The 121,896-nt window shown below is 32.8% G+C and overlaps 17 protein-coding genes and 1 long non-coding RNA gene across 36 annotated transcripts in view; 9 read left to right on the top strand and 9 right to left on the bottom strand.

Annotated features, from left to right (window-relative positions):
- Positions 1–443: 443 nt before the first annotated feature.
- LOC114375248 lies at positions 444–1,297 on the top strand. Its single transcript, XM_028333019.1, has one exon. The coding sequence runs from the start codon at positions 777–779 to the stop codon at positions 1,131–1,133; it is 357 nt and encodes a 118-aa protein (XP_028188820.1). The 5' UTR covers positions 444–776; the 3' UTR covers positions 1,134–1,297.
- A 1,997-nt stretch (positions 1,298–3,294) lies between these two features.
- LOC114374747 (pentatricopeptide repeat-containing protein At4g14820-like) lies at positions 3,295–5,667 on the bottom strand. The gene has a single exon (XM_028332413.1). The coding sequence runs from the start codon at positions 5,620–5,622 to the stop codon at positions 3,457–3,459; it is 2,166 nt and encodes a 721-aa protein (XP_028188214.1). The 5' UTR covers positions 5,623–5,667; the 3' UTR covers positions 3,295–3,456.
- Positions 5,668–5,916: 249 nt separating this feature from the next.
- On the top strand, positions 5,917–9,041 carry LOC114373990. Its single transcript, XM_028331569.1, has 6 exons — positions 5,917–6,077; positions 6,410–6,515; positions 6,907–6,951; positions 7,043–7,151; positions 7,862–8,147; positions 8,542–9,041. The coding sequence occupies exons 1-6, from the start codon at positions 6,030–6,032 to the stop codon at positions 8,740–8,742; spliced, it is 795 nt and encodes a 264-aa protein (XP_028187370.1). The 5' UTR covers positions 5,917–6,029; the 3' UTR covers positions 8,743–9,041.
- Positions 9,042–10,004: 963 nt separating this feature from the next.
- Positions 10,005–15,421, bottom strand: LOC114372934. 2 transcript variants are annotated; one of them, XM_028330502.1, is made up of 6 exons: positions 14,950–15,421; positions 13,294–13,652; positions 12,445–12,930; positions 11,113–11,675; positions 10,946–11,012; positions 10,005–10,738 (listed from the first exon to the last, which is right to left on the bottom strand). In XM_028330502.1, exons 3-6 carry the CDS (start codon positions 12,830–12,832, stop codon positions 10,323–10,325), a joined length of 1,434 nt encoding a protein of 477 aa, XP_028186303.1. In that variant the 5' UTR covers positions 12,833–12,930; positions 13,294–13,652; positions 14,950–15,421; the 3' UTR covers positions 10,005–10,322. The 2 variants fall into 2 exon arrangements, with proteins under 2 accessions (XP_028186303.1, XP_028186302.1); XM_028330501.1 differs by lacking the exons at positions 13,294–13,652; positions 14,950–15,421 and having other exon boundaries at positions 12,445–13,269.
- A 1,682-nt stretch (positions 15,422–17,103) lies between these two features.
- LOC114376109 (cysteine synthase-like) lies at positions 17,104–23,698 on the bottom strand. Of its 3 annotated transcripts, none has more exons than XM_028334030.1 (11): positions 23,604–23,698; positions 23,015–23,076; positions 22,781–22,890; positions 22,592–22,649; positions 22,060–22,323; positions 21,856–21,993; positions 21,625–21,676; positions 20,726–20,805; positions 19,439–19,498; positions 19,172–19,252; positions 17,104–17,499 (listed from the first exon to the last, which is right to left on the bottom strand). In XM_028334030.1, the coding sequence occupies exons 2-11, from the start codon at positions 23,054–23,056 to the stop codon at positions 17,407–17,409; spliced, it is 978 nt and encodes a 325-aa protein (XP_028189831.1). In that variant the 5' UTR covers positions 23,057–23,076; positions 23,604–23,698; the 3' UTR covers positions 17,104–17,406. The 3 variants fall into 3 exon arrangements, with proteins under 3 accessions (XP_028189831.1, XP_028189833.1, XP_028189832.1); XM_028334032.1 differs by lacking the exon at positions 23,604–23,698 and adding an exon at positions 23,373–23,394; XM_028334031.1 differs by lacking the exon at positions 23,604–23,698 and adding an exon at positions 23,248–23,347.
- A 750-nt stretch (positions 23,699–24,448) lies between these two features.
- On the top strand, positions 24,449–25,148 carry LOC114376111 (ferredoxin C 1, chloroplastic-like). The gene has a single exon (XM_028334033.1). The coding sequence runs from the start codon at positions 24,505–24,507 to the stop codon at positions 24,946–24,948; it is 444 nt and encodes a 147-aa protein (XP_028189834.1). The 5' UTR covers positions 24,449–24,504; the 3' UTR covers positions 24,949–25,148.
- A 53-nt stretch (positions 25,149–25,201) lies between these two features.
- LOC114376108 lies at positions 25,202–26,696 on the bottom strand. Its single transcript, XM_028334029.1, has one exon. The coding sequence runs from the start codon at positions 26,465–26,467 to the stop codon at positions 25,478–25,480; it is 990 nt and encodes a 329-aa protein (XP_028189830.1). The 5' UTR covers positions 26,468–26,696; the 3' UTR covers positions 25,202–25,477.
- A 936-nt stretch (positions 26,697–27,632) lies between these two features.
- On the bottom strand, positions 27,633–35,568 carry LOC114376480. 2 transcript variants are annotated; one of them, XM_028334621.1, is made up of 8 exons: positions 32,953–35,568; positions 32,337–32,466; positions 32,117–32,205; positions 31,549–31,787; positions 30,440–30,526; positions 29,512–29,611; positions 29,162–29,369; positions 27,633–29,078 (listed from the first exon to the last, which is right to left on the bottom strand). In XM_028334621.1, the coding sequence occupies exons 1-8, from the start codon at positions 35,197–35,199 to the stop codon at positions 28,231–28,233; spliced, it is 3,948 nt and encodes a 1,315-aa protein (XP_028190422.1). In that variant the 5' UTR covers positions 35,200–35,568; the 3' UTR covers positions 27,633–28,230. The 2 variants fall into 2 exon arrangements, with proteins under 2 accessions (XP_028190422.1, XP_028190423.1); XM_028334622.1 differs by having other exon boundaries at positions 29,177–29,369.
- Positions 35,569–36,412: 844 nt separating this feature from the next.
- LOC114377453 (increased DNA methylation 1-like) lies at positions 36,413–44,515 on the bottom strand. The gene is made up of 8 exons (XM_028335966.1): positions 41,911–44,515; positions 41,558–41,687; positions 41,341–41,429; positions 40,745–40,983; positions 39,533–39,619; positions 38,620–38,719; positions 38,287–38,479; positions 36,413–38,056 (listed from the first exon to the last, which is right to left on the bottom strand). Exons 1-8 carry the CDS (start codon positions 44,152–44,154, stop codon positions 37,347–37,349), a joined length of 3,792 nt encoding a protein of 1,263 aa, XP_028191767.1. The 5' UTR covers positions 44,155–44,515; the 3' UTR covers positions 36,413–37,346.
- Positions 44,516–47,763: 3,248 nt separating this feature from the next.
- On the top strand, positions 47,764–57,924 carry LOC114377639 (5'-nucleotidase SurE-like). 7 transcript variants are annotated; one of them, XM_028336249.1, is made up of 10 exons: positions 47,764–47,983; positions 48,062–48,156; positions 48,239–48,303; positions 48,662–48,705; positions 49,352–49,441; positions 49,700–49,853; positions 50,527–50,700; positions 50,929–50,988; positions 51,057–51,170; positions 57,601–57,924. In XM_028336249.1, the coding sequence occupies exons 1-9, from the start codon at positions 47,853–47,855 to the stop codon at positions 51,165–51,167; spliced, it is 924 nt and encodes a 307-aa protein (XP_028192050.1). In that variant the 5' UTR covers positions 47,764–47,852; the 3' UTR covers positions 51,168–51,170; positions 57,601–57,924. The 7 variants fall into 7 exon arrangements, with proteins under 7 accessions (XP_028192050.1, XP_028192051.1, XP_028192052.1 ...); XM_028336250.1 differs by having other exon boundaries at positions 57,566–57,924; XM_028336251.1 differs by lacking the exon at positions 57,601–57,924 and adding an exon at positions 53,336–53,687.
- Positions 52,790–53,541, bottom strand: LOC114377641. Its single transcript, XR_003659125.1, has 2 exons — positions 53,425–53,541; positions 52,790–53,135 (listed from the first exon to the last, which is right to left on the bottom strand). It is a non-coding gene; the product is annotated as an uncharacterized LOC114377641 (long non-coding RNA).
- A 9,591-nt stretch (positions 57,925–67,515) lies between the features above and the next one.
- Positions 67,516–76,344, top strand: LOC114376290 (vacuole membrane protein KMS1-like). Of its 2 annotated transcripts, none has more exons than XM_028334346.1 (8): positions 67,516–67,630; positions 68,122–68,333; positions 71,294–71,372; positions 71,610–71,897; positions 72,996–73,132; positions 73,547–73,663; positions 75,483–75,662; positions 75,813–76,344. In XM_028334346.1, the coding sequence occupies exons 1-8, from the start codon at positions 67,576–67,578 to the stop codon at positions 75,990–75,992; spliced, it is 1,248 nt and encodes a 415-aa protein (XP_028190147.1). In that variant the 5' UTR covers positions 67,516–67,575; the 3' UTR covers positions 75,993–76,344. The 2 variants fall into 2 exon arrangements, with proteins under 2 accessions (XP_028190147.1, XP_028190146.1); XM_028334345.1 differs by lacking the exon at positions 67,516–67,630 and adding an exon at positions 67,720–68,033.
- A 10,238-nt stretch (positions 76,345–86,582) lies between these two features.
- On the top strand, positions 86,583–91,078 carry LOC114373589 (sugar transport protein 13-like). Its single transcript, XM_028331083.1, has 4 exons — positions 86,583–86,796; positions 87,515–87,840; positions 89,426–89,550; positions 89,811–91,078. Exons 1-4 carry the CDS (start codon positions 86,664–86,666, stop codon positions 90,793–90,795), a joined length of 1,569 nt encoding a protein of 522 aa, XP_028186884.1. The 5' UTR covers positions 86,583–86,663; the 3' UTR covers positions 90,796–91,078.
- A 1,486-nt stretch (positions 91,079–92,564) lies between these two features.
- Positions 92,565–94,524, top strand: LOC114376214 (mavicyanin-like). Its single transcript, XM_028334207.1, has 2 exons — positions 92,565–92,895; positions 93,944–94,524. The coding sequence occupies exons 1-2, from the start codon at positions 92,730–92,732 to the stop codon at positions 94,327–94,329; spliced, it is 552 nt and encodes a 183-aa protein (XP_028190008.1). The 5' UTR covers positions 92,565–92,729; the 3' UTR covers positions 94,330–94,524.
- A 1,222-nt stretch (positions 94,525–95,746) lies between these two features.
- Positions 95,747–104,473, bottom strand: LOC114376213 (chloride channel protein CLC-d-like). 3 transcript variants are annotated; one of them, XM_028334204.1, is made up of 23 exons: positions 103,918–104,473; positions 103,753–103,825; positions 102,651–102,872; positions 102,507–102,553; positions 102,297–102,395; positions 101,395–101,469; positions 101,109–101,197; positions 100,837–100,977; positions 100,674–100,744; positions 100,501–100,580; positions 100,187–100,336; positions 99,582–99,641; positions 99,433–99,507; positions 98,848–98,999; positions 98,395–98,530; positions 98,194–98,325; positions 97,775–97,852; positions 97,636–97,691; positions 97,430–97,516; positions 97,198–97,354; positions 97,007–97,108; positions 96,871–96,917; positions 95,747–96,102 (listed from the first exon to the last, which is right to left on the bottom strand). In XM_028334204.1, the coding sequence occupies exons 1-23, from the start codon at positions 104,098–104,100 to the stop codon at positions 96,009–96,011; spliced, it is 2,406 nt and encodes an 801-aa protein (XP_028190005.1). In that variant the 5' UTR covers positions 104,101–104,473; the 3' UTR covers positions 95,747–96,008. The 3 variants fall into 3 exon arrangements, with proteins under 3 accessions (XP_028190005.1, XP_028190006.1, XP_028190007.1); XM_028334205.1 differs by having other exon boundaries at positions 96,876–96,917; XM_028334206.1 differs by lacking the exons at positions 103,753–103,825; positions 103,918–104,473 and having other exon boundaries at positions 102,507–102,584; positions 102,651–102,755.
- A 1,117-nt stretch (positions 104,474–105,590) lies between these two features.
- Positions 105,591–110,247, bottom strand: LOC114374353 (cyclin-T1-3-like). Of its 3 annotated transcripts, none has more exons than XM_028331995.1 (7): positions 110,153–110,247; positions 109,127–109,679; positions 108,903–108,984; positions 108,153–108,287; positions 107,652–107,827; positions 106,581–106,726; positions 105,591–105,939 (listed from the first exon to the last, which is right to left on the bottom strand). In XM_028331995.1, the coding sequence occupies exons 2-7, from the start codon at positions 109,672–109,674 to the stop codon at positions 105,908–105,910; spliced, it is 1,119 nt and encodes a 372-aa protein (XP_028187796.1). In that variant the 5' UTR covers positions 109,675–109,679; positions 110,153–110,247; the 3' UTR covers positions 105,591–105,907. The 3 variants fall into 3 exon arrangements, 2 of the variants coding, with proteins under 2 accessions (XP_028187796.1, XP_028187795.1); XM_028331994.1 differs by having other exon boundaries at positions 110,054–110,209; XR_003658544.1 differs by lacking the exon at positions 105,591–105,939 and adding an exon at positions 107,229–107,396 and having other exon boundaries at positions 106,591–106,726; positions 110,054–110,210.
- A 3,292-nt stretch (positions 110,248–113,539) lies between these two features.
- On the top strand, positions 113,540–115,260 carry LOC114377128 (probable membrane-associated kinase regulator 1). Its single transcript, XM_028335531.1, has 2 exons — positions 113,540–114,920; positions 115,001–115,260. The coding sequence occupies exon 1, from the start codon at positions 113,581–113,583 to the stop codon at positions 114,682–114,684; it is 1,104 nt and encodes a 367-aa protein (XP_028191332.1). The 5' UTR covers positions 113,540–113,580; the 3' UTR covers positions 114,685–114,920; positions 115,001–115,260.
- Positions 115,261–120,635: 5,375 nt separating this feature from the next.
- Positions 120,636–121,896, top strand: part of LOC114377112 (ARM REPEAT PROTEIN INTERACTING WITH ABF2-like) — an 8,378-nt gene continuing 7,117 nt past the window's right edge. For all 4 annotated transcript variants that reach the window (XR_003659039.1, XR_003659038.1, XM_028335511.1 and 1 more), the window contains exons 1-5: positions 120,636–121,036; positions 121,128–121,297; positions 121,414–121,586; positions 121,671–121,791; positions 121,881–121,896. The exon at positions 121,881–121,896 is cut by the window's right edge and continues 59 nt beyond it. Coding sequence is in view for 2 of the 4 variants with exons in the window: in XM_028335511.1 (XP_028191312.1) it covers positions 120,793–121,036; positions 121,128–121,297; positions 121,414–121,586; positions 121,671–121,791; positions 121,881–121,896 (724 nt within the window). In the remaining 2 variants the exon portion in view is untranslated. The remainder of the gene's footprint in view (positions 121,037–121,127; positions 121,298–121,413; positions 121,587–121,670; positions 121,792–121,880) is intronic.

Genomic DNA, 121,896 nt, shown 5'->3' with positions numbered 1-121,896 from the left:
AATTATGCACCATTTAGAAGGTGCTTTTGTGTCTCAGTTGAGTGAGTTCAATAAAGTAGAATTGTAATATTAGTAAAAACTAAAAAAAGAAAAAGAAAATGAATACCTCAAACTGATAATCATAAAGTTGTGAAAATGAAATTTGCGTACCATCAGTAGAACTACTGGACAAACTACCAAAAGCGACGACAAAACAACATAAATGAACATGCCATAAAAGAATTCATCCACACATAGTATAAGCAGCCCCCACCTTCATGTGTTTTTGGCCTTTGCTTAGTTCAATCTATGAGGCTTGGAGATTGATTAATAACAAGGAATAGGATAGATATTAGATACCAGAATATAGTTAAGTTAATTCATGTGTTTGATTAGATGCTGATGTGTTTGACATTATTAATTGTATATTAAATGCAAAGTAGGGCCATAGTAGAGGCCCCTCCGACCACTCTCGTCGTATTTTCCACATCCCCCATGTCCCTTAGAACATGGTGGAAATTATGGCAGTTTTCCCATTCTCTCTCTTTCTCATCTCATCTCATCTCAAACACCATAAAATCTCTAGTTGAAACAACAGACACTTACTAGTTCTTGACTCCAAGCGAGAAAGCACAGCAACATGCCAACATAATAAAGTAAATAACCAAGACTCGCTCTGTCATCATTGCTCACGAATCCAACCAAAACAAACCCACCCGTGGCTTCCATTATCCAAAGATTCTCATTCTCATTCTCCTCCTTATAAGAACTTATCTACACAGCTTGCTAGAATAGAGATGGAAATTGAATCGGTCAAGTGTGAGTGCTGTGGCCTCAAAGAGGATTGCACCCAAGAATACATCCGCGACGTGAAGGCTAAGTTTGACGGCAAATGGTTATGTGGTTTGTGCTCAGAAGCAGTGAGAGACGAAGTTAACAGAGCCAAAAGGCCTTTTCCCATGGAGGAAGCTGTCAAGGCTCACATGTCATTCTGTGGGAAGATCAAATCGAATCCCGCGGTTAGAGTCGCCGATGGCATGAGGCAGATGCTAAGGAGAAGGTCAACTGACTTGTCTTCATCGTCAAGCAAATACAGTAGCAGGTCAAACACCACTTCTCATGTCACTGATTCCTCCACTTTCCCATTGCACTGATGAAAAACAGTGGAGGCTTGAAGCTGGGAACAGGGAAAACCATATAACTCTGTTTTCTTTTGGTTCAAATAAAGTTTATACTTTGCATTTTGTGGCTAAGCTTCTCATTTTGTCTTGTACAGAGCGTTCTGTTTCACATCAACCGTCTTTTTCTTCTCTTTTTTTCTCTCTGTTTTCCTTTCTTGGCAGCAGACATCTAATTTTCATGAAAAAGTACTTAATCCCAACTTTATTCTGCATGAGACAGATCAGCAGAAAAAACCATTCTCCTCCAAAACTTCTACTAGTTCACACAATACAACGCTTTCTGCTTAAGATGGAAAAAAATTATATATCAATCAAACTATATGATTAATCCCCTTGCTAATTAAAAAAGTTGTTTATCTGTGAGTTATCTTCTACTTTGCTTTCCATGCTTTGTATTCCTTCTAAGAAAGGGTGTAATCTGGAATAGTAACCTGGAAATGATTCACATGAAAACAAAATTTTGCATCCATTTTTTCTTTCGAAAAGATCTCAAAGAAGCTAACGTACTTAGCAAGTCGAGTGACATTTGATTTTAGTTTAATGTGCAGTTTTTTTAGCACTCTTTTTCATACTCAGTTTTTTTAGTGCGGCTGGTATTAGATTTCACTCAATAATATTCAATTAAGAAAATTGTATAAAAGTTTGACGTTATCATTTCTTGTCCATAAACATATCTGAGCATTTGATTAATATATTAATAAAGAAACTCCTATAGTCAACTTCTCACCCCCGAATTAGTTTATGTCACAACTCTCAATTTTCAAACACAAAAAAAGTGAATTTTATCAATGCCCTATGGCTATAATGGAGAATGTCATCATCACAACTTGTGTTAAATAATGATAATATGCATTTTTTTTTTCATTTTTATCTTACTACGTTATGTTATGGGGCTGACGATAGTTTTCTTGAGGTTGAGGCATAGAATCTCCATAAAGCTCCATTAAACCAATAAAAATCAAGTGGTGAAGGCACTAATTCCATTTGTTGCAGCTAAAGATGGTTTATGAATTGTGCTCATGAAGGTACTTAATTAGCATTAACATTTGTCTGAATAATGAAACCATGATTAGCCTAGCCACTGCCAATTTGTAGTTGGTGGTGTCGTGCTGAATCGTAGCCGCCACTAGGCAACAGAGCATGGATTCCAACTCTTGAAGTGCATTGATTTTCCTTAGGCAACAAGTTATAAACTACTGATGTTAACCGAGGCCGGGCCCTCGAAGCTATTGTTTTTGATAATGAAACGCGAATGATACTGCTAGTGGTAGCATTGGAAACTCCTTTAACATGCACATCTCCTCTCTATTTTATGTAATCATTCTTAATTAGGGTTGACAATTTTTTCTCCTCTTTGCAGTCATCATTTATTTTTTAAAAAACTTTCTTCATGAAAAGAAAATTCATAAATAATAGAAAAATTTTAATTAGAAAATCAAACCCCGCTGGCTTTGCTTTGTAATTGTATAGATGTTGTTTGAGTGAGTGCTTCGTTACGAAGTATCACTATGAAAATGGATGCTCTCCATTGAAATTTAACATGAAAAGGTAAATTGAATTCATCTCATTCATCATTATTTTTAAACATAAGTTTATAGTATTTTTCATAAAATAAATATCACATGTAAAAATGTCACTTTAGAAGTACTAAATGGCCACAAATGTCAGACATGATATTCACAAATGACCTGTTGGAGCGCCATGCGTGCACAAGCCTCGCTTAGATTTTCCAATATGATATATTCTTAATACTCTGGTCATGGTCATGGATAGGTAAGGTTCTGTGTGGCTAAATCATTAAGGAGTTTGAAATTGTACTGCTGTCACGCCAATTGGCAGTCTGGAGTTATTGTTCTGCCACTAGTATTGGCTCAGTCTGAAATATTAATTTAGCCAACCCCATTTGACTATTTTATTCATCTTATCCATGACACCCATTCGGTCAAACCAAATATGATCATTGGGAAAATATATCATTCTCAAATCAAATGGAAGATGAATAGTTACATCGCACTTATAGGCGGAGTGCATAAAGGATCGTGGCAGTTGGATCGTGTTTGATGACAACCTAATGGTACGAACAATGGGCATGGCGTCAGCAAAAACATGGTCAAATTTTCAATGAACAAGAGTATCAACTGCCAAATGAATTTATGTAATTTTAAGCAAAACCAGAAATAATGATCAGCTTTATAGTAGTGAGCCTTCAACAAGCTCAAGTACATGCTGTAGAATCTATACGGCGGCCCAAAAATGAGGAATTGCTAGTGTAATTCAATTTACTAATAGAAACAATTCACCAATAGTCTCTACAAGAACATATTCCACCATTAAAATGGTGAAACCTAGTCCTATCTCTCATGACAATCTCTATTCGGTGCACCTTTGAGACCAATTTCATAAAGGAATGACAGTCCTCACATATTCTAAGATTTTTAACTATGCGAATGCATGATTCTTTTCTCTCACCAATTAGCCCGTAGCACAGTGCTAATTTCTCACTATGCCAAAGAACTACTTCTTTTTTCTCTTCCTCTTCTAAATCAACCAATATGCCCGAAGTACTGGGTGTGTAGCCAACCAGCTTCAGTTGACTGACTACCGCATCCAACTTTTTATATATTTCATCTGATTGCTTGTGATACCTATCTGCCATCATAAACACATGCACCTCATTGTTCACTTCAATCCTACTACACGCCTTCTCCTTTGAGACTCCTTTATGTTTCATTAATTTCCTTACCAGCCCAACATCATCCCACCTTTTTTCTTTGGCATAAATGTTTGACAAAACCACAAGGGCCCCATCATGATCAGGCTCCAACTCAAGAAGTCGAGTGGCAGCAAATTCTCCTAACTCGATCTCACCGTGATTTTGACAAGCAGACATAAGGGATCCCCAAATGATAACATTTGGCGGGAAAGGCATCGTCTCAATAAGCTCCATAGCTTTTCTCAAGTGGTTGGCTCTACAATACAGGTCCACCATGCAACCATAGTGCTCACGTTGGGGAGAAATGCGGTGCTCATTGATCATGGAAGAAAAGAATTTCTGGCCCTCCTCAACCAAACCTGCATGACTGCAAGCATAAAGGACACCTATAAACGTAACCCCATTGGGCTCAATATTTTGCTCTTTCATCCTATGGAAAAGAGCTATGGCACTGTCAGCATCCCCATGCATGGCAAAAGCATTGATCATACTGGACCAAGATATCACATTTTTTCTTGGCATATTCTCAAATACCTCTCTCGCTTTAACCAAGTTTCCACATTTAGCATACATATCAATCAGGGCATTGTTGATAGGCAGAGTTCTTCCAAACCCATTTTTATCTGCGTACGTATGAATCCATTTTGCTTGAACAAGTGCACCAACATTAGCACAAGCAGAAATGACACTCAACATTGTGATCTGATCAGGCACTATTCTTCGCCGTTGCATTTCATTGAACAATTGAAGAGCCTCCAGAGGCTGATAGCTTTCGGCATAACCAGATATCATAGCACTCCAACACACCAAGTCCTTTTCAACCATTCGATCAAATATGAAGCGTGCATCTTGAACCATTCCAAGTTTCGCATACCCCGAAAGCATCGCAGTAGAAACAACCATATGCTTGGACGGAAGTTGATCATAGACCTCCCTGGCCAAATGCATAGCACCACAATTTGCATACATGTTAACAAGAGAAGTCTGTATATGAGAGCCAACACGAAAACCATTATCCTTAATGAACTGATGAATTGCTTTGCCATAGCTTAAATTTCCAGCGTGAGCGCAAGCAGAAAGCACCGTACAAAGGATAATAGCATCTGGCTCCGTACCAGAAGTTTTCATTTCTTCATAGAGCTTTAAAACATGGTCATAATGAGCATTCTGGGAATAGCCATCGATCATAATATTCCAGGTAACGACGTCTCGGTGAGACATTTTATCAAACAGGAAACGGGCATCCATGATGCGTCCACATGCAGCATACATGGCAATCAAGGCGGACTGAATGAATGGGTCAGCGTGGAAGAAGCCGAACTTGGAAGCGAGGCCGTGAATCTCCAAGCCGAGATTGAGAGCAGAAAGTTTAGAGACGGCCTTGAGCAATGGGGGGAAGCTGAACCTGTCGAGAGGGAACCCGTTTCTTCGGAGGTGGAGATAGAGAGAGAGGGTGTTCTCCGGTGTGGGGCCGCGAGAGAATTGACGGAGGAGTTGGTTGGAGAAACGGGTGGGTGGGTTGGGAATGTGGGAAAAGAGGGAGAGGGCGTAGTCAAGAGCCGAAGGAGAAGGAGAAGGGAGAGTGCAACAGCAAAGGACGAGTTTCAAAAGGAGCAAGTTTGAGTTATCCATTTTGGAACGGAGGATTTGAGCATGAATTTGCTTCACGTGCCTAAGTGTTTTGCATGATGCCAACAAACCCTTCTCACTGGGACTAGGAATCAACCTCGTGCTCATGGCCATGGCCATGCCTCAGACTACTGTGTTCTAAGTATTCTAAAAGTCAGGTCCAAAATATAATAGAATCTCTTTTATTTTATGAAATAAGATAAAGTAGTAAATTTTTAAAAAATGTTTATTTCATTAAACAATGAACAATTTATTTAACTGTACTTTTTTCTCTTTATCTCCTTATTACACATTTTATCCTCTCTTTTATTGTAAAATTAAAATGTACTGTTGTTCAAAAATATTAAAAATAGAATAAAAAATTATATAAATTAAAGGATAAACTTTTTTTTTTTCTGAATTAAATTAGTGAGAGGAATGGAAACCCACCAAAGCAACCTAGCCTTTGAGAATAGAGTGATCATAAGAAGAGAGAGTATATCTGGATTCTGCGAAGAAAGCAGCCGGCAAGCTAAGAAGGGAGCGTAATGGGTGAAGCATTGTTTGACCTTGAACAAGTTCTCATGTCCAAGAAGGTACCCTTTTCTCTCTATTCCCTTTCGCTAGGGCTTTTTATTTTCCCTCAACATGAAAATCCTTTCTCCTTATTTTCATTTTTAAGATTCGGATTTTTACTGTTTTCACTGCCATTTCATGATTCTGACTTCTCAGACCACAGATTGATTGTTTCTTCACTCAATTTCACATTTGGAATTTTTTAGTTAGAACTAGCTTCTTCTTCTATTTGGCGATGATCATGGAAGGACGTGTTTTGGCTATTGTGTACACATTGTGAAAGTTCGTTGATAATGGACTTCTTGCTATGCTATCCGATTTATCACCAAATATATGCCTCTTTTTTTTCTAGGAAATATTGACACCTCAGGAGGCGGATATTCTTCTATCATGCAAATCTAAATCTTTGAGAGATTTCACTGCTGGTGCACTTGCTGCGGGCACAGCTGCATGGGCTGGTTTGTCATTTCTATATCCTTAATGATTCTGGTGCTCATTTACAATGATTCAATGAATATTATTTCAATAATTGAAACTTCTTGCTTTGGTTTTGGAACATTGTATCTTTAATGTGTTAATAAGTAATCTAACTGGTGAATAGTGAAAGTACCGGTACTATCGTACTGATAGTAAGCTTAACTAAGCAATGAAAGAAGATGCTTTCCTCTTCCTCTTGTAGTTATTGCCTTAACAACCTAATGGGGCAATTGTCTTACTTCTGATTCTAGAGCTGCATAACCAGGAAGATTTATAATATGTATTTTATTTAGTCTACCATAGTTACAGCAGATTCTCATTAGTGCTGACTCTAGGGTTAGTATGACGATAACCATTCTGCCTTTATTGCAGCAACTTGGAAACTCAGTAAACCATTTCGAATCAACCTTTCGGCAGGTAAGACTAACCACTTGTTGTATCTTTATTTCTACAGTTATACTAAGGACTTCCTCCCATAGCCTTATTTGTTGTCTTATCCATTTTGCAGGAGCTGGTGCTTTCTGTGGACTGTGGATGTTAAGTAGATCCTTGTATTCTTGTGCAGATCAGATTCTTACAATGGATGGTAGTATATTACAAAAGGAGTTAGCGAATATGTAGGTTTTCTCCTCTCAGTTGCTCACACTTAGTAAACATTTTTGGTTTGTGCGATAAGTTCCAAGCACTATTCTCTGGTATTCTTGAGTAGGTTCTAAAACAAATGCTCTGTCATAAGCAGAGTAAGTCAGTTTAGCTTTGGTTATATGTGCTGTGTACAATAGGTGGCGGGGGAGTTAAAACTACAAAAGTTTTTGTGTGACAAGATCAATGTGAAGTGTCACTTATTCTATCTGAATAGAAGTAGAAAGTAGCTTATTAAATGAAGGGATACTGGCAACCTGTTTCACTAAAGATCAAATAAAATGTAGGATGCGTTTGATAGGAATGATAATGAAGAGTTACTTTTGCTTAGTAGAGGAGTATTTAGGGTAATTCGAAAATGGGGTGATTGTTATTTAGAGTTGAGACCTGTTTTGGCAAATTTGTCGCAGTAAGCAGTTGAAATTTTATGCCTCACACTAAGTGATTACTTTACTTCAGAATATGATTATTATCGTTGCAGTTGGAATTATCTCTGTCCCCTTAAAATTATGTATCTCTCCCATCCAAATTGCTTTTTCACTGACTACATTCCTAATCTGGGAAGAAAAGTTGGGGCGATAAGGGAGAAAAAAGAACTTCATCTCCTGTGGACTCTCCTATTTATACTTATATTTATACAGTTGAGTTTATTTATTTACATATTTTAATTGTTGTTAAATGACAGAATGGTGACAAAGTACCAGAGTGATCCTTCGCTGATGCAGCTTATATCTAAGCATTTCTACTCGGAGAGGATTTTTGATGATTCAACCTCTAATAATCCTAAATTAAGATGGAGATACCGGAATTTCTTTAGCGATAATGCAGTCCATGGTCATAGGACACATGATCGTGAATCTAATGACAAATCCCAAGAGCACTCCCATAATGATTCCAATGACAAATCCCTAGGCTGGTCTGAAAATGTCACCCACAGCAAAAGAACAAATCTTGAGACCAAGCGTACTTTTGTAAGTATTCTTGGACTTTCTTTATTTGTTCTTTAATTAAATGAATTAGGTGTTTTGATGGAACTAAAGCAACTAATTACTTACTAATTTAAGGATAGAAGGGCATGGACTGTGTTGGGGGACTCCAGTGGCCATTTTTTGCCTTGGCCATCTCAAATGTCTTGGGGAAGGGAGTGTTAAACTTAAATTATGCATGCTGAGAAAGTTACTTACATGCCCTCCTTGAGTATACTTTGTATTCAAGGAAAAATAAAGTTGATTAAGTCCAATTATTTATGTTAATGGTTTCAATATGTCTATCTATGCTTTGTCAATTGTTTTCTTCAAGGGAAAAGGAATAGTAGCCATAATGAGATTTTCTTTCACATAATTGTTTCCGCACATTTGATTGCAGGAAAACGCTGATATTATGTCGGAGGGTGACCCTCTTGATTGTCTTTTTAGTTATGCTCCTCCGGTGGAAGATATTCATCATTCAAATTCCCCAAATAAACCATCAGGAATACATAATCGGGCTCGTAGAAGATCTCACCGTAGGCGTCGGATGCGTAATCATGATGACCTTTCAAATTCTGAGTCTGCAGCAGCTATTTGACTGCCATTTAACATTTGCAGAAGTTGATGTTAGAATTATGCAAATTGTGGGTGTATGTTTTTTTACTAACGTTCAGATCAGTGATCAGTCCCCTTCTTTTCAAACAACATTGCAGAAAGGAACAGTGTCACTAGTATGTTAATTGCCATTTACTATGTCACAGATTATTATGCATTTGACTTTCTCAGGGTTTGTTATGTTTTTCTTGATTCATTTCATACTTCACGAGTCAGAAAGTGTATCTGATTTAAAGTCTGTAAGTTGTAAGATAAAAGTTTATAAGCTAATTCATTGAAGTAGCTGATTAATGTATGATTACATAAAATGAAATATTATATTTTTAGATAATTATAGTTTGATTTTTTTTTATCAATTTTGTTTCTTATTTTAAAAAATACATATTTTATTCAAAATTAAAATAGTGTAATTAAAAAAATAATGTTATATAAAGACAATTAAGAAGAAAAAGTAAAATCGGATTTGTATCATATTAGGCCCACGAGACCCAATCTTATCAATTTTTGGTATGGTATGCGATGCTTTTCACTTCTTTATTTATAATCCACAAAAACTGGTTAGTGTAGCTCCATCACTTTTTCATTATGGAATATTGGATTTGCCTGTTTTAAAATACAGAAATATTGTTTAGCCAATAGTGAAACAAGTTAGTAGATAATTGAGAGAGGGCGATATAATAAATTTGAAAGAAGCAGAAGGGAAAGGTGGGAAGGGCGAGTGAGTTATTTATGAGACGTTTCAGGGTGGCAGAGCAGAAGCAATGGCGATCCAATACCCTCCCTCACGTGTTCAGCAGTCATGTAAAATGATATTGTTTCCTGCGTCTTTATCAATGGTTGACTAGAAGACCAGAATCTGAAATTCTTTTCTTTACTTTACGCCTTCTGTTCTTCTATCCTATCATATGTGACTTTCTCAGTTGCGTGCGTTCTTCTTCTTTATATCACAATTTAGATTATGTAAGAAGACTAGTTCAAGAAAAAAAGAATCTAGAAGGAAATCAAGAAAATCTAAAATAAAAACAATATTATTTTTTTAGTAAAATACATAATTTAATTAAAAAAACATTTTTACAATAAAAACAAGTTAATAAATTGCATACTTTCAGTACTTCAGGGTAACTTGGTGAAAAAAGGTAGCAATTATGCATTAGAAGACTAGTTAAAACGGGAGATGAGAACAAGAATTTTATGGTAGACGGATAAATATGTTATGCCAAGCGTATTTTAAAAAAATTATTTTCATTGCAACAGGGAATTTACTACTGAAAATGAAGCCACTGTACCAAGACTGTTTGCTACTCAGTTTTAAAATCCTTATCAAAATGTTCCGACAGATTACTTTAGTAGCTGACCTATCGGCTAGCATATTACAGTAGCAAAGATCAGCATAGTGCTTTTTACAACACTGAACTTACTACATCTTGTTTGACAGACCAACTTCATATAGTCCCTCGAACAATCTCACTTGATTTTGCTTGGCAAAAAATCCATGTTGGTCGCAATGAATAAAGGTTCTGTGAAAAAAATTAAAATTGTCACAACCTCGAAAGATTTGTCAATTCAATCTATCACTTTCAAGCCAAAGTGTTCCTTTACAATATCATTGGATGTCCTGCCAAAACCATAGGCAACCTTTTTCATGATTTCAAATTTTTCCACCTCCCGTCTTATCTGTTTCTTTCTGTCTCTTACAGCACTAGACGATACATCTGAGGTAGATGAGTTTTGACAAGCCAATTCATACTTCTCACATTCCACTTGCTGATACAAATTTTTTAAGTAAGTCTTTTGGTCTTGAAGTGTTTCTTCCACCACCTTATATTCAAGCTCCTGTGACTTTCTAAGAGCCTGGAGAACCTGATCAACCTCAGACTCAAGTTTTAATGAACGAGGTTGAAAATCATAAGATTCCAACCCTGTCCTAACTTCAAAAGGGCCGTCATTGACCATAACTTCCATCACATCATTGCCGTTATCTAATAAATGAACACAAAACATTCAATATGTTTAGTTGAATGCACCCAATTAACTGAATGTACAAGATTTGTCAGAAGTCAGAGATGATAAATGGTCACTCTGTTTCTAAGGTCTTTCAGAAACCAGACATATCCAGTTCTGCACCTCTAAAAGCAGTGGAAAGCAGTAAAAATAGACATGTACAGGTAATAGGAGAGGATATTTACCCAAAGAATGAGCTATAAGACTGTCATCCTCCTTCCAGATTTCTTCAAGATTAGTTCCACATTTAAGCTGATATAAACTATCAAATTGGTCATAAGCCTTTACAATAAGCAGGAGAGAACAAGAAAGATGATTTTTTTTCTATTACCCAAAAATCATTCAAAAATACCTTTGAGATGGCCAATTCAATACGACACAGCAGCTCCTTTGCAACAGGCTTCTGTGAACCACGCAAGAGACAAGCACCAAGATTCAAAATTTTCTTCCGAATTTCATCATCCAAATCAGCAGCTCTGCATGTTTGTAGGAGATTATTAACATGCGAAATCATATCTGTCCTCCCATCACAGCGTCGGCAGTGGTACTGGGCATCTAGCCCAATACTTCCTCCAACTTTGCCAGCCAAGAGAGATCGAAGAGCGCATTCCATATGAGCAACATGGCCACAGATGCCCCCACCAATGTTCACTTGGCACTTGATATAACTATAGCCACCATAAGCTGAAGAAACAGTTTTGCAACAAAGGATGCAAACACAATCACGGCAAAACCCAGGTTCAGAACAACAGATATCACAAGGCATGGCTGGTGAATATTTTTCAACTTCTTCTAACACCAGACTAGTGCACTTCTTATTACTTGCTTTACACTTGACAACGTCCCCAGAGTCAGAGTCATATGCTTCTTGTGCTATCTGTAGAAGAGGTACAGCAGCTATAGGCACCTCATTGCCTGTGATACAGAACAGCATAGGTAGTTATTTAGCAATGTGATATCATCTTAATAAGCAAAATAAACATAACAGTATGGTGCTGCATGCTGAGCGTCACTGAAAAATATGAAAAAAAGGAAAACACCATAACAACTAAGATGAAGAATAATAGTTTTAAAAAAGGGTTCACAACCACAATTGTTGCCATAACATAAAGGTTTTTTAATTCATAGCGACCCAATCGCAATTGCGGCCGCATCACCAATATAGTATATTGCATAAAATCTTGCAAGTCTCTCGTAAGCCATTGGTAGCAAAAATGGTTTAACTATCCCATTAATAAAATTCATAAACCTATTCACTATCATGTCAAGAAATTTATCTTTATTCTCAAGTGTTTTGTAATCAGATTACAACTCTTAATTAAATAAATTATTATCTGTATGTACACATGATAGTGTAATCGTAATTAGAATTACACATATACACTCAGTTCAGAAAAAACAAGGACAGGGCAATTGAACTCGGCAGAGAGCTTATTACCATGAAATCCACCATGTTTAAAGCAGCAAAGTCAGCAAAACAAAACAAAACATCGCGTGAAAGCAACAAAAAAAACGCATTCAAGGCAGAAAATTAGAAAAAACCCTGCCACAAATAAAAAAATGGCGAAATTAAAGGGAAATGTGTGAAGGCCACGGAGAGAAAAGGTATATATCCTCGTGTTAAACAGAGAAAAACTGAACATCTGAAAAATCCAATTAAGAATAAGTGAGAGAAGAAAGGGACCGTTGGTTGAAGACGATGGTAGAGCTGGAATCTTCCAGGAGAAGGAAGCAAAAAAGGCATCAAGATCCGCTTCAGGATAATATTTCTTGATGTAGCATTCAACAGCAAGTTTGCTCGCAAAGATGTGTTGCCTGCTGCGGATTGAGCTTGAGCCTGAGTCAGCAGCGTTCTCCTTCTCCTTCTCCTCTTTCAAGGCACGGATTAGTCGATTCGGCAGATACAGGTACCGATCCTTAAAGTGGCTACGATTTGCGACAACTCTCCGCCCAGTTCTCCATCCCCAAATGTCGCCCTGTTCCGGCCAATTTTCCGGTGCGTATGGAAATCCCTCGCCGGATACTTCCGGTGCCACTGCTTGTAAATTCCATAAACCATTACTCTTCTCCATCTCCAACGCTACTCAGCTAGCTAGGGTTTATGGTTTGATCGAATGAATTTAAAGGTTTTCAAACCAGTGTTGCGACGTTACAAGGATCCGATTTCAGTCTAAGACAAGATTTTTTGCAGAGAATCCCGTTACAAAACCAGAAGAATCCCAACAAAATACAAAGTAAAAAAATCAGATATAGTTAGTTCACACTGCCGAAACCCCTTAGAAGATGCTGAGTATATGTAAGGCTGGACAGTCAAGAGATTGAAGAAGAATAACAAAAATCGTGACTTGTTCGCCAAAGAGAAAAGTGTAGAAGAAGAAGTAAAACATTAACCTTTCTCAATTTTTTAAAATTCATAAACAAATATTTGATAGGTCATGATCCTTAAACTATTCTCTGATTAAGTTTTTAGTCCCATACCATGGTGATAATATGACAAAAACATTTTGTAACCAAAAAGCCGAAAGCAAATTACCAATTGCCCAATTGTGCGCCCCCTTGACTATGAACCAAACCAAGCATAATCCCCTTGTAAAAACTTATAATAAAACTCCTGACACCAATTGCAACCTCCCTCTCACGCACACATCTTTACTCATTGCTTGTTTCCTTGTTGAAAACCCCTGTTGCCCCACAGTCCTATGCTACCCTTCAGAACATTGATTCACTTTACGCACATGTACATAAAGTATTTGTGAAAATGTCACAATGCCGGAGTGCAACAAGCAAGCGGTGGCCATGACAAACACAATTATCAAACCTCTGGTTCCATTCTACACCAATTTCTGTTCCCCTACACCCAAACTCTTTTCCAAATTTCACTCCCCAAAGTCCCTGAAATTGAAACATCCAGAAATTGTTCAATAGTATTAAATATTTTCACAAAATAATTACCCCTACAAAATGTGACCTCTACATCATCATTTCATGGCTACAATTCACGGAAGGAACTACAAACTCAACTATAGTTTGAGGATTAAGACCAATCAAATATTTGTTTAGGAATTAAACACATATTTTGTTATAAAAAAAAGTAAGCAAATAGAAAATATTTACAAACTTCTAACAATTTGGTAAAGTTACACATAAAAGGAACACGTTTTAACATTATCATACAATATTTGAGTTTTTGGAAAACCGTCAAAGAACATAGAAACCATGTCAACTGGTTAAAAAATATAGAAATTATAGTTGGCTTGATCCTTGACTGTGTAACTTGATGGCCCACTTCACCACCCGCTCAAATGTCCTCATCACAAATGACTTTCACATCACCCAATTATCCATGTTATCAATCATATCAACATCTCAACACACCAAATGGTTCTTAGTTGGTAACCACAAAGTCTTTTGTACAACAGGACTACTGTTGCATCTTGAAACCCACACTTCTGATTAAGGGAACAAATACATTATCACATAAGGGCTACGACCTTAAGGATAACCGTTGGCAAACAAGACTCCTAGCCACTTGATCCAAGCACGCAATATAACCATAAGTATTGTTATTATGTTAAATTCTAATTTAGGCAACCACCCCATTATGGTTCTACAACGCGAAGGAAACATAAATGTGTGAAAGTCCATGCACTTTGAAGACCCACTTAGCAAATATCACTTGGTCGATTACCCTCAGTGCATTACAGAACAAATTGGGTATGTTATAAAAAAAAAAAATTATTAACACAATGATGTTTTCACACATTAATTGTTCAAAAAATGATATTGCTTCATTTCAGTTTATGTGAATAAACCCGTAAACACTAGTTAGTGATTAGTAAAAAAACATAACAAGAAATGTTAATAATTTACTTAATTATCACACCTACTACTCGAGTGTTAGTGTAGAAAACTAGTAACAAGTCTAGATCGAAAAAGAAAGCAATTATGATTCCAAAATCTCTAAAATCCACCAGTTCAGGGGGAGCCTGCACCAAAAGGCACTAGATCTACAATGCATTTGACCTTGCTGAGCTATGGCATATGCATGCAACTACAGAATCAAGAGATCGAAATCAAAGGGTCTTCTTGTGGAATTTTTTGTCCCAGATCTGGGTTAAACCTTGTAATCTAAGGGCTGTGCAAGCTTTCTACCACTTACGGTCACCGCTGACATCACAGTCACAGTTACCATTATCTCCTCTCCGACTTGTTGTTCGGGTACCACCGGCGATGTCCTCAGCGTTATTTTTGGTTCCAGCGTCAATGCCGTTTTGGCCGATCTTTCTGATCGAGTTTTTGCTGGCAAAGGGATCCAGGATTTCTTCACCTGACAACTCTTGGAATTTTTGTGACTAACCTTTCAATTGCTACATGATTTTCCCAAACTGTAACCTATAATGTCAGCAATGTTCACATTATTTACAGTCCTGCACTGCATTTATCTCTGAAAAATAATACATTGCGTTTTTCCATTCTTCATTTCCTTCATGCACATCTATCCTGTGAATTCCCCTTCACTTGTGTTTCTTGAATACCACGCTCATCATAAAGAAGCTGCACTTTTTTCGTAGGCTTTGATTGTGATTTTTCTAATATTTAGAGCATTAACAATAGATGTTTTTAGGTGCACACTCTACTTCTCACATACCATACTCTAATTTATTCCCTCTTTCTTTTGATTCAATGTTTTATTTTACAATACCGGAACAAAAGTTGCAGATTTTGAAACATAAGGAGAACAAAATTATATTTAAGCTTTTTGTTAATAAACTACAATTAAGCTAAATATACATTTCCAGTTTTCTTAAACAGTATCAGTGAAAAGTTACGTTATAATGTTTTATAAAACTCAAATAATGCGAGATTTCTTTAGTTGATTATGCTATAAATTTGAATCACATATCTTTTAAAAATATATATTGAATTTAAATTTCAGTACAATTAATTTAGAAACAAAATCAAATGTAATAAAAAAAATTAAATTCAAAATTACAAAAACAAAAATAAATTAATTTCTTTTGATTCGAATAAAAATCACATTTTTTTAAATATATGTTCATTAATAGACTCAAGATTTATTTTATACAAGAGAGATGGTTTGTTTCAAGGATTTTTTTTAGAGAACATTATTTTGTTATTCCCAGATATATGATCGGAAAAAATTATCCCACATTTGTGATGGGTAATAAAAAAATTAATTTTGGGTGTATTTTATTCTAAAAAATATATAATCTTACATTTTACTAATATTTAATCTCAACTAAAGATAAGGGAAAAAATATTTCCATGAAGAAGAATAAGTGAATAAAAATTCATATGTACCTTCTTATCAACCAACTAGTATCTTATTACTTTTTCATTTCTCATTATTCTTTTCCTTCATGATATATGTTTAAATTTTTTTTAATTCTGCAAATTTTGTTCATGTCCAATTAATGTTTCCATTGATCTACTATCGATATCATTCTTGCATTTTAAGATAATTTTTTTCTTTTTTTCCTCCTTGCACTTGTTTTTAATAGAAAATTTTTGTTCTTCGTGAATTACAATTTGTTATCAAAATGATTCTTGTACGTCGTTTCTCCTCTCTCCTCGACCCATCACGTCGCCTCCGCAAATCTCAACCTGTATGTACAAACACATTGGTTACCCCAGAGAAAAGTCCATGGAGTTCTGCATCATTAAGAGCTATTTCAACTCTGTTAATCGCAGAGTTGAGAAAGTGGAGGAGACTTAACATTTGGATTGCCTTAGTTCAATGGTGGAGGAGGCAAATATGTGGATGGATGAACCTATATTGGGAAGTATAAGTATTATCGCGGATTAAGGGTTCAACTAGAAACAAAAACGTTACAGGTGACATCCTTGCAAACAAAGATTGAAAGACTACATAGGGATCATTTCTTGGTATTTGATTTTCAGGAATTAAGGAAAAAAATGAATTGAATGCATTTTCTGGATTTTGTTATTTTGGTTTTAACATAGGGAGGGGTAGGTGTTCTGTTTTAAAGTATCGGTAATATGAACCATTAATAGTTAATAATCCATACAAAATCAAAATTATTTAATCTAACTACATAGTTAATCGCAAAGAATTTTAAAATTTTCACTTATTAATAAGAAAAGTTAGCTTGGGTGCTTTTCTCATAGACTATTTGTTTGACTTCAATGAGTTGAGTTTGTCTACGATGCAGTACTTATTTTATTATTATTTTTTTACTTTTTATGTATGCAACTTTGAATGATGAACTAGAATTTTCGGAGGACAAATATGGGGTTTGTTTGATATGCCGAATAATCTCTAATCTAAACGTAAAAGCATCTAAAATGTTATATGAGAAGGTCCAACAAATCAACTTCGGTCTATATCTTCCCTACCAAAGGAAATCAGAAACATGGTATTATGACCTCATCCGTGTTCGTCTCAACAACAACAAAAGATGAAACATGTTACTTATAAGCAACTTTGAATACTTTTTAATGTTGCAGGCACAAAATTATCGCTCCAGGGGCATCAAGAAAAACTAGTCTTTTGGAGCAAGTTTTATTTTAGAGTCAGAGTCACAAACAGTAGTACTCTAACAATCTAGTTAAAGCCTGGTACAAGTAACAAGAAAATTCAGTAGTGAGAGCCTTAAACGGGAATTCAGGGCTCAAAAGTCATGCTTTCAGCTTCGCGTCTCACTGACTCAAATAGCACGGAGGACAGGTACCTCTCCCCGAAGCTGGGAAAAACGGCCTGCACCATATCAAAACGCACCATAGTTTCAGTTACTCAATAAACAGAAACATGAAAATTTATATCGTCAGTCAAAGTCAAAAGCTACAGTATCATGTTTTTTATTCACATCAAATCAGTTCCACCACTGCAGCATTGAGATGGGGGATCTTGTCTTTATAAACAAAGCTTCATCCGACTCGAATTCCACACTATTCTCACCAGGGAAAAAGAGGCACTGTTTCTCTATATTTTTTTAATAAAAATAAGAGAGCTAAGGGTGAGTTTGGTTATGAGGAGAGAATGAGAGAGAATAGGTAGGAAGAGAAATAGGTGAGAAATAAAGTGGAAATGGTAGTGATTTGATTGAAGAGTATATGAGAGAAATAGAAGAGAAATATTTAAATTAAAATGATTTGATTGGTATAAAAAAGGAAGAAAGAGGATATAAATTAATATTACATGAGGAGAGAGAAAAAAGAATGTGTACCATGCCCAATTCAACACAAAAAAGGGAGAGAAGCTCATTTACATATAATTCTTCTCAAATCTTCTCATATTAGGGTGGAAGTTTTTTATCATGGGACCCAGCATTTTGTTTGAAAATTTCCTTCCTAATCTCGTACCAAATCACCAAGCTTTTGAAATTTCTCCTCTCTTCCCTCCTCTTCTCTCCTCCTCCCCTTTCTCTCCTTCCTACCAAACCAATCCTAAAGGAGGTTCTATAATAGTTGCTGCTTTGTGAAAGTAATTATAAGAATAAAATAGTAAGAGAGAAATAGATATAGGGGTAAAAGTGGACACAAAAATGTCTACAAATAAGTGAATTTGTTTTTGTGTAAGGGTAAAATAGTCTCATTAAAAGTGGAGATCACAAGCCCGTAATAGAAGTTGTATCTCCTTTATATGGTATAAATTAAGAGCAGTTCTGAATATACTTCAAAAAAATTCCATTTTATTTTAGCTTTTTTTTTTTTACTTTATTTTTTCGGTCATTAGTTTTTAAAATCTCATGGACTAAAATGTTTGACCATTTAAAAATAAAACATAAGCTCGTCCCATCTGTAAAATCCATGTTGTTAATGTAGTCCAAGAAATCACTAATTCTAGGCCTTCTTGAATAAGATCACTAATTTCATGTAGTCAATGGAAGCAACAGATAATAGTTATACTACCTGAAGCCTTTCTTCTTTATCATGTTATTGGTTTTAGTACGAGTAACAATACCAATAATATGATAACTATAAGAATTTAATTTATGTGCATGGTCAATATAAAACTTTTTTACACAAACATCTAATAGAAATTCACTCTATTGTAACATCATCCTATTCATTAATATAATGTGGTAGGAGAATGAATTCCTATTGGATATTTATGTAAAAAAATTTATCCTAAAAATTAAACTCAATGTAATCATAAATATATCTACTTATCTTTCTTAAATCATCAAAAATAAATAAATATAATTACTGGCCTTTGCAATGCTTAACCAATTTTTCATATTTTGGGAAAAACAAACAATTCTTAAGCACGCTTTTCCCATCTGTAATATCATGATATTGTGGTCCAAGAGATCACCAGTTCATTTGTTGGGTATTATGCATAACGATTATACTAGTAATTCTGATACTTTTCTCAACAGACATTTCTAAATACTTTCACGGAAATATTAGGCATACAAACAACTTACAACAATAAGCTTCCCGGCATTTTCTGGTCTTTTTGCAATCTGAAAAGCAGCAGCAGCTGCAGCTCCGGAAGATATTCCCACCTACAAAAATATCCAGAGTAAGTGGTTCAATTTCAATCGACTATAAAATTAAAAAAAGAGAAAATGTTATAGCCAGCTTATATTTTTTGTTTTACCAAACCCAAATCCAAATATTCATTACAAACTAGGCTCCACACAATATATTAGACGCTCACTCTTGGCTGTTTCTATAGGTTTAGAACTTACAAATAGGCCTTCTTTAAGCGCAAGAAGCTTTGCAGTTTCTATTGCTTCATCACTTGATATCTGCGCATCACACATATCTTAGGTTTAATAGAATATTAACTGTTGCAATTAAAAACAAATACTGCAAAAAGATGAGATATTCGATGTCTCTCTAATACAACACATCAATCACAATTTTATTTTTCAGACTTTAAATTTGTAGCATAATTGAAATCTGCATCTAAAAAAAAAAACAATTATGACATATTAGAAGTAAAGTTGTACATTACAAAATATTTCTATGTCAAATCATAATTTGTAAATATTTGCATTGGTAGCCCTAAAATCAGCACGTAATCTTGAAAGATATCTGGAATTCCAATTTTCTATATAAAACTGTTCAGCTATATTTGAAATGAAACTTAACCGGATTAGGTATAATTGCATAACGAATTTTAGAATGTGTTGTTGTGTGTCTTGGATGACCACAATTGGTCTTTAATTATAATAAGCAAATAGCATCCACATTGATTACATAGGATCAATCTAATAATGAGTAATAAAGACTAAATCTCTAATTGCTATCTAATCACAAATAAAACTTCGTACCCCATTGCCCAGAGGCTCTTCGCTATGCGAAGGTATGGGGGAGGGATATTGTACGCAGCCTTACCCTTGCATATGCAAAGAGGCTGTTTCCGGATTCGAACCCATGACCAACAAGTCACCAAGGCACAACTTTACCGCTGCACCAGGGCTCGCCCTCTAAAAACTTCGTACCCCATTGTCCAGAGGCTCTTCGCTATGCGAAGGTATGGGGGAGGGATGTTGTACGCAGCCTTACCCTTGCATATGCAAAGAGGCTATCTAATCACAAATAAGAGAATAAAATATAATCTTAACATTACATAAATTAGTACTCAGAAGTTTATATTGACAGAACTTTCCCAGGGAAGAGGAAAACCATAGTGCTTTAGGACAATCAGAAAATAATTAAATAGGTTTTCAAACTGGAAATGACAAGCAAAAATCTGCTTAGATCAAGTGAAAATTGTATCAATTTATAACATTAATAAAACAGGAAACTGCCAGATCAAATCCATATCAAAATAGGTTGAAATGTCAAGCGATTATCAGTAGTTGGATGTAAAAACCATAAATACATTAGTCGTCCCATTTTCTAAAACTCTACATGACATTTCCAAACAACTTTAAATAAATATTTTCATAAACAACAATTTTTTTTAAACTATGATTACATGATCGCTTGAATAATGTAATTATTATCCACAAGTAATTAAAGCTTACTTGAATAACTTCATCAAGAAGATTGACTTCCAAGACACCAGGGATAAAACCAGCACCAATCCCTTGAATCTTGTGTGGACCTGAACATTCACAGTAGAAGTTTACAAATTAACCACAACTAGAAAATAAAGTTCTTTACCTCAATCATAAGGATTTATTTTAAATAAAAATTGGGAAAACTATAGTAGTTACAGCCTACAGAGAGCAAAACAAACAAGAAAAGACAAACAGGACCTAATTAGTTTAAACTCTAAAGGGATAATTTTAAGCTGAAGAAAAGACAGCATAATCACAGTAACATCAACTTTACATGATTACTAGTTAGCAAGTGGTTAGTCCAAAGATCAATCTGGTCAGGCGACCATGAAATGGAGTCAAGAAAAATTCATAACAAGGAAAGATGTAGTGAATGCTGTATTATAAAGAAAGCCTAGCGATAGTTTTCTTTCATAATTTGGACCAGCTGAATAATTGAAACACAGTCCCTCGTGGATGATAAGAGGAAAGCGAGCAAGATGGGGGTATTCAACAATACCTTCAACACAATCAATTATTAAATGACATCCAATAGCATTTACATGGAAAGTAATAATCATGCCTTAACCCATTGAGTAGGGTTGGCTACATTATTGTTAATAGATGGCATTGTTTTCTATCATAAACCAAAATTCTAGTAAAACTGAGAAGAGAATGGCAAGACAGGAAAAGGTAAAAGCAGGAAGAACAAGTTTTTAATTTTTTTTTTATTGGTTTCTCCTAAAGTTTTGTTAAGTTCCATTCGATTTACACAGCTCTCAAACACCGAAAAGAAAATCAAATAAAACATCAAATTGTAATGAATTTTATTGTTCTTGTTCACCCCAAAAAACTACATTATTACAGAAGAGGTTACAACTCACCAGGCTTTCCTCCTGAGAGCACTGGACTTTCAACTGGTTCCACACCAATCAGCTGCATAAAGGGAAAAAAGTGGGCATGTTGAAGTCTCACATTGGCTAGAGATAGTGTCAAGATAGAATATATAAATGGGGAACAATTCTCACCTTACAAGCCGATTTTATAAGGTTGAGTTAGACTCAAACTCACATTCTAAGACACCTAAATGTATATTAAGGGAGAAAAAAGGTAACCTTTATATTCGGATTCTGCTCTTTAAGATATTTTCCAGCACCTGTTATTGTACCACCAGTGCCTATCCCAGAAACAAATGCATCAATTTTCCCATCGGAGCCTTTCCATATCTCTGGACCAGTGGTTTCATAATGAACCTGTAATTACAATATACAAGTGTCAAGAATCAGTTGTACCAGTTTCAGAAAAATTTGCTTAAATACCTTGGGATTGGCAGGGTTTTCAAATTGTTGAAGTATGTAGGCATTGGGCGTCTTAGCCAATATCTCTTCAGCCTTCTGAACAGCACCTTTCATTCCCTTAGCAGGATCTGTCAGAACCAACTCAGCTCCAAAAGCTAATAGAATGATTCTTCTCTCAAGACTCATAGAAGCAGGCATTGTAATTATGAGCTTGTAACCCCTGGCTGCTGCCATGAAGGCTAATCCAATGCCAGTATTACCACTTGTTGGCTCAATGAGGACACTCTTCCGTAAAATAAGAAACCCAAATATCAGTATTATAGATTAAATTGCCAACTCAGAGATACACTAAATTAATACCCAGAATTCCTTTTCTCACTGTACCACTTCCAAGTATTGTACATATCAGTTGTACATACCCAGGTTTAGGAATGATTCCCACAAACACACACAATGAGTTAATCATGATATAACTGCTTATACCATTCCAATACGACACCTTTACTAGTCTATTACTAGCTTCATTTCTCTTTAATTATCAAGATATACCAACCTTTCCAGGTGTGATAAGTCCCTTCTCTTCTGCATCAGCAATCATACTATACCCAATCCTGTGTGTCAAAAACAAGAGAACAAGCACGGAATAAAAAAATAAAAAAAAAGCCATGCCAAGCATAATGCTACTGAAAGCATTAACTTAAACTCAAAGAATCAATAGACACGACAATGGAAAAATACTTACCTGTCCTTCACACTAGAGCATGGCTCCATCAACTCCAGTTTAGCAGCAACCCGGGCAACACAACCATCCGCAAGTTTATTTAGATATACTAATGGGGTTTTACCAATCAACTACATAAAATATACATCAGAGTATCAGACAACAGTACATAATCTAGAAAGAAACACCATCAACAGGGGCAAAACCCAGAATGAAAAAGCATGCAGAAATGGGCATCAAGGTACACAAACTCACTTCCGTAACATCTTTGGCAATTCCGGACCTTTCAACAGCCATTATATCTGCTCACTACAAAGCTGACAAACATACACAAACTATTAGCATAGAACCTACAAATTCCATATCCCTCACAAAGCTACCAAAACCCACACACCCAGTAAGAAGAAGAAGAAAATTCAATTGTAATAAAATTTCAATCTTGTCTGGCTAGAAAGAAATACTATATTTCAACATTTTCTTGACATCACCTTTCTCGGAACCAAGTAGGAGGATCACAAAATCGAGAAAATTTACTACTTTTTGCGTGAAATATCAGTGCCTAAGTGAATATATAAAGAAAATGACATTCTGACTATATTTAATATTTAATTACCAATAATAAATTAATAATAATCTAAATTGGGGCTTTGCATTGACCCTGACTCAAACGTCGCCGTTCCAACTCCGAAAGCCGTCATGCGAAAAGAAAAAAAAACAGAACTAAACAATCACTGATATTGATGGATTAGGATTGATTAGTGGCAAATAAATCCTAATTCAGATGCGTAATTAGCAAACAATAGTTTGATTAGTGAAGTGGAGGATCATAGAAAAAAAAATCGACCTTGACTTGAGGAACAGGAATGACTGACACACTAAGACAAGCACATCGGCTATCTACGAACTACAAAGTACGGCGAAGCTAACAACACTCGCATTTCAGTCATATTTATATTTATTGAAAATAATAAAACGATGCAGCATTATTTTATATTTTAATTTTTTTTTCTCGTTAATAATATAACTTTTTAATTGAATGAATTTTTTATTATATTTTAAAAAAACATTACGATATGCGAAATAATTACTACAAATATACATAATAAAATTTGTTCAAACTTTTATATAATTTTTGGACAATTCACAAAACATTCCAAACAAATAAAAAAATGATAAGTAATATTAAAAGGTCTATTTATATTGTAAAAAAAAGGTCTATTTATACAGCTTACCAATTTCTTTTGTAAGAATTGCCGATAGTTGGTGAATTGATTGGATTCGACATTAATATTATCCATAACAACGTGATAATTGGATTTATTTACAAACGAATTGAAAATTTCTAAACCGAAAAAAAAAAATTGAACCTTGCTAGTCCTGCGTTTATCACAAGCAATTTTTTTTATGATTTTTGCGACACAGTTATGTAGCATAATAAGAAGAAAAAAACTTGTCGGAGACGGATAGGTATTTAATTCGAATTCTAAGTAAATTTTAAAATTGAAAAACATTGCATAATTTTGTAAAAAAAATGTATTTGATTAATTAAATGAATTGTTATCCATATTAACGTAAGAGTTAATTTTTAATTGATAACATTTACATTTAAAATATTTATATAATAATTTTTATTTATGAAAAACTAACATGTTACATATGTTGGGGGATTTACCCCTTGAAAAAAAAAGGCCACAAGTCTTATCCCTTGATCCACCACATCTATCTGGCTTTGTGGAAGGCTGAAGATGGCAAGCCTTCAGTTAACAAGAACACCCTTGAGTCTTTTCAGACAAGAAAGGCAGCAGCACCCCAGAAAGAAGAACTCCACTGCTTTTGAGCTGAAGGCTCCTCGGCCACGTCTCACACTCAGTGTGAGGTCCTATAAAGTGGTGATTGAGCACGATGGAGAGTCCACTGAGGTGGAAGTTGAACCTGACGAGACCATTCTGTCAAAGGCATTGGACTCTGGCTTGTCTGTGCCTCATGATTGCAAGCTTGGAGTCTGCATGACATGCCCTGCTCGTCTCATTAGTGGATCTGTTGATCAGAGTGATGGAATGCTCAGTGATGATGTGGTGGAGCGTGGCTATGCACTCTTGTGTGCAGCCTACCCTCAATCCGATTGTCATATTAAGATTATCCCCGAGGAGGAGCTTTTGTCATTGCAGTTAGCCACAGCCAATGACTGACTACTAGTCTGTTTTTGAGTTTTGAATCTAGTCTAGTTAATTCCTTGCTGCTGCTGGCTTTGGTTAACAGCGTTGAGTCTTTGCTTGTTTCTATTATTTTTTGCTGATGTCGCTCTGGTTTTATATATACTTCTGTTATATTATGTAGCATTTTATCGATGCATGAAATACAACATTTGACTCAAATTACTGCTGATAAATGGTTATCTAGCATAATGAACTAAATTGTGGATACATAGTTATCATTTTGCAATTTTATTTAAAAATTCTAAACTTTATTCACATATTACAAGTGTGCAATCCAAAATGGAAGTAGAATTTCGCAGTTTCCAAATGATTCAAATCCTACCTAGGCTAGCCTTACCAAGGTTTTTTTAAAAAACGGTGCATGACCACGATTCCAGCTGCAACGTCAAGGTTTAGTCACTGTGACGGCAACTGAATTCCCCTTCCATTTTTGTAAAATGTAAGCTTATATGGATCTCATATATGTAACCATGGAATGGCAACTGAATGAGCACACCTCAGGTCAAATGCGGTTGAATGACTTCTTGGGCCTCTGCTTAATCTTTACCTTTACGTTGATGCCATTATCAATGATAGACTGAAGAACAATCTGAAGCTTCCCCTCCACCCTTTCTCCTTTCCTTGGAGTGTAAACAATGTCATGAATATCATCAGCCAATGCTCTCTGAGCAAGAATTGCTCCCACAGCAGCACAAGTGGTTTTGTTCTTGGTAGAAGCCAGGTCAAACTTGAAGTCCTTGGAAATAGAATGTGCCACAGCAACAACCTTGCTAGTTACCCTATGAACAACGCAGGCACGGACAGAGGCTTTTGATATGAAAATGTCCAAGCAGAACGGTTCGTGATAAGGACCTGTAAGCTGGTTAAACGTGGGAGTCCTCTGCCTCTTGTTCACAGTAGACCCATCATTGATGTCATCCACCCGGGGCACAACACTTTTACTTCTTGTCAATTCATCAACTTTGGGAAGCTTGTGATCTTTGGAAACCACATTTGGAGTTGTTTTAGCTTTGTTTACCTCCTCTTTTCTCTTAGAAGATTTCTTCCTGTGAAAATCTAAATTATACTCTTCAAACTCCTTGGAACTGCGCTCAAGCTTGTAGAATAGATTGCCACGAACTCTCATATTATCTATGTCCTCAAAATCAAGCTCACCCTCAACATGGTCATCAAGGGCCTCACCAGTCACTTGCGGGCCAAAAGAAGTAGTAGCTCTTGATGCTGGTTCTCGCCAGGCTTGTGCAACCCCAGATGAGACCGCCCAAGCATCATGATCCACAAGCTCGATATCAAAACCAGTCGAGGGGTGGTTGAAGTCGGAGAAAAATGGGGAAAGATGGGGGCTGGTAGAGTATTCAGAAGGTAAACTCGCTGCAGCCTCAACATCTTTGTTGGGAATGGTGGTGAGGGACTTGAAGCAGAGATTGAATGTCCTGGAGAGAAAGTTTCTTTTGTATAAGGATGCACCCTTCCTAGCGAGCACGGACACCATGATCAGAAGCAGGAAAACAAGTTGATGCTCACAGAAGCAAAAAGCCAAACAGTTAGAGTGCACTCAGTCATGCAGGAGCTAACTTAACTTGAGTGATCGTGAAGCCCGCTGTAATTGGAGACCCGACCCTTGGAATGTATACCAAAAATATTTGAAAATACAAAAAACGTTCGCAGTAACTGGGTTGAGGTTTTGCCTTTGCCGTGTGGGACGCCTTTTTCCTTTTGTAGTCTTCTCTGGCGCCGTACAAACATATATTCCAATATTTATAATATAAAAGGCTTAATTATTGTCCCTGAAATTATTTGTATTTACTGACAAAGTGTTAATTTATTATATTAAAGACTAAAAAAATAATTTATCAAAATTTATAAAATATTTTTAAATTTTATGAATTAAAAAAACATCTCTTTTAAATTCAGGAATTAAAACAGTAATTAAACTTAATATAAACATATATAAATATATAAAATCTACTTCCAGTGGGTACAAAACATTCTTATTAGTCAACTTTTTTTTGAGAAATTCTGATTAATGAATTAATCCAGCATTATTATTATTATTTGATTTACGTTATGTCCAATTTAGGTGAGCTTTTCGCTTTTGAAAACATTTCAGTTGTAGAATTTTGTTGGTAAGAGTTTACCAAGGTATGAAGTTACCCGAAAGAAATTTTTGAAAACGTTAAAATACATATATAGATATTAACTTGGACAATAAGTTTAATTCATTTAATCTTATGGATTAAATTTTTTCTTATAAGTAATTATTGAAAAATTATAAAAAAATTAACTACTAACCTAGTTTTAAAAGAACTTTATTTTGTAGTAGATAGACTCCAAAATCTAAATATAAAGTGAAACGGACTCTTAATTTTTTGCATTTTAAAAAATCACCTCAAACGGGATAACTAAATTTCACCAATTTCATCAATTTTTTACTACTTTTCTAAAACTTTGGCATTATAATCATTTTCTTTCATACGGAAGATGTGGACTTAATTAAAGAAAGTAAAAAATAAAAGCCTCACCAGAAATACAATTTGTCATTTGCTGCACGGTGCATACCAAGGGACCCAATATAGGGCCGCCCAGAAAAACCACATTATGACAAAATTCTATGAAGAACTTTGGCAGAAATGGACCACAAGCCGAATACAAGGAGCTCAGATTGGAATGAAAGAAACATAATTTCTTGCTTCCCTCAATTACTCATTAAATTAAATATAGTCATGCCAGATTAAACACATGGTACAAATCTATGTAAAAAAGAAAGAAGAAAACAGAAACATCTATGTAAAAAAATTGCTCAAAGTACCATCGCTTATGTCATAGGATGATTGATGAATTACAGCGGACATTGAGTGGCACAAGGGATTGAGCAGAAACCCGCATCCACTCTACCAGATTCAGATATATACAATAGGAACAGCACAATCAGTATTAGCTTCTGTTGAAGGGCCGTTGTATATTAATCCCCAGTAACTTCACCTATTCGGCTACATGATCATATGGCAACAGGTCTGGTGCAGATGCAGTTGAATCTTTTTGGCAAAAGAAACATCACATAAAATAAAATTCACTTCAATGCAAGGGACAAAACAATATTTCCCTCAAAATCAATAGAACTTATTCATAATACCCAGATCAATAGAACATCACAGAAGATTCAAATGCCTTGAAAATTGACTTGCTTACAAGGCAATGAAGCTCTGAAAAAAAAACTTGAGAGTATCACGAGCAGTACAGGACTCAGTCATTCTGTTAGACCAGAACATTCTCGGAACTATCACCAGAAGCATTTATGCCACTTTCATCAAAATACATTTCATTTGAAGTAACTCCTGGGTTCAAATGTAAATCCTTTTCATTCTCACATCCAATTTCACCATTGGAAACAGATCCCACTTGCAACAAACTTTCATCAGCATGATTGAGAGCAGAACTGGATTCATCTACATTTCGATTATTCCCCTTTGTAATATTCTCTTCAGATATATTCCCTGAAGGAACAACTTCAACAGCGTCATTCATAAAAACCTCTTTAGTAGGAAGAGTATTGTCTGCCATTTCAGAATCCAACACTGGATTAATGTCAAGCTCCAATGAATCAAAATTCATAGCAGTGGACGAGTGACACTTCTTGTCAAGGTTTTCTTCTGCTGGACATGGATCACAACAAGTATTTTCCTGAACCAAAGTTTGAACTTTCAGAATATCTACTGGGTGACAACTAACAGAAGTGTCAACCGGAGAAATGGATTGACATTTGGTAGAAGAATCTAATCTATCAACAGGAGGAGCAGCCGCTACTTTATTCTTCATTTCTAGTTCACTAAGACTAGTTCTAGAAGGAGAAATACATTTATCTGAAACTGGATCAGACATCATTTCCTCAGAATGAGATTTGGAACAGATAATCCCATCAACCAAAACTTGGTTATTTAGTTCTTGAGAAGCATCGCTGCATTCATTATTTGTCTCATTAGCAGGACTTGAACTAACATCATCACTACCATGAGGATCTTGTGGAGTTGAAGAACCCACATCTGACCTACTTTCCATTTTGGTCTTGATAAAATCATCGTCTTCATTTTCCATTTTCTCAGAACCTGTAAGGAAAAAAATAAGTAAAACTTGTGTACAGGCAAAAGTAACTTGCTAAAATTTAAATAAACAAAAACAACATAAACACCTGTGGTTTTATTACCCTCATGGTTTCCTTGTTCCACTAACAGCTTCTGTAACATATCTATACCAGGGAAGACCATCATATTCAGTGACTTCATTTCTTGCCTGAGTGATTTGTCCAGATGTGTGAAGCCAAAAACTGTCGTCCATGTATTTGTGACTTCAGCAATGGCAGGAATAACTAGTTTTTCAACCTTCAGAGAGCAAAGGGTCTTCCGATGGAGGAGGAAAAAATAAGTTTAAGAACAAGTCAATGTCATTAAAAGATGCATGCAGAAAGGCCCCAATCAAAATTTTAAATAGATCTTATTCTTAGGTGCAAGGAAATCACAAAACAATAGCTTCAATGTTTACCGATTCAATGGCGGAAAAAAGCCGGCGGCACATCCCCTGGCGCCTATATATATGGCGAGTTCCAATGAATGGCATCTCTGCTATCTGAGTTCCATGGAACCTAAGACAGGAAAGTAAATACTTACATTATACTCCCTTTATTCTCACTAACAAAATAAACACATGGAAGCTCAGATATACATTATGAGAATGAGAGAGAGAGAGAGCAAGAAAACAGTCATATGACCTTTTACCATCCTTTTAAGCTAAAACATAAAACTAAATATTATTTTCTAGAAAGTTGGGAACCAGAGCAAATGGCTACCCAATGTCACTCAAGCTTCGTCGTTACAAGCAATATAACATCTTTTATAAAGGCCGAAGGGTTAGGGCACTGCCAAACTTAACTTGGCAATTTCTAACTCATTTTCACAGACTAGTGTATGGAAAGGAGAAGTTCTCTCCAAAGTAGTCACACTAGAGTATGACAGATGTCAGATGTTAGCAAATTCAACAGACTAGTCATATGAAAGGAGAAGCTCTCTCTAAAGCAATTGAAGAATGGCTGATGGTCATGTATGTGCGTGCATGTGTATATTTTGGGTTCCCCCAAAAGTATCCTCCTTCGGAAGTAATTCTGTTTGAGGTGTTGGACATAGATATTTACATAATTAAGAATTTCATTGCCTTCACATGATCAAAACAAACTCTCTCAATAACTACAAAGTTTTCTTTCTTTTTTTTTTCCTTATCAAGTGACAACTATTCTTTTCAATTATTTCCTTAGTTCCCGTCATATCTCAAGGTAGATCTGGAAAGTGGGTGGACTTTCAATCCAATTGCAACTGAAAACCTTTCATTCTCCCAACTTCTATTGTTTCTGCAGTTTTCCCTAAAGAAAAGGTCAGAAATACAGAAAATTAGTCAGCAAGGAAAAGGGGCTTAGAACCTGATAGATGCTGCAGCAATGATTTCATCCCCTCTCTCCAAAATAGCAGTGTAAAAGCCACTATAGCTCAACCGACTAAAGTTTGATCTGAAAATAAATAGAAAGCAAAAAAATAGAGACAAGAGAAAGAACTGTCAATGCTAGAAATTATGCATCTCAGAAAAAAACAGTATGCCGGAAGAGTATACTTTGATTTGTTAATTTAATGTACTTTGAGCACAATGCTGAAGTACATGGTGCATCATTCTATCAGCAATTTCAAATTTTGAAGTAACCCAAACATACCACAGTCAGTAAAACAATGCTTATAAACTAATGGCTTAATTGCATTCCCTCCCTTTAGTTTCGACTGAGTTATTTTAGTCCCCTATGATTTTTAAAATTTAGCAAATTTGATCCCTCCTTTGTCGATTTTCTAATACCAAAAACCCACAATTTCTCACTTTTTTTACTCAATTTTACACATTGATTAGAAAGTGGGGTGGCACCTCAAACTACCATTTTTAAAATTTAGCTTCTTTATTTTTCAGTTTTCTGCTTAAAATTCACCAACTAAAACATCAAATTCCCCCTCTTCAAACCCTAATTTCACATCTTGTAAAACCTTTCAAATTTATCTAGTTTCCAATAATTTTTTTACTTCTAAACTTGATTATTTCCTATTTCAACTATAACATAAACCCCAAAATATTTGAATTAAAATTAATAATTCGATGGCTTTATGTAGAAGAAAATCAACAAGGGTATCAAATTTGCTTAATTTTAAACATAAAAGGACTTAATTAGCTTAAAAAAACTTGGGAGACCAAAATCAGAGGTAGTCCAAATTAGAGGGACCGAAAGTGCAAATGTGCAATTAAACCTAAACTAATCATTTCCATTTCTACCAACTTAAATTATCAAGAAGTCAACATCATGTAGTAATTCAGATATCATTAAAAGTTAAAACAACAAAACGGAACACATTTATCAATTTACAGCTTTATAAATGCTGAAAACTATAACATACAGAATCAGACATGGCTTTCATCCACATAATTAAACGAGAGATCTCATGAATCATTAATAGGGTATTATGGTTCATTTATAAAGTTTTAACTAGCTCTTACCCACTATTATATAAAACGTTACGGATTAAATTGATCCCACTCCTCCGATCAATAACAGGTAAAAAGCATTCATCCATCACAGTCAGTGTAATAGCCAACTTGGAATTGCATTCTACCCTCTGGCTAATACCCCTGCAAGCTGCCTCTGAGTCGTCATCTGTCCTATGAATGAGAGACCATGAAAAACCCGATTCCAGCTCATGCTTGGTACCAAGGTATTTCTTCAAGTGTTCAGAAAGCTGTAAAAGTACAAATAATAATAATAATAAAAATCATAATTAAGAATCCAGTATTACCACAGCAGCACTACAAAAGTTAACTTCTATTTTTATTATTTCTTTGGAAATTTTTCATTTTAACAAAACATTAAAATTCACAAGTTCCTAAAATAAAGAATTCTAAGAGTCTTGAAAGAAACACAAATTTTATACACTAGTGCACACCCATAAGTGGTACTCTGATGAATGCTGAATTGTAAGGTAGAAAATGGTTAAAGAAATACATATACATTTGTTAAGTTACACTTCAAAAAGTTGGAAAGCAGAAATAATTGTAAGAGGTAAGGTACCTCTTTGCACTCTTTCCCACAAAAAGAAAGGCTTGATGAATTGATGTTATTAGGAAGGGTATCCATCTCCTTAGTGCAAGAGTCATGATCTATGCAAATAGAAAGTATTTATTAAATGAAACCCAAGTGATATATAAAAAGAGAGAGAGAAGGGAAGTAATGGCCAAAAAATATAAACATATTGAAGAAACATCAAACGTAAAAGAGAGAAAGTGAATACATTTTTTCTCACATAAGTTGCAAATGTGTAGGACACACACAGATGCATCATCTTTTTCAGAAGTTCCACTGGCTATGCCACAAAATTTACAGGTGCAATTCATACAACGCCATTCACCCGGAGGAAGCATCTGCAACAACATAAATGAGTTCCTATTGAAGAAAACCATCCTCCTATAATAATTAATAAATCAATTGTGTGGCTAAAATAAAGAACAGTATGCAATTGCAACAAGTCATTAACACTTCTGCCAAAGTGTCAATAATAAATTATTCTAGTTTTGTGTACGGGAACACTGAGTCTACTTCTATTAGAAAACCTATTCAACTTGACTAATGCTTACTATAAAGACATTGACAAAATCATAATAACAAGAAAGTATCTTCAGTCCCCTTGACTTCAAAACAACAAAGCTCCAAACTATGAGATATAACCGCTCCCTTCCACCACCCCAAACAAAAACTAGACAAACCAAACAGCATCTGAAAGGGAAACACAAATTTAATATGCTACAGTTCACTGAGAGACAATGCAAAACATTACAGAGAACAAGGTCCATATGTTGAGAAGCGAGAACCATAACACAACATATGGAAAATAAAATATGCACCCATACCTGTATATCCAAACAGCTCTGATGAAATGTTGATGGACAGCCATCACAACAGATTAAATCCCCTCCATCTCCACATATACCACAAGTATCATCATTAGGATCACCGCCATCAATATCCACTGAATGGAAACCAATTTTTTCAGCATGCTCTTGTCTATTCCATGCATCTATCTGGCACTGTAGAAGAGAAACTCCAGATTCCAAATATATATTTTGATACGGCTGCGGCAATTTGCTTCCGGCATGAAGCTCAAACTTTGAAACTGTGAGGATCTTACTACAGCAGCCACAGTGAATGCCGTCTCTTGTGATCCACCCCTCCAGCATGACTTTCTTCCGTCTGCGGTACTGAACCTTTTGGCTTAACTCTACTGTTCCAGAGTCAATTAACCAGGCAAGAACTGTCCGCTTGCCCGTATATGGAACAAAGCCATCAGATTCTGAATTTGATCCTTTGTTAGAACTGCGAACTAACAAGGTACATCTTCCATGTTTTTTACTCTTCCGTCCGTGTATCTGAGGATCACATCCAAATAATGATTTTTCTATTCCATCACCTGAGTGATTGGTAGCATTCTGGATTTTAGAGGGAGCACTGATAATGGTATTTTCAAACATTTTATTTTTCATTGACTTACTACCCTGCTTTATAAAGGAGCTTAATTTCTCCTCATTGTTATCACCATCCGTACTATTCATATCACGCTTGTGGCTGGCAGATCTTATTTGAGGCTCTTTTTCATTATCGCTTTCACTATCATATTTTTTCTTCTTTTTCAATTCTTTCTCCATTTTCTTCCTAGTTTTCCTAGTTAGCTGATTGAGCACTTCATCTGCAATAGGAGCAAAAGAAGAACTATCCCCTTTGGGCTTGGCCTCATTAGCATCTTCATTCAATTGCTTTTGAAGTGCTTCATAGGCCTTGATGATAGACCAATACGCTGTACCTGCTGGATTAATGTAAACTGCATCCAAATAGTCCCTGTTCCTTCGGGGTCGATAGTCTATGGTCCAACCAGAATCCAGCAGCATCTCCCTTATTCGTTCACGCAGTTTCTGTTTTTCTGTACCACTACCACGCTTGATTTTTCCTTCTTTTGTTCTTGTGGTTGGGAGTTTTTCATGCACAGGAGTCTGCTCATCCTCAGATATTATTTTTTTTGCTGGCTTCCGTGCTTCAGTATTTCTTATTCCCAGATTCAATGATGTGTCACTGTTATCTGAATCCCCCTCATCACCCTTACTGTCCTTGCTTGACAATGATTTTCTTGATGCTATCCTTTTCTTCTCTGGCCTCTTGAGTAATCCTGTTTTCTCAACAGGTTTCATTTCCAAGTATGACAAAGGACGAATTGGAACATTTACATTCCTTTTGGCAGCCTCTTCGGTCTTCAACCTCTTAGCAGTCTCTTCAGTCATCAGCCTCTTAGCAGTCTCTTCAGTCTTCAACCTTTGCCTTCTTTCCACTGGTTTGTGATGATCATAATACTGTTCTGATGGCCCACCCACCTTCTTCTTATTAACCATTACCTTCAAAACACCATTTCTCCCCTGAACCCTAATGGACTCATCTGAATTAAACTTCTCCCTCTGCAAGCGTAGAGGTACCCGGAGTCCATCCCTGTTTATCTTGTACCTACTGTGATCAACATTATCCCCTGGATACAAGCCACCAGGCCTATCACCATAAGAGTTATTTCTCTTATCAAGGATTCGTCCACTTGAACCTGTTTTGAATTCCCTATCAATGCCAATTCTAGCAGCATGCACTGAACCCATAAACCTTCCTCCTCCATGACCATCCAAATGCCTCCTCCTCATGTTCTCCACATCCATGCCATTGTAATCATCGAAATCGTACACAACCAACTTACTACGCTTTCTTTCCCACTGCTCCAACCCTTTCTCCGCAGCAATACCCTCACCATTACCCCTAATTCGTTGTACTCTATACCTCTTTCGACTAATTTCACTCCCACCCCGCTCAGAGGCAGCAGCGAAACCATTGAAAACTCGAATAGTCTCGGGACCAAGCCTTCTACCAGGAGGCACTGGTGACTCGTCGCTTGATCCAGAATCACTCAATGGCACGTTGATGTTTGGCCTATTCTTGGATTCATAGAGCTTCCGAGAGGTGGAAGCAGTAGCACCCAACACATCCCCCTTCTTTCGCACAATTAAACAACCCGAGGAGTTTCTGCTCTTCACCACAACCCCAGAACCACCCGATCTCACCCCCGATTCCATCTACCAAAGCCCCTATCCCAAAATTAACATCACCCGCAACCAAAACTAAACCCTAATTCCCAGATCTGAAGTCAAATCGATCCTAATTCCACAAAGTTCCACCCTCCCCCTCGGACCAAAGCAAAATTTCAACGGAATCTTACCTCGCCGGAAAATTCACGGATTCCGTACCTCGCAGTAAATTGTTGCATGCGAGTGCGACGCAAGTCTCCGCTGAAAAACCCAAAGTGATCCGAGAGCGATGCGACTAAGAAAGAAATTAAAACGAAAATCGGTAAAAGAAAGAGACAAAGAGCGAAAGAGGGAGAGATTTTTGGGCTGTGATTTGCAGATACATAGCCTAAGCCAATGTCGATTATAAATATATTTGAAAAAAAAAAAAGTAAAAAAACGCAAACAGAAAACAGTGTCAGCTTTTACCCCTTTATGTTTTGCTTATTTTATTTTCCCTCCAAATTTTCTCTTTTGTTGAATCCCACGCTTCCGATGCTGCCACCTTACATATCAAGGACGTGGCAAAATCACAACGGCTTCGGCGACTGTTTATACAGTTTTTTCCTACGCCTGTGTGCTACTAGTATTCTGACACAATTTATAGGATGGTTATCGTAAATTAAGGATATTTGAAAGAGTTTTACTGTGATACTTTCATTTTATATTATCGTTCAATAATATATCATTATGATTTCAAGATAATTATTATAAAAATTAATAAATATATTATATATATAATAGTTTATCATAAAATTATTTTACTCAATCGTTTTATATTTTCTTTATTTATAAATTGATCTAGTTCATTAAAGAACGAAAACATCGTACAAATGAATAAATTAAATGTTGAAAAAATTTAAAAGAATGAAAATTTTATTTGACTGGATCAAAATTTGATTTTAAAAAATTGATTCAATTCGTTAATCAATTTATGGCATCAGTCTTGTTTACTTTTTTATCTCTATATAAATTGAAATGATTATGTTTTTAGGTACTATTCTTTAACGAGGGTGATTTTTAATGTTTTTATATACTATTTTAGGTACTGTTTTTAAGTATCGAATAAAAAATGAAAGATATTTCGCATGATTTAAAAATTGAATTAGAATAACCGGTTTTTATATTTTCATACGGGTCACCTGAGTTCAACCGGTGATTCGAATCAGATTTTTAAATCATGCTAGAAATATATGAAAAATGTGGACTTAATTACAGAAAGTAAAAAACACAAAATAAAAGCCTCACCAGAAGTCATGAAATACAATTGTCATTTGCTGAACAGTGTACACCAAGAGACCCAGCATAGGGCCACCCAAAAAATCCCACATTATGACCCAATTCTATGAACTGCCAGAAATGGACCACACCTCCACAACCGAACACAAGGACCTCGGGTTGGAAGGGAAGAATCATAATTTCTTGCTTCCCTCGATTACTCATTAAATATAGTCTCGCCATATTAAACACATTACACATGCTACCAATCTAGTCTTAAAAAAAAGGAAAAAATATATGTAAAAAAAAAATTGCTAAAAGTACAATTGATTATGTCATGTGGCGATTGATGAATTACTGCGGACATGGAGTGGAACAAAGGGATTGAGCAGAAACCTGCATCCACTCTACCAGATTCAGATATACAGTAGGAACAGCACAATCAGTATTTGCTTCTGTTGAAGGGCCGTTGTATATTACTCCCGAGTAACTTCACCTATCCGGCTACATGATCATACGGCAACATGCCTAGTGCCAGATGCGGTTGAATCTTTTTGGCAGAAGAAACATTCACATAAAATGAAGTTGGCTACTTTTAACCTTAAAAATCCACTCAAATGACAAGGGACCAAACAATATTTCCCTCAACATCAATAAAACTTATTCATAATACCCAGATCAAAGCACATCGCAGAAGCTTCAAATGCCTTGAAAATTGACTTGCTTACAAGGCAATGAAGCTCTGGAAAAAAAAAACTTAAGGAGAGTATCACGGGCAGTACAGAACTTAGTCATTCTGTTAGACCAGAACAGTCTCGGAACAATCACCGGAAGCATTTATGCCACTTTCATCAAAAATACATTTTATTTGAAGCAACTCCTGGGTTCAAACGTAAATCCTTCTCATTTTCACATCCAATTTCACCATTGGAATCAGATCATACTTGAAACAAACTCTCATCAGCATGATTGAGAGCAGAACTGGATTCATCTACATTTCGATTATTTCTCTTTGTAATATTATCTTCAGATATATTCCCTGAAGGAACAACTTCAAGAGTGTCATTCATACAAACCTCTTTAGTAGGCAGAGTATTGTCTGCCATTTGAGAATTCAACACTGGATTGATGTCAAGCTCTGACGAATCACAATTCATAGCAGTGGATGAGTGACACTTCTTGTCAAGGTTTTCTTCTTCTGAACATGGATCAGAATAAGTAGTTTCCTGAACCAAAGCTTGAACTTTCAAAATATCTACTGGGTGACTACTAACAGAAGTGTCAATTGGAGAAATGGATTGACATTTGGTAGAAGAATCTAATCTATCAACAGGAGGAGCAGCCGCTACTTTATTCTTCATTTCTAGTTCACTGTTACTAGTTCTAGAAGGAGAATCACATTTATCTGAAATTGGATCAGACATCATTTCCTCAGAATGAGATTTGGAACAGATAATCCCATCAACCAAAACTTGGTTATTTAGTTCCTGAGAAGCATCGCTGCATTCATCATTCGTCTCATTAGCAGGATTTGAACTAACATCATCACTACCATGAGAATCTTGTGGAGTTGAAGAACCCATATCTGACTTATTTCCCATTTTGGTCTTGATAAAATCGTTGTCTCCATTTTCCATTTTCTCAGAACCTGTAAGGAATAAAAAGAAGTAAAACTTATGTACTAGCAAAAGTAACTTGCTGAACCCAATGGGTGTGACTAAGCCTTGGACCAAGGATTAGTCTCAAAGTCAACCCAAAGGATCGAAGCTTGTGGGTCCAACCAGAGATCCAAAGGCCCTAATTACAGTGGTTACCAAAAAAAACCTTACTGAAATTTAAACAAACAAAAAACAACATAAACACATGGGGTTTTATTACCTTCATGGTTTCCTTGTTCCACCAACAGCTTCTGTAACATATCTATACCGGGGAAGACCATCATATTCAGTGACTTCATTTCTTGCCTGAGTGATTCATCTAGATATGTGAAGCCAAAAACTGTTGTCCATGTATGTGTGAGTTCAGCAACTGCAGGAATAACTAGTTTTTCAACCTTCAAAGAGCAAAGGGCCTTCCGATCAAGGAGGAACAAACAAGATTAGATCATATCAATGTCAATAAAAGAAGCATGCAGAAAGGCCCTCAAAATTTTAAATAGATCTTATTCTTAGGTGCAAGGAAATCACAAAGAACCATAGCTTCAAGGTTTACCAATTCAATGGCAGAAAAAAGTCGGCGGCACATCCCCTGGCGCCTATATATATGGCGTGTTCCAATGAATGGCATTTCTGCTATCTTAGTTCCATGGAACCTAAGACAGGAAAGTAAATACTTAGATGTATACTCCCATTTATTCACACTAACAAGAGAAATACATAGCATTGTAGATAAAGATTACGAGTGAGAGCGCGAAGAAAACAGCTATGGCCTTTTACCATCCTTTTAGGCTAAATCAGTAAAACTGAATGTAACTTTCAAGAACGTTAGGAACCAGAGCAAGTGGCTGCTCAATGTAACTCATGCCTTCCTTGTTACAAAGTAATATGGCATTTTTGTATAAGGCCAAAGGATTAGGACACTGCCAAATTTATGAATTCTATCTCCTCACCGTTGTCAACTTGGTAATTTCTAACTAATTTTAACAGACTAACAACAATATTTTTTTTGTCAAGTGTCAACTATTCTTTTTAATTATTTTCCTTAGTTCCCCTCACTTCTCTAAGGTAGATCTGGAAAGTGGGCGGACTTTCAATCCAAATCCCCCCCCCCCCCCCCAGGACCCTTTATGTATATATGAAAAAAGAAAAATTAAAATAAAAAAGAAATACTAATAAAGGAAAATGTATAAGTAAAATAGATTATTTAGTCGTCATTTGCTTAATTTATTTTCTAGTAGTGGATCATAGATCTAGTTTTACACGAAAAATAAATAATAAATATTTTTTAAACTTATTATTTATTAGAAGTTAGAAATTTAAATAATTGTGTAAAAAAAAATCTGTCCGCCCCCCCCCCCCCCCCTTGATACACTCCTGAATCCGCCCATGCTTCTACTGTTTCTGCAGTTTTCCCTAAAGAAAAGGTAAAAAATCCAGAAAATCAAAAAGGCAAAGTGGCTTAGTACCTGATAGATGCTGCAGCAATGATTTCATCCCCTCTCTCCAAAATAGCAGTGTAAAAGCCACTATAGCTCAACCGACTAAAGTTTGATCTGAAAATGAAAAGAAAACGAAAAGAAAAAGAAAGAGAACAGAAAGAAAATTGTCAAGGCTAGAAATTATGCATCTCACAGAAAACAACATGCAGAAAGAGTAAACTTAGATTTTTTAAATTAATTTACTTCGAGCACAATGCCAAAGTAATACACCATTCTATTAGCAAGTTCAAATTTTGAAGTAACCCAAATTAACTAGAATCAGTAAAACGATGCTTTTAAACTAACAACATCAAATTTCACCCCAAAAAAAATCAAAATGCCCCTATTCAAACCCTAATTCCACATCTTAAAAACTTTCAAATCTAATGAAGTTTCCACTAAAAAAAATTCTTCTAAACTTAATTATTTCATATTTCAACTCTATCATAAACCACAAAATATTTGTGGTCTTGGCTCTCAAATTTGGATAAGGATTTTAAGCTCCCTTTTAATCTTTGGTCATCTCACATTAGAGAAGGTTTTTTGGGCTAGGCTTCAGTGGCTCCCAGTAGGAGCTGCTGCAGATCTTTAGTTTTATTTTGTAGCCTTTCAATGGTTCCTCTTCAAACTGGTGTAGTTTTTACTGGAACCATGAGCATGGATCTATCTCTGTATTTTTTCAGTACCTCTGGTACTTTTATAAATATATTATTTTTGCTGATCAAAAAAAAAAAAAAAAAAACCACAAAATATTTGGATTAAAAATAATATTTTGATGGTTATGTGTAGAAGAAAATCAACAAGGGGGTCAAATTTGCATAATTTTAAAAATAAAAAAGCCTTAATTAGCTTTAAAAACTTGGAAGACCAAAATTAGACGTAGTCCAAATTAGAGGAGCCTAAGTGCAATTTGGAGCAGAAGTGCAAAATGTGTAATTAAGCCTAAACTAATCATTTCCTTTTCTACCAACTTCAATTATCAAGCAGTCAACATCATGTACTAAGTTGGATACTGATAGCAATAAAAGTTAAAACAACAAAAAGGAACACATTTATCAATTTAAGTTTTATAAATACTGAAAACTGTAACATACATAATCAGACAATCGCATTCATCCAACATAAGTAAATGAAAGGTCTCATCACTCATGAACAAAATATAGGGTATTATGGCTCATTCATAAAGTTTTAACTACTTACCCACTATTATATAAAATGTTGCGGATTAAATTGATCCCACTCCTCCGATCAATAACAGGTAAAAAGCATTCATCCATTACAGTCAGTGCAATAGCCAACTTGGAATTGCATTCTACCCTCTGGGTAAGTCCCCTGCAAGCTGCCTCTGAGTCTTCATCTGATCTATGAATGAGACACCATGAAAACCCCGCTTCTAGTTCATGCTTGGTACCAAGGTATTTCTTCAAGTATTCAGAAAGCTGCAAAAGTACAAACAATATAATAATAATAATTCAGAAGCTAAGCTTAGCACAGCAGCACTACAAAAGTTCACTTCTATTTTTATTCTTCTTTGGAAAATTTTCATTTAACAAACCATTAAAATACAAAAATTCCTCAAAAGAAATCAGAGTCTTGAAAGAAACACAAGTTCCTCAAAAAAAAAAAATTCTAAATGTCTTGAAAGAAACACAAATTCTACAGACTAGTGCACAGCCATAAGTGGTACTCATGCACGCTGAATTTTAAGGTAGAAAATGGTTAAATAAATAAATTCATATACATTTGTCAAGCTATACTTCAAAACGTTGAAAAGCAGAATTAACTGTAAGAGGTACCTCTTTGCACTCTTTCCCACAGAAAGAAAGGCTTGATGAATTGATATTATTAGGAAGGGTATCCATCTCCTTAGTGCAAGAGTCATGATCTATGCAAACAGAAAATATTTATTAAATGAAGTCAAAGTAATAATAAAAAGAAAAAGGAAGGGAAGTAATGGCCAAAGCAATATAAACATATTGAAGAAACATCATATGTAAAAGAGAGAGTCAATACATTTTTTCTCGCATAAGATGCAAGTGCGTAGGACATTCACAGATGCATCATCTTTATCAGAAGTTTCACTGGCTATGCCACAAAATTTACAGGTGCAATTTGGACAATGCCATTCACCAGGAGGAAGCATCTGCAACAACAAAAATCGATTCCTAATCAAGAAAACAATCCTCCTATAGTAATTAATAAACCAGTTATAAGCCAGTTATGTTGCTAAAATAAGGTACACACATACAGTATGCAATTGCAATGAGAGACAGTGCAAAATAATACAGAGTACAAAATATGTACTAACAATATGTTGAAAGGTAAGAACCAAAACACGCCATGTGGAGAATAAAATATGCACATACCTGGATATCCAAGCAGCTCTGATGAAATGTTGATGGACAGCCATCACAACAGATTAAATCCCCTCCATCTCCACATATACCACAAGTATCATCATTAGGATCATTTCCATCAATATCCACTGAATGGAAACCAATTTTTTCAGCATGCTCTTGTCTATTCCATGCATCTATCTGGCACTGTAGAAGAGAAACTCCAGATTCCAAATATATATTTTGATATGGCTGAGGCAATTTGCTACCGGCATGAAGCTCAAACTTTGAAACTGTGAGGATCTTACTACAGCAGCCACAGTGAATGCCGTCTCTTGTGATCCACCCCTCCAGCATGACTTTCTTCCGTCTGCGGTACTGAACCTTTTGGCTTAACTCTACTGTTCCAGAGTCAATTAACCAGGCAAGAACTGTCCGCTTGCCCATATATGGAACAAAGCCATCAGATTCTGAATTTGATCCTTTGTTAGAACTGCGAACTAACAAGGTACATCTTCCATGTTTTTTACTCTTCCGTCCGTGTATATGAGGATCACATCCAAATAATGGTTTTTCTATTCCATCACTTGATTGATGGGTAGCATTCTGGATTTTAGAGCGAGCACTGATAGAGGTATTTTCAAACATTTTGTTTTTCATTGACCTATTTCCCTGTTTTATAAAGGAGCTTAATTTCTCCTCGTTGCTATCACTATCCATGCTATTCATATCACGCTTGTGGCTGGCAGATCTTCTTATTTGAGGCTCTTTCTCATTATCACTTTCACTATCATGCCTTTTCTTCTTCTTTTTCAATTCTTTCTCCATTTTCTTCCTAGTTTTCCTTGTTAGCTGACTGAGAACCTCATCAGCAATAGGAGCAAAAGAAGAACTATCCCCTTTGGGCTTGACCTCATCAGCATCATCATTTGATTGCTTTTGAAGAGCATCATAGGCCTTGATGATAGACCAATAGGCTGTACCTGCTGGATTAATGTAAACTGCATCCAGGTAGTCTCTGTTCCTTCGAGGTCGATAGTCTATCGTCCAACCTGAATTCAGCAGCATCTCTCTTATTTGTTCCCGCAGTTTCTGTTTTTCTGTACCACTACCACGCTTGATTTTTCCTTCTTTCGTTCTTGTGGTTGGGGTTTTTTCGCGCACAGGAGTCTGCTCATCCTCAGAGATTATTTTTTTCACAGACTTACGAGCTTCAGTATTTCTTATTCTTGGATTCAATGATGTGTCACTGTTATCTGAATCCCCCTCATCACCCTTACTGTCCTTGCTTGACAACGATTTTCTTGATGCTGTCCTTTTCTTCTCTGGCCTCTTAAGTAATGCTGGTTTATCAACAGGTTTCTTTTCATTTTTTTTAAGAATTGGAATATTCCTCTTGGCAGTCCCCTCAGTCTTCAACCTCTTGGCAGTCTCTTCGGTCTTCAACCTCTTGGCAGTTTCTTCGGTCTTCAACCTTTGCCTGCTTTCCAAGGGTTTGTGATGATCATAATACTGTTCTGATGTACCACCCACCTTCTTCTTATTAACCATTACCTTCAAAACACCATTCTTCCCCTGAACCCTAATGGACTCGTCTGAATTAAACTTCTCCCTCTGCGAGGGTGGAGGTACCTGAGCTCCATCATTGTTCATCTTGAACCTACTGTTACACACATAATCTTCCGGATAGAAGCAACTAGGCCTGTCAGCATAGGAGTTCTTTCTCTTATCAAGAACACGTCCACTTGACCCTGTTCTGAAATCCCTATCAATGCCACTTGTAGCAGCATGCACTGATCCCATAAACCTTCCTCCCCCAGGACCATCCAAATGCCTCCTCCTCATGTTCTCCACATCCATGCCATCGTATTCATCGAAATCGTATACATCCAACTTACTACGCTTCCTTTCCCACTGCTCCAAACCTTTCTCCGCACCAATGCCCTCCCCACTACCGCTAATTCGTCCCACTCTATCCCTCTTCCGACTAATTTCACTCCCAACCCGCTCAGAGGCAACCAAACCATTGCAAACTCGAATAGTCTCGGGACCAAGCCTTCTACCAGGAGGCATCAGCAACTCGTCGCTTGAACCAGAATCACTCGAGGACACAGGCACGTTGATGTTTGGCCTTTTCTTGGATTCATAGAGCTTCCGAGAGGTGGAAGCAGTAGCACCCAACCCATCCCCTTTCTTTCGCACAATTAAACAACCCGAGGAGTTTCTGCTCTTCACCACAACCCCAGAACCACCCGATCCCACCCCCGATTCCATCTACCAAAGCCCCTATCACAAAATTAACGTCACCTGCAACCAATACTAAACCCTAATTCCAAGATCTGAAGCCAAATCGATCCTAATTCCACCCTCCCCCTCGGACCAAAGCAAAATTTCAACGGAATCTTACCTCGCAGGAAAATTCACGGATTCCGTACCTCGCAGTAAATTGAGTCATGCGAGTTCGACCCAAGTCCCCGCCGATAGACCCAAAGTGATCGGAGGTCGACCCGAGTCGTAGAGAAATTAAAACGAAAATTGATAAGCGAAAGAGAGGGAAAGAGGGAGAGAGGTACAGAGATGTTTGTTTGGGCTGAGATTTTGCAGATGCAGCGCCTAAGCCAATATCGATGATAAATACTTCCCCTCCCTTGTTTACTTTATGTAATAACATTAAATTTATTAAGCATTCGTATTTTTTTTAAAATTAGAGTTTAATTATCATCAACTATTAATACAGAAAAAAATATTAAACAATTAAAATGATTATTAATATAATTTTTTAAAATATTTATTATAAAAGTAAACAATTTATTATATAGTTAATAGTTATTTTTCTTCCGTTCTTGCAAGAAAATAATCAATTTGTCTTATTAATTTATAATAATTATTATTAAAAAATTATGAATATTTCGAGTAAAATTTAATTAATGCTTTCTGTTAAAAAATTAATAATGCAAGAAATAATTAAAAAACTCTTATAAATAAACAAACAAAATATATATAAAAAAGAAAAAAAAACATGTTGTCAAATGTAAACGGAAAACATTGTCCGCGTTCTCTCCCTTTATGTCTTGTTTTTTCTCATTTTATTTTCCCTCCAAATTTCCCTTTTGTTGAGGTTGTCACCCTTATGTGAATATGTGATGCTGCCACCTCACGTATCGTGGACGACCAAATCAAAATCAGTTTCCGTTAGTGTTTATACATAGTGTGAGTTTATGACAAATTAATTCATGAAAAAAAGAAAATTTTAATTTTAGTTTCAAGATGAGTAAAAAAAAAGTACATATAACATATTGATTTTATTGTTAAATTTATGATATTATTTTGTTATTAAATTATAATATTTAAAAATTAATTTAGCACTAAGTTACAAAACTTATGAACCAAATTGTCATTAAATGTTGTATATTAATGGTCAACTAATAATGAAAGAGCAAGATAAAAATATGGAGCAAAATGCACGATAAAAAATTGAGGACAAAATTTGGGAAAATTTAAAAAATGGTCAAATGATCAATTTGATCATTTATTTATTTTTATTTAATTTAATCATTTATCTTTTTGAAAGTTTATTTTAGTTTTTTATGTTTTGAAAAGAGATCAAAATGATTATTTTGTTAAAGTAAACTTAACTTTGTTGATGTAAAGTTATTTACACTAAAAATTACTACAAAATATGAGGGTTTTTTTTTTCTTCCTTCTCTTTTATCTTGAACTCAACAACATACAACAAAAATTACAGCACCATCATAATCTAAAGCTTATTGCTCAAGCCGCAAAAAGTGGTGCTTTGAAACACCCCACACTGAAGTGGGTTTCAAGGATGCAAAGAATGTTGTCATTTTGGAAGACGCCCAAAAAAAGGAAATATTGGCAAGGAAGATGCAAGTCAAGTTGTTGGTGAGATTACTGAAATTGTCCGGGTGAAAAATGAATATAGATATGTGGAAGAGAGGTTAGAGAATTTAAGTTATGGGTTGAACAATGAGATTTTTGAACATGTTGAAGAGATGCTTCAAAGTCGTACCAGAGTTGGCTTTAAGGGTTTTCAATTGGCTAAAGCTCAAGGATGGGTACAGTCACACAATGCAGACTTACAATACCGTGTTGCACATTGCCGGAAAAGCTAAAGAATTTGGGTTGGTGAAGAAGTTGGTGGAAGAAATGAGTATGGAGTCCAAAATGATGTTAACTCATGGACCATTTTTATAACGCATTACGGGCCATTGAGCAATAGACTTTGGGTGTATATTGTTGAGTTGGAAATGAAGAAAAAAAAATTATATTTTGCGGTCATTTTTAATTATTAATATTTTTATTTCATGAACCACATTAAATTTGTATTAATAGAAGCATCGTTTTAATTATTTTTAAAACATAAAGAAACAAATAAACTTTCTAAAAAATAAAAAAATCAAATTGAAAGGAAAAAAAAGATCAAATAAATCATTTTGTCCTTAAACCAATAAAAACAAAAATGTATAATCAAGCCTAATCAATGTTCTTATATTATAATATAAATTAGGGTAAATAGTTAAATTTGTTACCAAAAAAATGTGATGTGATCATAAATTATCCATAAAAAGTGAAAAATATAAATTCAATCTTTGAATATAAAAAAGTGTAACAAATTAATTTTGGAATTATATTTGTGAGATCATTTTATCATAAATTATAATGTTTAATGATCAATTTAATAATAAGTTATATTTTTTTAACAATTTAACATTAAATTACAAAATTTAAGAATTAGATTATCATTAAATTATCTATAAAATTGATTTATCACACTTTTTACATATTTAAATATTAAATTTAAATTTTTAATTTTCCATGGTTCAATTTTTCAGCATCTCATATTAAAACAGATTTAATTACTTATCATATAAAATTATTATGACTTATTATCACTTCTGATCCATTAAATTTTATTTTAATTCTGTTTTAGTACGTTGTTTTATTTTAATTTTTTATATTTTTAAAATGTATTATTTTGATTTTTTTTTTTTATTTCCCGTCTACAACATTTAATTCCGTTGGTGTTTTAAATTTTAAAATAATTAATTTAACATAATTACAGTTAAAAACGTCATTATCTTTATTTTCGTCCTATTCTTCTTCCAACCACATCCACCATAACCACCGCAACTCATCTTCAACCTCACAACCACCACCAGATCAGCGCGATCATAAAACCAAGTTAAGAAATATCAAAACTCATGGAAAACATAATAAGGAACGCTAATGTCTTTTAATTGGATGCATAGAGCTTCTGAGAGGTGGAAGCAGTAGCACCCAATCCATCCCTTTTCTTTCAAACAATTAAACAACTTGAGGGGTTTCTGCTCTTCACCACAACCCTCAGAACCACTTGATCTCACCCCTGATTCCATCTACCAAAGCCCCTCCCCCAAAATTAACATCACTTGTAGCCAAAGTTAAACCCTAATTCCCATATTTTAAGCCAAAATGATCCTAATTCCACAAAGTTCCCCCCTCCCTTTCGGACCAAAACAAAATTTCAACAAAATCTTACCTTGTCGGAAAATTAACGGATTTCGTACCTCGCAGTAAATTGTTGCATGCAAGAGCAACGCAAGTCCCTGCCGAAAAACCCAAAGTGATCTGAGTGTGATGCAATTCAGAAAGAAATTAAAATGAAAATCAGTATACGAAAGAGTCAGAGGGCGAAAAAGGGAGAAATTTTTGGGTTGTGAGTTGCAGCCGCGAAGGACAATTTTTAACCCTCACTGTATTAAATTAATTATCTTTGAGATTTAAAACACTAAAGGATTATAATAATTTTTTAAAAGCTTAATATAGTAAAACAAAATAAAGGTAAAACTTTAATAGATCAAAAGTTAAGCCATAAGTTATATACAATGGCAACATGGAATTAAAAAATACTAGTAAATTTCGCGAAAAAGACAAAGGGGTTTGTATGTGAATCTGATCATCTAGAGTTGAGAATGGAAGGAGGGAAACGAGGCACGATTCTGGTCACCAACGACGACGGAATCGATGCTCCTGGCTTAAGGGCATTGGTTCACTCCATCGTCAACGCCAACCTTTTCAACGTTCTAGTGTGCGCTCCTGATAGGTAGTAGTAGTATCCTTTGCCTTGATCGCAATCCATTATTTCTTTCTTTCACGAATATAATGCGATCATTTGTTTCAGCGAGAAATCAGCTGTTAGCCACAGCATCACTTGGCTCCATCCAGTAGCTGTTAAGCAAGTACAGATCGAGGGAACCACCGCATTTGCCGTTTCTGGTTTGTTTCTCTTCCTCTTCCCGCTACAACGTCGTCTTCGTTTCACATTACAATTCACTGCTTACGTTTGTTTCCTTCGCAGGGACTCCCGCTGATTGTGCTTCTCTAGGGATTTCCAAAGCTCTCTTTCCCACAGTACCTGATCTGGTATGCCTCTTCCATTTTACTTTCACATTTTAACTTCCTAATAATTTGCTTCCAGCTTATTTTCAAACAATTCAACGCAGTAAGTGTTGAATTGTACACCTAACCTAATTAGTGTTGAATGGTTTGATCCCATTACATGACCTAACCCAGTCAGTGACCACTGACCAGTGACTAGTGAATTTGTAGTGGAACAAGACTTTTATTTATAGGTTATCGGATTTCCAGCTGGTTTTTTTTAACCTAACTAATCTGCTATTCTTCCCGTTCTATCTATTTTATTGAGCTTTTATTTATTTATTTATGATCTATTTAAAATGATCCAGCCAGTTGCTGATGCGTGTTATGTCCATTTGCACAGGTGGTCAGTGGCATAAACAAGGGTAGCAACTGCGGTTATCACATGTATGTAACATCTTTTCCTTCCACATGTCCTCACCAAATCCTATATCTTACTAACTTTTCAACTTCTGAACTGCAAATGAATCCTTTACAAATTTAAAATGAATGCATGTTTGCCTAGAACCAGTGACAGGGGGAGGCACTTAGGCAGTATTTGAAGCCCTCTTCCTTTGCTAGGAGTAAGCTAGTTGTTTAGTCAGGTCAAAATTGGAGTTGTCTGTTTGACAATTATATTCATCAATCTTTTCTTAGTCGAAAACTTTATTTATGATCAAGTGATCTATATCAATTTGATCTTAAAATCTATATATTATGATCTAACCATGAAAGTTGTTTTCCCATTGGAAATATTGTAATTTCCCCAAACAATTAATTTTCATGCTGCTTAAAATCCTGGACCTGATAGCAACAAATGTAAAAGAAGGGCATTTAATTGAAGTATATGCTTTGAAAAGTTTTCCATGGACTTCAAATGGCAATTGCCATTATCATTCTAAGCATTGAAAAGATAATGATGATTGCAGTTCCTTGAATTCTGAGATGCAGCTCCTAATTATGATTTCCATGATAGGAGTATTTCTTTGCACTGTAGTTGCTTCTGTAGTTATTACTTCATGAAGAAACTTTTGCCCATGGCTTAACTGAGTAGGTCCCTTTGCAGTGTTTACTCTGGCACTGTAGCTGGAGCTCGAGAGGCCTTCTTCAATGATATACCTTCTATCTCCATTTCATATGACTGGTATGACATATTTGCATTATGCTTCTGGTATGGTATATTTCTGGATTTATCTTGAATATTTGTTCTGAAATTAATTTCAAAACCATTTTGTTAGCTTATATAGTTGTGAGTTGTGACTTATAACTGAATGAGCATCTCGAGTAATGTGGCTCATTGGCGTTTTAAGCTATTCCAACATTCTTTCATTTATGTCCTACTGTGGCAACAGCTTTAATTTCATTGACCTGTTTGACCATTTGGAGGTTACTTTATATCCAGGGTTAAAGGAAAGAGTAACCTACATGACTTCACCCTTGCTGCTCAAGTATGCATACCTATCATAAGTGCTGTGCTGGTTGAAACAAAGCATCCAAGTTACCCTAGAAAATGTTTTTTGAATATAGACGTGCCAAACAATGTTCCTAACCATAAGGTACATCACAATTATATTTGCAATCTGTATGTTTAATAAATGATTAATATGATATAGCCAGATGGGCTTGTATTGTAGATTAATCATCACATAAATTTATGCAGTGAGGAAATGAACATGATACAGGATAATGGGGGATAAATTAAAATTATAGGTTGTTTTTCATGCTTTATTTTATTTTTTCAGGAATTATTTAAAGTATTCCATTGTTATTTTCGGTTGTTTTACAATAATAATTGTTAAATTGGCATCCTATAAGAATAAAGTATGGTTTACCAAATGAAGATTAATTTCGTACTAGCTAGTTTTATTATGCCTGTTAAAAGGTCCTGCTCTGTTTAAAGTGAGGAAATATTTTTTTACGTTAATAATGTTCCAACTAGAGGTAGAGGTCAATAGATTGTTTACGAACATGGTTTACGATAGAAAATTTGGTGTTGTTTGATCCATGTAATTGAGATTTTGTTTTAACTATCTGTCCTTTGTATTTCTGTATCCTAATATTGAAGTGAGAAACTGCCTATCAAAAAAAAAAATTGAAGTGAGAAATTGTATAAATTCAAAGGGCTGGCAATGCTAACTTTGCTCCGAGCCTACAAGAATATAGTGCTTTGCTTTGTCATGCAATCAATTATAACTATTTCTTGGTCGTCGTATGTGTCTTTGGGAAAAGGGTTACAAGCTAACTAAGCAGGGTAAAAGTATCATCAAGATTGGATGGAGGCAAGCCACATCTGAGACAGAAGGACCAAAAATGTCATCTGATATGACCAATACAGATACAGAAACATCAAAGAATTTTGACTCATCATCTGTATCACCAGAACATCTTTTGTTTGCGAGAGAGGTGGGTGGGTTAGTTTCCTTTTTCTTTCTTTTTTTTTTACTTGAAATACTCCTATTGTTATGTGTCCTACACATCTGAGACTCTAAGCATTCAGTTTTGTCATCTTCTGAAGTAGACGTGATGACGTGAAGCTATATGGAACACTAAACGTTCTTACTTGGATGGACATTTCCTTCCCTCCTCTTTTCCCCAAGGAAAATGATGTAGTGAACTTTTTATCATTTGCAGGTAAAAGGTTCCGTACTTGATGGAGATGATACGGACTACAGATGTTTGCAGGAAGGATATGTAAGTACATATAAATTTGAAAATAAAAATTGAATGCACAAATACTAAGCATTTTCATTTTTTTTTAGATTACTGTTACTCCTCTTGCTGGTCTTTCTCATGCGGAGGTAGATTGTCAGGCCTATTTTAAGAATTGGCTACAAAGTGTCCCTGAACTCCCCTCGTCATCATCTTTATAATACGTAAGTCCTATCACGTATTTGTAGTTTATATAACAGCCTTGATTGCAATTCACCACTGGCAGTATTTGGTTTTACAATTATAGCATTCTTGCTAGTTAAGAATGATTATTCTTCTGAGATGAATGGAAAATTTATGAAAATTTTAATATAATGTTTTTAATTGACACCACTACAAATGGCATTTGAGAACCAATTATACCTAATTCATATAAGGGCTATTATAAACATACATTTACTTACTTTCTATTCATCTCTTGCTTTCCCATCAAATTACTTATTATATAATGATACTTGGACGCCTTTATATTTTAAACACCTCAACATTTCTCATTTATCTTTATCTCTCATTTCTCATTTTAAACACCTTAAACATCATATCACCTATCCTACGAATACTTTTGTATCATTTTCTTCCTCTATCTAGGTGTCAATTTGCATTTGGGGGTGTACATATATATTTTTTTTTTCTTAAATACTATTCATGCTTAAAATTTTAAACTAGTCTCAGCCTCATAGGTGTGCGCAACTTTATCAGTCTCCCAGTTGGTTTATTTTGAAACAGTTTAAAAATAAAAATTTGGCCCCATTGTGCTTTTGTTGTTCACATACCAGGGATCAGACCAGGGTAATCTACTAGGAGTAGTTCGGCCCCATCATTCTAGCTCTCCTATGTTTTCGAGCAACTGATGGTGATAAAATATTTTCATTTCCCTATTGCAGAAAATAAGTTATGACCAGAAAAAAATTGTTCAATAAATTTACAATTTAGGCTTCCAAAGGTTAGGATATCGTTACATTAATCCTCCAAATATTTTTACCATTAAATTAGTATTTCAAAAATTAAAGTGTCATGATAGTACTCAATTATAAATTTTTACCAAATTAATCTTGAGAATATAAAAATTATTACCATATAGAAGATTCAGATAATGGTACAGAAGGACAAATTTAGAGATAATTTTATGAAGGGCTAATTTAGTATAAAAAAAATCTTATAAGGACTAAGATAGCTATACTTTAATCTTTAGGAGATTAATTCAGTAGCCAATTTTTTTTAAGGAGCTAACGTTATCTTAATTTTTGTAAAAGAATCTTTTCACATTTTACTCATACATACATATTAAGTGTTAATATATTTTTATTTCTGTTTTAGAAGAAATGTTTTAGTAGGTTAATTATAAACTTTAAAAGTATTTTAACAAATACCTTTTTCTAAAAATTAAATGAATATATTCTCATTTAATTTTTAGAAAAGTATTTTAATAAGTTATACTTTTATATGTATTTTAATAAATTTAAAGTTATAACATGTTCGCGTAACTATTCTAAAAAAATAAGTGAGACTACATAATCATAACCGAGCCTGTGTGTATCACACTATTAAACTCCACACGAGTCTGTGCAAATTAACATTTTTTCCCTCTCTTGATAGTTGTGTTATCCATTCCAAATAGCTTTCACGCGTCAACCTCAACAAGGAAAACAGGAGAACAAACTACCATTTCAACAACAGCTTACCAGTAAAAACCCTTATTGAGGACTTAATAATTTGTTTTTCAAAGGCTAATTTATTCTTAGTGAGCCGGTCCCCGCCCTCCCACAGGTTTTGCAAGCAGGTATTGAAGTATTCAAGGAGGAAAATGAAATATGGATGTTTAAATAAGCTCTTAATGGATGCTTCATACGACAAAAAAATAAAACAAAAAATCGAAGAGAATCATCCTATGTGTTGATGCTACAAATGTTAAAAACAAATAAAAGGAAAAAGAGAAAAACAGTGTTTGGACATCATAAATAGTTTATGTATGAACTTTACTAGCTCGTATCGATTCTGTTATGTGCTTAGCCCTCATTTTTTCAATGGCTAAGAAGAAGAATGTGATTCCACTAGTACTGACCAGAGGACGTGCACGTCTTCATAGGGGCAAGATTTGACATCTTCATATAGAATGTATATCCCTCTTCCTGAAATGTTTAGGCAAAATTGTGAAAACTTGGAAGTGTGTGGAAAGAAAGAATTGAATAAATGATGCATGTGCGTAGCTAATAGGATGAAGGTAGAAAGGGAGAAGTTGAGTGTGTGAAGAAAAACACTTCTTAGAATTCAAATGATGAGGCATTATAACTTTGTACTTCATTTCTAGGAAATCTCACTGAAATGGCAGGTGAAGGAGGGAATTGTGTTGCATGTGAAGAGGAGAGGAAAAAAACATTTCTGTGAAAACACTTCTTAGAATAATGTGATGGAACATACTCTTCTTGTGAGTGGAATGCATCTGGAACCAAAGCTTCTTGAGTGGAGAGAGGAGGGATTGCAGCCACCCCATTTGGTGGTGTGGCTCATGCAGGGGTAACAAACTTGAGGGTCATAATAAGAAGAGAAGAGGGTAAGAGATCTAAAGAGGAAACCTCTATAGCCTTTGCTTAAACAAGGATGAAGATTTTGCAAGGTCGCTTTTTTATCATGTTTTGGGACATTTTTACATTCCTTTGCAGGCCAATCATGAAATTCACATTTGTTGCTGGTACGTTGTCCCTTTCAAACCTCTTCTTATCCCTTATAGAAGAAAAAGAAAACACTCCACCAATCAGCTTTGCATCTCACACTTTCACGACCATAAAATAAAAAAGAAAAAGAAGCCTCTCTTGGTAGATATAATCGAAATCCTTTTTTTTTTCCTTTCCTTAAAGAGTGGTGGCTTATGCCTGAAGATAAACTTCCTTTTTTCACCATTTGGCATCTATATACATTAGTGGTAAAAGGCACAAATTCGGAAGGTTTCCATATTGTGACACATAGGCCCTCCTCTTGCATTTCAAGCAAGTACAATCTCACTTTTTAAGAGTCTCCAAGAAGGCACACGAGGCTTTGTTTCTTGTTAGTCCACCTGTTCCTGAAGGGTGCCTTACAAGAGTGAAGACAATAACTTAGGAATGTCTTGCTGACTCAGCTTCGACACATGGATGATTTGACTTACCTCATATTCCATTAGAATTGAATTGCTTCCCCCCCCCCCCTCTTTTACTTTGTTATGCATCAGATTTATCTTGCCTCAGACTCCTCGAGACACGTAATGGTTGGTACGTCCAAGCTATTAATAGTGCTAGTATGCACAAGTCGTCTTACAATTGAGAGAAAAGAAAACATGGTAGTGGGCCTACCATTTCAAAGTTAAACTACTTGAACAACAGTGAAGTAGAAAAATAAAACAGAGCAGTTGGTACATATAGGATAAATTTATTTTAGAATGTTGGTAAACTGTTTTCTATATTTTCTTTTCATACTTACACCAAAAAAAGCATTTCATACGATTTAGCAGTTTTCCTATAAAACTCAAATACTCTTTTTCCAGAGTAGATTCATTTATTATACAATTTTCATTTGAGAAATATATATCTTTTTTTATTTAAAAACCATTTTAAACCTTTTTGAGCCTTAACATTCTCTTCTCAATTTTTTTCCTAAAAAAATTCCATATTTTTTTAGATTGTCAATTCTGTTTATAATGCATTAGTAAAAACAGTCAATTTTAAATATTTATGCAATATTTCTTCATCATCATTTTCTTAAAGTATTCGTGTAAATGATAGCAATAACACACTGGTAGCCATTTATTTCCTAGTGAGTTTGGATCCATGTTGTCTATGGAGCCATTTTTGAGTTGCCTGTAGCTAGCCTTGTAATTACCATGGAGTGTTCAGTCCATCCATGGCGTTCCCTTCTGTTTGTGCCATCAGGGATAGATTCAAAGGGGACAGCGTGTTTTATTTTCTTAAAGAACATTATTTTTTTATAATTTTCTTACTCAGTTGATTTAATTCTAAAATCAAATTCAATCATTCAAAATAATTTGAATTGGATTAGTTTTCAAATTTTATTAGGGATAGTATATAAATTCTATTTATCCCTTATATATATTAATTTATTTTTAATGAATATAAAAGTTTTATGATGGTAGAAAACAAAAGATATGAAAACAGTTTTAAATTAATTTAAATATAATAAAATTATAAATATGCTAAAATAATTAAAATTATTTAGAGAACAAGACCATGAAGAAATTAAATATATATTATAATGCGGTGTTTGTTGGTTTTTAATTTAGTTTTCGAGCAAGCCTTTTGTTCAGGAACGTGTGAATCATGTGTCTGTGTCCTCTTATCAAGGTTTAGTGACGCATAAAAAGGGTTATACACTTAAAATGCAAAAAAAAATTATACACTCATTCAATCATAACATATTATATTAAGTATGATAACTTTTACTTTCAAAATAATTCTCTTAAGTAACATTGGTTATGTTCAGGAAATCGTTTTAGTTAATTTTTAATTTTTTTATTAGCTAAAAAAGTTTGTTTGATGATTAAATAAACAAGTTTTTTTAAAAGTAATTTTTAGTATTTTTTTAAAACGTTACTTGAATAATGTTTTTTAAAACTAATTTCTTATTATCCTTTATATACTCATTCAATCATAACATATTATATTAAGTATGATAACTTTTACTTTCAAAATAATTCTCTTAAGTAACATTTGTTATGTTTAGGAAATCATTTTAGTTAATTTTTAATTTTTTTATTAGCTGAAAAAGTTTGTTTGATGATTAAATAAACAAGTTTTTTTAAAGTAATTTTTAGTATTTTTTTGAAATGTTACTTGAATAATATTTTTTAAAACATTAGTTTTTAGTTTTTTATATTTTATTTATTTTTTATCCATAAAATACTTATTCAGTTTTCTTATTATCCTTTATATACTCATTCAATCATAATATATTATATTAAGTATCATAACTTTTACTTTCAAAATAATTCTCTTAAGTAACATTCGTTATGTTCAGGAAATCATTTCAGTTAATTTTTAATTTTTTTATTAGCCAAAAAAGTTTGTTTGATGGTTAAATAAACAAATTTTTTTTAAGTAGTTTTTAATAATTTTTGAAACGTTACTCGAATAATATTTTTTAAAATATTAGTTTTTAGTTTTTTATATTTTATTTATTTTTTATTCATAAAATATTTATTTAGTTTTCTTATTGTCCTTTTTAAATATGTTATTTATATCATTTTATATTTCTCAGTTACTTCAACAGCTAATTTTAATTGAACACTTATAATTTAATCAGTTAATTTAAAAGTTGTATCTACTAACTAACTTTTTAATTTTCGATTAACTTTTTAATTTTTAACTAGTTTTTGCCATTAGTTTTGTCAAACAGTCATTAAACTCTCCGTTACCATTTGTAAAAATAGGTCATTTTTTTACTTATAAATTGACTATGAACTTTTAACTTTTTAGCTAACTTATAAGCTTTGGTTAGCTTGTAAGCTGGTTTTATCAAATTTAGATAATGTATTTTCTAAACTTTTTTCCCTTGAAAAGAAAAAAATAAGGCCAAAATATAAATTAAAAAAAACTCTTAAAAATAAGCAATTCTTTTAATAAAGAAAAATATAAAAAATTATAAAATCTAATTGAAAGATTTTTATTTTTAAGGAAAAGAAAACATCAAAACAATTAGATCAAATACTACCTTTAAACAACTTTTCTTAAATTTGGAAACTGCTAAAATTCAATCGGTTATCTATTAGTTGAGTTTTTTTTATTATAATAAATAATTTAATTAAAACGTGTTTAAAGTGTAAAAGTTGTTTCTTACACTATTATCTAATTACATATCATGATATTTAATAAATTTATTAATTATTATAATAACTACCATAAAAATCACTTTATAAGGATAAATTATGATTAGTTGAATTCGTAAAAAAAAAAAATAGTAATTAAACTCTATAGAAAATTAGCCTGAAGTGTATAACTTAATCTTATAATTTAAAAAAAAAAAATGAAGTATATGGATATAATAAGTTAAACTTGTAAAAGTTTAATATTATATATTAATTTTGTAACAAGTATGCAAGTGTCAATTCTCAAGAACTTGTTAATAAGACTCTTATTTCCGGAAAGTAAATTCAACCAATCGCCTGGTTAATATCCCTTGAACATAGGGTATCACACTTTGCAACATAAATTAGTATATTTTTTTTTCAAAAAGGATTTGTAATTGTCACCGAAAAATAACAAATCCATTTTAAGAGCCGAACCAAAGTGAGCCAGATCACATTAGCCCTAACTCAAGCTTAACTTGAAGATGTTTCGTTATGAAAGTGAATATATTTTCTTAGTTGAAGTATAATTCAAGCTTTATTAAGGGTTATTTGAATTTAATTAGTGAAATTTAGATTTATATTAACAATTTTCCATAATCGGTACATCTTAAAAATGTTTAATAATAATACAAAAAAGTAATTCAAATAGATATATCCAACTCACTCACGAATTAATAAATAAAATGTGTACTCATTTAATTAACAAGGCAATTTTTTTAACTCCAGCTAAGCTTTATAAGATCATGGGTTTAACATATCAGGATGTTAACAACTCAAGTCACAAGCATCCATCGTATCCTTGAGCCGTACATAGAAGCAATGAAGTGGGTGTGAAATGGAATATGGATTATAGCGTTAAAGCCCATCAATGGCTGGACCAAGACTGATAACTTTAATTTACAGAGAATTTCAACAACAACTGCCTCAGATTTTCACTGTCCCGTGATTATTCTTTTGTACGCTTATAAACCAGTACCTCTGGCACCAATCCCTTCTTATTCACAAGTTTCATGATAGCAAATTTCACACATAAATTGTACGCAAATTGAAGTTGAATTTGTTTTTATCCGTTATATTTAATTTTATACTGAACAGAGCAATTCACATGATGCGATCAATAGAACATGCATTAGCTGCATCCCATCCCACTTGATTATCGAATAGACATTACAGTTTACATAGACGAAAAAAATCTGATATATTTTTAGATATTAAAGACTAAATATTCATTAATATTTTTTTAATAGACTAAATATTCATTAATATTTTTTTTAGACAACTGATAAACAGTAAATAAATAAGCTGGAAATAGGACTTTCTTTTTATAGTATAGATAGGTAGGTAGCATTCATGTTTAACATTTTTTTAACTAATGCAATAATATATAAAAGATTCATGGGCTATATATACTACATAAATATTAAAATGAAAAATGCTAAATAGTGTCAATGTGGTCCAAATGAAGCAAAATACCTCACAATCTCTGAACAAAATCGAACTCAGGAATACCAAAATCAAGCTAGAATATTTTTTATAATTTGGTAATCTTTGTAATTATAAGTTTTGGCTTGGGATCCGAGTTGTTTGAGTTGACACTATTAATTATTGGTTTGAAGCTTAATTATATTTAAAAAAATTCGTTCCTTCTCAACAATATATTAATTATATGTCATCCCACTTTATTGACTAGACATTATAATTTACATAGACAAATGATGCTATCCATCAAATTTAGAGTCAATTTGATGAGTTTTTTCGTAAAAGATAAAAAAAATGATATATTTTTAGATATTAAAGATATTTAATAAAATAGGCTAAATATTCACTAATATTTTTTTAGACAACTGATAAACAGTAAATAAATAAGCTGGAAATAGGACTTCCTTCTTATAGTATAGATAGATAGGTATTCATGTTTAACATTTTTTTAACTAATGCAATAATATATAAAAGATTATGTGCTATACATACTACATAAATATTGAAATGGTATGGAATCACATATACTAACCTTAATAATGTCACAAATTATTAAACATTAATGTGATTGTCATATCATTAATTAATATTGTTATTAATCAACAAAAACTAAAAGATTGTGCTATTTAACACGAACAAATTGTTACGAAAAGAAACACCAACAATGGATAATAACTTACCATAAAAGGTGCAGTTCTTGTAAAATTCTAATTTTACCTACCTACATCCTTTTTTACTTGTCAACCAATAATATTCATTTATAGGTTTACAATACGAAAAAGTATTCATACCAAAAAGCATTTCCCAAAACTAAAATTGTTACATCATCGAACTCCTTCATAAAAGTTTTTCATTTATCTCACTCTATAAGAAATTGAGTAAAGACTTGTACCAAGGAGGTGTAGCTTTGGTTAAGTAATGTGGATAAAGTGTTATATATCCTTGGTATTTTTATTATTATTTTTTAGATAAAAAAACACTAATGCTTATAATATTTGTGATTAATATCTTCAATTTTTATAGATAATAGAATAGACCAATACTTATAATACTTGTGATTTATATTAATCTCAAGATCCTGTCTAGCTACCAACCCTTTAAAAAATTACTAGTTTATATTTAAATGCCTTACTACTTTTGATTCTTAATACATTTAACCTTTTTCATTTAAGTTTTTTTTTCTTAACTGTTACTCTAAAAATATTAATTAAAAGAATAAAAACAGAAAGCATTATATACACACACATTAAAAATATAAAAAAGTATGGTTTTATTTAATAGTATTTGTTATTTTTACTCCTTGTTCAGTGATTTTCATAACATTCGTCAGCGAAATACTTTCAGTCTTTAACAAATGCTTGGTTTTTTATTGCATAACAGGAATGGTTGGCTAGGCTTAATGAGTTTATGAAATTGTTTTCGGGCTTGTTGAGTTTGTATTACTGGGGCCGCGTCTGTTAGCTATGAATACAGTTCACATTTCTACACCATGTTTATCTGTGTGTTGTTTTGTTTTTGGGTTAAGGGGAAAATCAATTAAGTTATCAAAATAAACGTAACAAACTAGTTAATTTATTAAAACAAAATCTTAAAAAAATGTAAAATAAATATTTTATTTTATAAAATAAAATTAATATAGTTAATATATATTTATAAATTTTAAATTAAAACATAAATATTTATCAACATTCCTTACCATTCCTTACCATGACAATTGAATTCTACACCTCCATTTTTTAAGAAACATCAACCTATCCTTTCTACTTTTTCCTCTTGCGACTCCAACAGCTAATCTCAACCCTGTGACCCCATTGAGGCTTTTCACCCTCTCCAAACAAAAAACTGGATAATGTTCCTTTTGGCATCAACTCATACACAAGAATTCGATGGCTACTCTCAATGCAAAAGCCCAAAAGCTGCACCAAATTTTTGTGATGGATACAACCAATGATTTTCACTTTCACTTTTCTCAATTTTCTTTTCCAGTTTCTTTACTGCAATACCAATCTCTGCATCATTTATTACTGAAGCACCATGATGGACTTTGCCTGAATCTTCCCTTCCAAGAATCTTAGTGTATCCATCTGTTGCTTCATGCAACTCCTGGAAGATGAATTCTCTGAAGTTGATTCCGATAGCGTTTGCAATCAGATCGATATTTGCTTCTTCTTGTTAGTCTCCGAGTGAAAGGATGATAGTAGACAGCAAAGGCACCAAAGAAACATGCAAGAGTGGCAATAACTGCAAGCATAACCTTCAAAAAGACTCTTAAATTAAAGCTCTTTTTCTTCTTGGGAACTTTAGATGCCCTAGACTCAACACTATTAGGAACTTTAAGAAGTGCTTTCTGTCCCTTTGAAGAAGAGCTATTTCTAACATTCAGCAAGGGCAACCTCTTCTTGACAAATGTGGAGATGAGAGAATTGTAAGTTCCAGCAACGATATTACAATAATCAGTTACAGCCTTCTTACAACCTTCCAAATCAACATTAGTTATGCGAAAAAAATTAGTGTCGTGTCAAATTGGAAATCAGTGTCGTCAAACACCTGCAGCTTGAAGTTAATCTCTGCACAGTAATTGATGACAGCAGGTGGGTGACAAGGTACATGAGAGCACCAAATTCAAATTGGGGGTTATGGTTGAAGTGTACCAGTATGCATTTTTAACATGAAATTGCCATCATCTTGCATGTGGGCAGAAGTTGCAGCACCGCCGTTGTATATGGTCTCAACAGTTGTTCCGTTTGGGTATGCTTCCGTAAGGTTTCCGGCAGAAGTGAATTGGATTTGGGAATTGTGACTCGTAGTCCTCACTCACTCCGCCTCTAGTTCAATGGATGGAATACATTCAAGCATGCGAATACTAATCGGTGAAATACTCAAAAGTCAAAATGAATTGTTGAGTGAATTTTACCAAATCAAATTATCTCATAAATTAATGCTATCTTGTTTTATAATTAACATGAGAAATGAAGTAATGGGTGGAATCGAAGATTTGTATCATGGGGTGTTTGTCAATGACCGAAGGCCGTAGATAAGTCTTGCTCTTTGTAATTCATCCTGTCTCTGCATGGCAGCTGCTTGCTATAAAAGAAAAAAATGGCCAATTATAACACACTACTCAGCTTTGATCCATAATACCTTACATTACGACACAGCCCTTGAACGGGAAAAGCAAGCAAAAATCATAAGTACTTGCAACTTTGCTTTTAGAAATGGCCGATTGACTTGGAACTTTGTTTTCTTTGATCAAAATTAAATGTTAATTTTAAAAAATAAAGAACAACAAAAATTGTTTTTTAATTTAGATAGAAAAATATTCATTTGAAATGTAAGCTTAAAAATCACATATTATATTATATTATTATACAATGAAAATACATTATTACATGAGAAGGTAATTATACATAATAATTAGCACACTCTTAATAATGAAGATTTAAATTTACGACATACAGACTAGATAAAAAAGTCCAAAAGTATATCTATTAAAAACATCTATGAAAGGACAAGGAAAATGAAATTAAATATATTTGAATAAGAAGAAAGGTACATTGATCAACTCTCAAAGCCCATATTAGTTTGGAAGAAAGTCCCTATTTTATTGAATTAATGACCTTTCGCAATATCTACAAGACTACCGTATAACGTAGCGTTTCTCCATACTCACCTTTAAAATTCACAATTCACCCATCTTCTAAAATTGACAAATCTCCACGCTTGTGAGTATTAAAGTACGTGACACTTGTCCACCAACCAATATCAATATGTCAACAAGAGTATAGGTTAGTATGTAGATATTGGCCTAATTCGGTCCACACCAATTCATTTAAACTCACGATTAAATTTAAATAGACTAATTTACATAGACTTGTATTTGTTTCCTAAAAAAAAAAGACTTGTATTTGGATGAGTTTACAATTTTTTTTCATCGGATTAGTTTGTAAACCGATTGGAATAACTACTAATCTCTTTTTAAATAGTTTATAAATTATTCAGTCCATATATTGGTCTCTGGATTAAAACAACTTTTTACTTTTAAAAAAAAAAGATAATTCTTAAAATGTTTTATTTTTATATGCAGGTTGATCTACAAATTCATAGATCAAACCCATTTAAGTAACAGTTATGCAATAATTAAATGAATTTAATGATTTAAATCCATGTATAATGTGAATTATAGAAACCGGTTCATGTATGTTGTAATCTATATATAGGCGTGTACCCACTTTTATGCGAGAATAATACTCTTTTTTGTCAAAGACTGTTGCTTGCAAGGCAATTATTCTAAGTGTTGGCGTTAATTATTATTATTATTATTTTTTAGTTAACCAACTAAAGTAAACTTTGTTGGTGTTAATCTCTCCATTGATGCATCAAAGTGATCAAACTATCTCATTTGAAGTATATTCTACTTGACGTTGGGATCACGAAAGCACCTATATGGCCTCTTGCGGCTGACCAAAAAAACCTATTACCTCGTGCCTTCACGTGCTCATTTTATTTATTTATTAATTTCCAATTATTAGTATACTTTTAATCAAGGAATTAGTTTTAACTTTTAAGTCTGAAATTAAATCGCAACTCCAAAATAGTAATTATTGTATTAAGTTAATCGTACAAAAATGCATCCATAAATCCAGGTGGAGAGTAATTTACTCCCTCGCTTTCTATTTATAAAATTTAAGTATGAGATGATGTTTTTTTTTTTATAAGATTCCATTTATAATATTTTTTTATTAATTATTCTTATATTAGAAATACTTATTATTAAAATAAAAAAATGTATTGATAAATCATTAAAATAAATATTAATGACAAATGATAATTTAAAATATATATAAATTTAAGAAAAAATTATTATTATAACTAAATTAATTATTATTTTTAATCTTAATTTGATAATTAAGTCTTTTATATGAAAATAAAAAAATAGTTTGGCTATGAGTGAGGAAAAGGTTCTTAAAAGTGTAATATATTCCTTGGATAAAAGTTGGCCTTTCTATAAAGATATGTTTTGATTATCGTGAAAATTTCGGTTCAGAAGTCTAAAATTCTATGCTTTTAAAATTAATTCATCTTACACAATTTCTTATTAATCTTTTTGGCAACTTTCTTATCAATCATCATCGTCTTACTTCTTTTATATATTAAATAATAAATTGTAATTTATAATTTTAAATATTAAATATTTTAAGTATTTGTTTGTAAAATAATTGAATGATTTGTATAAAAAATATAAAATGATATATCATTACTCTTTAAATTTTTTTACAATAATGGTTGGAAGAGTTTAAAAACGAGATTGAATTCATTTTCAGATGAAAATAAGAATTTATTGAATTCCATCAGTTTTAATTTTTTATAGCATTGTTTTTTTTTCTGCATTGTTTAATTATATTTATATTCTATTCAATTAATTATATTTATATTAATGTAAAAATAAAATTCATTCTAATATGATCTGAATTGATTGATTTGAACCGAATTTACATCTTCAAAATATAATTTTAATATAGGTTTAAATATTTTTTTCATTTCTATAATTTAATATTTTTTATTTTGGTTCCTATATTTTTTCTATTTTAGTTCTTATAAAATATTTTTGTTTTATTTTTTATCCTTAAAACATTTTAAATAGTATTTTTGTGATTGTTGTCAAGTACTTTTTTAATGTTTTCTTTAAAGATAAAAAAACAAAATAGACACATTTTACAATAACTAAAATGAAAAAAAAATCATGGATAAAAATAAAAAATATTAAATTACATGAATGAAAAAAATATTTAAGTCTTTAATATAGAATACCATTAAAAATTTATAATTTAATTTTACCAAATCACTTCAAATATAAGTTTAATATCGAACAGAGACAAGATTGAGTTCATTTAATAATATTTCTAGTTTGAGTCTTTTAGGTAAAAACAAATTAATTAAAAAGAGAAACTCTATTAAAAATATCGACTGATCATCAATTTCATACTAATAACATAATTAATAAAAAATATAAGTTTAATCTAATCCATCAAAATAAAAACTTTTATAAATATTCATAAAAAATGCATGATACAGGTTCAAATAAATTCATCAAAACTATTTAAAAAAATCCCTGAAAAATAAAAGTTGAAATGAACTAAGTAAATACATATCAATAAAATTGAAATTTACATATAACAATAATTAACATCAATTATATTATTCCTAGGTGTGGACCCAAGTTTGATCAACCCAACATAACTGAAAAAAAAGAATGGGTGAATTCAAATAATCGATTCAATAAATTGTAAATCCGATAACATCATATTAATATCAGATTTTAACACGTAAAATTTCGAATAAATCTGAACCAATTTAAAAAAATACTATTATATTCTTAAAAAAATATATGTCTTTAAAATATATGATTTCATAGTTTTATGACTTTTATGCTGTGTAATTCTATAATTTTGTTTTTTTTAATGTTATTTCATAAGCTTTTTTTATCATTTTATTTATTATAATTTCTTATTTCTTTTCTCAAATCCTTCTTCTATTTTCCTAATTTTTCATTAGGTTACCTATTACCCGAATTCGAATGCTAGTTTGGTTCAGGTGCTAAAAAAATTAAAAAATTAATCCAAACCAAATCAATTAACATTGATCGGGTGCATCTAAATATCTCCTAAAATTGAACCAACCAGATCCATATTGATCCTTATTTATTCTGATAAACCATTCTCTCTCTGTATAACATATCAAGTGAGGAAATTTATTATGAGAGAGCGAAAAGAAATTTATTCCAATCTCCAAATAAAAAAATGTTTAACACAAAATTATTCTTAGAAGGGGAGATAGGAATCTATTTTTTCTGAATTTGGAGTAAAGTTTTAATGCCGTAAAAATGCCATATTATCCTTACTAGCTCATTGAATACAATACTATTTTTTTGGTGAATTTTAATACAATACTACGTTTCCCTAATTAAAAATTCACATATGATAGATAAAATACATTTAAAACTTTAAATAATAAAGTTTTATACAAATATGTTTATAGAAGTTGTACTAAAAGAAAAATTTTGAGATAAACATCTGTATATTTCAAAAAGTTCTATTAAAAGCAAACAAGATTTTTTTAAAAGAAAAACAAGAAAATCTTTGATTCTTATTAAATATGTATAAACATTCCCAATAATGTTAATCACCAAACAAATATGTAGGAAAAGAAAAAAAAAATATTCTATCAATATTTGGTCATTTTCATCCTTCTCACCTATGTCCATCACATGTGTACAAAGTTGATTAGCTTATTAGTCATACATTTAAGTTATGTTGGTTAAGATATTTCATTTATTTTTTAACTTTTTCTATTAACTAAAAAAATTTGTTTAATTATTGGTAAATAATTTTTTTTAATAACTTGTTAATATCTCCTAACATACTTTAAATTAATAGTTCAAACAATATTTTTAAATGTTGACTTCTAAGTTATAGTTTTTTTTTTATATTTTATTCTAATTTCATCTTCTTGATATATTTATTGATTTTTCTCATAATTTTATTATTTTTCTATCGTATATATTTTTTAACTACAACTACTTTTATTAAACATTTAATTACAACTTATAAAAAAATCATTCAACATCTATATCTATATTCTATATAAAATGTTTAAAAAGGAAATTTCCACGTGACAATTTCTAAAGCATCTACTTATTTTGTAAAATTAATATCTTAAATTTGAACATAATAATCATTCAAAACATAATTAATAATTATTTGACCATTTAACTTCATCCGTAACTATGACACCCGGTGATTTGACCATTTAAATATTTTATTTTCACAACTTATATTTTGATTTTTAAAAATTAATTTTCTTAATTTATTTCTATGAGATTTAAAATTTGAAAGTATGATTTTTTTTAATGTCTATTAAACTTTAAAAGAATACTCCGCACATGTGATAATATAATTGTTTGTTACAATTGAATATTTATATAATGTGATTACTGTGAGGGTAAAAAAAAGGGAAAAAAAACATGTGTAATTTGACGAAATCTTAAGAATAATAAGTGTATTTTACTCCACCTTTTAATTTGTTAATTTGATATGTAATTTACTAAAATGAATGACAGTTATCTAATAAACGATTTAGTAAATATTTTATATATTTATAATTATTTGCAAATATATATAAAATATAAAAAATATGCATTTTTTTAAAAAATTTGTTTATAAATAATAAAAATATAAATTAATATATAAATGAATAGTCATTCAAAACTTTTACTTTTCAAAGATTAAAAATTAATTTTAATTCAATAAATAATTAACTATAACTTGAATATATATTTATATTTTTAACGTTAATTAAAAAGTTTGAGTGTTAAATAAAATAATTTAAATTGAGTGGATAATCGATTTGAAATTATTAATCATTATGATTAATAGTATGCAGTACATTAGAATATTTTATTTGAACAATCAATTAAAACAATCTAAAATACAATTATACAAGGGAAAAGTAGTTGGCAAAAAAAAAATGCACGATATTTCTTTTACAATAATTATTTAAAAATCTAGAAAATTTTATTTTAAGTTGATTGAAATGTTGTTTAATAATAATTGTTTAAATTACTATCCTACTTAACACATAATTATTTTTATTTTGTCATTTATTTTATATCCAAAATTATAGTCTACAAATCTATAATAGATAATTAAAATGTTATGCTTTGAAATTCATGATTAAAATAAATATAACTTTTTTAAAACAAATATATATTTCAAATATTAAAAAATAATATCACAACAATCTAGTTTTTTAAACAAAGATAAACGATATTAACTAATAATTAAAGGAATAAATTTTTTAATGATTTATAATTTCAGAAATTATTTGGTGATTTTTTTACTAATTTGATGAGTCTTGAATCTTGATTGATAGTTTACAATTTCAAAAACCATTGTACTGTTTTATTAATTTGACCCACGATTTAAGCCCATAATAACATGGTATATTAGTCTGATCCGATGATAAAAGAAAGAGTTGTAAAAATTGGGGCGCGTCGTAGCGTAGAGGAAGTCGACGAGGGTGTGTGTGTGCGTAAGCGTAACAAACTAAACTAGGGTTACAAACAACCAGATCTTCACGCAAACTTCTGATTTGAGTTTTACTCCTTTAGATCTGCAAATCAATTTCTGATTTTCATTTAAACGCTTGGCCGAATTGTGGAGCTGCCAAAGCAAAACACTTATTATTATGTGAGAGCAATAATGGGCTCTGGAAATATACTACCTTCTTCTGGCAGCTCTGACATGTCTATCTCCGGCAAGTCCTTTCATTTTTTCTGCGTTAATTCTTTCTTCTTCTTAATGCCTGTTTTTCCATTATTTATTTCCAATTCCCTTTCCTCGGTTTTTGGATCTGTCGATTTATCTGTGTTTCCCTCAAGGTTTGGTGATCGTCTCGTGTATGGTGGAAGATTAGAAAGCATCCACTTTTTTAGTTTTCAGTGTCTCGGTTTCGCGTTAATTTGGATGAGATTAAGCGTTAATTTGGATGGGATTAAGGGATAATTTTAAAAGAGGCTGATGGGGAAAGTAAGTTGTGATCATGACTTGTGATGTGAGATTGTGAGGGAATTTGTTATGGATGAGAGAAGATCCACAAAGTGGATTGGCAAGTGAATAATTGAATTGACCTACTTACTGTTTTCTTTGGCGCAAAATGGGTATTCAATTGAACCTGTTTTGCAAACCTCGCATGTTCTTATGTTTTAATATGTCCCATTTGCTGATTAATTAGTCTTCATTTTGTAGAGCTCCGCGAGAAGCACCATTGGGAGCTAGAAAATCTGACTCTGACCACACAACCTCTCAAAACGTTGAAATTCTTCACATTAGCTGTTATTCAATACATCAAGAAAACAGCAATATATCTATTGGCAAAAGGTGGATGGGTTATGCTTTTCAGTGTTGCAGTTGGGACTCTTGGCATAGTGCTGATGACCCTTGGTTGCCTCCATGAGAAGGTATTTGTATTCAGTCAGTAACATATGCATGATAGTTCTGGATCAAAGAACTCTCCATTTATTTATTTTTTTGCTATTATATGCAATATATTACCTTGGTAGCATATATCTAAGTAGAAAATACGGAATATTATTATTGTCAATTGTGCAAGGATTCCTCCTTTTTATAAAGGAGAACTACATTAGGTGATTTCCTAAAATATGGAAACTAAATCTTAGAGGGAAAGAAAACATAACAATAATGAATTACCTAAAATAAGCTAAATTAAAAAAAGGAAACACAATAATTACTAGTTAAATAGGGAAACAAAATAAGTACAGAATCAAACTTATTTACAGAAATATTTCAGGAAATCCAATAGAGATTTTATCCTCTTTTGACACCCTGTCAACATTTCCCCTCAAGCTAGCTTGGAGATATCTTTCTTGGACAACTTGCTGGTTATGTTGTTGAACAGTTTCTTGGGTAATCCTTTCTTTAAGATGTCTGCTGATTGGTCTGCAGTGGGAACATGAGTAATACAGATCTGTCCCCTTTCGATCTTCTCTTTGATAAAGTGTTTGTCAACTTCTACTTGCTTGGTCCTATCATGCAGGACTAGGTTGTGTGCAATAGATATTGCAGACTTGTTGTCACAGTACAACTTTATTGGTGGGGAATTGAAAACCTTAAATTCTTGTAGAATTTTTTCCACCCACAACACCTCACAAATGCCATGAGCCACTGCTCTAAACTCATCTTCTTCATTGCTTCTTGCTACAACACTTTGTTTCTTGCTTCTCCAACTAACCAAATTTCCTCCAACAAAGGTTCAATGGCCTGATGTTGATCTTCGGTCTGTTATACTTCCAGACCAATCTGCATCAGTGTAGGCTTCTACCTGAAGGTGCCCACGATGTTTATAGAGTAGCCCCTTCCCAGGTGACCCCTTCAAGTATCTTAGGATCCTGAAAGCTGCCTTCAAATGTTCGGGTCTTGGTGTGTGCATAAACTGACTTACCATGCTTACAGCAAAACTTATGTCAGGACATGTGTGAGATAGATATATTAGTCTTCCCTCCAATCGCTGATACCTTCCTTTGTCCACCATATCCTCAGTTTTAGCTGGTTGCAGTTTTATGTTGGGCTCCATTGGTGTTTCAGCAGCTTTGCATCCAAGTAATCCTGTTTCTTTTAAAAGATCCAGAATATACTTCCGCTGGTTCATAAAAATACCTTCCTTAGATCTTGCAAATTCAATTCTAAGGAAGTATTTTAATGGGCCAAGTTCCTTGATTTCAAAAGCTTTGGCAAGTTTCTCCTTCAAACCTTTGAGCTCCAAGCTATCATCACCTTTTAGGATAATATCATCCACATATACAATTAAAATAACAATCTTACTGTTTGTTGAGTGTTTATAGAAGAGTGTGTGATAAGCTTGGCTTTGGAAAAAACCAAGCTCTATTACCACAGTTCCAAACCATGCTTTTGGAGATTGCTTCAGCCTATATAGTGACTTCTTTAATCTACACACCTTATTTCTTCCAAGTTCTTCCTCAAATCCGGGGGGAAGACTCATAAACACTTCTTCCTCAAGTTCCCCATTCAAAAAAACATTTTTTTATTTCCAATTGATGTAAAGGCCAATTGTGATTGGCAACAAGGGATAGAACAATCCGTATAGAGTTAAGGTTAGCAACCGGAGCAAAAGTCTCCTGATAATCTACTCCATATGTTTGGGTAAATCCCTTTGCTACCAATCTAGCATTGTACCTTGATACACTTCCATCCGCATTGCACTTAATGGTAAAAACCAACTTACACCCGACTTGTTTCTTATCATGGGGCAGGTTTACAATCTCCCAAGTACCATTCTTCCTAAGTGCATCCAACTCCTCTAAGACTGCTAATTTCCAATTGGGATCATCTAGTGCTTCCTCAATGTTTCTAGGCACAAACAAATTTGTAATTTTAGAGGTGAAGGCTTGGTGATTTTGTGAAAGGTTTTGGTACAAAACATATTTGTAAATGGGATGGTTTGTGTTGGGTTTGGCTGGTTTTTGGGTGTAGGCTCTAATTCCTTTTCTCAAGGCTATGGACAAATCAATATTAAATGTGGGAATTTCAGTGTTATCAGAAAGTTCTTGAGGTATTTTTGCTGGGCTGTCTTCTAGGATTTCTAGTGATATCTTCTTAGAATGTGGGTTTGGGCATAATTCAACCCCGAAAGCTAGCTCATAGGGTGAGAGTTGCCCCCACTTATATACTCTATTTTGGCACTATCTCTAGCCGATGTGGGACTTGAGTTTTTCTCAGTACACTCCCTCACGCCCAACACTTTTGAGATTGGTGTGTGGATAACATGGTGGGTGTCGCTTTTAATAGATTTAGGATAGACTTTGATACTAAGTAGAAAATATGGAATATTGTTATTGTCACTGTGCAGGGATTCCTCTTTTTTATAAAGGAGAATTACATTAGGTGATTTCCAAAAATATGGAAACTAAATCCTAAATTAGGGAAAGAAAATATAACAATAAGGAATTACCCAAAATAAGCTAAATTAAAAAAAAGGAAACACAATAATTACTAGTTAAACAGCGAAACAAAATAAGTACAGAATCAAACTTATTTACAGAAATATTTCAGGGAATCAAATAGAGATTTTATCCTCTTTTGACACCTTGTCAACAATCTATAAATCCAATCTCTATGAAATATGTGGTAAAAGCAGAAAACTTGTTAACATAACCACCCCAAGTGTTCATATTGATATTTGATACTATTGGGTGAACATTATGCTAATTCGAATCAAATTTCTTTTTGACTACAAACTATATAAAGGATCTTTTTATTTTATTTTAATTTCAATCATAATACACACACATTTTAAGTAGACCTTCATTTTTTAGGTAGTTCTTTTGTTCATTTTTGTTTAGATACTTACTTGGATTCCACAAATGCTTGTTCTTTTTAACAGCATCTTGAGGAGCTTCTTGAATATTTTCGCTTTGGACTGTGGTGGGTTGCCCTTGGGGTTGCTTCTTCAATTGGTCTAGGTAAGCAAAATAACTTATCCTTATAGACAGTTGATGATTCCTAATCGTGTAATGCAGGGTTACTACTTACTAGGTTACCATGGTTGCTCTTTTAGGTAGCTTGTGTGATTTGAACTTAAAGAAAAACAATTGCTTGCAATATATTGATTTTACACTTGTAATTGTAAGGACTTACGATCCTTTTGCCACATTCTTGATCAGGGATAAACTGTTTTTTTATCCTTTTATTTGATTCAGGATCTGGTTTGCACACATTTGTCCTATATTTGGGTCCCCACATAGCACTGTTTACAATAGGAGCAGTGCAATGTGGCCGAGTTGATTTGAAAAGTGCTCCTTATGATACGATACAATTAAAAAGAGGTCCTTCTTGGCTTGATAAAGACTGTTCTGAGTTTGGGCCACCATTATTCCAGTCGCAGGTTCCGCTTAGCAGCATTTTGCCTCAAGTTCAGCTGGAGGCTATTCTATGGGGTATTGGAACAGCTATAGGGGAGCTTCCTCCTTACTTTATCTCCAGGGCAGGTACATTTTATCACTGCCGTTCCCTTACTCTAACAAAGTCACTGTTAAGTTGATATAAATAGTCTGATTTATACTATTGAGAGAATTGCTTACCATGGGATATCATTCTATGTAGTATTTACTATTTGCACCTAGCTTGTGGTTTTACCTGCTTCATGAATAAGATGGTGTGAAAAAAAAAAGAAAAATCCTGCACAGTTTCCAAGTAATAAAAAACTGATTCTGACTATTATTTATTAAATATTTTTGATATTTTTCTAAAGCAAAAGGTCAATCCCTGCATCTGAACTTTCTTTTTCATCATGGTTATCTGCATAATGCAAGTGTATAATTACTAATTAGGATAAGGGCCAACTTCAAAGATTATCTTAACTTTCAAAGCCCACAGGATTATACTATTTTTTCATGTGCTCTGGAAGTGATTCATCATGTTGCATAGTATTTTAGAATGAATAAAACAGCCAATTTTGAGAGTTAACAAAAACATTGTTGCTAGAAAAATTTTGTCCACAAACTGCACAATGATCAAATTTTCGATTTAGTATGTTGAAACATGAAAATATTTTAACAAAAATTATAATAATTGATTATTGATAAAAAAAGTTTTTACAACTAATCCACATGCACACTTAGTGTAATTATCTTTAGTTGTCAAATAGTCTCATTTTGATACAAGTGCTTTGTGATCACTGGTTTTTTATGTGTTCCATTAATTTCCAATGTCCATCTTTTATGATTTATCTGGTTGATTAATTTGGTTCTTATTAATTACACCCTCCATTCCATTTTGATTGATGTTTTATGATTTTTTCATATTACAGATTAAGATAAACAAGTACTCCAAGACAATAATATTTTCTTAGGGGTCAATTTTATTAAAGTATCCTTACTCTCTAAATTTCATAAATGTATTATTAGGTATTTCAAGAGAATAATATTTATTAGAGGGCAAAATTGGAGTAGATGTTTCCATAAATGTTTTAATATTACAGATATGGAATATTTTTCGAATGCTAAAACGTCAATCAATTTGGAATGGAGGGAGTATTTTATATAGAAATTGGTATGTACATGATTCTAATCAAATTTTTCATGTAGCACGCTTGTCTGGTGGGAGAGTAGATGCCATGGAAGAATTAGACAGCGAAGATAAAAGAGTCTTGAGTCGAATAAAGTGCTGGTTTCTATCACACTCGCAACATTTGAATTTCTTTACTATTCTAGTGCTTGCTTCGGTTAGTATGGACTTCATGCTTCATTTCCAGCATGGCCTATTATTATTTGCTAAAATGTTTATAGTTTCTTTTGCAAAGAAATTTTTTTGATGTATTACTAGGATGTTATTAATATTAGTGGCCTTTTGTATTTGACAACTTCCTGAGGTTGTTAGTCCTGAGTCCTGACTCCATCATGAAAATGTTTATTCATCTCAGCAATAAATTTTCGCTCCCAAATATGAATGTAAATTGATGATTCACCACAATCCTGTCAATGAATTTGGCCCTGTTTTAAGATTCTTTTCATAATGGTAAATTCTGTCAACAATGGTAGTTACTTCCTTTATTTGAGGTGCATCCTCCTCTAAAATAGCATTTATTATATATACTTTATCAAATTGTAAACAGCTATTAACTGAGATTATATTTCAGGTTCCAAATCCTCTATTTGACCTTGCCGGCATCATGTGTGGACAATTTGGCATTCCATTTTGGAAATTTTTTCTTGCAACCTTGATTGGAAAGGCAATTATTAAAACTCACATACAGGTTTGCATAAGTTTGGACTTCTCTTGTCCCCTTACATTCTAAATTTCTAATTTAGCCTTTTTTTAAGCCTTTGATTTGATTTGCAAAGACTCCTAATTCAGACTTATAGCTTTTGAACTATCACAAAATGGTCCCAATTTTTACTTGATTTTGTGGAGTGTAGGCAAGGAATGAATGGTTTGTGTTTGTGGGAGCAGCCTGATCTTTTTTATATTTTATATATACTAACATTGTGTAAACTCTCTAGTTGGTCTTCCCCATTAATATTTATATTTATTTAACTAATGCAAATACAATTTTTTATTTTTATTTTTGGGACTGCTGTTAACCTGCATGATGAACTTTCTAATGATTTTTTACCATTACCAATATTTTTTGTGACCCGGCACATAATTAAGGGGTACATTAAAATGGTACTTCAATGACAAATTTTGACATTAGTGTTGTCCTTCAATGCCAATTTTTTTTAACCTCAAATTAGTCCTCTAAAAGAATAAATTTGCTGTTAAATTGACACTGGAGGACCATATTTAAGAGAACCAAATTGATGGTGCATGTTGTTAACTCGTTGACAAATATATCAATTTGTCAGAAATAGTAAAGTTTAAAATGGAAGTCCGAGTATCAAATCCACGGGGACTTTGATTATACTTAAGTGATGCAAATCCAATTTTTAAGCAATGAGAAGTAGAAGAGAAAATGAATTGTAAGTGTGAAAATTGGGGGTAAAAGGGAAAAGAAAAAGATAACAAGAAAAATAAACAATAATTTAAATGCGAAAAGATGAAGTCAAAATGTGATAATGTTGGGCCTAACATGTCTAACTACCCTTGATGCAATATTAATGTTTTTTTTCTATTATAAATGCTTTCCCATTTCCACCCACATCTACTATGACACTCAATCCTTATCCCTCACGATGAAAAGCCTTCATGCTGACTTCACGCTTAGCGTGGGTTTTCGCGCTAAGCGTGCCTTTAGGCTTCGTTGTGGGCTTTCTTCGCGTTAAGCGTGAGGTTGCGCGCTAACAAGCATTTGTAACTAATCGTGTCATCGATTTTGGTTTACTATTGGGAATTTTAGGTCTTTATTGGATAACGGGTAGTTTGGAATTTTGGGATTTGTTTCAAATAATAAATAACTTGATTTATAAAAAATGAAGTTAATATTTCTTTTCTTACTTTGTTTGCCCTCTTGTTATTTTGTGGCTCGGTCCCTAAATCCGCTCAATTTCCTCTTCATGTATGGCTACCAGATGCTATGGAAGGGCCTACTCCAATTTCCGCCCTTATACATGCTGCTACTGTGGTAGCCGCGGGAATTTTTCTTGTAGCTCGACTTTCTCTTTTTATAGTTCTACCTGCAATAATGAATGGAATAGCTTTTATAGGTATAATAACGATGCGTGCTAAGCCTGGAGTGTGCGCTAAGCCTGGATTTTGCGCTAAGCCTGGAGTGCGCGCTAAACAAGCTGTCCATTTCTTCCAACTTTTTTACAAGACTTTTTCTTCAGTTTTTGCATCAATTTTTCTCTAAAGCACTTGAAATCTTCTTCTTTTGACTTCTGCTAATAAAAAATTACAAAAATGTTAATTTGTTCATTATTTCATTAAAAATAATAGTAAAGTAAATAAATTACAATCATTATTAGCTAAAATTGACTATCAAATTAATTCAGATTTCGCAGCATGTAAATTTGGAGGACCAAAATAACTGAACAAGCCTTTTAAGTCTTGAGTAAAATAAAATCCATTCAGACACAGCTAACATTCTATATCTACAAATTTTGATCGATCTTGTATGTTTATTCATTTTGCAGACGATATTCATAATCTCAGTTTGCAACAATCAACTTCTTGATTGGATTGAGAATGAATTTATTTGGGTTCTCAGCCACATACCTGGTTTTGCATCTGTCTTGCCTAGAGTGACTGCTAGTCTCCATGCAATGAAAGATAAGTATCTGAAAGCACCCCATCCACTTTCCCCAAATAAACAGGTACCGATTAACTGCAATGCTTCTACTTTGATTTGAATGTTAAATTCCTCAATATTGAGTAACAACCTCAAAGTGTTGTTGATGTCTTGGGTATATTTCTAATTCGTGCTGCTTCATTTTCCGGAAATTATCCCATGTTATCATCTGCAGGGGAAAAAATGGGATTTTTCTTTTGCTTCAGTCTGGAACACTGTTGTGTGGCTCATGCTTATGAACTTCTTTGTCAAGATAGTGAATGCAACTTCCCAGAGGTATCTGAAGAAACAGCAGGAGACACAGCTTGCTGCATTAACGGAAAAGTCTACCCCAACAGACTCAGACGCACAATGAATTGTTTATGTTCTGCTTGTATTGCCCTTTTTTATGCGGTTTCTTCTGCAAGCAGAAAGTTGAAATTCAAATTACAGCAATTCCTTATGTCCCCATAGTAGTTACCCCAAAAATCTGCGTTAGAGGTCCTACTAGGAACTTCTATAGGAATGGATATACACAGTAGGCAAGTTAAAGTTGCAACTTTTATTTTAATTGTGTAACTTTGGGGCAACCATTGTTTGGATTTTAGATTTAACCCCATATTAATTGCTGCTCTAATGGAATTATGGGAGTTCTATTCTTTTGCAATGGCAAGACAAATGATTAGTTCCTTCATCTCTCACTAGTAAAGAACAAATTGTTCTGTCTCTCTCGCCCTCTCTCCATTAATCACGTTTAAGTATTAATTGTCTTACGTCTGTTGGTTGCCACCTTGAGATTTCAAATTTTTCCAGCAATTTGCCTGCGAGATTTCATGATTCGTGTCTATATCAGTTGTCAATTTATGTTTAGTAAAAAAATAGCTCTTGACTTGTCCTATTCCAGTGAATTGGCTAAAAAGGGCAAAGCCACGCGTGAATTTCGTTAAATTAAGTTGCCGTTTATTATCGTTCCCCTATGGTTGGGCCATTTGCTTCGATCTGTTCCCGTTTAAAATTGCTCCGCCTCCACTTTTGTTAGCATTGCTGCTCCAGTAATGCACACCCTCATCTTCTGCTTCTTTTCAATGGATTTCCAACTTTATACTTTGTAGCCCCATAAAAGGGAATCTTATTCGCACCTTCATATCCCTTATTTACTAAATTTTTATTCATTTTTTTAGGATAACCAAATTCAAATTCATGATTTTATAGTTTCTAATAAAATTTAATTAATAACTGAAATTCGAGAATGTGTTAGATATCTTTTCTCTTTTGACCTTGAATATTGAAATGTATGTATTATTCTCATTCATCTTCTGTATATATCGGAATTTGGATTGTTTTGACCTAACCTTGCACACGTCAAGCTCTTTCTGCCTTGTTTGCACGGAAAAGTATGAAAGAAGAACATAATCATCGTGGGTTTTTTTTTTTTTGAAGGCAAACATTTTTTTTTATGATTTTTGAAAGACAAACATAATTATCGTGTATCTAAATAGCAAGATCCAAGTTCATGTTATGGACAAATTGTTGAAAATATACTGCCTATTTTTTTTCCTAGATTGATTCTGGTTTAGTTTTCTGGGCTCTTGCCCCATCTTAATTGTTTTTCAAAAAATGAGTACAGCTTATTAAGGGGTGCTGCTATTCCCCCCAGCATTTTTGCTCTTCCCACCCATAACTTTTTCAAAAACCGTAGAAAAACACATCTGCCCTTGTTTTCCATTGATTATTGTAATTTAAAATATGTTGTAAAAAATTATGAAATTGTTTCAAATCTTATAAATCTATAAAAAAATTCAAATATTCTAAATTCATTACAATCTAAACTACAAAATTTCAATCATAATTTTTTCAAAAAAGATATGATAAATAACATTCCTACACAATCTTTTAAAATTTAGGCTTAAAATACCCAATTTTGGTCCCTTAATTTATTTAAAACACTCAATTAAGTCCCTTAGTTTTTTAAGTATGCAATTGGTTCCATTAGTTTTTAAGCTTTATCCAATTGGGTCTTTTCCGTCAAATTAAGATCGAAGTCGTAATTTGTAAATTTTGGTGTTTCAATTGGAACCTACTCGCAGAGGCTGACATGAATCTAGAGCAGCGCTGCATATGGGGTGGGGTATGTCAAGCCCAGCGTGACGAAGCTGCTTCTCGATCTCATCGCGGATGTATGTTGGTGACATTTTTTTAAATTTTGTTGTAAACATATGTGGATTTTTTGCTGAAGAAATTTTAGTGTAGCTTATTCAAGATTCTTAAAGCATCTCCGATGGGTTTTCTTAAGTGAAGAAATTGTTTCTTATAATTTCTTTTCCATTGAAACAAAACTATGTGACAAAGAAAGTTTCTTAAGAATAAGATGTGTATCTTTTGTAAAAAAATATTTCTTAGCAATAAAAAGTAATATTTATCTTACACATACAATATCGTAATTAAGTGAATATAAAAATAAGTTTTTTATTCTTGGAATAAAATTGTGAATGAATTTCTTATAATGAGATACTATTTCGAAGATCACAAAAAATAATTTAAAAAATTCTCATTGGAGATGTTTTTAGTGTTCTCTATTTTAGATTTGATTTGTTTTGTAATGAATGTGATTGGTTTAGTTATGTTGGTGTAATGATGGGTTAATTTTTAAAAATAATATAAAAAAAGTGATGGTTAATAGCCTCTATTACATGTATATATCATTAAAAAATCCTACAAATATTTTTAATGATCTTGTGTGACATTTTTGTCCATCAACTTAAGTGATTTAACCAATTGAGTAAAATTAGAAACTAAGGGATTCAATTGAACAATAAAAAAATTGAGGAATCTAATTGAGTGTTTTAAATAAATTAAGGGACTAAATTGGATATTAAATCTATTTTTCTTTTAAAAAATTATATTAAAATGGTCTTTGTGTATTGTTATTTACATAAAAATGTTGATTTGATATGCACAATGAGATCTATACTAACTTGGTCCATTTTTGTCATAAATGATAATACACCTATATACTTAATCCCATTCTCATTCTCATTTTTACTTTACTAGATCAATTCGCTAGTCACTTTGATGTTCTGCAAACACGATCTTTCTAGTTTAATTGTCACATGAAATGTTATTATGTAATCATGAAAAGGAACCCCATTATTCTAATTTATTAATTGTTTTGAGATGAAAAATAACTTTGCACGTAGAACTTCTAAACCCTGACATCAAAATTTATATTCAAGTGTTGAGAAGCTAAAACAGTTGTTGAACTACAAACTTGCTGGTCTCGCATGTGCATTATTTAGATCAATTATAGTTTACACCCCCCACCCACCCACACACATATATTCTCGTAGCAACGCCCTATTATACATACATAAATATACACTTTATATATTGTCATACGCGTTTAAGGTTTATACGTCTCATAATTGAGATTAGAGTTTGCAAATGAGTTGAATTCAAAAGTACCATTTTTTGGTATAAAATATTGGTTTTCAACATTTGTCATTTGATTCTATTTCCATTAGAGCATGTGGCAACTTTTAACTGCGTCGACAAGATGATAATTGAGTAGATGGATTTTGTTTATAGCATTTACGTGAGGATGTTTGGATTCTCTTCTTGGTTGTTGGACGGTAAAGTTTAATTCCATGTTTTTTCAGGATAATATCTGAGGTAGGTAGATGCAACATTGTCTTTTATTGTAACCTCATTTAGCATATAATCATTTTTATTATGTCGTGTACTTTTCTTTTCTTTCAAGCTACAGAGTGGAACTAAATATTATTCTATGGATTGAGAATTGAGACTGTTCGATCATAGTAATTTTATACTATTTGATTTAATAATTGATGATTATAGAATTATTAACTGAGTCTGTAAAAAAGTATTATTAAGCATTAACTATTTTAATAGTATAAAAGAATTCACGTACTAGTAGAATGCTTGGCTAAATATAAATTAACAAATAAAATCATTGTGAGAATCGATGAAATTTACGGTATAAGAGTTTTTTCTTTTCTTTTTCTGTACATACAGTATATGAGTTATTGTTTAACTTTAAAATAATTGGTCAGCCATTAATTAATCTATTAACATTTTTCTTATTAAATAATAAATATATTATCTTAAACATACACGCAAATCACATTAATTCTATATTTTTAAATACATTATATTATATTCATTATTTAATAAATGTGACGTCAAAGAGATCTGTTGGCTAATCTATTGACAATTGTACAGTGCGAATCTTCCCCCCAGTAAGCGAGAAAATTAAATATGACTTCGTCTATTGGAAAAACATGGCATAATGGTGCGTACAATTTTGTGAAGAGTTATATACTTATATGATTATATAATATTTTTTTTACAATATTTTGTATTATTTTTTTTAATTTTAATTAAATCATTTATTTTATCTTACATTTTTCATTTTTCTATCTCTAATAATTGTGAAAAAACTAGTGCGAAAACTTGTACGATACGCAAAATTATACCGCATATAATTTAAAGAAATGAAAAAGCAATCAATAAATTTTGCTAATTGGAAATATAGAAAAATTACAAATTTACTATTTATCAACAAAATAATTTGTTTATAGGTGCAATTTTTTTAGTGTTAATAATACTCATGTAAAAATACTCAAGATTCTTCTTAAAAAGGTGTACCTTATTCTTAAAAAAATATATTATGTAATGTTATCGTATGCATTATTTTTGTAAAGGCTATATTGTTAATATATACTCCTTAAAAATATTATTAATATATAATTTTTATTAAATCATTTTTCTCACCTATTTTTGTCTCTCTTTCTAAATTGTAAAATAAATTATACAAAAGTATCATACAAATATAATTTCTCTTTCATGAAAATAAATTCAACTTTTGTTAAAATACCTAAATATGAAATCACTTGTATTAATAACTTTTGAGGGAAAAAAATTATAAAAAAAAACTTTAGAAGATATAAGATAATGACATCAATAACTGATTGACGTTACTCAACGTAAAAAAAAAAAAAAAAAAAACTTTAACCCTCCAGATTTACTTATTTCATTTTTATATATAAGATTTAATTATCTAATTTATTAAAATTAAGAAAAATAATTAATTTAGTTAATAATAGTAAATTTATCTTAAATTTATAATTTTTTAAAACTGCCTTTATTAATATTTTTCTCTATTAATGATTCATCAATATATTTTTCTTTTTCTTTTAATGAGTGATATTTTTAATCTAAAATAATTAATATAAGAAATATTATAAATCAAGTACTATTTTAAATTTTAGTCTTATAAATAAGAATAAACAAAATAATTGGTTACATTAGCGAGTAGTATATCTTAGAGCATCTTCAATGTCATTTTTATGGTAAGTTTTTTAACATGAAGAAACGGGTTCTTGAAGAAACTATACATTAGAGATACTCTGCGTGGAAGGAACTATTCCTTCAAAATAAAATGAGTTCCTTATATAAGAAAAAAGTTCTTAACATTAAAAAACTATTATCCAATATCAACCACCTCCAACAATCCATCCATGTACATAAAAGAGGAAAAATAACTTCAAGAAGAAGAAAAATGAATGAATATGAAAAAATACAAAGGGGGAAGGAATATTAAACAAATATGGAAAAATTTAATGTCATCATCACCGATGGTGATAGCTCATTGACCGACGATGGTGGCTCGAGGGGCAGTCGTGATCACGCAAGAGAGCGACATTGGTGGCTCAACGGGTGATGGCGAAGGGTGGTTAAGAAATGAAGAAGAAGGAAAATGAGGAAGAAGAAGGCAATGAGAAAAATATGGGGGAGGGGGAAGGTTCTAGAGTGTAAAAGTGAAGTGGAGTAATTAAAAAAAATAAAAATAATGACAATAAAAAGTGCAGAATTAGAGTAAAATGAAAAATTAAATTAATTATTTTATTAGAATAATAATTAAGTTATAATAAAAAATTAAATGTGTGTATTTTTTTTATAATTATTATGGTTTCTTGCGATTTCTTACGTTAGAATAAAAATTTGTATAAAATTTTTTATGAATAGCATAACATAACATTATGAGAATCACAAAAAATATTAGAGGAATAAAAAAAAATTAAAATATCCATATGAAAAACCTGCCCTAGAGATGCTCTTAGTGTAATTTCCACAATAATCATCACATGAATTTAAAGTTATCCAAATTTGTGAACTGTCAAAGGTTTGTGATATTGCAACTAGCAAGAATGTGTGGATGAATTATAAGATGAGAGTGAAAACTAGTACGTAAGTGGTAACCAACTAACCACTGCTCATTCATCATTTCAGTACATTAATGTATCAGCGAAAAGTACCCTATCCTATACATACTTTTTGACCAATGGATTGGCACCGCTGCATTATTTTCTTCTTTTTTCAATATACCCTCTTCTTCACGTGAACACCAAATGCATGCCTTGACAATTTTACACCATTTATTTTTTTTATTAACATTATTATTATCATTACGATTATCTTCTTTTGTCCTTATCTCAGATGAACATACTAATCTCACATCTTCACAACTTCCCATTGTCTTGGACAAGGAATTTCAACTAGTCAATTTTGAGGACTCCAACTCAGATAATGCTTCTTCACAAACATAGTAGCCACTTTAATTTTTTTGGATTTTTTTCCAGTGGCTTCCACGTCATTGATTGCTGAGAAAGCTAAAAGGCTAAAATTGATTAAAATAAAATACTAGTTAAAGTCGAAACTGGTTAGTCAAAAGTAGCTTGCCTTGCCTTCCGACTGCAATAATCTAATGTTTAATTATTTTTTACATTTATCATAAAATTTGAAAAAAGTGAGAAATGAAGAATAGAGAAATTAAGCAAAAAAATAGATAGATGGTATAATGGAAAAATAGAAAAATATATAACGATTTTAATAAAAATAAGATCATTAATTTTAATTCTTAACTCTTATGTCGTCTTAAAAGACACTTAAAGAAATGAAAGTCATAAATTTATTAATTAACACGAGGAATAATGCAATTGGTTAATTATTTTAATTCAGAATATTAAATTTTCTTAAGATTCGGAAAAATTTAAAATCGGCACAATAAAAATCAAATAAAATTCATGATAAGATTCAAATATCATCATTAAAAAAATAAGACTATAATTATTAATAAATGGTAAATTTTAAAGATATAAAGTTGGTTGGATCTTTTAAAAAAAAAAGGACAAAAATATCACAAATTCAATCTCTTTTTTTCTACTAATAAAGTAAATAATTGATATTTATAAAAAAAAAAAACAGTAAGTTTTAATATCATCATATTAAAAATCAGATAAAATTCAGAATCTCCGTGTTTCTAGAAGATCGTGACACGTTTGAGCCTTTTAGGTGACAGATAGTACATTTTCACCGCATGTGAAAGCAATATCACTTTTATGAGACAATCTGCTACGTCAGACGGTTATATCATCCATTATCTACATATGAGGACTAAGCTATCTACAATGATATTTTGGATGCTCACTTTTCAGCTACTTTTTCTTTAGTCCACTCACAGCATCATTAATCCTGATAAAAAAACAATCTCATTCATTTAAGTGTGATTAAATTCTAATTAATAATTAATCATATAGTTAATCTTAAAGACTGAAATTTATATACATATTTTATCGTATTATTGGGAGGTATAGTTAAGACCCTGATTACAGTTATTTAAAAACATCATTAATTAATTAACATTTTTTTAAATTTGAAATGCAATTTTTTCATTTTTTTTAAATAATAACAATATCAATCGCACATGACAAAGACTGAGACAAAAATTTAGTTAACTATTATATTATATGTAAAATTCACCCAAAATTATTTTGCTTTCTGCATTTCCATGAAATAAAAAAGTAGGCCATATTAGATTAATATTATAATTTGATCAGTCCATTCACGTTTTCTTTAACAAAATCATTTAGACATTTTTGTTTTCGTTTTTTTCTGATAAAGCCTTCAAATTTGGAAACCAATTAGATATTTATTGTTAAAGAAACTTATATATAGAAACATTGTAATTACATTATACGGTAATAGCATATTAAATGACGCCCAGTTTAATTAGATTATAAATGGATCCCCTTTTGTTTTTGCTCCGTTTAGTAAATGCAAATAGATAACCATGCGTATATTGACTGTGAATAATTTTGATTGAAGATTTGCAGTATTATGCAAATGTGAGTCGTGATATTGCTGTTATTGATAGTGAAGTGGAATAAAGTAGTCCTACAGGTTGCAGGTGACGGGGACGCTGTCCCATATCAATTTATGATTGTAATTAAAGAAGGATTTGTATAATTGATCCTAAATAAAATGTAATTAATGAATGTTATTTAAATTCATCTTGAATAATCGTTAAAATTTAGATAATTATCTTATTTTAAAATTCTTTTATTAATGTTATATTTATCAAATTTAAATTGTCATATTTAATTTTTTTTCCATATCATTTATGTGTAAAATTAAATTTCTATATTTATTAATTAAAAGTTAATAATCAAAATTATAATAATTCAGAAAACAACGAAAATTATAAAAAAATCTTAATGATAATTTTTAATTCAGGTAAATAGTGATTATAAAAAAAAACTTTAGGTAAATATTTTTCATTTATTTTACAACTTCTAATTAAGTATAATACTTAAATATTTTTCCAAAATTTTCATTATAATTTTTAATAAAATAATTATAGGTAAATAGTATAACTTTTAATTAAAAGTCATAGATAAAAATTAAAATTACAGCAATATATATTTTTCATATTGTGAAAAAAGAATATAATCATTAAAAACATAATTATTAAGATTTTAATATTTTATAATTTTATTTCATACTCCTATGTATTTATGTATTTTAGTATAATTTTAATTATTAACTTTTAATTAATAATTATAAAATTTTAATTTTTACATATAAATAATATAAAAAAATAAAGATGAAATATTAAATACGATAGTCATAAAATTAATTATTGAATTCAAATTAAGACAATGGTCTAAATTCTATTGATTATTGAATATGAGATTGTTTACCCTATTTTTACTTTTCGGATCAATCATACAGATCCATTAATGAAATACTCAAATTAAATTTCATGACATTTAATTAGCTAGTTATTCCGCCAGTGTATGATGGATTTAGCGTGCATCAGATCAGGTGAAGTATTTTAGGTGGGTTTTTTTTTTTACTCTTTTTCGATCGGGTATTAGACTAATCTTTTTCGCACTTGAATTTAAGATCAATGATTTGATTAAAATAAAATAGTGATTTATTATCAAATTTTTGTATTTGGTAATACTTTAGATGGGGATTCACAAAAAAAAAACTTTAGATGGGGTTTAGTTGTTTCAATAATTTATTTTGCAAAATTTTGAAGATAGAAAGAAATAAAAATATATTTGAACAATTGTTAAAAAAATACAATTACAAATAAAAAACTAATTTTAGTTTAGTATTATTTAACATAATAAATATATATTTTAGTCAGCAAAACTCTTTGTGTTGGCATGCAGAGAGTGGGCATTTTGATCGGTTGAAGTAGGAATAATCCATAATCCATGCAGGAATATTGATTTGATCTTTTGCATGCAGAAACCAGAAAAACTCCGAACCACTTGGGGCGTTGGACTTGGACCACTGACTCAATAGTTAACAACTTGGCATTCGCACGTGTTTTGGAAAATAGTTGTTTTGTATTTTTCTTCTTCTCGTTCGCCAAATCAAATCCCGGTTTAATTTCAGTTCCGGCCTGACTCTAATCTCAATCATTTATTTTAGACTTTTCATATGCTCTTCTATTAACCTCTACTCCATCCGTGCAATTTGTAATGCATTTTGCTCAGAGTAATATTGTTTGATAATCATATATTAATACGAACATGCTCCCGTCAAAATCAAAAAATCAGTAATTAATGTTTCTTGAACATCTTAACACTAGCTAGGTGGTTGCTAAGAAGAATATAATCATAATAAAAAGTGCCTACAATAAGAGAAAAAAAGTAAAACTGACATTTATGACTTTGAATACTCTTTTTACTTAATTAACCAATTTATCAATGTCAAAATAATTAATTAGATTAATTAGTAACATTACTTTAAATTTAAATATTTTTTTAAATTACTCCAAAAATTAATGAGACATACTCTTATTTTTATAATGTTTTTATTAGTTTTCATTTTTTTTAAAACCCTCGTCATTGATATATTCATTTCTTTTTAGAAAAATGTTAACAAGTACCCTAGGGATACCAGTGAGCCTTAAGTTTTTATTTTCACCAAAAAAAATCCCAAGGACACTAGTTAGAGAATCAAATTAAAAAAATAAAATTATTAAAAAAGATTATAGTTTCTCTTCCATAATTTTGAATGCAACTCCAACTGGTGTCCAAAGGATATTCTAGACCACTAGTTAGCAAGAGCACAATTTTAACTGGCTATGCATATGTAAAGTGTCATAATAAACTCATAATATCTCATTTTTTTATTCTTATGAATAAAAAAAATAAGATTCTACTAATGTATTTCATTTACTATGGGACTTGAAAAAGTGACCATAATTAGGAGTTGGTTTTTTGTGAAAAAATTAATACATGCATGGCATATTCTAAATTCATTCTTATAAAAATATCAAACACTACTTTTAATTTAGTTTTTACTAATAAATTACTAATTTATTCATGATTTTATAATTATTAATTATATTATACTGTAGTAATATACTGTATTCATTTTTATCCATAATTATAATTGCATTTATTTAACATATAAAAATGTTAAGTGTATTTTAAGTCGGGGCTTTGACTTGGTAGCCGGCAAGGAAGAAGATAATCCAAAAAGGCCATGTGGCCATGTGGGGCCCATGAGAGAGTGATGAGGCGAAATGCTGCATCGTATATCAAAGTTCCCCATCTCCTCCCTTCGCCTATAAATAACCCCTTCTTCACTCTCATTCCTATCTGCTGTACTACAACATTCACTCGCTCTCTCTCTTATCTCCTCTGTTCCCGCATTTTATTGCTCCATGGCCGTCGGAGGTTTCACCAACGCCGCCGGTGGCGCCGATTTCGAGGCCAAAATCACTCCCATCGTCATCATTTCATGTATCATGGCTGCCACCGGAGGTCTCATGTTTGGCTACGACGTCGGCGTTTCAGGTAATCATCTTTTCTTCTCTCTCTCTCTCTATATATATATGTGTGTTCTTTCCTTCTTTTACAATTCATTAACCTTATTTGTGTTCTTTTTCACGATCTCAAACACATATATATGAGTATATGACATACCTAGCTAGACACTGTTTTTTTTTTTTTTTTTTACAAAGAGAAAACAAGAATCGTTTTAAATATTTTTTCCCTTTATGAACAAAACAATAAGAAACAATACCATCCATATTTTCAAGAGACTCCATCCATCTGTTTTTTTTTTCTTCTTTTTTTCCGATTATATGTAAAAGTAATTACAAGGAAGAAAAGTGGAATTAACTTAGCAGTTGTGCTGTGAAAAATCAATTAATTTTAGGTCGGATAATCTTATCTTATTAGGTGGATAATGAAATACTACTTTTTTATTTTATTTTATTCTACCTAAAAAAGAGGCTCAATCGATTCTGATTTTCCTTGACGAGGATCACGATTCATGTGGCGCTAATATGGGAATCCCACGTAAGTTCCCAAAATTGCTCAACCACCATACATACTTAACCAAACAACCTGTAAGGGCATTTTCGAGATTTCACTTAACAGCTCGTTAATGCCAATGAGTCGTCCTGTGAATTTTGCCAAAACCAGTTACAGTAACAGCTCGCTAACTTTAATATGCACAGTAAACTATGATTATTATGTGCATTAAATATTAATTAATATGATGTAATAGGTGGTGTGACGTCTATGCCCCCGTTCTTGAAGAAGTTTTTTCCGACGGTATACAGAAAGACAGTGGAAGAGAAAGGACTGGATAGTAATTACTGCAAATACGACAACCAAGGATTACAGCTTTTCACGTCGTCTCTGTATCTGGCTGGTTTGACTTCAACGTTCTTCGCTTCGTACACGACTCGTAGGTTGGGAAGAAGGCTGACCATGTTGATTGCTGGGTTCTTCTTCATCGGTGGAGTTGTCCTAAATGCTGCTGCTCAAGACCTCGCCATGCTCATCGTTGGAAGAATCTTGCTTGGTTGTGGTGTTGGCTTTGCTAATCAGGTTCGCTTCATCATCATTTATTTTTCACTTTATTAAATTAATTGGAGTTAAATGAATCCGTGTTGACTTATTGATCAGTTATTATTTGCTAATAGGGTAGTAGTAATTAAAAATACATATTAATTGCACATATAACATGTACTTTGTATATAGAAGATTTACGCTTTGAGATTATTTATGGATAGAAACTATTTTGTTTCAGTTTTATTTTTATACTTTTAAGGTAGTCATTTAAGTTCTTCTAACGAACCAGAATAAGAAAAATCATATTTTTAATTATTTTAGGAAGTTCTTTTTATGAGCTTAAAAAAATTATAATTATAACCAAATTGACTCACGAATTAAACTCTTTTTTTTTATACTTATTTAAAATTATGTTTTATAAAATCATAAACAAAATTGACTCACGAATTAGCTTCCAGTTTACTCACAATCACTAACAAGCTAGCAAATTAATATTTTTTATACAACTTTGAAAATCACTTGTTTTTATAATTAGCTTAATCAATTGAACCTTCTGTCCATTATCTATCACAGTTGTCACCGTGTCTAGGATTGTTCACGTGTGTTCAACAACAGTTCGATTATTTGCTCAATAGGATATGGTTTTGTTGTTTCGAGAGTTTAAAAAGAAGATACTGTTACATGCATATATAGTACATATCTATAATACACTTTATTAATCCAATTTGAAGTATCATCGGTCTTGTTTTACTCCTCAAAACATAATTAGTCAAGATTCCTTTGTGCCTTTCGTCTAAAGACGAAAATTAGTATATTCATTTTTTATTTTGTGTGTCTATATTATATAGAGAGAACACGGCCGACGTATGAATATATACGTTAAATATATTTAACATTTTTTAAAAAAAAAACAAAAGGCTTTGTCGTGGAGGAGACAGATGAATGTCCCCACAACAATATTGTGGAATGTCATGCGCCAACGGAAGGCAAGTCTGTAGTTTAAACTGAGACTTAATTTTGTGACAATTGTCCTTAATTTTTCCTTGTACTCCCAAAGTCGTAATCACCCATTAATTTCTCCAATCGAGTTCCACCACCTTTAATACTTTAAAATATTCTTACTATTGGATGTTTGTGACACTTGTTAATAGGGACCACTTTTTGTACCATATTTTATGATTATTATTAGTTTTGTCTCTTTGAGACAATTCTTTGAAGCTACCTATTTTGAAATGAGTTTCCATATTAGAATTAAAAAGTCCTAGGCCTTTTTGCCATAGACAAAAAGAAAAAACGCATTCTGCAATTTAGTATTTTTGTATCTTTCAAATTCTATTTTTCTGCCACTTTTTTACTCTTCAGTCATTACTTGGGTTAACTTTGTTGATTCCTCACTTATACAAGCAATACAACTAAGCTGTTTGTTGTCCAATTTGCTAACAATTACTTGTTGACTCCTCACTAATAGTGGAATAGTTGATTTAAAATAACCTCTTACTAATAATTAATGGTATCAGATAGAAAATTAATATTACTGATAATAGTTGCTGTTAAAAAAAAAAGACATTTTTGGTTGGGTATCCATATCTGAATCATCTTTGTTGTTTCAATTTGATGACAGGCCGTGCCAGTGTTCCTCTCTGAGATCGCACCTTCAAGAATACGAGGAGCATTGAATATATTGTTCCAGCTTAATGTCACCATTGGCATTCTATTTGCTAACCTTGTCAACTACGGCACCAACAAGTAAGTACTATTTTATGTGCTCCCCCATTGCTTACTTTTCTTCAACTGAGTTACTTCATTGAAAGTTGCCAATAAAACGAATCAGATGATATGTGTGTTAGAAAAGAGTAAGTTATAGTCAAAATAGAACAGAGAGAATGGTAACCCAAAGCCCGCATGGTCCAGCCCAAAATGTATGACGGATTTAATAGTTGATACAAAACGATGTAGTAGACTGGTAGTACTAGTAATATTACACTGACATTTTTTCGTAACAACAGAATCAAAGGTGGGTGGGGTTGGAGGCTATCTCTTGGGTTGGCTGGTATCCCAGCAGTTCTTCTGACATTGGGAGCCTTGTTCGTGGTGGACACCCCCAACAGTCTGATCGAACGTGGGCGCTTGGAAGAAGGAAAAACTGTTCTTAAAAAGATTCGCGGCACTGACAACATCGAACTTGAATTCCAGGAATTGGTTGAGGCCAGTCGTGTGGCTAAAGAGGTGAAGCATCCATTCAGGAATCTTCTCAAGCGCAGGAACCGACCCCAACTCGTCATTTCCATTGCCCTTCAGATATTCCAGCAATTCACAGGCATCAACGCAATCATGTTCTATGCCCCGGTTCTCTTCAACACCTTAGGATTCAAGAACGATGCATCCCTCTATTCTGCTGTCATAACTGGTGCTGTGAATGTTCTCTCCACCGTTGTATCCATCTACTCGGTGGACAAACTGGGACGTCGCATGCTCCTGCTGGAGGCTGGTGTGCAGATGTTCTTGTCTCAAGTGGTGATTGCAATCATTCTGGGAATAAAGGTGACGGACCATTCTGATGACCTTTCCAAAGGCATTGCAATTCTGGTGGTTGTGATGGTGTGCACTTTCGTGTCTTCCTTTGCATGGTCTTGGGGTCCCCTTGGGTGGCTTATCCCGAGTGAGACTTTCCCATTGGAGACTCGTTCCGCTGGTCAGAGTGTCACCGTTTGTGTCAACTTGCTCTTCACCTTCGTCATTGCACAGGCATTCCTTTCTATGCTCTGCCACTTCAAGTTTGGCATCTTCTTGTTCTTCTCTGGCTGGGTCCTCGTCATGTCTGTCTTCGTGCTTTTCCTGTTGCCAGAAACAAAGAATGTCCCCATTGAAGAGATGACCGAGAGAGTGTGGAAGCAGCATTGGTTCTGGAAGAGGTTTATCGATGATGCCGCAGATGAGAAAGTAGCCAATGTCTCTAATGGTAATGGATTTGATCCAACCTCCAGGTTGTAAATCCATTTGCATTGAGTATTTTAGACTCTAGAGTAAGTGCATTACATGCTAAGTAAGAATGAATGTGGGTTAGTCACAAATTAAGCAAATTATTTTTTATTTCCCCCACCTCCAATCCATGTTGGTGGCCTAGGCCTGCAACAACATTGTAATCAGTTAATCAAACATTTATTATCCTGTTTTGCAAGCCATATAATCAAACAGTTTTTTTTCCCACCCTTTTCTTTTTGTAAATTGTTTGTCTTTGAAAGGAATAATATATATTGATTTCCAATTTACATTATGTTATGAATAAACACGACTATAATGATTGCATATGTTGTGTGCCGGAGGTTGTTAGTCTTTGAAAGGAATAATATATATTAATTTTCAACGACTATTGTATGCGATAGCTTCAGCTTGGAAGTGGAAAATTATAGACCAATAAGCTGGAGGTAGAGTGTATTGCTTTAACTTTGATACTTTGTATTGAGGGCAATTGTTATCAAAAAACAATACTCTACAATAACGCCATGCCAACCTCTAGTGCCTTTGAAACTCTGATGACGTACCAGCAGAAGATAGGGGAGCAAAACGTAACGAAGAAAATGAAGAAAACGAGTAATGATAAGCTAGAAACGTTGGGGTAATTTAAAATAGTTACTTATATTAATATTACCGTAAAGTATCAAAATCTACCTATGATGATGAATAAAATGGCAATGACAACTCATGACAGTTTTTTTGCCTTCATTTTAAACAGTGTTTCCCTTTTTTTGTGTGTGTGTGTGAGAGAGAGCATAATTCTTTTCGGGTGCATAATGGAAAACAAACTCAACCAACAAATTGTCATATTTATCTTCGACAATTGCTTGGTACCTGCAATGGATACTCGTATATGATGATAAAGTATTGGATGTTGTATGAAGCGAATGTGCTTATTGCTTTTCTCATGCGCAAAGCAATGTGATCTCCAAATGGGAACAATGTATGGTGGTTGCTATTTCATGATGGTGCTCACCAATCATTTGACAAAAACACGTTAAAAATACAAAAATGATCATTATGCATGGTTACAATGAAGTGTAGTAGCAGCAAAGATCCAAACCGTTTCCCCTGACATTCTTTCCTTTCAAGTCTCACAACCTTACACCCATAGCCACACACAACCAAGACCATCATGTTCCAAATTGTAAGGATAGATAATATATGCAATTAATATACTACCAATTATCAATATTTTTTTTTATCAAATTTTATTTCAATTTCACACTACTCCTATTTCTTTGACTAGTGGTTCACAGGTATGCTCTTCATCAGCATTGTTAAGATAAGCTAAATATCTATGATTCCACCCTTAAAATCCCTAATTAGGCCAACTTTAACTGCAATACAATGTTCTTTCTCATCATTTTTTTCCTGCATGCGCCCCATTTATTGTATTTTCACGTGATTGATACTTTTTTGAAAGTCAAGGTAAAAAAAACCCAATAAGATACCACCCAGTTAAAAATACTCTTACATGCAATAATACAAGCTTGGACCACTTTTACTAAGTCTTAACTGACACTTGTTTAAATTTTACATATATATATATATATATATATATACTCATGCAAGATATTGATAAAAAAATTTGTCATTCATTCTAATCTAATAAAGTTTCAATTTAGCCAGAAGTAGGAAGACAGTCCTCGACCCACTTCCACCGTCCAAACTTGATTGAAACGAGAGCTAGGGGGCCATTTTGTTCATATTAAAAAGGAGGTTTTCATCAAAACAAATAATAACAAAAAGTATGGGGCCAACTATTAACTTTTCCAATCTCCATCTCCCAATACCATGTAAGTAAAAAAGGATATAAAAGGATCCCAGAGAGAAGAGAAGAACCTAAATAGCTCAAACCTTAGGAAAAGGAAAAAGGGGTTCCTAATTACTGTGCAGAGCTTGTAGCAATGGCATTCATAGAGAAAGCTGTGGTTTTCTTGATGATGACAGCTTTCCAAGTTTCAAATTCAGCTGTTCACAAGGTTGGGGACTCTGCTGGTTGGACCATCATTGGTAACATAGATTACAAGAAGTGGGCTGCTACTAAGAACTTCCAAGTTGGTGACACTATCAGTAAGTCCCCTCACTCCAATTGTTTATGGTTTATTTATATGTTCATTGATACTTGTTAACAGATACGTTCAAAACTTCAATTTTTTCGTAAAGTAGAAAAAATCCTTTCAGCAGTACCTTCAACCTCTTTTCATAATCAAAACAAAATAAACAATCTTACCAAAAAAGTAAAAGTTTCATTAGATCTCTTTCTAGCCCTGCACAATTTGGTGTAGAAAAATTGGAAAATTATAAAAAAGATATGAACTACTGTTCTCTAACCTTAGACTCAAATTTCACGTTATCTTTAACAACATTAACTGAAAAAATAGTTGAAAATTAAAAAATTAACTCGTAATTGAAAGTTAAAAAATAAAAAAATTAATTTATTAAATTATAAATGTTTGATAAAATTAAATGTTGAAATAACTAAAAAATATAAAAAAAATAGATAAATAATAAAACTATGATTTATTTAAAAAAAATAACTAAGAAATTGAATAAATATATTAAGAATAAAAAAAATATAAAATTAGAAATTAACGCCTTAAAAATGTTATTTTAAGCAATGTTTAAAAAACAATAAAAACTATTAAAAATTTATTTAATGAACAGTTAAATAACTTTTTCGGAAAAAAGTTAAAAACTAATCAAATTGCCTTTTCAAACACAACGATAATCATGCTGCTCTTTATTATTAGAAATTTGAGAAAATGTGTTTAATTAGTGGCCGGAGTATATATTTTTTAATCACCTATCCAAGTTTTACTTATGGATTTTATTTTATTGCAAGTTGCATTTAGATATCTGTGTTATGAGAAAGTTGTTAATTAGCCTGGCTCACAACTTTCATTTGCATTAGCTTGGTTTTCATGGTGCTTGCTCCTTTTGTTTTTCTTTAATTGATAAAATGATGGTAAAGAACACCCAATGAGGACTCACAAATAGTATATTCCATAAACCTTCACGCCTAAATGATTGTGGAGCAGGGTCTTTTTATTTCTGTATTATTAATATTAATGAAAGTGAAAGAATTAAAAGAGAAAACATTGGTAATTTGTGTGATCAGTTTTTGAATACAATGCAAAGTTCCACAACGTGATGCGAGTGACGCATGGTATGTACAAGTCATGCAATGCATCATCCCCGTTGACGAGGATGAGCACAGGCAATGACACCATAAAGATAACAAACTATGGTCACCACTTGTTCTTGTGTGGCGTCCCTGGTCACTGCCAAGCAGGACAGAAGGTAGATATTAACGTGGTGAAGAAGGTATCTGCAGAAGCACCAACACCATCACCAATATCAGCAATGGCCTCTCCAGTTCCACCTGCACCTTCTCCTAACAATGGAGCCCCATTCATTGTTGTAAAGGGAGCTTTAATAATGCCACTGCTTGCACTTGCTCTTTCTAGCTATGCATCATTGGGAATATCTCTACTTGTTAATTAGTTTTTTTAGAGTTTGGCGTTTATGCGGCCATTTCCAATTTTTATTTTGATGCTGGGACATGTCAACATATTGATCTTCGCCTAGATGATTGTAAACGTTTTTGAATGCCAAGATTTTCTTCTATTTTTTTTTCACAAGAGGATTTTTTGATTGGACGAATTTAGAGACTAACTTGAATAAACAGAATTCCGATTTTTTTTTTTAGTTTTTATTATTATAAACGTTTGGATAAACTTTAAAAATACCATCAAGTGTGACTAGCCGGAAGATGTTAAAACTTTATTCATAATTTTGAGTATCTTAAATATGTTTTTAATTGTTAATAAATATTTTATTTTTATGTTTTAAAAAAAATTGAGTTCAAATTGTAAATATTTAACTGCATTAAATATTTTAACAGAAAACTTTTTCTTTTATAGTGGTCCTATTAAGTTAAAATATATTCGTTTAAGATACATGTATGTAGTCGATGCGTAAAATTGTACTTAAAGGGCAACAAATCCTATGCGACGTAAAAGTAAACCTAAAGTTCATATCCTAGAGACTAGTTCAAGTAAATCCAATACTGACAGAATTTATTGATTTTATTGATTACTTTGTAGAAAAATAAAGAGTATAGGAAAAATAATTTGACCAAAAGATTTCACATATAGGAAGGTCTAGGTTTGTAATTTCAAATGCACCTTTAATTTTTCCCAATTCTTATTGAACCCTAAATTAAACTTCAATTGTTAATCATTCCTCTTAATTTTATTAATAGAAGTTGGTCCCGAATTAACAATCTTTTTTCTCAATTCAATTCTTAATTGATCATGTAGGATTTAAATTAGGAAAAGTATAAAACACAGAGATAGTGATTAATGATTAATTAGATTAGAAGTTTAACCGAAGAATATTTCATATCATATTTTCTAAACCCAATTATTCCATAAGTCCACCAATTTAACCACAGTATGATTAATTATCATTGACGATTAATTGGTTTAAACAAGTTAAAATTGATCAATTCTAAGCCAGAATTAAAAATAATGATTTAAGAAAAACTAAATATTAATGAAAGTAATATTTTTTTTAGTTAATGAAAGTAATTGTAAAATTGATTTTATTACTTTTCTCAAATTATAATTGAGTATGGGAATAATATTTTATCTTACAATTGATAACAATTTAAATTTGAGATTAACATAAAAACATTAAAGAAAATAATAATCCATACTTTTACTTTAATTTGCCAATATAAACCGAACCAATACAATTAGTTGGTTGATTTGGTAAAAATTGATTCAGAAACATTTTAAAAACCAAACTAAACTCAAATAGACTTGGAACATGAACATTCTTTAATTTTTGTAATAATTATCTTATAAAATATGATATTTGATGCTTTGAATGAATTTTATAATATAATATTCCAAACTAAAAGCAATGACCTCGAACAAAAAAACGGAATGAAGATTCAGATCTTTAATAGATTACACTGAATTCAACTATCATTATAATGAAGTCTTCCTCTCTTTTCCTAGTGGCTAATATACAAAATTCTAGGGCGTTCTGTCTACAACCCCATTCCCTAAGATTGGTTTATCTAACCTATTTGAACATGGATACAAGAAATAATAAAGAATGATCTTCAAGGAAAATTGGAAGCGGGAAGGACTTTGAGTATGCTACATGCAGTGTTAGTCAGGTATCTGATTTTGAAGCAGTCCGTTTAGCAAAGGGCGCTCCACATCTATATTTCTTGTCATCAATCTTTTATTCTGTTGCGGAATTCTGTGATGAGAAAATCATTAAGACAACTTAGCATAAAATCAAATGCAAAGATTTTACTGCAGAAAAGACAACAAAATATGGAAATGCATAGAGGTTTCACGTCTCATTATCTTTAATGGAACTAAAATCCGACAAACCTTGTATAAGCTGCTCACAGTCTCACTAGAAGCTAAAAATGACTTTGCACACAGCATCAAACTATATATGTATCCAAAAACATAAAATTCCTCTTTTGATTTGGACAGGTCACTTGTATACTCTTCCATTTATTAAACTCAACCCAAAAACTCAGCAAATTTAAATATGAATAAGTGTAAACTCTACTAAAAAGTACACCTTGATTAGAAGTTGTCAATAATTGAAAAATCATGTTTCTTTTGAAGAGATAATCTGACAAAGATGTCCATAAATGCATACACTTTCTGCAAGTTGTGCACACATGGTCAATGACATCTTTCATAAAGATAATCAAGTACAAGGATAACCTCCCTATTTTGTGCACTAGTGCATTATTCAAAACAATAAATAACATAGACATGCCTGCAAACCTTAACAAATAAATAGCAATAACATTGCTGACAGTAAATATCAGATCGAAATTTGCAAAGTTTCACCAAAATAGAACCAAGTTTTATTATAGGCACAGCGGCAATCCACTATAAAGAGAAACAGGTTTAGAATCTAAACAATTATGCCTGACATAAAATATTCAAATTTAGAATTTGAAAAAAATCGAATAGGATGTAAAGTGAGTAAAGCAACAGAGACCTTACACTAGTTGACTGAAGCTCTAACGTATTCACATTTTCTTTGTCCTGTCCAATTAAAAAGTACAATAAGGAACAAAACACTTTTGCAGGTTCAACTCCAACACGCCAAAAATCTCGATAGTTACTAAGATTACCTCAATCAACAAATCTTTTCTTGTTATCAAACCAACCACACATGATGGGCGAGGAACAACAAATAAATGCCTAAGACCAAGTTGACGGAAAAGATTGTATACCTGTGATCAGTAAGGCATCATGATCATCTGACAACAAAAATGGAGAATAGAAATGAAAAAAATTGTTTAGAGGATTTTAAAGGGCACACCTTTGTCAAAGACATATCTTCTGGTACAATATATGGTGAGGGATTCAAAAATGGAGCAAGATCAATGTACATTTCTAAGTCATCTGAACTTAGATGTATATCATCAATACATATTCCTTTACTAGAAACAGGCTTTGCAAATTCACCAGAATCATGCCTGGAAGTTAAGGGGTTATAAAAATACAGAATACAGATGTAAAATGCCAAACTGTCAAATCTCAAGAAACCTTACCTAATTGATCTGCCCCCACCTCTTGGATCAGAGGGTAAAGGGCTATGCTGGAAATCAACCTTTGACTGCAGAATTACCAATAAATGACTGCATAGAAGAAAAGGTTATAGAAGCTTGTGTTTTCAAGTGATGCAAGCATAGCCTCAAGCCCTCAAGTTACCAAAATGATATTGAAGTATATAACATTTATTATGCTCATTTCTCACCTACGAAGCACTAATCCAATAACAAGTGGTTCTCCACTTCTTGTGTGATCAATCACCTTGCATAGTAAATTGTGAAATACAACTTAGAAAATGCAAGGAATAATGCTCAAGTCAAGATTAGTACAAAAGTTATACATACTGGAAAACCATTGTGTTTGTTGCTCCGCAGAATGGAAACTACGTCAGAAACCTTAACAACACGAGGGAAAGAGACCACCTTCAATAGACAGATTTACACATACAATCAGTGGCCAAAGGAATAACTACAGTATAAAGCATGTGAATAATAGTTTAGAAGTGGCAGTCTCATTTTTCATGAATGTTAACCATTATAGGCAACAGCAGCACCTCATTAAGTTTATCGTTTCAAACTTCACTTTGAAACCAGGCATAATGATCTAGGACACCTAGTCACCCACTGATTTTAGGTATGTATCCACTATCATAATTTAATGCCTATATATTCAATCAGGCCTTTGTTTTTAAGCTCCTCCTCTCTCCCCCTTGTACCATTAGATGAGTATGAAATTTCTTAAATAATTTTAGAATTATTTTTACCCTTCCACTCCCACAGGCTTCCTTTGCTGTCATATTCCGCATCTCATATTTAGGCCTTGATTCCAGTAATGGAATGCCCCTCAATTGAGCTTGCTCCTCATAGATACCTTCGTTAAAAGCATCACCAACAGCCTGTAAGGGAAAAGCTTAGTGCATTTTTTAGTGACTTATCTTTGTAGAAGACAGTTTTGATATACATACCTTCGATATAAGAAGAACAAGCATAATAAGAGGTAAAAATTTTAAGTTATTTGAGATTTCAACCATAATGACACAGAGAGATACTGTCATCCGCATTGAGCCTCCAAGAAAAGATGCAGCTCCCAGCAAAGCATACCTGAAGATAGAAAAATATCATGCGTAAATTTCTAGGAAAATAGGGAATACAACTACACAAAATCATTCTGGACTCTAGAGGCTCCAATAGCAAAAGTTGTATGCCCGTGTCATAGGACCCATGATGGAAGAATAAATCAAGAAGAACAAGTAGTAGGGGAGCATGTATCATATCTATCACCAAGAAAAAGGGATAGAAGATTGATCAATTGATAAAATAGATGTCTTCTAACTATAAAACCAACCTATATGTATAATAAGAAAGAAAATCATATCTTCTTAACCATGATTTTGAAGAAAAGCAACTAACAAACTCACGTTCCCTCTTCAATGTTGAGCCTTCTGTAATACTTTACGACAAACATGCCAACAAGACGCCCATATGTTGATCCTATCATTATACCAGGAACAAATTGACCAGCTGGCACAGCAGTACCAAACGTGATCACTGCTAATGCATAAAACATAACCTGCAAGAAAATAGAGATAATAATCACAATATAAACATGTAAAGCATCAAAAGTGCCAAGTGTCAACTCTCCAATATGGGAACATGAATATAAATCAACTGGAATTCCTGTAGTAACTTTGATGACCAGGGCCTCCATTGAGGGGGGATTCTATTTTGGTGAATCATAATCAAAAGAAAGTGTATTTTTCACCCTATCGGAAACAGCATACCCCATCCTAAATATCTTTAATTACTTTCTGTTGTTGGTTTCTATCATCTGTTCCCCACTGTATTCTTAATAAAAACTTACATCCATGCCTACCGTACAGATACTACATACTAGCACATACCAAAGTCCAAAGTTTTCCATAATTATGACACAGAAAATATCAGAGAACTGACGTCTGATGCACGCCAAATCTAAATCAGTGACAGTAAGCAAGAAAGCATACCAAAAAGGTTAATAAACTTTGGGAACTGTACTCATTTATTGTTTTTGCACTGAATAAATTCCTTATGGCATCATCCTGAAACAAAAGAGTCCTAAATTAATGTAATGTAATAAGAAAAGAAAATTAAAAAAATCATGTTCATTCAAAACCTGTGTGTTGAAGAAAATAGTTGCGAGATCATTGTATTCCTTGTCTTTGCTACAAAAAAACTGCAAAACGCACATAAATACAATAGAATCAATCTCCAAAAGTAATTAAAACCAAAAGTGTCATCTCAAATATCATTAAAAAGAAGTTAAATTCAAAAGAATATCAACTATTGCAACAGAAGGAAGAGGAGCAAAAGCTTTGGAAACAGGCATTAGATGCCCTCTGGTTTCATGCTCTTTTATTTTCAAGGGAGTCTCCTCTGACAAGCATATAGAGATACTTTTTTTTTCTTTGGTTTGAGCATCTTTGAGCTAACTGTTTTTTTAACTTTTCTTTTAAGGACTGTAATTTTTTTTATCTAATAAAGTTTGTTGTTTTATCAAAAGAAGACTACATGAGACATGTATCACAATAAGAAACAAAAGCAAAGTTCTTTAGTGGTGACTTCATCCTTCATTCCCTCCCACTTTGAACTGTCATTGAGTAGTATATAAAACAAAGACTAGCATAAAGATAATTGAAATTCAGTACAAAAAAAAATTGAAAACAAAAAAATATGAAGATAAAGCACATCAAAGAAACAATATAAAATGAATGCTCTTACATTTACATAATTCCCATACATTCCAGGAGGTCGTGGGCATTCAATACCAGATGCAAGATCAGAATCAGGGCAAGGACTACATTTTCTTAGAAGTGGCAAGCCAAATGAAATGGCTGATGTTAAAATGGATACAAGGCATGCTTCAATAATCTGCAGTGCAAGGGGGAAATGAGTGATAAATAAATAGATGAGAGAAGAAAATGTACTGGAGGCAGAAAAAGAAAAATATTTTTGAGTATTGACCACCCCTCTTGATTTTTCTGTATTTTACAGAAGTAGATAAGATAACAATCAGATCAAAATTAACAGCATACCTTGACCCTGCTCCCTTTCTTGTGAAGATGATTTCGACGCCAAGTGGTAATATAAAGTGTAAGCTGGTTGAATAAAGAGCCTGCAAATTATTGATACTATATTAACAAATGAACTATGGCCAAGTAAAATTCATGGTATAATTTAAGTACAAAATAAGGGCAAAAGTTCCTACCTAGTAGGCCTCCAATAACCCCAATAATAGCCATTGGAAATAACTCTGCAAAGGAATAATCCTCTTGACCACTAAAAATAAAATCAGTCAAGAAGAGGAAAGAAGAAAACAAATATCTGAATATTCAACTGACAGTGAAAAAGGTAATAGCTTAGATCTTAACTCTGATATATCCCATATTATGAATCCACCGGACCCAAAGTGTCCACATTTTCCACTCTTACACCACCCCATTGCAGCTCGGACCACAACAGCCACAACAGCCGAGGTGAAGAAGACACGCCACATGAGTTGACTCCTCCACCTTCAAGAGCACAGGGAACAAATTTTAAGTACAAAAGCAATAAACAAATACCAGTAGAACAGACACCACTATCTTTACTGCACATGCTTCTAAGCAAACAGAATATTTGATCAAGAAATAAAAATCCTTACCAAGATGTAACCTCTTCCAAAGCAAACAATACACCACCAACTGGAGCTCTAAATGCTGCAGCAACTCCAGCTGCACATCCACAGGTTACCTTTTAAGACACCAATGAAATTATAAATGAGCATTTTCTTCTTCTACATTTAGGGTTGGAGCTGAATCGCTGAACTGGAGATCATTGCCATTTTGGCAAAGGTGGGGGTGGGGAATTATGGAATACTATACACAAAAGTACATTCTTTGCTATAATCAGGTAAAAAATAGTAGATTAAAAGGAACAAAGTGGTTTACAAGATCACGACGATCCCGGTCACTTTTGAATACTTGAAACCACCTTGAATTTAGATGATATTTAGTAGATCCACCCTGCTCAAGGCATGACATCAAAGATTATTTCAGTTCTTGCTTGCATAAATATGCATACATACACACAACAAAAATCACACAAAAAGCCCAAGTTCAGAAAGAAGCCCTTTAGGATGATAAATGTTGTTACCACCTTATCAAAAAATGGATATTTGTAACATAGAAGAGTAAACAATACAGAACTCAGTACACCACCTGTATAATATAAACACATTAAATTGGCTATGAAAAAAGTATGATGCATAATTAAAATGCTTCTCAAATTACAGATACATAGCCATGGAGAATCAGACTTCTTCCTATATGTTTTCAGACAGTTTAGACACAAATCAGCAAGCCCTCATTAAATTAGGACTAGAATCAGGCCAACCTGTTCACTACTTTCAAGCTGGAATTGGGCTAGCCTTGTCGGGCTAGTCCAATCACTAATTTCTGGCTGAAGTCAACCCACCCTGATATGTTCATCATTTTAGAAGAGAAAGGAATAGCCAAGGCTATGGTAATGCACTGAGGATTATTTTGGTAATCTGTGCAGATGCTGAGTACAAAACATAGATCAGCCAAATGGTTGATTAAAATATAATAAACACTTCAGGTGGTATTGATATAACTTTATAGTCTCATTTAATTATTTAGGTTAAATAGAGTATTGAGAAAGAGATAATATAATAAACACTTCAGGTGGTATTGATATAACTTTGTAGTCTCATTTAATTATTTAGGTTAAATAGAGTATTAAGAAAGAGATACTTGTAAGGTCTCATGCATCTACTCTCTGAATAGACTATATTTAATTTACTAGCTTATATTGAATAGTAAGTACCTACTTGTCCAAGCAAAGAAGCAATACAAGCACCAGTATGGACAAGAGGACCTTCTTTACCCAGAGCAAGGCCTCCACCCACTGAACCAATGCTTCCAAATATCTGTAGCACATAAGAACAGATAAGCATTTATAAAAAGACACCCCCCCCCCCCCCCACACACACAACCCATGTGGCATCGAAAGAGAAGGGAAACAAAATAATCCATCACACCTTTCCAATTAAAGTTCTGAAAAGAAGGATGCCATGAATATCAACTCCTGAACATAAATGAGAATCAGCACTCTCAGTCTACTAGAAATTTTCCAGGATTGACATTCAACACAAATCCAAAAACCTCGAAAGAGATTATCTCACCATTTAAGTAACCCTTGATTTCAGGAATACCAGATCCAGCAGCTGCTGGTGCAAATTGTGTGATAATATATACAGAGGAAAACACCAAAGCCAAGTTGATCAGGACATATACGACAAATCCAGCAATATATGATTTCTGAATTATATTAAATGTCACTGAGAACTTCCAGCCAGCAAAATTTTCAACAGCAATATTGATGACAACAGCAGCAAGTCCTGTACCTGCAACCAATAAAAAAAAATATGCATAAAATACAAATTTCTGAAAGTTGTATGAGGATAGTATAAAAGATAAATGCAAGGTGTGAACCAGATTGAAGGTGTCCTTGGTAAAATAGGAAAATTTAACACCAAAAATCACCAAATTCTTGGTCATGTAAACTTAGTCTTATACGTGTGCTAAAATAAACAGTTGCAGTAGCCTGTAGTAAAGGAAACAATTTAAGGCTTAAATATGTTTAAGGTCCATGATAAATAACCAAATTTTGTTATGGGTCCCTAATAAATATTTCCATTGTTTTGAGTTCCCCATATATTGAAACTTTTGTTTTGAGTCCTGCTGTCACTTAAGTGATGACGTGTCACCTTACAAATTGATTTTTCCAACATTATCAATGGTTGCAACAGTGTCACGTCATCACTTAACTGACAACAAGTAATCAAAAAAAAAGTTTTAATATATTAAGGACTCGAAATAATAAAAAAAATTCTTAGGGACCCAGAACAAAATTCGATTATTTATCAGGGACTTTAAACATATTTAAGTCATAATTTAAATAATTGTCTGTAAAAGAATTCTAGGACCTCTTGCATCAGACATTTTCACCCAAATATTACTGCTGTAAAATGTCACCACTCAGTTGAGCTTTAAAACAAGTTCAAACTCGAGCTTTGAGTTGACATCTTATTTTTTAACCTAAATGAATAACAAATTTATACTACTTCCCCTAATACTTGCCTGCATATTAAAGACACTAGCTAATGCATGAAAATATAGTTCGCTATTCAGAAAAACTAACTAAAGCACCGCAAAGAGTGAAACCAAAAAGCACGTTGGCAAAGAAACAACACTTGCAAAACTGGATCAAATTGAAGAACGTACAAATGCCAATGAGCAAGGCAAAGAACCATTTCACCACCAGCAAATAGCTCACATACAGCTTCCCTCTCTGCGCCTACAAATCTCAAAGCACAGCACAATATCATTTCGTAACTGAAGAAGCATAACAATTAAGAAAAATCAATGAATCAGAATAATAGTTAAAACCTGTTCCTCACGATAAGCAAAATTCTCAATGACTTCATAGTCAAGGCTCTCGACACCGCCTCCGTCGTTCTTCTTAAGGATGCCAACGGCGTCGTCGAGGAGCTGCGATTCTTCCGAATTAGGAATCCGCGACCAAACGAGCCTCGCCGTTTCGATGCCGTTTTGGAAATGATTGGCCAGCATCGTCGGTCGATCGGAATCGAAACTCAAAAACCTAGAACACAATTCCGAAACCTGGGCGTCGTTTGGTTCTGCTATGTTCGGGCAGGGGTAACGGATCGAGTGCGAAGCAGCAGTGTCGTACACCACTCTCTTCCTTCACTGTTGTTCCGTTGTTTTCCCTTTAAATGGTGTGTGCTGTGCGTTGCGTTGGTTCGTTCTTGTCCTCACTGTGTATGTGTATTAGAGGGGCAAGCAAACAAAAAGCACAGAACAATTTTCCAATACGGAGTTTCCTGTGAACACAAACAAACGGGGTTTTGGTATCCTGAGGTATCACGCTCATCGCGGACTTCTGCCTTGGGTAAGTAATTCAGGTCCACTTTCTGTTGACAACAAGTTAATCATTTTTTTATTAATTCCATTCGATTAATCAATTAAGAGTTCATTACTTAGGTTGATAGATGTGACTGATCGGGTTTGCTGTCGCGAAATTTAAAATAGATATAAACGCCACCGTTTTTATGTTGGTGCACATTCGTTGTTCACAACCAAAAAATGTTATACCAGTACTACTAATAATATAGTGTGTTTGGTAGAGGAGTAGAGCCACGAAAGAAATAGGGTAAATTTTAAGTATTACATATTTTGTTTTAATTTAAATATTTTTATTTTTATTTTTATCATCTCAGTCAAACACACTGAAAAACATTTATGGTTCATAACCAAGTTAAAAATTTAACATATAGTACCTATTCTATCTCAAGTCCATTGATAGAAAATATAAGATTAACGTGACGCTAGTAGTTGGAGAATGATAAAAAGACAAAAAGAAGAAATGAAAAGTCAGAGGTTTAAATTCCTTCTTTTAACATTTCTAACAAATAAATAATCATTTCTCTTATTCATATTAAAATTCACCAAAATCAACATCTCAGGAAAATTGATTTTAGCACAAACTAAAGTGTCAAATGCTGCAGGAACGTAGTGCTTATTAATTAATTAATTTATTTATTTTTGAAAGAAGTGCTTATTAATAAAACTAAGAAATAACTTAAGATAATATTAAAATAGTGTATACCTGCATTTTATTATAGTTTTTATTATTACTTTAATATATTTTGATCATATAACTAATTATACTTGTAAGCAATTTACTTATGCTATATATATATATTAAAATGTATTCAATTCTGTATTTGTATTACTGATTTAAAATTGCAGCACATTAACATTATTAGGCACTGACTTGTTTCATACTTGAATTGGACACGCTTCACGTATATAACACATCTAAAACGGAAAATTCACTTGTTTTAACTTTTAATCCCATTAAAATCAAACGGTAAATTTATAGTCATAAATATAATTGGAAAAGGTTAAAATCATTGGATCCATAAATTGCAGATTCATCGGTTCAACTATGAATGATTCCAGACAGGTTTAAAATTTAATTTCAGAACCCGATAGCTTTTTGTACTTCCAAATATAACGATTGCGGTACGCATAATTGCAAATGCAAATGCTCCACTAAACTTGGCCACGTTGTCGGTATATACTTAACATGAGATCAGAAGGCATCAACTAAATGAATACAAAGGATAACACAAGATTGAGATTTGAGCACACACTTATGGACTTGAAACACTGAACTATAGGTCACAACCCCTCAGCATGTAGTCCGAATTATATATCAAACTAGAACATAAACAGCACAGAATTCTCTGTGTAATGGTTGCCTTAGGCATTTTTTAAAACAGAATACAGCGCCAAATATACTATGTACATTGAATCCAGAAGTCACTATGATCACATCACATTCTTTATACATTTAAACGAGCTCCATTAATTGCTGCGAGATATCTGCATAAAAGTGATAATCAGTATTAATACTAATAAGCCTAGCACAACCATAACTTTTTTCCCAGAATTTTTTACAAAATGACTTGATTTGAGTGTAAACATTTGGATGAGTAAGGGTCCCAGGCCTAGCACTTTATTCCATCCAACAACCACAGTCAAATCTGGGAAATTTCTGTCATAATTTTGGCAATTTATTTCTGCTTGCACAGCATTACTCTAAAATATGCAAGTCCAGTCACATTTTCAAGACAACTCTTTTGACAAGCTACAGACCAATATTTTTATAACAACATTACTTAAAACTAAGACTAGATTTCAAGTTTCAAATGAGTATAAAAACTTCGTACCCCATTGTCCAGAGGCTCTTCGCTATGCAAATGAGTATACTAAACCAAAAAATTAAGAGAAATAGTAAATTAAAAAAGAGATTGATATCAGACATTGCTCTATAAAAAATGAGCAACTGTTGCAATATAATGACGAAATTGCTAATTTTCTTCTCTCAAAAATCAACCACACTCCACTTATCCATCACTGATGAACCAACCATTTTAGAAATCAAAATAGTATAAATTCAACACTTGTTGCTTAACAAGGGAAAGGGGAGAAAGGGAAGGAAGGGAGGAGTGGGTGAAGAGTACCTCGAAGAATGGATGGTGTTGCCTCAAACTCTTGCCAGATATTGTGATAAGCAGTAAGATCAATCTTGAGAAACATTGAAGCAAGATATGCAGCTCCAGCAGCAATATGATGTGGTTTATACTGAAGCCATAGAGAGCTCTGAAGCCTGCAAGTCAACATTTTTCACCTTTATAAGACCACACAAGACACATCACTACTGTGTTCTAACAGCATCTCTCAACATGAATTCAAAGATATGCAAATAGATTCTTGTAAAATTTAATATTATGTTTGAGATCTTGTAAAACTTAACAGCATCTCTCAACTATCTGAGGCAACAAAACAAAAGATTCTCGTAAAACTTAATATATGTTCTCACAATGTTTGAGATCATGTCAGCTATTGAAATAAGTAATATAAGCTAAGACGTACAAAATTGGCATTGTTTCCAAGTGGAAAACACAAATTTACTAATTTTCCCTTACCAAAAACAAAAGCTGCTACTCAGGAAGAATACTATTCAAGAATCTCTGGACAATTGCAGATATAGTACGAAAATATAGCATTTTCTTATACTCGTCTAGAGAATTTTTCAGATTTCCAGGCCCAAATATGTTGTGGGGGCTATAAACTCCATAAAACCATGTAATTAAAATCAGAAAGCATACATGGGGTGCTGCACGTTGCAAACAATTGAATCTTTCAAAGCTAATGCCAATGCAACATCTTCTGCTCTACATTTTGATCTGGACAGCCTTGCTAATATGCGAATCGGAATGCTTGTGATGAATGCATCTTATTCGGCACTACAGATTAACTCACTAAATCCTCTATCACTGTTCATATTGCAGGTGCAAATTGTAAGTTTAAGCATCATTACACATTACAAAGCATTAAAATATGGAAGGAGAATTTGAATTATCCTTTCCAAGAAAGAATAATCAGATAACCCATCAATATCAAATTTGATTGTGGGCTTGGGTCAGATGGTCATCATTATCAGAACAAATTTGTTCCACAAAATGAATCGGCAAGCAAAAAAAGTGCTGCAATTGCAGAATGTATAAGATCCAACAAATAAGAAAACTCACCCTTTGCTGATCAAGTTTAATGCCAGATTCACCAAAACAGTCTTTGATGGGTCTAATTTGTTAAGGACAGATGTAAGAGATGTATAAGGATGCTCCACATTGAGTTCAAAATTTAGAGTAGTAAGCAACAACAGCTCTGCCTCAAGCACTCGATCATGATACTTTTCAAACCAACCCTGAAAAATAAATTGAGTCAATATAAGTGAAAATTAAACTTACAAGAATCCTATTCTAAGGGAGAATCTGTCCAAGAGATTCTTTAACATTGAAGATTATTTGAGAACCCTCCAAGAGAAATGTCAATTAATTTGAGCTAACATGCTACTTAAATGACAATATACATCTAAGAGTTTATCACAGACCAGTGGCAGTAATCATATCCACATACAAAATTGCTAAAGATTATACTATTTGGTACTTTTTTGTTTTGTCTCCTAAGTCCTACCAGCAATATGTTACCAAAAGAAGTAAGAAAATGTGCATAGTTTGAAGTATACTCACAACAGGAAGCAGATAGGACAGCAAAGTAAAATCTTGTTCATGTAAGATTTCACTGGATGCTTGCAACACATTATTCAAAGGACACGGTGTTTCCTCTGACTTTCCAACAAGAAAAAGGGCAGCAGTAGCAATCAACTGTGGCAGAGCATGATCAAAATTAATTAAATCGCAGGTTGACTATAGAGAAGCATCTTAAGAAAAACAAATAAGAAATACCACATGCCACCACTGCATAATTTGTATAAATAAAATAGGTAAACAATAGAACGCATCTATCTATTAGGAAGTATGGGCATTTCAAAATTTTCACCTATCATATACTTCGTGGACATTTTGAATACTCCTGATTACAGTTTGCAAATTTTTACTTTTATTTTTATATAAATACAAATGAAAGTACTATAATGAATAGAAAAATGATGGTATTTAACTAATGCTAACTTTTGAACCATATATCTTTCTTTTATTTAAAGATATGTGCTTATGCTAATATGGTACTAATTTTATATGTTCTACCATATTTGAGTCATGTCTTATCTAAAATTTGTCATGTCTTGTATCCATGTTTTATTCTATTTCTCTAAAGTTCTATCCATGCTTCCAAAAGTATATTCATGAATCATGATAAAAAAAATTGTGCAGTTCTCAAAAATACAATAAATTCTATGAACATTGTTGTTTATTTGATACTGTGAAGCATTTAGTAAGAAATAAAGCAGGTACTTGTCACTAGAGGACAATTAGACTCACAAATCTGTCATGGCAAGCATGTGATCGTCGAACAAAAAACCGGTGGCACAGAACCATGGCTGTCCCAATGGTAGTTTGAGGCCTGCAAAGGAACATATCAAACTTTACAGGTACAAGGCAGAAGGCACTATAAAACAATTATAAGCACATAGCCAGAAATGTTATTATATTAATATCATTAATATTCATATAACAAAATGTCACCACCCGCAATGTGATCTTACAAGTTGAGCCACATCCCAAGATTTTGAAGGAAGGCACAGTAAGAGTAGCGCAAGTGTCTCTCACGAAGTACATCAATACCATCTTTTCTTGATGGAGAACATCTATCAATCTCATCCCTTGACATAAACACCAGCTCTTTATCTTCAAATATAGAACAATCAAGCTTACAGATAGGTGATACAGAGGTATCAACATTGGATCTTGTGGGAGATGCTTGGAAGTTAACAGATGAAGGGATATTGCCTTGGACAGTAGATGGAAGATAGTATTTCTGGTTGTTTTCACAAATAGGAGATGAATGTTTTCTCCTTTTCAAAGATAACGGGTCTGCATCACACTGAAAATGATTACCATAATCAAAGTGGTAAACATTAGAATAGACACCGTGTTCTGCCCAGTAATTATTATGAATGTTAGAATTCCCATGATAATAGCTGATCCTGCTTCGTTTCCGGTTGCCATTGTTGAAGTTGTTTCCATCACAGGTGGACCAATAAACACCATGTAAATCATGTCCGGGTGCTTGCAAATTCCATCCAAAAGACATAATTCCTGCAAAACATAATAAATCACATGTTTATTCATGACGACTATTTTTTTTTATTTTTTAATAAATCTTCACATTTTTTCTATCCTACAATAAGCCACCCCTACAATCAAATTCCGATTTCATCATAAGTATGCCACCAACGAATTTCGATATATTTGGAGTAATTTGAAACATGAAAATCCAATTTGTCTTCCCAAACTTATATCACAGAACATAAAACTCCGGAACGATAGCATCAGATGGCACAGAGGACCAAAAATTGTAGAATTAAATGGTGGAAACATTATCATCACACACATCTTTAGGAACATCGGTGACAAAAAAAAAAGGTGAGAAAAATCCAGAGCGATAAATGAGAATAGGGTGAAAGGCTTACCTGATTGCAGAGGAGCAAATTTATTATAAAATCAACGTTTAGAGATTGCAATTGGAATGGAAAATTAGAGTTGTAACAAAGAAGAAAGAACAGCCTTGCCTTGCGTTGCGAAGATTTGAAATTTGAAGATCAACAACAATGGCAGCTGAAATAAAAATAAATAAACAAAAAATAAGCTACTGCAAATTTAGTTCAGGAAGGCATGCAATGTTAGTTTTTTGTTTTTAGTTAATTACTATTTTTCACTTTTTAAATTAATTAGATTTAATTTGTTTAGAATTTTTTTTACTTATTCTTAAATTAAATATTTAAGAATTGTTGATAAATTTGATATATGAAATAATTTTAAAATCTTATATGTAAAAAAATAATAGATTTCAAATAAGGTTTGAAGAATTTTATAAGATATGAAATCAAGATTTCAAGAGAAAAAAATTAATTAATTAAAAATACACAACTCAAATTAAAAAGATATAAAATATTATTAAGCTTAACAAATCCAAAAACATGAATGGGCAGAAATAGAGTCATTATATTTATTAGTAGTAAATATTTTTTAATATCCTTACAACATTTGGAAAATTTTAAAATTGAAAAAATAAAGTATTAATTTTTTATCGTAATTTATTTTCAATAGAATCTTAACATAGTTTTTAATTGATTCAAAGATTGTACTATTTTATTAAGGAAAATCTGATAGCATAAGTAACGAATTACTACTAGTTTGACGAGTTAGAACTATATTCCAAACTTAACATCTTTGGATTGAACCAGGAATCCGTATCAATTAAATTGCACCTCCTCCTTTCATTCGTACTATCGGATTTGGAATTACTTTAACTGATAAAATAAGTGAAGAATATTTGTTGTGTATAGGTACTTTTAATTTAAGAAAAAAAAATATGGATTATAATTTTTTAAAATTATAAAAAATATAACTAATAAAATTATATACAAATCTTAAATCTTACTTCCTCAAATAAAAATAAAATAAATATCATCTCAAGCTTAAAACAATAGATTTAAATTTAATGAAAATGTTAACACTTTTAATAATATAGATTATATTTGACAAGATTAGCTGAAAAAAATAATTAGTAGCTCAAAATTTTTAAGTCAACTTAGTAAATCAAAAGTATTCGATAAACTAATTGTTAAAATATTTGAAAAATATAAAATGACATAAATAACATATTTTAAAAAAGATAATAAGAAAATTGAATAAATAAATGTTTTAAAGATAAAAATTTAGAAATTAACGTATTCAAAAATATTTTAAGGATAAATAATATTTTATAACCTACTTAAAAAAACTTATTTATCAAAAAGTCAAACATTAAAAATAATGGAAAATAATTTAATAACTGAAGTATAAAATTTGAATTGAAAAAATTTATTAAAATATAAATAAAAAATTTAGAAAATTAATGCTGAAATCAAGCGTTTTAAAAAAAACAAAGAAAAAGCCTTCATTCGAAAAAGTAAAGATTATATTTTATTATATAAAATAAATTTAATATCTATTATGTGTTAAAAAAATATATTTTTATTCTTAAAAACACGCTAGACCTATAAGATGAAAAATATATAGCTTTTGTATGAAATTTTTAAAAAAATGTATTAAATTTTAATGACATGAGAAAAAAATATAAATTATTTTACTTTAAACTCAAAATTAAAGTAAAACAAATTTATTTTGTGCAATTTACGGGTAAATATTTATATTGATATAATTAAAATTCATAAGAAACAAATATCTTTGAATATTTAAGTTGTTATTATCAAATTTATAATAAAAATTGTTATATAATTATATTCTAGATTTATAATGGACAATTTAAATTATGATATAAATTACGTTATTTTTCACTATTGATAATTTTTATAAAAATTGATTTAAAAATAGGGAAAAAATGACAAATTGATAACAAAGGGAGATAAAATGAAGCTTGAGATTGTTTAGATGAATTTTTGTTTAGTTGATGACTTGCGAGGGTAATTGGTGAAAAAAAAATAGGGGGAGGAAATGGTGCATTAGTTGAAAGCACATAAAGTTTTGAGCTAACATTTACATAATTATTTACAGTGCAATATTAAATTAATTTTGTAAAATGAAAATAAAAGAAGGTTGTAATCCTTAATGCATGCATCACCTAATTATACTCTTCGAAACTTATCGGGAAGATTTTTAGCTCAAACTTAAACATGTTGATTTTTTAAAAAGAAAATATAAATATATTTTTTATTATGACATTGATATGAAATATATATAAATTTTATTTATGATAATTTTTTATCAAAAAACCTAACAATTATTTTTAGTAGAGTTTAATTTCTTAATCACATATTTTTCTTCCACTAAAAGTTGAACATGTGATATTGCTTAAGAAAATGGAACACAATATCACCTAAATTAACTAATTAACTACTTAGTTAGTAAAATTAACACATTTTTGAAGGTAGAAGCTACGACTTTAATTATGTTGAGCATAATATATACAGCTGTTTGATAATGAATCAATACCTTGTAAACAAAGCATAGTAGCCATGCACCCCACCTGCAGTAATGCCACGAATCCTGCTGTGAATGCATATGCCCCATTCCGTTGAATTGAGATTCGATCCAAATTATCTGACAAGCAACTGGGTCCAACACCAAGAAAAAGAAACCAACAATCTGGTTTCTGCCGGAGAAGGCAAATTTTAATTACCACTCAATGCTACCAAACTCATTGTTTGTTCAGTAATCATCATTGACGAAAATCTGCACCCATGATTTCAAAACCAGTTCTATTATTGGCCTACCCATCCGCGCCGTACATGAAAAAAATAACAACCAGGATTTTAATCAGCACTATTCACATCTTTAGCCTCCGTTAATTTCAAAATTGAGAAACAATAGTAATAACATCGTCCAGGAACACAACTTCTTATAACAACTCGATCTATTCCATGTGATTATATATATAGGGTGATTTTGGTTATCAGTTCGCATGCACAACTATCTTAAAATAGATGTTCAACACCAAACTGACCAAAGATACAAAATCTTAATCCTTTACCAGTATTTGATGTTTTGGAAAGTGTAAATGGAATGGGGTTTTACATTGAAAATGAAATGAATGGCAAAGTACACTAATTAATCAAAAGTAGAGGAGGTTTCATTAAAAAGAGTAATTTCATGAGAGTCTAAATTTTTGAAGAATTTTAGTATAATTATTGAAGATCAAAAGAATGGAGGTAACATGGTGCTTGGTCGTCCAGGTTTAACGCGCGAAGCACGTGAGACCTCGAATCCCAACACATGACAGGGCGAACATGGATCGAAAAAACGTTTCACAAACTCCGCCTAGGCCCTTCCCTCTCTCTCAGGTTTAACGATAGAAAAATATACTTTTGTCTTATATGATACGATTAATCCTAATTTTTCTGAATGAGAAATTACACAGATGCCCCTAGAGTCCGGAGCTTATTATAAATGGCAGGGTTGTGGTCCATGGATAAGTTTGGGGGCGGAAAAGTATTAGATGAATGAGAGAAGAGAGATGGGAAGGAGAAGAGTGGGGAAGGAATCAAAGTCATACACGCTTCCATCATCACCGTCTCACTCATTCTCCTCAAGATCTTCTTCATCCTCAGACTTCGAGTTCACCATCTCAGTCTCGCCACGCAAATCCTCCACGGCTCTGTGCCCCGCTGATGAGCTCTTCTACAAGGGCCAGCTTCTGCCTCTTCACCTCTCCCAACGCATCTCCATGGTCCGCACTCTCCTCCTCTCCTCCTCCAGCACCTCCTCCACCTCCACCACCGCACGTGACTCCACCGGCAGCAGCTCCTCCTTCACCAGCGACCTCGCCCTCTTCCCCGACTGCGACTCCTCTCGCCCCAGCTCCGTAACCGATCAGGACGACGACTTCAAACGCCTCCACAACCCCAACCCTTCTTCTTCCTCCATCTCCAAGCAGGATCACGTCAAGAAAACCCTCAAGTACTTCTCCTTCTCCAGATTCTCCTCCGTTTTCCGCAAGGAAAACACCACCACCAAAACCCGTGACCTCGACAACGCCGCCTCTTCTAATAACAACTCCTCGGTCAAGCGAATGAGCGTCACCGCCAGGGAGGTTATCAGGAAGTATTTCAAGAAGGTGAAGCCTCTCTACGAGAAACTCTCCCAGAAGCAGCAACAGCAACAGCATAGAACGGGAGGAGAGGCTGGCGTACTGTTAACGGCGGAGGCTGGTGCAACAACGACAACTACAACGACGACGACGACGACGACGTCGGTTTTGTCTCTGTTAACCAAGACGGAGAGATCTACCAAACAAACCGAGGGTACTAATAAGAGAGGGAGAAAAGACAGTAGTGTGACTGCACTTTCTCACTCTTTCTCGGGGAATCTCAGATACCCGAGAAGAAGAAGAAGCTGCGTTTCGAGTTGTCCTTCTTCCATGAGATCATCGCCCAACCATTCTGGTGTGCTTTCTCAGAGAGCTGCTGCCGCCGCTGCTGGTATGTATTGCGGAGACACTTCTACAATGGAAGAGTTGCAGAGTGCAATCCAAGGAGCTATCGCGCATTGCAAGAACTCTTTGATTCAGACCAACAAAACAATGGTCAGTAACGAAATCTAAGTCTAATTAATTAATCTAATCAAATCACTCTTTTTCCGTTGTTAATTAATTGTCTTCCGCTCTCGATCTGATGAATCAATTAAACCAACGTACGGTCATGTTCCAAAATAATTTTCTTTTTTCATTTACCTTTGGAATATATATATATATCTGACGTGGGGGTGAGGTTAAAAAGCTGCATGTGATCTATGTTTGGAAGTTCCATTTGGATTCGGCAGCAAAGATGAAGATGGCAAGTAGAAACTTTATTATCTGACTGCTTTGGTAGCCTTAGAAATTTGAAAAGTTATGGTCTGTATAATTTATTGCATAACAGTGACGTTGCAGTGGTCGTAGTAATTGCTCTGCAACGCTAAATTGGCACCATGTGACTTGGAGTTTTCTTGGACATATGATTCCATTTGTAACGTTACCCGAGCGAGAGCTTCCTCAAAATCGCGAGCGCATATTTAAATATTGTACTAGTAGTAGTAGTAGTATTATTATTTGATCTCATCCTGAAAATTAATTCAACTTGGTGTATACGTTTATAAAACTAATAAAATCAAATCAATAGTACAATCCAACTTGCTTTCATCCTACATGTGCGTAAATTGAAAGGAAGTTTCAAGTCTTCTCGAATGATGAGGCGTACATTAATTTAAATCTGCATTTATTATTGTGTAAAGAAGCTTGTAAGAAGGTTCTGTGCAAGTCTCCGTCGGTTGGATAGCTTGATGTATTAAATCTTACTTCATTCCATATTTCAATTTTTTAGTCAAAATAATAGCAAATAATTAATCAAATACAGTAATTAATTTAGTTTGATTTAAATACTTTTAAATCTTCCCATCAGTTTTATATTGTAGTAAGGATAAGAACAATGTTGAGTTATTCTACAACTTCTAATATCTATCATTCTTATAGATAAAAAAAATAAGTATCAATCAGTGTTCTTGATATATTAATTAAGGAATTAAAACAATTTATTATTATTGAAATACATAAAAATTACGTAACTTTTTTTACTCTCTTATTCTTATAATAAATATTTTTTTTTTCTTTTTAGTTTTCCAACTAATACCTTAAGGGCGAAACCCATAAAAAAATCTAGTATTAATATTCAGTGAGTCATGCAAAATAAAATGATAGTTATATTGTTTACAAACAAATGCATATAATTAAACTCATATATTACCTATGTTGCAGGTGAAACTTGATTTTGAAATGAAAAGAAAAAATATCTTAAGTGCATTGATAATAATTTGAGTCTCAATCATATTATCTATAACACATGGAGATAGCTTACAGTTACATTTAATAAACAAAATTAATGGAGTTAAATAAAATACTTACAAGTTTCTTTTTAAAAATTTCATAGACCATATCTGATGAGATTATTTTTTAGGACTAAAACTAATTTGGATAATAAAAATCATATTTAAACCCAAATTTTCCGTACACCTTGATCATTAACCATTTTCAAGTGCAGTAAGTATTAATTCTGAAGGGAAACAAAAGTCATTCCTCATGCTAGGTCCGCCCACTTTGACTCCCCAATTTGGGATAAATTCATTTTTTTTATATTTATTAGTGCTTCATAAACCATTTCTTCAATTTTATAAAAATTCTTATCACGGAAGGTTTTCTCTTGGTCCCAAAGCCATTTGTAACCTAACTTTCTTTCTTTAAGCATTAAGAGTTTTCATTTCCTTTCCTTTACAATAGTACACTACCCAGTTGAGCACCCCCTCACCCCCAAATGCCTCTTTATCTTTCTTCATTTTATTCCCATGGACAGTGAGATGTTTTGGAGTAAATAATGCCTACTATATAGACTTGCATGTCCTTGACTGGAATAGCACATGATTCATACGAAGTTCATAATTGCTCTCATCGAATAGGCCTATTAATTGTTGAACTAATCGCTTAATTTATTAGTCAAGATTCTTCCAAAATTCTACCATTGATATTCAAGAAGAACGCAGGCACATGCGCGTATTTATGCCGAGTAATATTAATGCTTTTATTCTCTTGAATGAAATTGCATATGGATTTTGGGAAACATTGTTATTCTTAACCTACCTTCTTGTTTTATTCATACAAATTTTGGGAGAGTCAATATTGCAAATAATAAAGGAGGTTGGGCCCTAATGGGATAGTTCGGAGTCTTCTTGTTTTGGTGTTCTGAAATCAAAAGTTGTGAAGCTTGAGGTTAACTGGAGTAAGTTCAAATTTAAGTGTTGCAAATTCAAAATTGTCCTAGAAAAAAAAGGAAAGAGCCGGTTTATCATGGTTTTTCTCTTTTATTGGTTTAAATCACATATATTTTTTATTAGAGATAATTATATTTAAGTCAAATAAGATTATTATAAACGAAAAAATTATTCTTTCAAGTATTTAAAATAATTAAATACTCAAATTCAAACCTGAAACTTGTAATTAAACTGAAACAACCCACTTGATCTCCATACTTGATAGTACATGTTCTTCCTTCTTGTTGTGAGGAGAGAAGTAAGTACATGAAAATATAAGAGATATAATTAAAAAAAAAGGAAGAGAAATAGAATTGAAATAAAATAAAATATTAAGTTGTTTGGTTTAAGAAAAATAAATATTCAATTCAAAAAGGTGAACAATAAAGTAAAATTAATATTTTAAAATTGTTTTGTATGAATGAAATGAGAAAATAATTTAAAAATTATACATATATAATCGTTTAAATTTGTGGATTTAATCAATTATACAAGACAAACGATCGATTATTAAAGGTCCAACATTTCAAGATGCAAGGCACAATTGATTATTTAATTTGAATAGTCGATTGTGTCACGGGATAAAAAATAATTGGTTAATGGAAGCCTCTGATGCATACAGAAATATATTTTTTTGGGCCCATGATTTAAAACTTATCTCTCTTGTAAATTTATTGTACCAAACACACATACATTCTTCTCTGTGCACCCATCCTCTACAAATCTGGTTCACCAAACACAGGTTAGCCTCTGGTCGGTAAAGAGGAAAAAATGAATATAAAAAAATTAAATAAAACATGTAAAAAATAAAGTAAACATAAATATGTTAGCTAAAAAAGAAATAAAAAAATATAAAATAAAAAAATATAAAATATAATAAAAAGTACTAATGAGTTCCATCCTATTTTTCCCTTTATTTTCATTCAACTAAACAACCAACATTATTTTTCTTCCCTTATTTCCACTCTCTTTCCTTCTATATGCTATCATTCAATACATTTATATATTTTTTTACTCAAAAAAATATTTGTTATAAATTAGCAGTCATTTACATATATATTATGCAAATATAACTTTATTTTTTATTTTTACTTAATCATACTTTTTGCTAGTCTTCTTGATAACCTTAAATAAAAATTCTAGCTCCCACCATTGTGGACACTGCATAGGAAAATGAAAAAAAGAAGTGCTGGACGATGAAATAAAAAATGCCGTCTGGTTCATTGTTTTCATCCCCAATTTAGCCATATGTGAAAATTAATCATCATTGATCATATATGGTGGCATGTTGCAGTATGAGGTGTTCCAAAGGGCTTAAAATCTGCTGTGGTGTCACTGCCATTCTTCTAATTATATTGTTAGTGGTGCTGGTGGTCTTATTCTCTACTGTCTTCAAGCCTAAAGACCACGACATTGTCCTGCAGTCAGTTAAGCTCTAAGGTTTCAAACTTGAAGTCACTTAGCATTGATATCACTTATATTTGGCCAAAATATTGCTCCATGCTGTTGTGTATGTCTTCAACTTTCTTATTTACACCAATAAGTAGTTTACGAAAGATTACATGTTCTAAATAATTTGTTCACCTTGGCGATTGTGTGTATATATTGTCAAAAATCTATTGAACCTTTTCTTTTCTACGTCCCTAGATCACACACGTCTTTATTCTCTTTTAGCTTCTAATTTCTAAGCGTGTGTTTAGGAGCCAGATATGCTCAATGTAGTTGGATTTTTTCCCAATCCATCAGAAAAATTTATTCTCCATTTAGTGTTTTGAAATGTAGAAACGGACATTTTGGAGCTTTATAACGTTAATCTAAACGCACCCTAAAACCCAAAGGTTGAAAGGAAATGATAAGCAAGATGCTACAAGCATAATATTGATGTGCGTTGTGTAATTTGTAGATCGCTAAATGTCACTAACAGTTTTATATTAAATGTGAATTTTCTATATAGTTTTGTTAAAATTAAGAAAATAAATATACTTTTTCAATAGAACTTAAATAAAACTCTTATAATAACAAAATATAAATAATGTACAATGTCAAATCACATGTTATTTACTAGTATAATATAATATGCTTCAAAGATAATCTTAATTATCTCTTAAGTATTTTTTTATTAATAGGAATGGATTAAGAGGTTTACAATAATTTATATATATTTTTAATCAATTGAGCTAAATTTTTTAAGTAATTACCAATTACCTCTGTAGTTAAAGGTATCAAGGAGTTTGTTATATTTTATGTTACTTTTTATCTTATTAATTAGTTTACATAATTTTTGTTTATAGATTTATACAAGTCAATGACATGTCCCACTTTTATTTGTCAATTATTGGTTAAATTGTGAGAGACTTAATTTAATTAGTTAAAAAATTATTCAAATCGAATGCAAAAATTAAAATAAGAGGGTAGAATCGTCTATAAAATAAAATTTAATTTAGAGACTAAAAATATAACTAAACCTTAATATTTTATTTAAAGTCTCAATTATTTATGCACTCGATATACATATATTTTTTAAAATTTAATTTTGTCTCATAGGTATAAATTATTTATATTTTTTACTTTGTTTAAAATTAATTATTAATCATACAGATTTTATTATAATTTCAAGTGTTTTATTTTCCTTCATTTATTTAATATTTAATAAAAATATATAATAGCGAAATATTTGTTAGCAGTATGTATGGATCCCGCTGGTGGTGCGGGATTAGTCTGAGGTTAGTCTATGATAATAGTGATTTGGGAGATTCAAGGTCTCTTATCTGGGGAAAAAAATAATATGTACTAATTAAAATACTATCCTCTTAAAATTGCTAAGAGCCAATCTATAATGGACTCACATTGGGGTTTGGCCCAACAATGCTCCATATCTTCTGAGGTCTCTGTTCGCGCCTTTTGACTTCTGCATTAGCTCTAAATTCATTTAAACTACTTATCTACATTACTAAAATATAGTAGTAGTATATTTATATTGAAAAGTATTTCTACCTTTAAAACAAAGAAATTAATTCGTCAAATTCGATAATCCAAATTCCAAATTGAACAACCAATGATTTTTCAACCCAAATCAGATCTCTTTCACGTACCAATACCATCCATCCTCTTAATAGTTTTTAAACCAAAGGTAGTTACAAAAAGAAAAACCCGTAACTGCTAGCACGATGATACAATAACAATATGATAGAACTTAGCATTATTACATTACGAATGCGATGCTCAAAAGTATATTTATTTATTTTTGACAAATTTAATCATAAGCGAACGTATAAAAAGGCCCACAAAACTTTATCACTGGACCTGCTTTCTTAATCCACACTAACCTAGCATGCACGGCGGCAACCCTCTTACTAATTATTATGCCTATTTACTTTTTTTTTTTATCACATCTACTTCTTTTTTCTGTAAAAAAAAAAAAAATGTTACTCACGTATAAAAAGGATATGAATTCGATATGTGTCAAAAAAGAACTGCATAACTGCATTCAAATATCTATTATTGCAAACGCAAATCTTTAAGAGAAGGAAATTAATTGTATCATAATTAACAGATCAAAAGTAATAAAAATGTCTCAAAATGAAAATGATAATTTTATAGATTAATCATTTCTAAAATGGATAAATAATTCATAGCAACAAGTAATAAAAAATAATCCCCCGCCTCTTTTAGTGAGTCAAAAGGAAATGGAGGTAAATTCCGAAATAGCCCTTCGATCTCGTGTTCAAATCCCGAGTTCCATTTGGGATGAACCTATTTTGTTTCCCACCTCATTTCTGAACAGTTTTTGGTTTGGGTTGCGTGGCGTCGCGTTGCGGCGAGGGACTCACCTTCTTCTTCTTCTTCCTCTTCTCGTTATTCTCTCGTCCATTCTATGGAGCTTCAGAGGCGTCCAGATCAGTGCCTCCCGGAGAGGAAAGGGCAGAAGAGGAAGCTCGAGGAGGAATTCGATGACGACCCACAGATCTCCCCTCCTCCCACCGGCGACGCTCGCGACGCCCTCCTCTCCGACGTTAAGGAACAGGTTTCCCTCCTCGATTCCACTTTCTCCTGGAACGAACCCGATCGTGCCGCCGCCAAGCGCGCCACGCACGCCCTCGCCGATCTCGCCAAAAACGGTAATAATAAATCTCTTCCCCTCCTCCTCTCTTTGCTGTTTCCCTCCGTTTCTTCCCGCGCGTTTCATTCGCTGCTCGTATTTCTTTGCAGAGGAAGTCGTTAACGTGATTGTTGAAGGAGGCGCCATTCCGGCGTTGGTTAAGCATCTTCAAGTGCCTCCTCTGCCTCTGCCCGAAACCGACCGTGTGCCAAGACCAATGCCGTTTGAGCACGAGGTCGAGAAAGGGAGTGCTTTCGCGCTTGGACTTCTCGCTGTCAAGGTAATTTCACTTTTCTTCTTTCTGCTCACTATTAGATACTATATAGTTGAAGGAAGTTTTGAAGATAATAATGCCTGATGGTCTAATTATGTGGTATGAAAAAATGCTTTGTGCAGCCAGAGCATCAACAACTCATTGTTGACAGTGGTGCCTTAAAACATCTTGTTGATCTTTTGAAGAGGCATAAGAATGGCTTAACATCTCGTGCCATTAATAGTCTCATTCGTAGGGCTGCAGATGCCATCACTAATCTTGCTCACGAGAACAGCAGCATTAAGACTCGTGTCAGGTTTGTTTCTTTGAGGACTACCATGCAATTGAAATTTAATTTGGAATGGTTTTGTTCTAATGATTATCTGGAGTTAATGTGTAGGAAGGAAGGCGGGATTCCACCGCTTGTTCATTTGCTTGAATTTGCGGATACAAAGGTGCAAAGAGCAGCTGCTGGTGCACTGCGAACCCTTGCTTTTAAAAATGATGAAAATAAAAATCAGGTTAGTACTTGGTGGTCTTCAGTGAAAGTTAGGAATTTAAATTGACTTCCATATGATTTGAGTAAGCCGCATGACATCATGACTTGTAGATTGTTGAATGCAATG

This window comes from Glycine soja, chromosome 11, assembly GCF_004193775.1.
Source record: "Glycine soja cultivar W05 chromosome 11, ASM419377v2, whole genome shotgun sequence".
NCBI classification, from domain to species: Eukaryota; Viridiplantae; Streptophyta; class Magnoliopsida; order Fabales; family Fabaceae; genus Glycine; species Glycine soja.
Note: the sequence above shows the minus strand (reverse complement) of the source record. Positions and strands in the feature narration are given on the sequence as shown.

Coding starts and splice junctions, on each gene's coding strand:
- LOC114375248 (XM_028333019.1), top strand. CDS start 777: ATGGAAATTGAATCGGTCAAGTGTGAGTGCTGTGGCCTCAAAGAGGAT.
- LOC114374747 (XM_028332413.1), bottom strand. CDS start 5,622: ATGGCCATGGCCATGAGCACGAGGTTGATTCCTAGTCCCAGTGAGAAG.
- LOC114373990 (XM_028331569.1), top strand. CDS start 6,030: ATGGGTGAAGCATTGTTTGACCTTGAACAAGTTCTCATGTCCAAGAAG. Junction 6,952..7,042: donor TCGAATCAACCTTTCGGCAG/GTAAGACTAACC, acceptor TCCATTTTGCAG/GAGCTGGTGCTTTCTGTGGA. Junction 8,148..8,541: donor TTGAGACCAAGCGTACTTTT/GTAAGTATTCTT, acceptor ATTTGATTGCAG/GAAAACGCTGATATTATGTC.
- LOC114372934 (XM_028330502.1), bottom strand. CDS start 12,832: ATGGAGAAGAGTAATGGTTTATGGAATTTACAAGCAGTGGCACCGGAA. Junction 11,676..12,444: donor ACCATCGTCTTCAACCAACG/GTCCCTTTCTTC, acceptor TCTGTATCACAG/GCAATGAGGTGCCTATAGCT. Junction 10,739..10,945: donor TCTTATAGCTCATTCTTTGG/GTAAATATCCTC, acceptor TTCATTTATTAG/ATAACGGCAATGATGTGATG.
- LOC114376109 (XM_028334030.1), bottom strand. CDS start 23,056: ATGGCTGTTGAAAGGTCCGGAATTGCCAAAGATGTTACGGAA. Junction 22,891..23,014: donor TTGCCAAAGATGTTACGGAA/GTGAGTTTGTGT, acceptor TATTTTATGTAG/TTGATTGGTAAAACCCCATT. Junction 20,806..21,624: donor GCTCTCAGGAGGAAAGCCTG/GTGAGTTGTAAC, acceptor GTGAATGTTCAG/GTCCACACAAGATTCAAGGG.
- LOC114376111 (XM_028334033.1), top strand. CDS start 24,505: ATGGCAAGCCTTCAGTTAACAAGAACACCCTTGAGTCTTTTCAGACAA.
- LOC114376108 (XM_028334029.1), bottom strand. CDS start 26,467: ATGGTGTCCGTGCTCGCTAGGAAGGGTGCATCCTTATACAAAAGAAAC.
- LOC114376480 (XM_028334621.1), bottom strand. CDS start 35,199: ATGGAATCGGGGGTGAGATCGGGTGGTTCTGGGGTTGTGGTGAAGAGC. Junction 32,467..32,952: donor AGAGCTGTTTGGATATACAG/GTATGGGTGCAT, acceptor ATGTTGTTGCAG/ATGCTTCCTCCGGGTGAATG. Junction 29,370..29,511: donor TTTTTTCCGCCATTGAATCG/GTAAACATTGAA, acceptor CTCCATCGGAAG/ACCCTTTGCTCTCTGAAGGT.
- LOC114377453 (XM_028335966.1), bottom strand. CDS start 44,154: ATGGAATCGGGGGTGGGATCGGGTGGTTCTGGGGTTGTGGTGAAGAGC. Junction 41,430..41,557: donor CATCTTATGCGAGAAAAAAT/GTATTGACTCTC, acceptor CTGTTTGCATAG/ATCATGACTCTTGCACTAAG. Junction 38,480..38,619: donor TTTTTTCTGCCATTGAATTG/GTAAACCTTGAA, acceptor CTTGATCGGAAG/GCCCTTTGCTCTTTGAAGGT.
- LOC114377639 (XM_028336249.1), top strand. CDS start 47,853: ATGGAAGGAGGGAAACGAGGCACGATTCTGGTCACCAACGACGACGGA. Junction 47,984..48,061: donor CTAGTGTGCGCTCCTGATAG/GTAGTAGTAGTA, acceptor CATTTGTTTCAG/CGAGAAATCAGCTGTTAGCC. Junction 49,854..50,526: donor ACAATGTTCCTAACCATAAG/GTACATCACAAT, acceptor CTTTGGGAAAAG/GGTTACAAGCTAACTAAGCA.
- LOC114376290 (XM_028334346.1), top strand. CDS start 67,576: ATGGGCTCTGGAAATATACTACCTTCTTCTGGCAGCTCTGACATGTCT. Junction 71,898..72,995: donor TTACTTTATCTCCAGGGCAG/GTACATTTTATC, acceptor TTTTTCATGTAG/CACGCTTGTCTGGTGGGAGA. Junction 73,664..75,482: donor TTATTAAAACTCACATACAG/GTTTGCATAAGT, acceptor TTCATTTTGCAG/ACGATATTCATAATCTCAGT.
- LOC114373589 (XM_028331083.1), top strand. CDS start 86,664: ATGGCCGTCGGAGGTTTCACCAACGCCGCCGGTGGCGCCGATTTCGAG. Junction 86,797..87,514: donor CTACGACGTCGGCGTTTCAG/GTAATCATCTTT, acceptor ATGATGTAATAG/GTGGTGTGACGTCTATGCCC. Junction 89,551..89,810: donor GTCAACTACGGCACCAACAA/GTAAGTACTATT, acceptor TCGTAACAACAG/AATCAAAGGTGGGTGGGGTT.
- LOC114376214 (XM_028334207.1), top strand. CDS start 92,730: ATGGCATTCATAGAGAAAGCTGTGGTTTTCTTGATGATGACAGCTTTC. Junction 92,896..93,943: donor CCAAGTTGGTGACACTATCA/GTAAGTCCCCTC, acceptor TTGTGTGATCAG/TTTTTGAATACAATGCAAAG.
- LOC114376213 (XM_028334204.1), bottom strand. CDS start 104,100: ATGCTGGCCAATCATTTCCAAAACGGCATCGAAACGGCGAGGCTCGTT. Junction 97,692..97,774: donor ACAAACACAATGGTTTTCCA/GTATGTATAACT, acceptor TTACTATGCAAG/GTGATTGATCACACAAGAAG. Junction 96,103..96,870: donor CTTCAGTCAACTAGTGTAAG/GTCTCTGTTGCT, acceptor TTCTCATCACAG/AATTCCGCAACAGAATAAAA.
- LOC114374353 (XM_028331995.1), bottom strand. CDS start 109,674: ATGTCTTTTGGATGGAATTTGCAAGCACCCGGACATGATTTACATGGT. Junction 108,288..108,902: donor ATGCTTGCCATGACAGATTT/GTGAGTCTAATT, acceptor GCTCTGCCACAG/TTGATTGCTACTGCTGCCCT. Junction 107,828..108,152: donor TGTCCTATCTGCTTCCTGTT/GTGAGTATACTT, acceptor TTTATTTTTCAG/GGTTGGTTTGAAAAGTATCA.
- LOC114377128 (XM_028335531.1), top strand. CDS start 113,581: ATGAATGAGAGAAGAGAGATGGGAAGGAGAAGAGTGGGGAAGGAATCA.